The 142,950-nt window shown below is 45.9% G+C and overlaps 2 protein-coding genes and 1 pseudogene across 6 annotated transcripts; all 3 read left to right on the forward strand.

The window, feature by feature from the left end:
* The first annotated feature begins 17,261 nt into the window (after positions 1–17,261).
* Positions 17,262–81,237, forward strand: LOC139266024 (AP-2 complex subunit mu). 5 transcript variants are annotated; one of them, XM_070883790.1, is made up of 11 exons: positions 17,262–17,353; positions 33,042–33,160; positions 46,168–46,433; positions 47,047–47,129; positions 63,574–63,709; positions 65,319–65,460; positions 67,781–67,900; positions 69,831–69,966; positions 76,954–77,051; positions 78,407–78,518; positions 79,887–81,237. In XM_070883790.1, exons 2-11 carry the CDS (start codon positions 33,087–33,089, stop codon positions 80,019–80,021), a joined length of 1,302 nt encoding a protein of 433 aa, XP_070739891.1. In that variant the 5' UTR covers positions 17,262–17,353; positions 33,042–33,086; the 3' UTR covers positions 80,022–81,237. The 5 variants fall into 5 exon arrangements, with proteins under 5 accessions (XP_070739891.1, XP_070739894.1, XP_070739896.1 ...); XM_070883793.1 differs by having other exon boundaries at positions 17,297–17,357; XM_070883795.1 differs by lacking the exon at positions 17,262–17,353 and adding an exon at positions 17,621–17,641.
* LOC139266402 (5S ribosomal RNA) lies at positions 38,780–38,900 on the forward strand (annotated as a pseudogene).
* Positions 81,238–88,870: 7,633 nt separating the features above from the next.
* Positions 88,871–116,076, forward strand: mmp23bb (matrix metallopeptidase 23bb). Its single transcript, XM_070882449.1, has 8 exons — positions 88,871–89,020; positions 92,697–92,839; positions 95,757–95,893; positions 100,626–100,793; positions 109,141–109,305; positions 112,878–112,988; positions 114,639–114,768; positions 115,857–116,076. Exons 1-8 carry the CDS (start codon positions 88,871–88,873, stop codon positions 116,074–116,076), a joined length of 1,224 nt encoding a protein of 407 aa, XP_070738550.1.
* The last annotated feature ends 26,874 nt before the right edge of the window (positions 116,077–142,950 follow it).

The following is a 142,950-nucleotide window of genomic DNA, read 5'->3' on the forward strand; positions in this document are numbered from 1 at the left end:
TGACCTTGACCATGACACTGCCCAGGACAGTGATAAGCTCTTTGGTGTACATTCTCAGTTTCGTGTGGATGGGGCTCAGGGCTGGTCTGAATGCCTTGTTGCACCACAGTCTCTCAAACATCTTTTTACTCATGATGGATTGGCTAGCGCCAGTGTCCAGTTCCATGGCTACGGGCAAGCCATTCAATGTTACGTTTAGCATTATAGGTGGACATTTCGTCGAAAATATGTGCACCCCATGTACTTCAGCATCTGCCTCCTCTCTCTGAGGCTCTATATTGCTTTGATCCACCATGGACCGATCTTCCTCTGCCACGTGGTTTTGCAGAGCTTGCAGCTTGCTTGCAAGCTCATTGGAGGTGCCCCATTCTTCCACAGCTCTTGCAATCATACCCTTTGAAGCAGCATGAATAGGCTGAATGGAAGCCTCCACACCGCCAACAAGGTGTGAATTGCCTTGTATTCATCCTTTGTTGGGGGCTCTGAGTCATCTGGGTCACCTGAGGCCTGCTGGCAGTTGCAGACTCGTGGGTTCCGCCCTGTACATTTCTGCTCGCAAACACAGTTCCAGTTAATTTATGAATATTGCTAGCACTTGTGTGCTGAGAGATTTGTTTGGTGTTATCACTGGTGGACATGAACATCGCTATCGCAATGGCCTTACTGAGGGTCGGTGTCTCTACAGTCAAAAGTTTTCTAGGATGGTCTCGTGGCCAATGCCCAGTACAAAAAAATCTCTGAGTATTTGCTCCAGGTAGCCATCAAACTCACATTGTCCTGCAAGTCGCCTTAGCTCGGCGACGTAGCTCGCCACTTCCTGACCTTCAGATCGCTGGCACGTGTAGAACCAATACCTCGCCAACAGCACGCTCTCCCTCGGGTTAAGATGCTCCCGAACCAGTGTACACAGCTGCTCATACGACTTATCTGTGGGTTTCACCGGAGCCAGAAGATTTTTCATGAGGCTGTAGGTCGGTGCCCCGCAGACTGTGAGGAGGACCGCTCTCCTTTTTGCAGCGCTTCCTTCTCCGTCCAGCTCGTTGGCTACAAAGTACTGGCCTAGCCTTTTGACATAGGCTTCCCAGTCCTCACCCTCCGAGAACTTCTCCAGGATGCCCACAGTTTGCTGCATCTTTGCGTTGGATTCGTATTCTCGTCGCCAGTTGTTGTGTTCCTAACACAGATGAGACTGCACACAGGGAGGTTAAAGTAACAGTGACCTCAATCTTTAATAAGACACTCCAGAGTGAGGAACAGGTCTTAGGGGCCGGCTTATAAACAGTGCTCCCAAGGGATGCTGGGATCCCTTGGGACTTCAGGGGATGAGCTCCCTGATGGCGGAACATGGGAGTGCATGCTTTACAGATACACAACAAATAAGATCATGGCTGATCTGATCTTGGACTCAGCTCCACTTCCCTGCCCGCTCCCCATAATCCTTTACTCCCTTATCGCTCAAAAATCTGCCTATCTCCGCCTTAAATATATTCAATGACCCAGCCTCCACAGCTCTCTGGGGCAGAGAATTCCACAGATTTACAATCCTCTGAGAAAATAAATTCCTCCTCATCTCAGTTTCAAATGGTCAACCCTTTATTGTGAATCTCTGCCCCCTAGTCCTAGATTCCCCCATGAGTAGAAATATCCTCTCTGCATCTATCTCATCGAGCCCCCTCAGAATCTTAAATGTTTCAATAAGATCATCTCTCATTCTTCTAAACTCTAATGAGTATCGGCCCAACATACTCAACCTATCTTCAAAAGTCAACCCCCTCATCTCAGGAATTAACCTTGTGAACCTTCTCTGAATAGCCTCCAATGCAAGTATTATCCCTCCTTAAATAAGGAGACTAAAACTGTACACAGTACTCCAGGTGTGGCCTCACCAATACCCTGTACAGTTGCAGCAGGACTTCTCTACTTTTATACTCCATCCCCTTGCAATAAAGGCCAGCATTCCATTTGCCTTCCTGATTACTTGCTGTACCTGCATACTAACCTTTTGTGTTTCATGCACAAGGACCCACAGGTCGCACTGTAATGCAACATTTTGTAATTTTTCTCCATTTAAATAATTGCTTTTTTTATTTTTTCTACCAAAGTGGATAACTTCACTCTTTCCACATTATACTCCACCTGCCAAATTTTTGCCCACTCACTTAGCCCGTCTATATCCCTTTGCAGATTTTTTGTGACCTCCTCACAACTTGCTTTCCCACCCATCTTTGTATCATCAGCAAACTTGGCTACATTACACTTGGTCCCTTCACCCAAATCATTAATATAGATTGTAAATATTTGAGACCCCAGCACCGATCCCTGTGGCACCCCACTCGTTACTGTTTGCTAACTTAAAAATGAGCCACTTATCCCGTCTCTCTGTTCTCTGTTAGTTAGCTAATCCTCTATCCATGCGAATATATTACTCCCATCACTGTTAATTTTTATCTTGTGCAGTAATATTTTATGTGGCACCCTATCGAATGCCTTCTTGAAATCCAAATACACCACATCCACTGGTTCCCCCTTATCCACCCTCCTTATTGCATCCTCAAAGAACTCTAGCAAAGTTGTCAAACATGATTTCCCTTTCATAAATCCATGCTGACTCTACTTGACTGAATTATGTTTTTCCAAATGTCCTGCTACTGCTTCCTTAATAATGGACTCCAGCATTTTCCAACGACAGACGTTAGGCTAACTGGTCTATAATTTCCTGCTTTCTGTCTGCCTCCTTTTTTAAATAGGGGCTTTACATTTTAAGTTTTCCAATCCGCTGGGACCTCCCCAGAATCCAGAGAATTTTGGTCGATTACAACCAATGCACCCACTATCTCTGCAGGTACTTCTTTTAAGACCCTAGAATGCAAGACATCAAGTCCAGGGGACTTGTCTACCTTTAGTCTCATTATTTTACTCAGTACTTCTTCTTTAGTGACAGTGATTGTTTTATGTTCCTCTCTCCCTATAGCCCCTTGATTATCCACTATTGAGATGTTTTTAGTGACTTCTACCACGAAGGCCGACGCAAAATATTTGTTCAAGATCTCTGCCATTTCCCTGTTTTTCATTATTACTTCCACAGTCTCATCCTCTAAAGGACCAACATTTACTTTAGCCACTTTTTTCCTTTTTATATACCTGTAGAAATATTTTGTCTGTAAGAACTCGAGTAATGACTCCACAAGACAAGGTATTGTACTTGAACTGTGGTGACCTTAGTCCATTTATTGCAGCTCCTGAGTGAGGGTACAGTGTGGTGAGCTCTCTTTTATATCTGGATACCTGTCGTGTACAGGTGACCCCTAGGTCTCCACCAATTGCACCCTCTGGTGGTACAGTGTGAAGATACATCTAGTGGTCTTATGTAACTGTACATTAAGTGTACAGAATATATACTTATGTTATACATACACAACATCACTCCCCCCAAGTCTTGTGCCACTAGCCTTTACACTGTGTGCTCTGGCCCGAGATTTGAGTGCCCAAAGCCCTTGCACCTTGTCTATGCTTTGGCTTGGCTCTCTCCCTGTAGACCCCTAAGTCCTTATTGCCACAACATTGGGAAGTGGTCAGCAGTGGACGGTTGGAGGTTGCAGTTGGGGTTGAGTGGGTTCTGGATGTAATCCATGCGTGTCCATGGCTACATACATCCATTTCCACCCCCCCTCCCCCCTCCCCCCCATACATAGACCATGTGTGTGGCTCAACACCTGCATGTCCACACATGTACAGAAGGAAAGGACAAAAAAAAATAGGATTAATTACATCATTGTTGGGGTTTTGCAGTAGTGGAACAAGTACATTTTACAGGTAAGGTACATACGTGGTATCACAGTCTTGCCCTGGGGTGTAGGTGCAGGTGGGTGAGGACACTAGTTCCAAGTAACCGAACTGTGTCCAGGTTGTCTGATGGCAGCGCTGCGCCCCCGGCCAGCTGGGTGGGCTCGGATCGCTCACCTGGCTGGGTCTCAGGGCCTTTGCCGTTGCCTAGCGGTGGGCAGAGCCACAGGAATGTGTGGCCTCCCTGTCCTCCTTTGAGGGCTGCAGTGTCTCCCTGCTGCCCTTCAGCGGTGGTGGGAGCCTGGTCATCCCAGGTCCCGTTGGGAGGGCTGGAGGGTGCTAGCCTCTCGCTCCCGGTACTGGCCCTGATGGCCAGAGAGGTAGAGCCGATCGGGGGCAGGGTACCAATAGTGGTGCCTTTGCTATCCGCTGATCGCTGGCCCTGCAGCTGGCCCTCTGCATGTGGCCACACTCCCTGGAACATCACATTGTTCCTGGAGGCGCAGACTACCTGATTGGGTAGCCCGCTGGACCTGGGTGCTTCCGTCGGGAGGTTGCCCTTGGTTTTGTCAGTATACATGTAGAACCCGGCATCGCACATCATTTCTTCATTTACAGTCATAATACATTGTCTTTGACCTTACAAAGAGCTTTGACACTGTCAACCGCGAGGGTCTATGGAGCGTCCTCCTCCGTTTCAGATGCCCCCAAAAGTTCATCACTATCCTCCGCCTGCTCCATGACGACATGCAGGCCGTGATCCTTACCAACGGATCCATCACAGACCCAATCCACGTCCAGACCGGGGTCAAACAGGGCTGCGTCATCGCCCCAACCCTCTTCTCAATCTTTTGCGCCGCCATGCTTCACCTCACAGTCAACAAGCTCCTCGCTGGAGTGGAACTAAACTACAGAACCAGTGAGAGCCTGTTCAACCTGCGCCGTCTCCAGGCCAGATCCAACATCTGTCGTTGAGTTGCAGTACGCGGACAACGCCTGCATCTTCACATATACAGAAGCTGCATTCCAGGACACAGTCGACGTATTTACTGAGGCGTACGAAAGCAGGGGCCTTATGTTAAACATCCGTAAGACAAAGGTCCTCCACCAACCTGTCCTCATCACACAGCACTGCCCCCAGTCATCAAGATCCACGGCGCGGCCCTGGACACCGTGGACCACTTCCCATATCTCGGGAGCCTCCTATCAACAAGAGCAGGCATCGACGACGAGATCCAGTGCGCTAGTGCAGCCTTCAGCCACCTGAGGAAAAGAGTGTTTGAAGACCAGGCCCTCAAAACTGCCATCAAGCTCATGGTCTACAGGCCTGTAGTAATACCTGCCCTCCTGTATGGCTCAGAGACATGGACCATGTACAGTAGACACCTCAAGTTGCTGGAGAAATATCACCAACGATGTCTCCGCAAGATCCTACAAATCCCCTGGGAGGACAGGCGCACCAACAACAGTGCCCTCATTCAGGCTAACATCCCCAGCATTGAAGCATTGACTACACTCAATTAGCTCCATTGGGCAGGCCACATAGTCCGCATGCTAGACATGAGACTCCCAAAGCAAGTGCCCTACTCGGAGCTCCTTCAAGGCAAATGAGCCGAAGGTGGGCAGCGGAATCGCTACAAAGACACCCTCAAAGCCTCCCTGATAAATTGCAACATCCCCACTGACACCTGGGAGTCCCTGGCCCAAGATCGCTCTAAGTGGAGGAAGTGCATCCAAGAGAGCGCTGAGCACCTCGAGTCTCAACGGCGAGAGCATGCAGAAATCAAGCGCAAGCAGTGGAAGGAGCGTGCGGCAAACCAGTCCCACCCACCCCTTGCCTCAACGACTATCTGCCCCACCTGTGACAGAGTCTGTGGCTCTCATATTGGATTGTACAGCCACCAAAGAACTCACTTCAGGAGTGGAAGCAAGTCTTCCTCAATTCCGAGGGACTGCCTATGATGATGATGACATTGGTTCCGACCGCAATCACCCGACTCGACACTGTTAGTTGCCTTTACAGAGTCACATTTGTCAATTACATCTTTTCCACGTGTACTACCGGCATCGCTGTACAAATTTACATTTACATATTTGCATTTGTCAATTACATCATTTACATGTGTATTACCGGCATCGCTGTACAAAGAGCGGAACTGTCCCTTTAATTGTGATTTGTTGCCGGTCTCCTTTAAGAGGGCCTTGCAATCTTTACTCCGATCCGGTTCGCTGCTCGGCATCACGTGTTGCTCCCTCAATGCTGCCTCTCGTGGTCTGGCCACCGCATCTTTACTTCAGGCGCTTCACCTCGTGGTGCAGGCGCCATCTTCTTTCTCTCCACGAGGTAGGCTGCGGTGATCCTTTTCTTCCCAGGTTCTGCCATGGAAGCAGGGAAGTTACCTTCTGCGCCAATTTTCTTCCTTCGGAGTCCTGCTACTGGAGCCTGGAGGGTGAGGTCGGATCGTTGGGGCTGGACTATCTCACCGTTGGGTTGGACGGTCTGTGTCATCTCCACGCAGTCGAGTTGGACGGTTGGATTTTCAGGTGTTGTGCTGGATCCAAATTTGGGGTCACATAGGACGTCGATCTCCGGGCCTTGGAGGTTTTCCCGGCTCCAACAGATTTGGATTTGTTTCATCCATCTTCTTCCCAGCAGCGTTGGACCATCACCAGCAATGATCCACAAAGGTAACTTGTGCATCGCGCCATCGTGGGACACCTGGACATCCATGCTGCCAACGACTGGGATGGTGTCGTTCGTGTAGGTGAGCAGCTTCACCTGGATCGGGATCATTTTAGGTCGTTCGATTCGACTGTCCCAGAGCTTCTCAAAGGCTGCCTGATTCATCAGCCATTGTCTTACCTCTGTGTCCACCTCCATCGAGACTGGAACACCATTGATTTCAACTTCCATTTTCAATGGAGAGCTCTCGGTGGAGCAGGTAAACACTCCATACACTTCATCGTGGGGCTGAGCTGCCTCATGAACTCTCTCTCACTGGAGTACGGATGATCGGCCAACTCTTCAGCGACTCGGTGAGTAAAATTTATTTTGCACATTCTCTGTAGGTGGCCCTTCATGTTACAGGCTTTGCAAGTATAGTCTTTATACTGACACTGGTGTGCCCTGTGATTTCCTCCACATCGCCAGCATGGGGTTGGCCGGTTGGCACCATGTGGCGGACTCAGGGTTGCGGGACTCGGGGTTCTGTTCTCTTTTCCCTGAGAGAGACTGCTTGCAGCAGCCTTGCCTTTAAAAGGCACCAGTCGGTTCACAGTACTTGCCGGGTTACAGTCCTGGGAGTGAGTCATCTGCTTGGAATCGCAGGCCGAGGCCATGAACACCTGGCTCACGTTAATTGCCTTCTGTAGGGTGACTGTGGTGTCCGCCGAAAGCAGCCTGTGGAGAAGGCACTTGTGGCCGATTCCAATAATGAAGATGTCCCTCAGGGCTTCGGCGAGGTGGTAGCAAAAATCGCACGGTGCAGCCAATCGTCTGAGGTCTGCAGCATATTTTGCGATTTCTTGATCTTCGGGCCGCCAGTGTGTGTAGAACCGGTGTCTGGCTGTGAGAATGCTCTCTTTAGGTTTGAGTTGTTCCTGTTACGTGCTCCGCGTACGTTTTGGTTGTTGTCTTCTCTGGGGCTAGCAGAGAAGGTGGGTCCACATCTGCTGAGCAGGATAGCTCTGCGCTTATCAGCCAGCGAGGTCGGGGTGTCTCCCGCCAGGTCGTTCGCAATAAAGAAGCGTTCAAGCCTTTCCACAAAGGCCTCCCAATCTTCCCCTTCGGCAAATTGTTGAAAGTTGCCATGGTTAGCCATTTTTCGTGTGGAAATTCATAATCTCATTGTCAGTTATTGTGTCTGTAAGCTCTCTATTAATGACTCCACGAGGCAAGGTATTATACTTGAACTGTGGTGACCTTAGTCCATTTATTACAGCTCCTGAGTGAGGCTACATTGTGCTGAGCTCCCTTTTATACCTGGTTACCTGTAGTGTACAGGTGACCCCGAGGTCTCCACCAGTTACACCCTCTGTTGGTACAGGCATAGTGTATACAGTGTGAAGACACATTCAGTGGTCTTATATAACTGTACGTTGAGTATACAGGATATATACTTATGTTATACATATACAACAAGAAACTCTTACTATCTCTTTTAATATTTCTTGCTAGTTTACTTTCATAATCTATCTTCCCTCTCTGTTATTTTTTTAGTCGTTCTTTGCTGGTTTTTAAGAGTTTCCCAATCCTCTAGCCTCCCACTAATCTTGGTCACTTTGTATGCCATTGTTTTCAATTTGATACCATCCTTTATTTCCTTAGTTAGCCACAGATGGTTATCCTTTCTCTTAAAGTCTTTCCTTCTCATTGGGATATATTTTTGTTGAGTGTTATGAAATAGCTCCTTAAATGTCCGCCACTGCTCATCAACCGTCCCACACTTTAGTCTATTTTCCCAGTCCACTTCCGCCAACTCTGCCTTCATACCTTTGTAGTCTCCTTTATTTAAGCTTAGGCCACTTGTTTGAGATCCAACTTTCTCACCCTGCAACTGAATTTGAAATTCAACCATGCTATGATCACTCTTTCCTAGAGGATCCTTTATTCGGAGATCATTTATTAATCCTGTCTCATTCCACATGTGGAGCTACAAACATTACAAGCTTACAGACATTACACTTCTCCCTCCTTAATGAAGAAGTTATTATTACAAACATCATAACTTTCATGTTTCTACATAACACAGGATATAAACTTATTTTTTTTCCATATTTACAAATTTAACTTTACCACTTGTTTTCTGTTTCAAAGAGGATAGCTTCGCTCTCGAACAGAACCTTCCAAACATGGTGTCGAATCTAAATTCATTCGAGGCTCAACCTGAGGAATGTTATCCTCCATGGAATTTCTTTGATTTTCATTTGAACTCACTCTAACTTCAGGCTCTTTGTTTTCTTGACTCAGACTTTCATTCTGATTCTCTCCTGGATTTGTTTCCAGTACATTGGATTTAGGATTTGCTACTGGTGTATCAAAACTATCTGATGAGTCAGAAATAATTGAATCATTCCCACCTTCAACTCCTTCCATGTCTGTAGGTAAAATATGATCAATATGAACAAACCTAACCTGTCCATTATCAATCATCTTTACCAAATATGTGCGAGGAACACATATTTTCTCCATTCTTCCTGGCAACCATTTTAACCATTTATGGTGATGGTTCTTCACTCTCACCTTCTGGTTTAACTTCACACTTCTCTCTTTCTCTACCTCTACTTCTACCTCTATCATGATTCTCTTTCTGTCTTAATTGTGTCTCTTCTACGGACTGTGCCAAATTTGGCCTTAACAACGAGAATCTGGTTCGTGGCTGTCATTTGAGAAACAACTCTGCTGGTGTTCTACTAGTAGTTGTACGAGGAGTATTTCGATATGTAATCAAAAAATTAGCCAATTTGTGATCCAATGACAACTGTCGTTTCCTTGGATTTGGATCTAACATTTTGTTTTATGAGGGCACGTTTTACAATTTGTACAGTGCGCTCTGCTGCACCATTTGAAGCAGGATGCTATGGTGGAACCTTGGTATGTTTCACACCATTTTTGCTCGTGAATTGTGCAAATTCTTCTGAACAAAATTGTGGCCTATTATCCGAAACAATTTCTCCAGGGAGGCCAAATGAAGAAAATAATTTTCGTAAAATGTCCAATGTTTTACTTGTTGTTATTTTCCACATTGAAAACACCTCAACCCACTTCGAATGCTTAGCAATCACAATGAACAATTGTTGTCCTTCTAACTCAGCAAAATCAATATGTAGCCTTTGCCACACCCTGGGAGGCCATTTCCATGGCTGTAATGGTACTGATGGTGGTTGCTTGCTTACCGATTGACATGTCGTACACTAACTCACTATGTACTCTATATCTTTATCAAGACCTGGCCATCATAAATAACTGTGTGCAAAACTCTTGGTCAGGCACATTCCCAGGTGCTGGTCGTGGAGGTCTCCTAATAATTTGGACTTGAATTTATTTGGTATAACCACTCTTGCACCCCACATGATACAATCTTTATCGACTGATAATTCATTCCTATGAATGAAGAATGGATGCGTATGTTTGTCTGTTACCTGGTTTGGCCATCTATTTGCAATATAATCATACACCTTTGACATCACTGGGTCACATTTGGTTGCTCTTCAGCTGTGACTGGCAGCTCATCAATGTATGAAAAATAAAACACTTCTTCCCTATCTGGTGTAACTTGTGATGAGGAAGGCAATCTAGACATTGCATCAGCATTACTGTGATCAGCTGATCGTCTGTATTCAATATCTTATGTATATGCTGACAAAATCAAAGCCCATCTCTGCATTCGGGCTGCAGCTAATGTTGGAACTGGGGACTTTGGATGGAGGATTGCTGTTAGGGGCTTATGGTCCGTAACGATGGTAAATTTACGACCATACAAGTATTTGTGAAACTTCTTGACCCCAAAAATTAATGCCAAAGCTTCCCTTTCAATTTGCGCATAATTACTCTCACTGGCACTGAGAGTGCGTGAAGCAAAAGCAATTGGTTTCTTCTCCCCACTAGGTGATACATGAGAGATCACTGCCCCAACTCCATACAGAGAGGCATCACATGCTAGCTTAATCTCCTTAGATATGTCATAGTGAACTAACATGGTGCTCTCTACCAATTTGCTTTTACACTCCTTGAATGCTGTATCACATTCTTTTGACCACTTCCAATGGACCTGTTTTTTCAAAAGTTCATTCAGTGGATGTAATACTGTAGCCAAATTTGGTAGGAACTTCCCATAATAGATCAAAAGACCCAAGAATGAACGAAATTCAGTGAAATTCCTGGGAGTGGGTGCATTTCTAATTGCATCCAATTTTTCCATGGTTGGATGTAACCTATCTTTGTCTACTCTGTACCCTAAGTACTCCACTGAGTTTTTAAATAACTCACACTTATGAGAGTACTCTGTGCTTCTCTAGCCGTTTGAGGACTTCATTCAATATGTTATTATGAATTTGCCTATTTGGTGCTGAAATTAGTATGTCATCCAAATAACATACTACCCCTTCAATACCTTGCAAAATCTGGTTCATCACCCCTTGGAATATGGCAGGGGCGGAAGACACTCCAAACGGTATTCAATTGATATAGGCCTCGATGAGTATTTATAGTCAAACATGACTTGGACTCCTCATCTAGTTCAAGCTGTAAGTAGGCATTCGTAAGATTCAGTTTTGAGAAGATCTGACCACCTGTCAGTGTTGTGAACAAATCTTCTATATTCGGCAATGTATTGGGGACATTACCCTCTAGAACCTGGTTTACGGTTACTTTATAATCACCACACAATCTTACCTTACCATCAGACTTAGGTACAACAACAATGGGTGTAGCCCAATTACATCGATCTATCTTACAAATAATGTTCTCAGTCTCTAGTCTTTTTAGTTCTTGCCCAACTTTCTCTTTGAGTGCATATGGTATGGAACGTGGCTTGTAGTAAACCGATCTAGCGTCCTTCTGTACACTGACACTCGCCTTGAAGCCTAGGATCGGACTGCCTGTTTCACAGAACACCTTCGGATACTTCTTGATAACCTCATCCGTTGATGAAAATCTCACTTCCACACAGAAAATCTTACTCCAATCCAGCTTCAGTGAGCTCAACCAATTTCTTCCAAGTAAGGCAGACTTGTCTCCTTTCACTACTATTAGAGGCAAGTTCTGAAATTGATCTTTATATTTCACCGGTACGGTGATACGACCTACCACAGGAATTTTCTCTCCCGAGTAGCCTCGCAGCTCTATCTTGGATTTCTACAGTTGGAAATCACGCAATTTGTCGAGGTACAGCGACTCCGGTACTACACTCACGGATGCACCCGTGTCAATTTCCAGTGGTATTTGAATCCCACAACATCTATGTGGTCTTGATGCTTTCCGAATCGCTGTCCGTTGAATTCGTGCTCCAGATGACATGTAACTCTAACATCTCCTCGTCCTGCCTGTTGTTGTTCTTTCATGCTATGTAGTTTCTGGGGATTTCTACTCATAGCTTTGAACGCTGGACTCATAGCTTTAAAAACTGGTTTACCCTTCAGTCGACATGCCTTCGCAAGATGCCCAGTCTTTCTGCAGAAGAAACACTCTGCCTTCATGTATGGACAACTTTGAGCAATGTGTTGTCCCAGGCACCTATAGCATGACTTCGACGCTCTGTTAGAATTTCCAGTTTCTGAGACTTTGGGCCCCCACCGTCTTTTACCTTGAACCTGCAGGTGATTTACCTCGGTTGACTGACAACCGTAATTATTATTTAATTCTCTGGAATATTGTTTGGCCATGCCCACTGACCTCACTGTCTGACAAGCAATCTCAAAAGTCAAGTCATCCGTCGTCAATAACTTCCTTCTGATCGCATCATTTTTCACCTCACAAACAAAACGATCCCGTAATGCTCGGTTTTGAAAGTTTCCAAAATCACAGTGCATCGATAGCTTTTTTAATGCTACGATGTAATCACTGATAATTTCATCAGCCTTTTGATTCTGAATCCCGAAATGAAAGCTTTCAGCAATTTCTAATGGTTTGGGGTTATAGTGCTGCTCCAGCTTCGTTAAAATCTCTTTAAGCATTGTGTCCTTTGGCTTGTCAGGCAGAAGCAGATTTACAAGGGGGTTTCGTACAATGTCGGACCAGCCTCCGATAAGAAGATCGCTTTCTTACGTTCCAACACAGCCCGGTTCTGGACTGCATTGTCTGGAACTTCGATTATGTTATTTGCAGTGAAATACATTTCTAGCCGATCCATATACCCTTTAAAAAGTTCCTGGTCATGTCTATATTCCCCCAAATGTCCGATTACACCTGCCATTTTAATCTCTGGCTGTTCACACCATGTGCTGTATTTTACCTCGGATTTTTGTAGCTTTTTTCCAAAGACAGAAACTTCGAAAGTCTCTCTGTCGGCTGGCTGAATCCTTCCCCAACAAAATTTAAGCTTCAATTCATCTGAAAAATCCCATCTCGCCGCCAAATGTGATATATTCACAGAATACAGCACACACAGCTCCTAACATGGCAGGCAGCTCTCTCGGAAGTCTCCGGAATATGCCTGATTCTGTTTATTATTAACCCTGCAGTTGCAATACACAATACGTCCACATCCACAGTGTAGAGCTACAAACATTACAAGCTTGCAGAGATTACACTCGGCAACGAGACTCGAGATGCTCAGCACCCTCCCGGATGCTATTCCTCCACTTAGGGCAGTCTTGGGCCAGGGATTTCCAGATGCCGGTGGGGATGTTACACTTTATCAAGGAGGCTTTGAGGGAGTCCTGGAAACGTTTCCTCTGCCCACCTGGGGCTCACTTGCCGTGTAGAAGTTCCGAGTAGAGCGCTTGCTTAGGGAGTCTCATGTCGGGCAGGCAGACGATGTGGCCCGCCCAGTGGAGCTGGTCGAGCGTGGTCAGTGCTTCGATGCTGGGGATGTTGGCCTGATCGAGAACACTGACGTTCGTGCGTCTGTCCTCCCAATGGATTTGCAGGATCTTGCAGAGCCAGTGCTGGTGGTACTTCTCCAGTGCTTTGAGGTGTCTGCTGGAAATAGTCCATGTCTCTGAGCCATATAGGAGGGCGGGTATCACTACTGCTCTGTGGACCATAAGCTTGGTGCCAGATTTGATGTCCTGGTCTTCAAAAACTCTCTTCCTCAGGTGACCGAAGGCTGCACTGGTGCACTGAAGGCGGTGTTGGACGTCGTCATCGATGTCTGCCCTTGCTGACAGTAGGCTCCTGAGGTTTGGAAAATGGTCCACATTGTCAAAGGCCTCACCGTGGATTTTGATAACCGGGGGCAGTGCTGTGTGGTGGAGGACCTTTGTGTTACGGACGTTTAGTGTAAGATCCATGCCTTTATATGCCTCCGTGAAGCTGTTGACGATGGCTTGGAGTTTGGCCTCCGAGTGTGCGCAGACGCAAGCGTCGTCTGTGTACTGTAGTTCGATGACAGAGGATGGGACGACCTTGGGTCTGGCCTGGAGGCTGCGGAGGTGGAACATTTGTTACCGCTCATAATGCTGAGCTGGGGCATCATTTCCAGTCTGTGTCCCTGGATTGAGATTTCAGTTTTCTCTCTGTGAATCTTGGGATCTATTTCTCTCTCTCTCTCTAGTTTTCTTTCCCTTTTTTTTTCTCTATTCCTATTTGTCTATTTCTCTCTCTCTCAATCAAATTTTCGCATTCTGTTTCTCATTGCTTTTCCTAACTTCTATCTCTTTCTCTTTTGCTCTCTCTCTCTCTCTCTCTCACACTCTCTCTCTTTCTCATTCCCTCTCCCTCTCTCACCCTCTCCCTTTCTCTTTCCCTCTCTCTCTCTTCCTTTGAGTGCAGATTCTGTGCTGAACACCCTCAGTTTTGGGTCTTACCTTGTTGTCTCTCTCCGCTCCCATGGCTCCGAGATCTCTGCCACCCTTTAAGCCTGCGGGGGCACCTTCGGCTGAAGGGCCGGCTGTTTCACGCTGAAAATGGATCCGAGGGCGGAACGGCAGTGGTGTGCACTGTTAGCACGTCACTACTGCCGCAAGCCCCACGCCGCCTCGAGAGTTGGCGGTGGCCCACAGCGCTGCAAGATCTCCCGGGCTGAACCTATGTTGGGGCAGCCAGTTGAGCCCAAAGTGGTGGCCATTCGATTTTGACGAATGGCCGCCACAAACGGGCAGTAACGGTCCTTTCCGGGGCTGTGAATTTCGGGGCCGGGATCATCAGGAGAGGAGGGGAGTAAAATGTGGATGACTGTTCATTAACAGAGAAGACTTTTCTTTAACGTGATGAGTGTTCCTGTATGGAAATTACTGCTCTTTAATGGGATGAGTGTGCTTTAACAACAACAACGTGCATTTATATAGCAGCTTTAATGTAGAAAAACATCCCAAGGTGCTTATCAGGAGCGTTAACAAGCAAAATTTGTTATGAGCCATATAATATTAGGACGGGTGACCTAAAGCCTGATGAAAGAGGTAGGTTTTAAGAAACGCCTCAAAGGAGGAGATAGAGGCAGAGAGGTTTAGGCAGGGAATTCCAGGGCTTAGGGCCCAGGTAGCTGAAAGCATGGCCACCAATGGTGGGGCGAAGGGAGTCAGGATGTGCGAGAAGCCAGAATTTGAGCAGCGCAGAGATCTCAGAGGGTTGTATGGCTGGAGGAGGTTACAGAGAAAGGGATGAGCGAGGCCATGGAGGGCTTCCAAAGCAAGGATGAGAATTTTAAAATCAAGGCGATGCTGGAACGAGAGCCAATATAGGTCAGCGAGGTTTTTTGATGAGTGGGGCTGATGACAGCAGAATTGAATGGGAGGGGAAAGCTACCAGAGGAGAGGGAACCATTAACAATATCAGCTAACGTGCGGTGCCAGGAAGGGAGGTTGGGTGGTCAGCAGTTTGGTGGGAATAGGGTAGTGGGAACAGGAAGGACAAGATGAGCTCGGAGGGAGCATGAGGGGGAGATAGGAGTGAGTTTAATGGTGTTGAGTGTTGATGATGGTTGAGTGTCCTGGCCAATATTTATCCCTCAACCAACATTACTAAAACAGATTATCTGGTCATTATCACATTGCTTTTCCCGATCACCGGATGTCCGAAAGCGCTTTACAGTCAATGAAGTACTTTTGGAAGTGTAGTCACTGTTGTAATGTAGGAAATGTGGCAGTCAATTTGCGCTCAGCAAGCTCCCACAAACAGTGATGTGATAATGACCAGATAATCAGTTTTTGCTATGTTGATTGAGAGATAAATAATGGCCTGGGCACCGGGGATAACTCCCCTGCTCTTCTTCAAAATAGTACCATGGGATCTTTTATGCCCACCTGAGAAAGCAGATGATGCCTTGGTTTAACATTTCATCTGAAAGACGGCACCTCCGACAGTGCAGCACTCCTTCAGAGTGTCAGCCTAGATTTTTGTGCTCAAATCTCTGGAGTGGGACTTGAACAACAACAAAAACTTGTATTTATATAGTGCCTTTAATGTAGTAAAACATCCCAAGGCGCTTCACAGGAATGTTATAAGAAGAAATTTGACATCGAGCAATAGAAAGAGAAATTAGGGCAGATGATCAAAAGCTTGTTCAAAGAGATAAGGTTTTAAGGAACATCTTAAAGGAGGAGAGCAAGGTAGAGAGGTGGAGAGATTTAGACATGGAATCCACAACCTTCTGGACTTAGGTCTAAATGGTAAAAAGCTAAGAACAGTGGATGTCCAAAGAGACATGCAAGTTCAGGTACATAGATCATTAAAATGTTATGAACAGGTATCGAAAATAATCAAAAAGGCTAATGGAATGCTGGCCTTTATAGCTAGAGGTTCAGAATACAAAGGGGTAGAAATTATGCTACAGCTGTACAAAGCCCTGGTTAGACCACAGCTGGAGTACTGTGAGCAGTTCTGGGCACCACACCTGAGGAATGATATATTGGCCTTGGAGGGAGTGCAGCGTTGGTTTAACAGAATGATACCTCGACTTCAAGGGTTAAGTTATGAGGAGAGATTACACAAATTAGGGTTGTATTCCCTAGAAGTTAGGTTAAAGGGTGATAAGATTGAAGTTTTCAGGATATTAAGGGGAACAGATAGGGTAGATAGAGAGAAACTATTTCCGTTGGTTGCGGAGTCTGGGACTATGGGGCATATTCTAAAAATTAGAGCCAGACCTTTCAGGAGTGAAATTAGGAAACGCTTCTAAACACAAAGGGTGGTAGACATTTGGAACTCGCTTCCGCAAATGGCAATTCATAGAATCATAGAAATTTACGGCACAGAAGGAGGTAATTCGGCCCATGTCCGTGCCGACCAACAAAGTGCTATCCGGCCTGATCCCACTTTCCAGCTCTTGGTCCATAGCCTTGTAAGTTACGGCAGTTACAGTGCGTATCCAAGTACTTTTTAAATGTGATGAGGGTTTCTGCCTTTACCACCCATTCAGGCACTGAGTTCCAGATCCCCACCTACCTCTGGGTGAAAAAATGTCTCCTCAAATCCCCTCTGATCCTTCTACCAATTACCTCAAATCTCTGCCCCCTGATTATCGACCCGAGATGCTGGATCAATTGTTAATTTTAGCGCGGAGATTGATAGCTTCTTGTTAACCAGGGGTATTGCGGGATACGGGGCCATATGGTGTTAGGTCGCAGATCAGCCGTGGTCTCATTGAATGGTGGAACGGGCTCGGGGGGCTGAATGTCCTGCTGCTATGTTGCTAGAGGCGAGGCTGCTGTGCACTGATGCAGGACAGCAAAATACAATTGGCCACTTGGCCCCTGGGCTGTTGGGGAGAGCTGTGTGGGGGGGGGAGGGGGGGGTTAGTGTTCAGGAGCACGTGTTCAAACCCAGTGGAGCAAAGGTGGTGCGGCCACGTGACCCCCCCCGCCTGCGTGGTGACGTAGTGCGCTGCGTGCGTGGCGCGGTCACGTGAGCGGAGCCGAGTCCGGGCAAGGAGGCGGTAGCCGACATTTTGTGAGGATCAGCCGGAAGCCGCGGGTAGGTGAGAGGTGGGGCCCTGTAGGCTGAAGGTGCTGGGGGCTTCCCTCCTCTCCCCCTTGTCTGTACACCCACCCGGGGGGGGAGGCCGGAGTGGAGGCCCGTACGGTTTGCCGGGCCGGGCGGTGAAGGCCGCAGGGGCCGCGGCGGCGGCCATTTTGTGAAGGGCGGCCCCCGGGGGCTGAGGAAGAGAGAGAGAGAGAGAGAGACCCTGCGGGAGACCTGACAGGCAGCCGAGCGTCCGCTCCCGCCTCCTGTCGGCAGCGCAGTCCGGGGCCTGAGCGCTGGGTGAGGGCAGCAAGTGAAGACCCGGGGCCCGGGCTGTCAGCCGTGGCTCAGCGGGCAGCACTCCTCTCTCTCAGTCCCAAGGTTGTGGCTCCAAGTCCCACTCCAGAAACTGAAGCACAAAAATCCAGGCTGACACTGAGGGAGCGCCGCACTGTCGGAGGGGCGGTGCTGAGGGAGCGCCGCACTGTCGGAGGGGGGATGCTGAGGGAGCGCCGCACTGTCGGAGGGGCGGTGCTGAGGGAGCGCCGCACTGTCGGAGGGGCGGTGCTGAGGGAGCGCCGCACTGTCGGAGGGGGGATGCTGAGGGAGCGCCGCACTGTCGGAGGGGCGGTGCTGAGGGAGCGCCGCACTGTCGGAGGGGGGATGCTGAGGGAGCGCCGCACTGTCGGAGGGGCGGTGCTGAGGGAGCGCCGCACTGTCGGAGGGGCGGTGCTGAGGGAGCGCCGCACTGTCGGAGGGGCGGTGCTGAGGGAGCGCCGCACTGTCGGAGGGGCGGTGCTGAGGGAGCGCCGCACTGTCGGAGGGGGGATGCTGAGGGAGCGCCGCACTGTCGGAGGGGCGGTGCTGAGGGAGCGCCGCACTGTCGGAGGGGGGATGCTGAGGGAGCGCCGCACTGTCGGAGGGGCGGTGCTGAGGGAGCGCCGCACTGTCGGAGGGGCGGTGCTGAGGGAGCGCCGCACTGTCGGAGGGGCGGTGCTGAGGGAGCGCTGCACTGTCGGAGCTGCTGTCTTTCGGACGAGATGTCTGCTCTCTCAGGTGGACGTAAAAGATCCCACGGCACTATTTTGAAAAAGAGCTGGGGAGTTCGTCCCCGTGTCCTGGACAATATTTATCCCTCAACCAGCGTTACTAAAAAGGCAGGTTATCCGGTCATTATCACATTGCTGTTTATGGGAGCTTGCTGTGCGCAAACCTGCTGCCGCTTATCCTACATTACAACCATGACCGCACTTCAAAAAGTACTTCATTGACAGTAAAGTGCTTTGAGACGTTGGGTGGTCGTGAAAGATGCTATGTAAATGCTCATTTTCATTTCTTTACGGTCACTGTTGTAATGTAGGGAACGCAGCAGCTCCTACAAACAGCAATGTGATAATGGCCAGATAACCTGTTTTAGTGATGTTGGTTGAGGGATAAATATTGGCCAGGACACTGCGGAGAACTCCCCTGCTTTTCAAAATACTGGTCATGGGATTTTTTACGTCCACCTGAGAGGGCAGATGAGGCCTCGGTTTAACGTCTCATCCGAAAAACGGCATCTCCGACGGCACAGCACTCCTTCAGTCTTGCACTTGAATATCAGCCTGGATTTTTGTGCTTAAGTCTCTGGAGTGGGACTTGAACCCACAACCTTCTGACTCAGAGACAAGAGTGTTACCGACTGAGCCATGGCTGACACTTTAGGAATCCTTGGCACTATTCAATGAAGAACAAGGCAGTACTGGTTTCCTGGTATTATGCCACTAAAAAAAAATAAGGAAATTATCTGGTCATGTCACCAAGGAAATCCAATAAGGAATTCAGAAGAAATGTCTTTACCCAGAGAGTGGTGAAAATATGGAACTTGCTACCACGGGAAGTGGTTGAAGTGAATAGTATAGATGCATTTAAGGGGAGGCCAAATAAGCATGGCATAGAAAGGCATAGAAGCTTATGCTCGAGTTAGTTGAGGAAAGACAGGAGGAGAGTGCAGCATAAACATCGACATGGACTGATTGGGCCGAATGGCCTGTTTGTGCTGTATATCCTATGTATCTCATTGCTGTTTGAGAGTTCTGGCTGTGCATGTAGATTGGCTGCCATTGGGGGCGTCAGCCTGTATTTTGTGGTCAAGTCTGTACAGAGGAATTTGATCCCACAGCCTTCTGACTCAGGCGCGAATGCTACCCACCCCACTGAGTAACGGCTTACAACAATAGTGATTTAGGAGCAGGCATGCTAGAAAATTCTCCTCTCCCCGGTCCTTGCTGAGTGAGTCTTGAGGCCAATTGTAACTCTGCACATACTCGGTGATCCAATTTAGAACCTTCTGGTCTCTCTGGCTTGGTACCGCACCATATGTACTTTACCCTACGTGCCTGACCTTATTATTTGTGTCTCTTAAAATGAATGATTTGAACTTGAGAGTTCTCTTTGTATTTAATAGTTTGCTTAAAGATCTAAAATTAGATTCACTGAATAATTCTGTTGATGTAATTGCAGCATGTTAACTCCCTTTTTGTATTAAAAAAAAGATTTCATTGCAGATGTTTGGCATAATAGTAAAATACCTCCATTATATTGATATGTGGCTAATTTCTGTAATTATGCAGACAGTGAAATGTTGGACGCCCTTGAGATCTAAGCAGAGTACAATATTCGGTTAGCTTTGACTAAACAGGTTGAAGCCTACTTGTTTAATACAGTGGGTAATAAACTTGCCCTGATCCTTGTTTACCTGACTGGTTGCATCACCGTTTCCAATTGTAAGATCTAGTGCCGATTAAAAGCTGAGAAGTGGCATTCTGTAAACTCTCAAAATACAGGCGTAGCTTACCGTTCAGTGAAGGCAGGTGGATTGAGATGGGTTTTTAATTTAATGGGTCACTTTTTGTGAAATTAGTCATTTTGGAAGTCAAATTAATTTCAATATCCAGGTTGAATGTAATACAACAACTACACATTTCTAGATATTGTTACATACTTACTGTCCCAAACATAATGCATACTGTGTCAGTACAATGTAATGCTGGTTGTGTGGACTTTTCCTCCTACTGTCCATTTGAATAGTGAAAGACACCTAGCAATACAATTATCTAAACATTGAAATGTACATCAGATCAGAGTTCTGATTATTGATCTACCTTTGAGTTTAGTATCTAACCTGTGTTCATCACACTCGATGTTGCGTTTTGTTACGTGTGCAAAAGAATATTTTTGAAGAGAAAGCCAGTCATTGACCTGGAGCCTGAAGTTTACAAGCTGTTACGATTGACCTCAGCAGCTGCATTGGCCCAGGATTTGCATACTTGAGCATCTCCTTTAAAAAATGTCAGCTGAAATGGCGACCAGGGCAAAATTGAAAACAATTGGTACATATTTCAGATTGAATGGTTCTTGGCTCAGCATGTACTTTGGTCCATATTTGCAAATTAGAAGGTAGGCTATGACGGTCACAATAGCGGGAATGGGCGAGAAAACCAGGAACATCTTGATGAAGATGTGATCAATACCACGAGGGCCATTAGTTTATCTCTTTACTAATGCTTATGGATTTGTTGTCTGTTCTGTTTTCAGCTTTTGCAGTATGCCTTTTTATTAGTATAATTCTGGGTTTTGCCTGTACAAATTTGGGTTTTGAGCTGTATAATAGTAGGGTGGAGTACTGGTGCTGGCAGGAATGTTGGCTAAATTAAAAGCATCTCAGCAGATATGATATTGACACGCAATGTGTATTTGTTTAAATACATTTTTTCTGAGACTATTGGTTCCAGTGTCACAAATAAGTTCACGAGAGACTGGTCTAGTTTGGGGGTCGCTTTGTCACAAGTCAAGTTCCCACTGTCACAGGAAAGGTTTAATTGTGTTTTTACAGCCGGTATCTCTGTCTTGTGCTGGTATAGGAAATTACAGCATGACTTAATTCATTGAAGTGGTAAAACTGACTAGTTACTGACCCAGCTGATTTAGACTTGATTGCAACCCATAATTGGTCTTGTTAGTCAGTCCGGACACTATACTGCTGTCTTGTGTTTTGGAGAAAATGGCGTGGTGATTTGAGTATGTTCCTGCCTCTGCTCAATGCAATGTAAGATTTCCAACGGTCTGAACTTGTTTTAAGATGCGTAGCAGGTTGAAAGTTTTGTTTTAGTGTGCCTTCCTAGTTGCTCAATACATTTCATCATTGATTTAGCTTTGAGGGAGATTTGACCTCTGTTTTCTAACTTGTTAGCTTGCTATAGGTGCCCAGAGCACAAGATTAACCAATCTAAACAAAGCCGAGGAGAATTTTCTCTCCCTGTGCCTCAGTTTGGTGCATATGTCCTACAATCTCCCTATAAAAGTTGCACTGATTAGTGCCTTAAAGTAAGGCTGTGTAAATATCTGGTTAGGAAGAGGATTGAACATTACAGGCACAAATATATCGTCTACAGGAAGTGATCATTCTTGTGAAGCTTGGGCAATGCCTTTGGAAAGCAACGGGCCGTGTTTAAATAGCATAGATAGGGGGATAGGCATATTTCCTGCATTCTGCTTGATAAACTTTGGGGAGCACAAAGACATTTGTCTAATTTTCTTGCCCGGGTGAAGTGGGGTACATTGGACTTGGCCTGTCCCTTGCTCCTCAATTTGGGACTCTGTTATCACTGGAAATTCAGCACAGTAATTTTGGTGCTATGAAAAGTTTCACTCTTTGGCCATTTGAACTATGAAGCACCGGGGAGTACAATTCTAGATTTTTTTCCCCAATTAAATTTGGACATTTTTAATTCATTTTTGGGAAATGGAGATCGTTGGCAAAGCTGGATAATCTTGCCAACCCCCAGTTTCCTATGTCCAGAGGGAGTATTTTGACCTGTATAATACTAGGGTGAAGTACTGTTGGGTACAACACCTGTCACTGGTGAGGAGAACAGTTTGAGATGGTGGGTTAAGAGCAATAGACAGCATTAAATGATATCTGCTAAAGTGCTATACAGCACATTGCTATCTGTGGACGAATGACATGCGCATAGGTCTTACTGGGATCAGATAACTGTGTGATGGCCTTGTTTCATGGTTTGAATTCTGTGTTTGTCTGAGAGATAGCTAATCAGGATTCCTCAGAACAAACAGTGAATAGGAAAAAAACAGACCCACAAAAGAGAGAACTGAATTGGAGAATGAATATGAAAAGTATTTAAAAAAAAAAACTGACCACGATTTGTTGATGTTTAGATTAAAAACGATATAACTGCAAAGCTTGCTATTTGGATTCTGCAGCATTTTGGGGATATCCAGTTTCCGGTACAGGCAGAGCTGCAGCTCTCGATAGAATATTTCTACTTTTGCCAGGTTAATTTCAAATCAACTCCATCCTTTTTGTTTCGTAGCCTATTAAATTTTGTTTTTCTGTTCCACTTCCATTCAGGTATTCTTTCCCTTTCTCCACTCTTCAGTTCTGCATCAAGAGCTAGAATCTTGCCTCTGACAGTAGCACGTACTCAGAGTTACAAGGTTGTGGGTTAAAGCCCCACTTCAGGACGTGAGCGTGTCATCTAGCTTGCTATTTGAGTGCAGTACTGAGGGGAGTGCTGCATTGTCAGATGCCATCCTTTGGATGAGGCTTGAGGCCTACACTAAAGATAGCATGGCACTATTTGAAGAAGAGCAGAGAGTTCGCCCAGTGTCCCGACTAATATTCCTCTCTCAACTCATTAAAAACAGATTTACCTCATTCGTCGCATTGTTCTTGGGATCTTACTGTTGTTAATACGGATTCTTTTTCCCTCAATCTGTTTCAGCGAATACACTGACACGCGAACACCTCTTGCCTTTTCTGTAAAAGACCTTTATTGAAGATTCTGCAGTTGTCTGCATCTTGACCATTTCTTTAGCTATTTTCCCATGATTCCCTATCTCCATCCTTTTGCCACCTTCTCTAGCCATCTACCACTTTCGCAACCCTTTTACACATTCTCACTGTGTGCAGTGAAGGTTCTCTAGATTGATCCCTGGATGAGAGGGATCCCTATGAGGAGAGATTGAGTAGACTGGGCTGATACTCTCTGGAGTTTAGAAGAACGAGCGGTTATTTCATTGAAACATACAAGATTCTGAGCAGGATTGGCAAGGTAGATGCTGAGAGGTTGCTTCTCCTGGTCAGAGAGTCTAGAACTAGGGGGTATAGTCTCAGGATAAGGGGTCGGCCATTTAAGATTGAGAGGAGGAGGAATTTCTTCACTTGTGAATCTTTGGAATTCTCTACTCCAAAGGACTGTGGATGCTGAGTTGTTGAGCATGTTCAAGGTGAAGATAGATTTTTGGACTCTAGAGGAATCAATGGATATGGGGATCGGGTGGGAAAGTGGAGTTGAGGTTGAAGATCAGCCATGATATTGAATGGCGGAGCAGGCTCGAGGGGATGGATAGCGTACTCCTCCTAATTCTTATCATCTTACAGTAGGACTGACTGACTCAATGTATTTGAAACACATGTTTGAGGAGGCGATAATGCAAGTGTTTTTTTTACTAATCTTTCCACTGATTTCATAGCTGTTTCTGTGTGCTGTAATACAAGTCTGGCGTCATCCATTGAGAATTGCTCCCGGTTTACCTGAAAACACGCCACTGCGTTTTGAAGTTGGCTGCTCAGTATGGGAGCTGTTTGTAGCAGCACAGACATCCCTTGTACCAAGTGTCTAGTTTGACAGTGGATCAACAGGCCTTCACTTTTAAAGCTGCTCCCGCTTATCTTTTGGGCCAGTTGGCTATGTTCCATTGTAAGAGGTTTGTTGCTGGAGACTTGTCTGAAGGCCCTGCTTAGCAGAGGTAGCACTTGAAACTTCCCATCCACGACTTTTCCAGTCCTGTTTATCAGTGTTGTCGCTGTTTATATTGGCGGTAACAAATCGGGAAATATCACTTTAAACGAATGTACTTTACTGTACGATGCGTTGCTTGTGTGAATTTTTTGGCTTATCACTTCAAATTGCTCCCAGCATCACCATCAATACCCCTCCATTTACATTTCACCCGGCTGCATTCTCCATGAGGTACCACGCAGGAGCAGAGTTTAGGCGTATGTGACCCGAAGAATTGGGTCTCTGCTGTCTGCAGGCGACCAAGTAAGTTGAGTTGTTTCTTTTTCTTCCTCTCTTCCCTTTCTCCCCAACATCCCCCCCCCTTTTTAAAAAAAAAAAAATCCACAAGACTTTTGCAGTAGTTTTTTGATTATATATTCAGTGAGTTAAGTTCCCACATTATTCCCATTTTTAATGGAAGGTTTGACTCACTGCCTAGTGCAGAGTTTTGCTGCAGATGCATTATAACATGCTGTGCCATGCACATCTGAGGTTCTCCGTCCTCTCAGCCCCCCCCTCCCCCAACTATAAAATACTTGTGGTCTGGACTGTTCATACTTGTGGCCTTGCATGTTCCCATAAGGGACAGCTGGAATTTGAGGCATTGATTGAACCACCCTCTGTCACAATCAATCGTGTGCATCACTGTCCCATTCATTGGATTGTGTGTCAAAGAAATTCAATTAGAATTTGAAGTATGTATAATATCTGACTAAAATGCACGCTGGAGACTGGTTGTTGACGAATAGCCCATCTAGCTCCACTGATTGTTCTTAGTGTAATTTTGCACACTATACGAGGGAGTGATGTTTTATGCAAGGTTTTATGGTGGTAGATACTTGGGAGTGTTAGAAGACTGCATTAAGGGATTACCTAATACAGGTTGAACCCCTCTTATCCCGCACCCTCAGGACCTGGCCTGTACCGGATAAGGGATTTTGCCAGATGAGGGGAGGTCATGTTAAATTGGATGGTACAGGTACTGAGCAAGAGGATATTGGGGCTGGGAGTGTGGCAGAGATTGTGTGGGGGGCGGTGGATCGTGGGGTCAGGCCAGCGATTTCGAGAGTTGGCAGCGAGGAAGGACTTCAGTTTGTTCATGTCGGAGTTCTATGCATGCGCCACCCGGTGGCCGGGAATGATGCAGGATGAGGGGTGGTGCCGGATATGGGAGTCCTAGATAAGGGAGGTTCAACCTGCAATAGTCAATGCCAATACAAATATGGATCTAAGGGGGATTATGTGGTGCAGTAGGTTTTGATCTCTGGGATCCAGACTTTGAATGCAACCCAGACTGATGGAATCGAAGTTTTCTCCTTTCTGTTGGTTGTAAAGCTTAAAGAGCCCGTCCTTACTGGGTTTGCCATATATGTGACTCCAGTCCCACACCAACACGGTTAACTGCCTGTGAAGTGGCCTAGCAAACCATTGTTGTATCCAAACAGCTACAAAGACTGCAACATTTCAAGGTGGCGGCCCACCACCACCTTCTCTGGGCAACGAGGGCAGTAAATGCTGGCGAGGCCCACGTCCCGAGAATGAATATATTAAGGTAGTCGCGCTTTGGTTCCCAGTAAGCTTGGGCTGAAAGCCCTGATGTGCTTCAGATTTGGTACTAAATTCACAATCCTTGGGACAAACACTGCCGCAGTAAGGAATACTCTGCTGATAGAGCCAGGCCAGATGTTAAAGCAGAAGGAGATTTTTTTTTATCCTGACCTCTGAGGACCTCTGGCATGTGATCAGCAGCAATTGTCTAGACCTGGAAGCAGTTGAGGGTTTCTTATAACTTTTGTGAATCGCGGCACTTCCACAACTAGCATCGCTGCAGGATGGTTTCACTTTTCACTGAAGTGAAGTTGTAGTGGAAATATGGAGTGGGCCAAGAGTCCACTGTAGTTCCACTTCGATCTGAGGTCAGGTTGGCACCATCTCCAGATTTATTTATTCTCTGGGTGCGGGCATCGCTGGCAAGACCAGCATTTATGGAAAACCTGGAACGAGGGGGGTCACAGTCTCAGGATAAGGGGTCGGCCATTTAGGACTGAGATGAGGAGAAATGTCTTCACTCAGGGTTGTGAATCTTTGGAATTCTCTACTCCAGAGAGTTGTGGATGCTCAGTCGTTGAGTATATTCAAGACGCAGATCGATAGAAACATAGAAACATAGAAACATAGAAAATAGGTGCAGGAGTAGGCCATTCGGCCCTTCTAGCCTGCACCGCCATTCAATGAGTTCATGGCTGAACATGAAACTTCAGTACCCCCTTCCTGCTTTCTCGCCATACCCCTTGATCCCCCGAGTAGTAAGGACTTCATCTAACTCCCTTTTGAATATATTTAGTGAATTGGCCTCAACTACTTTCTGTGGTAGAGAATTCCACAGGTTCACCACTCTCTGGGTGAAGAAGTTTCTCCTCATCTCGGTCCTAAATGGCTTACCCCTTATCCTCAGACTGTGACCCCTGGTTCTGGACTTCCCCAACATTGGGAACATTCTTTCTGCATCTAACCTGTCTAAACCCGTCAGAATTTTAAACGTTTCTATGAGATCCCCTCTCATTCTTCTGAACTCCAGTGAATACAAGCCCAGTTGATCCAATCTTTCTTGATAGGTCAGTCCCGCCATCCCGGGAATCAGTCTGGTGAACCTTCGCTGCACTCCCTCAATAGCAAGAATGTCCTTCCTCAAGTTAGGAGACCAAAACTGTACACAATACTCCAGATTTTTGGCCATTGAGGGACTTGAGGGATATAGAGATTGGGCGGAAAGGTGAAGTTAAGGTTGAAGAACAGCCATGTACTTATTGAATGACGGAGGAGGCTCAAGAGGCCGTTTGGCCTACTGCTTTTTGTTATTACCCTAGTTGGCCTGAGAAAGTGGAGGTGAGCTGCTACCTTGAACTGCTGCAGTCTGAGTGGTTTGCTGGGCCGCTTCACAGGGCTGTTAGGAGTCAACCGCGTTGGTGTGGGACTGGAGTCAAAAATAGGCCCAGAACGGGTAAGGATGGGCTGATTTCCTTCCCAAAAGGGCCTGAGTGAACCAATTGGGTTATAATTCCTCCTGAATGGGCAGGGCTGGTTTGTGCTGTAACAAACTCTGATGGAATAAAGGCAGTCTCCAACCACGAAACACAATATCTGGTGTTGCCATGTCCCTGCTGAAATGGACCGAGGTCTTGAGGGGGATGGGAGTATGCAGGAAGGACCGTTTGTTTTACGCAAATATATTTTCCATGTGATGGATTTAAATCTTCCATCTGCCAAGGAATTGGGAGCCTGGCTGCCACCCCGGAGAGTGCAACTGATATTGCCGCGTTTGGGCAGCTTGCTGAATGGGCAGGGCTGCTTTGTCGCATTGCAGACTTCAGTTTACCGGAGCTGTCATTGCAGAGTGTGTGTGCTTTTCCTCGGGAACGGGCCACGCCCGGGCTTGCACATAAAATAAAAACACGCCACATCGCAAACGGGTAAAATCAGCCAGGGGAGGGAAACGAAGCCATTGCAAAGCAAAAGGGCCGCTGCAACCTCTTCTCCACACCGGAGAGACAGGACATTGCTGTGATATCTGACCGCTCTCCCATTACATTCAAATGAAGCCACCGCCCCTCCAAGAATGCACGCTTTCCCTTTAACCTCTCGGCTCCGCTAAGATAGGCGATGACTTTGCTTAGCAGGGTGTTTGCGAGCGGTACGTGTGGCGAATGCAGCAGGATTTCCTTTGAAAGGGTGTATCAGTATATTGCTGGAAAGAGCTCGTTCTGGGAGACGGTACATTGTAACACGGAGAATGAATGTACAGTACTGCATTAAGTATGCTTATCGGCGTGTTTTGTCTTCAGCTGGTGTAGCAGAGCCAGAGTTAAATGGTCCATTTTGGAGTCTAAACCTGGTTTTGAACTGGTCTGTGTATTGATGTAACATTTGTGAATTGTTTGTAGTTTCAGGAGGGGTAGAGTATATCGAGTGATATTAAAAGCTAGGTTACCTTTTTATAAGTTTAGCTTGCTTGTGGTCTTTTTACATATATTTGCCACGGATATTTTGGCCCTGCTATCTGGTGTAATGTTCCTGTTCTGTGCAAATATGATTTCAGTGACTTAAATGAAGGATATAGTCTTGGTGATCTTATGCTGGGCGGTATGTACTAAACCGTTGAGTCTTAAGCACTGCAGATCTCTCAGAAAAGGGTTGTAAATTACGCCAGAAAATGTGGTTGTTTGTTTTTGGATTTTTTGCTGAGGATTCTAGGTGCAGAGCCAAACCCCATAGTGCAGGACAGCTCCATGTTTGAGAACAGTAGGAGAGACGAGGTGAACGGTGACTAGGTGGCTGCCAGCTTGGATTTTAAAAGGGTATTGATTGTAATTTGAAAGGAAAGGTGGGGGATGGCGATCCGATGCTTGAGAGAATGAATGTGAGACTGTATGAAGCTTGATTTCACACAGTGTGGGTGTAGGGCTGGGGGAGAGCGCATGGTTTAGATAGAAAAGAAAGACTTGCATTTATATAGCACCTTTCACGACCTCCGGACATCCCAAAGCGCTTTACAGCTAATGAAGTGTCGTCACATAATGTAGGAATCCTCGCACGTTTAGCAGCTTGCTCGGTGGATTTAGAAAGCCCACATAGCGTGGCAACTGTACAAATGGAGAGTTTTTCACACCAGAAGAATGCTTCCCTTAAGTCTTCTGTACCGTCTTTTGGCTATGGAAGCTTTTTTACCTAATGTCCCGTGTCAGTTATTGCTGTATTAAATACTCCACAGAACCTGATAGTTCTTGTGAAGATAGTGAGAGAAGTCTGACTTTGGCCTGGAGGTATGCAGGTCAGAATTGAATAGTTCGGGTGCAATGATGGAGGAATAGCCTCAAGCTCATCATAGGCAGTCCCTCGAAATCGAGGAAGACTTGCTTCCACTCTAAAAGTGAGTTCTCAGGTGACTGTACAGTCCAATACAGGAATTACAGTCTCTGTCAAAGGTGGGACAGACAGTAGTTGAAGGAAAGGGTGGGTGGGGACCCTGGGTTGCCGTACGCTCCTTCTGCTTGATTTCTGCATGCTCTCGGCAAGAGACTCGAGGTGCTCAACGCCCTTCCGGATTCTTTGTCTCCATTTAGGGCGGTTTTGGGCAAGGGATTCCCAGGTGGGGATGTTGCACTTTATCAAGGAGGCTTTGAGAATGTCCTTGAAACGTTTCCTCTGCCCACGTGGGTGTTCTGAGTAGAGCGCTTGCTTTGGGAGTCTTGTGTGGGCATGCGGACGATGTGGCCTGCCCAACAGAGCTGGTTGAGTGTGGTCAGTGCTTCGATGCTGGGGATGTTGTCCTGATAGAAGAACAATGACGTTGGTGTGTGTATCTATCCTCCCAGTGGATTTGCAGGGTCTTGCAGAGGCAGCGCTGATGGTACTTCTCCAGCACTTTGAGGTATCTACTGTATATGGTTCATGTCTCTGAGCCATACAGGAGGGTGGGTATCACTACTGCCCTGTTGACTATAAGCTTGGTGCCAGATTTGAGGTCCTGGTCTTCAAACACACTCTTCCGCAGGTGACCGAAGGCTGCTCTGACGCATTGGAGGTGGTGTTGGACCTCGTCATTGATGTCTGCCCTTGCTGATAGTATGCTCCCGAGTAATGGAAAATAGTCCACGTTGTCCAAAGCCGTGTCGTGGATTTTGATGACCAGGGGGCAGTGCTGTGTGGCGGGGTCAGGTTGGTGGAGGAACTATGTCTTACGGATGTTTAGTGTAAGGACCATGCTTTCGTACACCTTGGTGAAGATGTTGACGATGACTTAGAGTTCGGCCTTGGTGCGCAGACACAGGCGTTGTCCGCATGCTGTGGTTCAATGACAAAGAGGATGGGACGACCTTGGATATAGCCTAGAGGCGACAAAAGTTGAACAGGTTCCCATTGGTTCTATAGTTTATTTGCACTCCAGCGGGGAGCTTGTTGAGAGTGAGATGGAGCATTGAAGCAAGGAAGATCAAGAGGAGCGTTGGCGCGATACTCAGCCCTGCTTGACCCCGGTCCGGACATGGATTGGGTCTGTGGTGGATCCATTGGTCAGGATCACGACTTGCATGTCGTTGTGGAGCAGGCAGAGGATGGTGACAAACTTCTGGGGGCAGCTGAAACAGAGAAGGACGCTCCATAGTCCATCGTGGTTGACAGTGTCAAAGGCCTTGTGAGGTCAAAGGCGGCCATGTACAAGGGTTGGAGCTGTTCCTGCATTTCTCATGATTTTCACTGCGCGACAACTGTCAAGCAAGTCAGTTGTACCCCTAAGTGGATGGAATCCGCATTGTGACTCGGAGTAGATCTTCAGCCTCGGGGAGGAGGATTCTTGTGATGACTTTCCCAGTGGCCGACAGCAGGGAGATTCCTCTGTAGTTGTTGCATCTCTCTTATCTGGAAGGAGGAGAGCATGCCGGGAGATTTGAGATGCCGTAACCAGGACCATCTTTAAAAAAGGGGGAAAGTCCGACTGCGGCAACTGGGAAAGCCATCGCAAGAATCCGACTCGACTGTCTTCTCCCTGTGGCTAAAGAGCTCCTTCCAGAGTCGCAATGTGGATTCCGTCCACTAAGGGGTACAACGGGCATGATCTTCACCGCATGACAATTAAGAGAAATGCAGGGAACAGCACCAACCCTTGTACATGGCCGCCTTTGACCTCGCAAAGGCCTTTGACACTGTCAACCGCGGGGGATTATAGAGCGTCCTCCTCCATTTCGGCTGCCCCCAAAAGTTTGTCACCATCCACCGCCTGCTCCACGACGACATGCAAGCTGAGATCCTGACCAATGGATCCACCACAGACCCAATCCACGTCCGGACTGGGGTCAAGCAGGGCTGCGTCCTCTTCTCTATCTTCCTTGCTGCAATGCCCCATCTCACGCTCAACAAGCTCCTGGCTGGAGTGGAATTAAACTGTAGAACTAATGGGAACCTGTTCAACCTTCGTCGCCTCCTGGCTAGATCCAAGGTTGTCCCATCCTCTGTCATCGAACTACAGTATGTGGACGACGCTTGCGTCTGTGCACATTGAGGCAGAACTCCCAATCATCGTCAACATCTTCACCGAGGCATACGAAAACATGGGCCTTAAGACAAAGGTCCTCCACCAAACTGACCCCGCCATACAGCACTCTTTCCCCCCGCCCCCGTCATTAAAATCCATGGCGCAGCCTTGGAAAACGTGGACCATTTTCCATACCTCGGGAGCCGACTATCAGCAAGGGCAGACATAGATGACGAGGTCTAACACCACCTCCAATGTGCCAGGGTAGCCTTCGGTCGCCTGAGGAAGAGAGTGTGCAAAGACCAGGACCTCAAATCTGGCACCAAGCTTAGTGATACTCTCCCTCCTATATGGCTCAGAAACATGGATCATATACAGTAACGCTGGAGAAATACCACCAGCGCTGGTACTTCGTAAGATCCTGCAAATCCACCGGGAGGATAGACGCACCAACGTCTGTGTCCTTGATCAGGCCAGCATCGAAACACTGACCACACTCGACCAGCTCCATTGGGTGGGCCACATAGTCAGCATGCCCGACATGAGACTCCCAAAGCAAATGCTCTCTTCGGAACTCTTACACGGCAAGCGAGCCCCAGGTTGGCAGAGGAAATGTTTCAAGGACACCCTCAAAGCCTCCTTGATAAAATGCAACATCCTCACCGACACCTGGGAGTCGCTGGCCAAAGACCGCCCTAAGTGGAGGAAGAGCATCCAGGAGGGCGCTGAGCACCTCGAGTCTCGCCGCCAAGAGCATGCAAAAACCAAAAGCAGGCAGCGGAAGGAGCGTGCAGCAAACCAGACTCCCCACTCATCCTTTCCTTCAACCACTGTCTGTCCCACCTCTGATCGAGACTGTAATTCCTGTATTGGACTGTACAACCAGCTGCGAACTCGCTTTGAGTGGAAGCAGGTCTTCCTCAATTTCGAGGGACTGCCTATGATGAGCTGTCACTCATTGTCTTTTGGGGTTGAGCGATTGCAGGCCTCTTCAGGAAGTGAGATGTTTGCACTTTATTTGCTAGAAATACAAACGGAAAAGGGAACTGGCGATCAAAATGCTGAGCAAGCTGTGTTGGCACAGTGGATCACTACTTTATTACAATCTTGCACTCTGCTGTTCTCTGAACATTGTTTTAAATCCATGTGCCCCTGTTCAAACAATCCATTTCCATCTAACTCTTACCTTTTACTGACTAAGATTCTGAGGGGGATTGACACAATCCCCCTCAATCACAGCTTTCGAAAGGGAGATGGCTAAGTACCTGAATGAAAATATTTTGCAGGGCTATGGGGGAAAGGGCGGGTGAGTAAAACGAAAGGAGGTGCTCTTGCAGAGAGCCGGCACAGGCTCAAAGGGCCGAATGGTCGTCTTCCGTGCTGTAACCATTCTATGATTCTGTGACAGGGTAGATGCTGAGAGGTTGTTTTACCTGCCTGAGGAGTCTAGAACTAGGGGGCATAGTCTCAGGATAAGGGGTCAGCCATTTCGGACTGAAATCGGGAGGGATTTCTTCAGAGTTATGAATCTTTGAAATTCTCTACCCCAAAGGGCTGTGGATGCTGAGTCATTGAGTATACTCAAGGCTGAAATCGCGAGATTTGTGGACTCGGGGAATCAAGGGATATGGGGATCAGGTGGGAAAGTAAAGTTGAGATTGAAGATCAGCCATGATCTTATTGAATGGCGGAGCAGGCTTAAGGGGTTGTATGGCCTACTCCTTTTAATTCTTATGTTCTTACGAATACTGTGACTTGATGAATAAAAGGGGCAAAACTTGCTCTTGAACAAAATTTGTATGTGCAATGACATTTTCTTGCTTTGCTTCAGGTCTTTTAATCAACATGGGAAGGGAGGACTAACCAAGGCTCTATCATGATTGGAGGCTTATTCATTTACAACCACAAGGGGGAAGTTCTCATCTCCCGAGTCTACAGGGATGACATTGGGTAAGTGCCATTGCCAGTTGATACTGAAACAGGCTTTCTGTTCCAGGAATCAGTTTACCTTTGCGTTGCATTGTGAAGGAGGTGCCTCAAGGGAACTGGAGAGCCACCTCAAGAACTGATGTTTCTCAGGCTCTTGTGGAGGCAGCAGCTCTGCGGACAGCATTTACCACAGGCCGCCATTGTTTGTGGCTGGCTATTTTGGGCTTGTTAATCAAGTCCAACAAAACGGTTTTCTGCTTGCTGGTAGAGACTGCCCTTCTCCAACCTTCAGCCAGAAATGTGTGGTGACTTGCAATTGGAAAACAATAATGCGTGTTTGCACTCAAAACTGACTCCAATAAAAGTTAGACTTGCAGAATACGTTACTCATATGGGCACTCTATAATAAACTGCCAAAAGAAATTCCAACCATATGCAATTTAAACTTGTTAAACTAAGGAGCTAGAAGCATGAACAAAGAAGTAAAATGAAATGGTGCAACTGCCTCAACTCTTGCTGGTCTCAGTGACTGTTGTGACATTTACGCCAACCCGTCTTTCCCTGCTGCTCTCAAAATGCTGACTGGCACCGCTGTGAAACTTGTGTGGTGCTTGAACTTATTGAGCTGCTGCCCTCTGGCTTTCATGTTTCTCAACCGGCAGCGAGATCAAAATCGCAATTAATTAATTTGTAAACCGGTCAAAAGTGATAAAGGGGGAATCCTGTTTACTGGAAGCAGCCCTTCCTGCCTTCGAACTCCAGCGTGGATATGAGCAAACCCTTCCAAGCTCTGAATCATAGAAGTTTATGGCATAGAAGGAGGCCATTCGGCTCATGTCTGTGCCGACTGAAAAAGAGCTATCCAGCCTAATCCCACTTTCCAGCTCTTGGGTCTGTAGCCTTGCAGGTTTCTGCCTCTATCACCCTTTCAGACAGTGAGCTCCAGATCCCCACCACCTTCTGGATGTCAAACTCTCAACTCCCCTCTAATCCTTCTACTAATTACTTTAAATCTATGCCCCCTGGATATTGACCTCTCTGCTAGGGGAAATAGGTCCCTCCTATCTACTCCAATCTAGGCCCTTCATCATTTTATACACCTCAATTAAGTCTCCTCTCCGCCCCCTCTGTTCCAAAGAAAACCCCAGCCTATTCAGTCTTTCCTCATAGCTAAAATTCTGCAGTTTTGACAACATCCTCATAAATCTCCCCTGTGCCCTCTCCAGTGCAATCATGTATGCAGTTCTCTAGCTGTGGTCTAACCAGTGTTTTATATACTTCAAGCATAACCTCCCTGCTCATTTATTCTATGCCTCGGCTAATAATTCATTTGCTGTCTTCACTGCAGCCTTGTTTAAAGCACAATCATGTAGGAGTTTTAACGTTGAACTGTTTCAAACCTAGTCTTGTTTCAACATCACATTTTCTTCCCCGGAGTGTGTGTGTTAGTGTTTTGGTTTCCACATGCTGTGGTTTTTACTGTTTTGAAGTGGGTTTTCAGGTTTTCCGCATGCTAAAGTTAAGTAGGTTACACAAACATGTTTGGCTGAATGACCTTGCAGCAGTTAAAGCTGCTAAACATTTAGACTGATTGTATAATAGGAAATTAAACTTGAAGGTAAAATAAACACTTAAACCATGAAGAGGGTGCAGCGGGGCTTTACGTGAATGATACTAGGGACTTCAATTATATGGAAAGATTGGAGAAGCTGGGATTGTTCTCAGAGCAGAGAAGATTTGATAGAGGTGTTCAAAATGATGAGGGATTTTATTAGAGTAGATAAGAAGAAATTGTTTCCAGGGACAGGAGGGTCAGTAACCAGAGGAGAGATGTGAATTTGTTTTAGTACAGCGAGTTATGATCTGGAATACACTACCAGAAAGGGCGATGGAAGCAGATTCAATTGTAACTTTCAAGAGTTGGATAAATACTTGAAAAGGAAAATATTTCAGGGCTCTGGGGAAAGAGCAGGGGTTTGGGAGTAATTGGATACTTTCAAAAGAGCCTGCACAAGCACGATGGGCCGAATGGCCTCCTTCTCAGTGTTCCCTGTAATTTTTTGGGATGCATGACCCATTCGCAATTTCGCGCACGTACGAAATTTAGCACTGAAAAAGTCGGTCCCAGGCTGGGCAGGACCGGCAGAGTTGTGCAGCCGCACAGCTTAGAGGGAATCTGGTTCTTTCTGTGCTGTTATTGAGAGCTCTCCAACAGATCAGTGGATTAATGCACGATGTAATGTGGCGCTAGCCTGTTCGGACTGGAAGGATCCTGGTTTTTCATTCCTGATGCCATACTGACTTAGCTGATGGCCAGTTGACATGGCTGTGTGGCCGAGGCTTTAGTGTCCAGGGTGGGGAGGGGAGAGAGAGTGAAACAATAATCAGCCAGGGTTTCTGCTGGAAGCAGGCTAATCGAGTAAAGGCACGATCATGCTTGACTAAAACAGGCTGTACCACCACCAATGGTTGAGTGGTCCACTGGCACTCTCTCCAGGCTGGCACGTGAAGGGTCGCTATTTGAGCGAGGTCTTGTAAGGCAGCTGCCATCCTGTAGAGCCACGCCATGCAGTGGATCAGCACCTTCAGAAGAGGGAGGGACCGGTGGAGAAGAGAAATGCCGAATATCTGCTTTTGTGCTTGAATGGTTTGGAAAGTGGGTGAAGGGAGACAGCCAAAGAGAGAGAAGCATCAGAAGAACTAATATTGATTTAATAAAATACTACAGATGGTGGAAATCTGGAATGCAAACACAAAATGCTGGAGACGTTCAGCAGCTCAGGCAGCATCTGTGGAGACTGAGACCTGTAACTTTAACCATACCTTTCTCTCTCCACAGATGCTGCCTGACCTGAATGTTTTCAGCATTTTCTCTAAGTTAATTGCCTATTTTTGCCTCTTCTGTACAATCATTGTGCAGCACCATTTGGCCCTTTGTGCCAGTGCTAGCTCTTCAGTTGCCCCTATCTAATCTGTTCTCATTCCTTGTTCTTTCCCCATTTCCTTTTTTAAAAAAAATATATATATTTTCTAATACTTACCCATTTTAAAATGAGATTCTGCCTCAATCGACACTTGTAGTAAAGCATTCTGTTTTTCAATAGCACTTTGTGAAAACCGTTCTCTTTTCCCCTTGAGTCTATGCCTCCTTTGCGACTGATTCACCAACCAGTGGAAACAATCTTCCACTATTTACCCCCTCAAATTTTTCATCATTTTCAAAACTCCTCTTTTCAATCCTCCCTAAAGTCCTATCTGTGAGCCATAATTTTTGAAAGCCTCCATAATTGTAATCTCTCATTCTTGGTATCATTTTGAGTGAATCGTTTTGTTGAAGCTCTTTATAAATCTGTTGCTCTTGTGGTTTTGTATATGATGTGAGGGAAATGCATTTTTTGGAGAAATGTATACATTACTGAAAAAATTGAGTCCTTAAGCCTCAATAAATAAATCATTGCCCAATTTTCTCCCCCCCCCCCCCCTTCTGGTGTGCACACGAGTGCCAGTAGCCCCCTAGTACCCCTCAAGTGCCTGCCATTGCGTGCAAATCTAGATATTGAGTGCCAGCAAACTGTTTGACAGTGTGGGGATGGGAAGAGCGAATCAGAGCCTAGTCTCAACCTGTTGTCATCCAATCTCCACACACATCAGCAGGGATCGCTTCATAATAATCTGGAGCGGGGGAATGAAACACTTTCCATAATAGGCACCTTGTTGGTGTCTGCATCAAGCACCCAGTCACCAAATGGAACCACATTGCTGACTCAGTCTAATGTCTAAAGATTCTATAGATTCAGCTAATATTTCTGAATTTGTCATTTCTACAATTTTGAACTCTGCTTTATTACAACCTAGTCTTGCGTTTTCGAAATGGCCATTCTTCTTTGGGCGTCCTGATAGCATTCGATTGGGAGTTGAGCCAAAACCTCGCCTCGCCTGCATCTGTGCATATGCGTGATTCCGCAGCTCTGGCTTTTCCCACCCTGTAATCCATGGGCCAAAGCTGAGTTGTGGCGACCTGGCTGACAGAGTTCGACAGCACTGAGGATGCCCTTCGACCCGTTACACCTGTACACGGTCTCTGAACGAACTGTCCACTAGTCTCACTGCCTTTTCCCACACCCTTTTCAATTATTATTCAAATATTTATCCACTTCCCTTTTAACACAAATGGATTCTGCTTCCCCAGCTGCTTCTAGTAGGGAATTCCATATTCTGACAATCTTATGTATTACATTTTTTTTCAAGTAATCCTTTCGCAAGTAGTGAGAAGCGAGACTTCAAAGTGCGTTGAGGGTTGCTGTGGGAGCGGCTGACTCGGGAAACCGTGCTGCACGCTCGGCATGCAATTGCACATGATGACTTTGCTTTCACAGGCCTGCTACAGCACTGATCAACTCCAAGCCTGCATGGAGCCTGCGATAAGGTGCTGAATAAGGCACAAAATGGTTTCTTTACCTTATCTCACCGGGTCCTAAAGTTAAAAATGTTTTTATTCCACTATGTCGATCAGAGTGAACTCTGCAGTGTTAGCATGCAGCAATGCCCATCCTGAATCTTATCAGTATATTACAGGTACTGCTGCAGAGAAAACCTTTGGTTTTTACACCTCTGCAGTCTCTTGGGTGGGGATGGGATTCCATTGTGGTGACCTGTTCTCCTAATACATGGTGCCCTTGCCAAAGGCTTTCTCTGTGCCACTTGGATTTAAAGGCACTTTTACGTTTGGCACATATTCAGTTTGGATTGTGTCAGCACCCTGAGCTGATGCTTCAAAAACTGGCAGAATCTTCGACCCACCAAAATACGGGTGTACGACTTTTGTGATGTTAGCATGCGGGCACGTTGAGCAGGCACATTGCCTCCCTGCCATTGGCACTGAAGTAGCACCAGAGGTAAAACCGCTTTCAGAACTGAACACTTGTTAGCAAAGCCAATTCCAATATGTTTCAGTTCGCGAACATAAGAACATAAGAATTAGGAACAGGAGTAGGCCATCTAGCCCCTCGAGCCTGCTCTGCTATTCAATAAGATCATGGCTGATCTGGTCGTGGACTCAGCTCCACTTACCCGCCCTCTCCCTGTAACCCTTAATTCCCTTATTGCTTAAAAATCTATCTATCTTTGACTTGAAAACATTCAATGAGCCAGCCTCAACTGCTTCCTTGGGCAGAGAATTCCACAGATTTACAACCCTCTGGGAGAAGAAATTCTTTCTCAATTCGGTTTTAAATTGGCTCCTCCGTATTTTGAGGCTGTGCCCCCTAGTTCTAGTCTCCCCCACCAATGGAAACAACCTCTCTGCCTCTATCTTGTCTATCCCTTTCATGATTTTAAATGTTTCTATAAGATCACCCCTCATCCTTCTGAACTCCAAGGAGTAAAGACCCAGTCTACTCAATCTATCATCATAAGGTAACCCCCTCATTTCTCGAATCAGCCTAGTGAATCGTCTCTGTACCCCTTCCAAAGCTAGTATATCCTTCCTTAAGTAAGGTGACCAAAACTGCACGTAGTACTCCAGGTGCGGCCTTACAAATAACTTATACAGTTGCAGCAACACCTCCCTGCTTTTGTACTCAATCCCTTTCGCAATGAAGGCCAACATTCCATTTGCCTTCCTGATTACCTGCTGCACCTGCAAACTAACCTTTTGGGATCTGAAAACGCCCGATCTCGTCTGATTTCGGAAGCTAAGCAGAGTCAGGCCTGGTTAGTACTTGGATGGGAGACTGCCTGGGAATACCAGGTGCAGTAGGCTCTAAAAGCGTTTCATGCACAAGTGCACAAGGACCCCCAGGTCCCTCTGCACCACAGCATGTTGTAATTTCTCCCCATTCAAATAATATTCCCTTTTACTGTTTTTTTTTTCCCCAAGGTGGATGACCTCACACTTTCTGACATTGTATTCCATCTGCCAAACCTTAGCCCATTCGCTTAACCTATCCAAATCTCCTTGCAGCCTCTCTGAGTCCTCTACACAACCCGCTTTCCCACTAATCTTAGTGTCATCTGCAAATTTTGTTGCACTACACTCTGTCCCCTCCTCTAGGTCATCTATGTATATTGTAAACAGTTGTGGTCCCAGCACTGATCCCTGTGGCACACCACTAACCACTGATTTCCAACCGGAAAAGGATCCATTTATCCCGACTCTCTGCTTTCTGTTCGCCAGCCAATTCTCTATCCATGCTAATACATTTCCTCTGACTCCGCGTACCTTTATCTTCTGCAGTAACCTTTTGTGTGGCATCTTATCAAATGCCTTTTGGAAATCTAAATACACCACATCCATCGGTACACCTCTATCCACCATGCTCGTTATATCCTCAAAGAATTCCAGTAAGTTAGTTAAACATGATTTCCCTTTCATGAATCCATGCTGCGTCTGCTTGATTGCACTATTCCTATCCAGATGTCCCGCTATTTCTTCCTTAATGATAGTTTCAAGCATTTTCCCCACTACAGATGTTAAACTAACCGGCCTATAGTTACCTGCCTTTTGCCTGCCCCTTTTTTAAACATAGGGGTTACATTAGCTGCTCTCCAATCTGCTGGTACCTCCCCAGAGTCCAGAGAATTTTGGTAGATTATAACACATGCATCTGCTATAACTTCCGCCATCTCTTTTAATACCCTGGGATGCATTTCATCAGGACCAGGGGACTTGTCTACCTTCAGTTCCATTAGTCTGTCCAGCACTACCTCCCTAGTGATAGTGATCATCTCAAGGTCCTCCCTTCCCACATTCCTATGACCAGCAATTTTTGGCATGGTTTTTGTGTCTTCCACTGTGAAGACGGAAGCAAAATAATTGTTTAAGGTCTCAGCCATTTCCACATTTCCTATTATTAAATCCCCCTTTTCATCTTCTAAGGGACCAACATTTACTTTAGTCACTCTTTTCCGTTTTATATATCTGTAAAAGCTTTTACTATCTGTTTTTATGTTTTGTGCATGTTTACCTTCGTAATCTATCTTCCCTTTCTTTATTGCTTTTTTAGTCATTCTTTGCTGTTGCTTAAAATCTTCCCAATCCTCTAGTTTCCCACTAACCTTGGCCACCTTATACGCATTGGTCTTTGATTTGATACTTTCCTTTATTTCCTTGGTTATCCACGGCTGGTTATCTCTTCTCTTGCCGCCCTTCTTTTTCACTGGAATATATTTTTGTTGCACATTATGAAAGAGCTCCTTAAAAGTCCTCCACTGTTCCTCAATTGTGCCACTGTGACTGAGTGTGACTGAGCCATAAGTGATCTGTTAATCTGTTGACTGTTTTGTAATGCTTTTATATATGTTGGTGATTTGTACCTCACAGTTATCCATTGTTCTCCTTTAGATGTCTGTGAATAGTCCTTTGTGTTTCTCATCTGTGTGTTTTCTTTCTGTGCTTTGTGTATTCTAATCCTCTCTCTCTCGTTGGTCTGTCACTCCCCCTTCCTTGCTGACGTCTCATTTTTCCTCATCTCATCATGTGCTCATTGGCTGCACTAGGAATAGGTAAGAGCCATTTGCCACCTTGTACGAATTAACCAGTGATTTGACCTGTTCTGAGCTTTGTCTTGGTCATGTTGGAAGTTGTAAAATTGAAATATATTTGAAGCTTTTTACTAGGGTTGGGGAGGAGGGGTTCGCATTGAATTCAGACCAGTATGTTGAATTTATCTTGAAGATTTAATTGATGCAATTAAGGGGAAGCTAGATAAGCACATGCGGCAGAAAGGAATAGAAGGATATGCTGGTAGGGTGAGATGAAAGGTGGGAGGCGGAGACTCGCGTGGAGCATGGATCTGTTGGGCTAAATGGCCTGTTCTATGCTGTAGATTTGATGTAATTTGCACCAACTCCGAGACAAGGAAATCAAACTTAATTGATTACAAAGCACCAAAAGATTCCTGCCTCTGACTGTTTCAGCTTCCTGGAGCCCGGCCATTACTTAAAAAAAAAGAAAGCTGCATTTATGTTGCAGACTGTGTGTTGGGAGAATGAGCTAAATGTGCTGCCCCTGCACTTGTGTTCGAGTAAAGCCGTCGATCTCCAGCTCCCAGAGCGAATCCCAATATGCAGCGTACGTGCAAACAGGCTGTGACTACTCGCCCATCGTGCATGCATGGAATGCCCGTGTCATATCACCGGCACTTGCTGGCAGCGTGGCTCAACTGCAGGGATTGTACTGCTGCCAGTACAGGGTGCTTATTGGGCCCAGGAAAACCAGCAGTGTTTAGGGAACCCAGCAAAGGCAATAGGGGTGGGGGGTTGGGGTGGTCTTCTAACAGGTGGTACTGAAACAAAATCCACTGAGTTTAGCCTGGTTGTTGTCGTAGGCCACCCTGACCTGAGAACACCACCTCAGGTCGGTGCTATAAATAGAGCTGGAGCGCCGGGCCCTGGAACACCGTGAGCCGCCCCAACCTGTGTGAGAACGCCACCATAGGTCGGGGCTATAAATAGAGCTGGAGTGCCGGGCCCTGGAACATCGTGAGCCACCCCAACCTGTGTGAGAACGCCACCATAGGTCGGGGCTATAAATAGAGCTGGAGTGCCGGGCCCTGGAACATCGTGGCGGAGGTGTGGCGAATGAGGGTACGGGGCCCAGAGGAGCCGAGAACCCAGGGGCAGCACTGACCTGCCCAAACGGCGATATGTGTGCACACTAGGTCTATGCAACAGAGCAGGTCTCCAGTCGTCCTGCAGAAAGTGAGTGGGCAAATGCATGGCAGATGCAGTATAATGTGGATAAATGTGAGGTTATCCACTTTGGTGGCAAAAACAGGAAGACAATATTATCTGAATGGTGACAGATTAGGAAAAGGGGAGGTGCAACGAGACCTGGGTGTCATGGTACATCAGTCATTAAAGGTTGGCATGCAGGTACAGCAGGTGGTGAAGAAGGCAAATGGCATGCTGGCCTTCATGGCTAGAGGATTTGAGTATAGGAGCAGGGAAGTCTTACTGCAGTTGTACAGAGCCTTGGTGAGGCCACACCTAGAATATTGTGTTCAGTTTTGGTCTCCTAATCTAAGGAAGGACGTTCTTGCTATTGAGGGAGTACTGCGAAGGTTCACCAGATTGATTCCCGGGATGGCAGGACTGACATATGAGGACAGACTGGATTATCTGGGCTTGTATCCACTGGAGTTTAGAAGAATGAGAGGGGATCTCATAGAAAGATATAAAATTCTGACAGGATTGGACAGGTTAGAGGCAGGAAGAATGTTCCCGTTGCTGGGGAGTTCCAGAACCAGGGGTCACAGTCTAAGAATAAAGGGTAAGCCATTTAGGACCGCGATGAGGAGAAACTTCTTCACTCAGAGTGGTTAACCTGTGGAATTCTCTACCGCAGGTAGTTGTTGAGGCCAGTTCGTTAGATATATTCAAAAGAGAGTTAGATATGGCCATTACGGCCAAAGGGGTATGGAGAGAAAGCAGAAAAGGGGTACTGAGGTTGAATGATCAGCCATGATCTTATTGAATGATGGTGCAGGCTTGAAGAGTCGAATGGCCTGCTCCTGCACCTCATACCTATGTTTCTATGGTTAACCCTTGCCACTGGATAAAGACCTAGCTCTGTCACGCTCGTTTGGTAGTTGATGTGCAACGGTCACCACACGTTAAAAAAAATTCACGCACAGGCATCTTCCAACCCCTCAACTGGAGTTCAGGACTGGAACATCGGGTCCTTCATCGAAACATCTGTAAACTCTCATAGAAGCAATTCATCCTCGTTCGAGGGACTGCCTATGATGATGGTTGTTGTCGGCTGCATAAGGACAATATAAACTCAACGGAAAGTTTGCAAGGATACTCTTGTTGGTTCTCGTGCCTTGTACACCCGCACTTCACTGGTCTGAGCTGGAGTGGTAATTCATTGCCATGATTGATCTTACCCCCACCCCGGGTTGGAGGAAAGCAAAGAAAGCTAGGGTTCCTGCTCCTGAATACTATCCTATCCAGTGACTTAGTGTCCTCCCTCCTGTACCAGACGTGTGTATCGTAAGGATCAATTGCAGGGCAGGGCACTGATTTTTTTTTTTTAGGTCCAGTGTTGCCATTTTGAGGGACCCTTGTTAATAGAGCAGGTTCAGTATTAGTGCACTGAGATTCATATCTGCCTGTTGCTGCACGCTAGAAAGGAGTGAGTCTCGCCCTCAGAGGACACTTCATCCATCCACTGCTGTTTGTAAACTGTTACCTTGCCAATAGCTGTGTTTTCCTGGTCTCTCTCAGGTCTGGCTGTCCAGTTTTCATCTGGCGTTCCAGATCCATAGAACTGCATGGTTTGATGATTTAAGTAAAACTGCAAGAATATTGTTTTTAACTTCAGTTCTTGTGTATTGCATGACCGTGTTTTTACAAAAATGTACTCTTCACATTTGAGTAATGAATTTGTTTGCAGCTAAACTGACATTGCAATGGTGCTGTTTGTGTTGCATGGACTCCAGAACCTCTTTGGTGACCAGTCTAAAACTAATTTCACTGCCCCGCTCTCATGGTGTCATCCTCCATTTCCTACCTTTCCCTTCAAAGATGCACTCAGCTCTACAACTAATCCCTGTGGAAAAGAATCCCATTTAATGCAGTTGGGTTTGCTTATCTTCGCTGTTTTGTTCCAGAATTGACCGCACTTCCCACGTGGAGTGCCGCAAGGTTCTGTGCTGGGGCCCCAGCTGTTTACATTGTACATTAATGATTTAGACGAGGGGATTAAATGCAGTATCTCCAAATTTGCGGATGATACTAAGTTGGGTGGCAGTGTGAGCTGCGAGGAGGATGCTATTAGGCTGCAGAGTGACTTGGTTAGGTGAGTGGGCAAATGCATGGCAGATGAAGTATAATGTGGATAAATGTGAGGTTATCCACTTTGGTGGTAAAAACAGAGAGACAGACTATTATCTGAATGGTGACAGATTAGGAAAAGGGAAGGTGCAACGAGACCTGGGTGTCATGGTACATCAGTCATTGAAGGTTGGCATGCAGGTACAGCAGGCGGTTAAGAAAGCAAATGGCATGTTGGCCTTCATAGCGAGGGGATTTGAATACAGGGGCAGGGAGGTGTTGCTACAGTTGTACAGGGCCTTGGTGAGGCCACACCTGGAGTATTGTGTACAGTTTTGGTCTCCTAACTTGAGGAAGGACATTCTTGCTATTGAGGGAGTGCAGCGAAGGTTCACCAGACTGATTCCCGGGATGGCGGGACTGACCTATCAAGAAAGATTGGATCAATTGGGATTGTATTCACTGGAGTTCAGAAGAATGAGAGGGGACCTCATAGAAACGTTTAAAATTCTGACGGGTTTAGACAGGTTAGATGCAGAAAGAATGTTCCCAATGTTGGGGAAGTCCAGAACCAGGGGTCACAGTCTGAGGATAAGGGGTAAGCCATTTAGGACCGAGATGAGGAGAAACTTCTTCACCCAGAGAGTGGTGAACCTGTGGAATTCTCTACCACAGAAAGTAGTTGAGGCCAATTCACTAAATATATTCAAAAGGGAGTTAGATGAAGTCCTTACTACTCGGGGGATCAAGGGTTATGGCGAGAAAGCAGGAAGGGGGTACTGAAGTTTCATGTTCAGCCATGAACTCATTGAATGGCGGTGCAGGCTAGAAGGGCTGAATGGCCTGCTCCTGCACCTATTTTCTATGTTTCTATGTTTCTATGTAGATCTTAACATAAGAAATAGGAGCAGAAGTAGGCCATACGGCCCCTCGAGCCTGCTCTGCCATTTAATACGATCATGGCTGATCCGATCATGGGGTCAGGTCCACTTCCTTGCCCGCTCCCCATAACCCCTTATTCCCTTATTGGTTAAGAAACTGTCTCTCTGTCTTAAATTTATTCAATGACCCAGCTTCTGCAACTCTCTGAGGCAGCGAATTCCACAGAAATTCCTCCTCGTCTCAGTTTTAAATGGGTGGTCCCTTGTTCTAAGATTATGCCCCCTGGTTAAAGGGGTAAAGCACTCTTAAAGGTGCTTTTGCATTGATGCAGGAGCCACAGTCAAGCAGACATGCAAAACCACCCCTTTTTAACTTACGAGGGCCACTAGTAGTGATTGTGGGACCCATTGGAGGCTAACTGGGAAAGAAGGGAATATCTTTTGCTTGTGATCCCATAAGTCAGATACTGGCTCCAGTTGGAGGTGTGGTGTTTGTCTCCTTTTTATTTTGGATTCTGGTGGGAAATAACAGCACATCATCTATGTCGAATTAGATAGATATAGCACTCCAGGGCTGCCATTTTGAAGGCGGGTAGGTTGAGAGAGCTGTTGTCGTACACCTACCATCTGCCCGTTTCTAGGTGCTGTATAGTACAGAGGTAGGTAGGATAAGGTAGATATCTTCACTTAGAAAAAATTAAGGAGTAAATGTGGTGGAGTATCTGACTCTACCACAAGAATATGGCATTGCTAGCTGGCAGCCTCTATTAGTAGAAACTGAGAATTGCAACACGTTATGGAAAGGAGTTGAATCCTGTGTTGAAACGTAAGTGGAGATGGACAGATTTTTGAGCAATAAGGGAATAAAGGGTAATGAGGAGAAGGCAGGGAAGTGGAACTGAATCCATGATCAGATCAGCCAAGATCTTATTAAATGGCGGAGCAGGCTTGAGGGGTCAAATGGCCTACTCCTGCTCCTATTTCTTGTGTTCTTGTGTAAATATTGAATAAATGTAGAATTGTCGCTTGGATTTCACTGAAATATGATGGTGACTGTATCAAATCTTTGTCCCATGTCCACGTATGGGCTGTGTCTGCAGACAGTACTGAGAGTTATATAATTAGGGTGAGGTACTGGCTACAACTCTGCCACTTTAGGTCGGAGTAATTTGAGGTTGATTGATTACGGACATCGCAGAAGAAACTTATATTAAGTACAATATTTCCTATAGCTTATTGCAGTGCAAAAGCTGAGAGACAACACTGGGGTCCTAAAGTTTCTCGTCTCAATGGAATTAACTGTAAGCCAGGATTTAAATGAAGACTTGTCTGCAGTGACTTGATCGGTTGCATTTCTTTTGTTTTTAGACGGAACGCAGTGGATGCCTTCCGCGTCAATGTCATCCATGCAAGGCAGCAAGTGCGGTCTCCTGTGACCAACATCGCACGCACCAGCTTCTTCCACGTTAAGCGTTCCAATATCTGGCTGGCTGCCGTCACCAAGCAGAATGTCAACGCAGCCATGGTCTTTGAGTTCCTGTACAAAATGTGTGATGTCATGACATCGTACTTTGGAAAGATCAGCGAGGAAAACATCAAGAACAACTTTGTCCTTATCTATGAGCTACTGGACGGTAAGTTCCAGCTGCAGGGGTGGAAGGCATGAGTGCAGGATGTGGTAGCAAGCTGCGGGCGGCATGAGTGTGGGCAGGGGTGGCAGCACAATCAATTGCATGGTTTGTTATATTTTCCAGCTGTCTTTTGGATATTAATGATTTTACACGGATTGTGAAATCACAATATTCAAAAGTGCTGCAAGCATGCCACTGAGATACTCACCAGTCTGTGCCGTGGGGTTGCATGAACCTCAGTGGATCTGTTAGTAAAGGGAATGTGCAGTGGAGTCGGTCCCAGGGTCAACTCTTGGCCTTTGCTGAGTTGGCAGTCGGTGTGTCAATACCAGGTCGAGACACGAAGGTTGCACAGCCCACTGCTTCTCACTGAACTCACACCCGAAGAGTGACCCTGTGGCCAGGATACTGGTGGCAGTAATACGGAAGCTAACTGAAATCAATCTGGTTCAAGGGGAAACTCATTTTCCTCTTTATTTTTTTTAAAAAGGAGTTTGGCTTTGGTTACTGTATTGGAATGACGTGTTCTATTCCTAAGTCTATAAATTCTTATGTTCCTGCTCTTCATACTTAAGATCGCTGAGGATTATAGTTGAAAGAGGTTTTTTTTGCACAGAAATCCTGGATTTTGGCTATCCACAGAATTCTGAGACTGGAGCACTGAAAACGTTCATTACCCAGCAAGGAATCAAAAGTCAGGTAAGCAGCACCGAGCCAGTTTGAAGATAACTCCTCCAATCTTCAAAGCTATTGGCACAGAGTTAATTGTCATTTTGGCTAGAATGACAATGCTGTAATTTGCAACTAATTAAAGGATGACTATATTTCAACCCAAGAGTTAATTATAAATCAGCTTTCAGGGAAAACAGTGCATCCCCACCCAATCCAAAAGGACATCGCTTTAATCCTACTAAGCCTGTTGGATCCCACTGGGATTGAGGAAGAATTTAAGGGAATGTTTTTAGCTTGAGTTTTCTTCCCATCTCTCCAGAAGAACTCTTGCTGGGCTGCCGCTCTGTGACATAGACCACCCTCACCCAAGTCGCTGTTCATCACTTGTAACACCAGGTGTGAGGCTATTTGACTGTGAGGGCATCACACCTGATCCTGGCCCTGTGTTCATTTGGCATCTCTCACTTTTCAGTGGGAGTCACTGTCTGTATAGCAGGATCCCTGGATAATTCAATCCCCATCCCACCCCAGTGCTAGTATGTTACAGCCACTCGAGCAGCTTATTTGGATATAACTCTTTCCTTATTTAAAAAAAAATGCAGTGTTTTTCTTTTACGCTGAGTGAGAAATGAAAATGGCTTCTGTTGACAACGGGTGTTGTGCTGAAATTCATTCTTTACACAGTCCCCACTTCCTGATGAATCATGGTCCTCTGCAGAGCGTCCCGTGATTGTATTCCCAGCAGTAAAGTAGTGTAATAACAGCCTTCCAGGAAACCTGAGGCAGGGCTGGGTGCCAGTACTGCTGATAACAGTTCCTGTTGGAGAGGCTGGCTGGTGCAGATGGGATTATTTGTTGCTGGTGGACCTGAGCAGGTGGTGCAGGATGCGTCCTGTGCTTGCTGCCTCGTGCTAGCGCAAAGAAGTGTGCCGCCTGACTCAGCAGGAAGTCGCTCAGTATAATGTGGAGAGCTTGGAGATGTATTTTTTTTTTCTGCAGCCAACATTTTTGCATCCACCCCAATTTATTGCTTAATGTTGGTTTGAACTTCCCTCCCTCGCCACTTCACCTTTTGAGGGGGTGGGGGGTGGAAATCATCCAGGCTTCCTGCTATGCAATCAGTGAGTTCTGCTGAACAGTGAGCACAGAGGCCGGATGAAGAGGGGACTAGGATCGGGTGTGATGCCCTCAGGATCCAATAGCCTCATCCCCCCCCCCCCCCCCCCCCCGCAACAAAAAAGAACACCATATACCAATTTTATATACTAAGTTTATATGCTTCAATTATTCTTTAATTAGAGAGGAATGTGCTCGATTGAAAGCAGGATGTGTTAGTTGAGGATTATTTATATACAAGAACTGAAGAATTAGGAGCAGGAGTGGGCCATACAGTTCTTGAACCCTTCTCCGTCATTCAATAAGTTCACAGCTGATCTTCAACCTCAAGTCCACTTTCCCGCCCGACCGCCATATCCCTGGATTCCCCTAGATTCCAAAAATCTATCCATCATCCATCTCAGCCTTGAATATACTGAACAATTCTGCATCCGCAAGCCTTTGAGGTATAGAATTCCAAAGATTCGCAACCCTCTCATCTCAGTCTTAAATACCCGACCCTTTATCCTGAGACTGACCCCGAGTTCTCGACTCTCCAGCTAGGTGAAACAAGCTCTCAGCATCTAGCCTGTCAATCCCCCTCGGAATCTTGTATGTTTCAATGAGATAATATCTAGGTTACAAGATTCCACTGAAATTAGTGTTTTCTTTAGGTGTAAGAGGCTGGGTGGGGGCTTTGGAGAGGAAGCAACCTTTCACTGACCATTTGTGTGTCGACATTGAATCCACCTGCGTGTCTGTGGGCTTATTGATGATTGAACCCCTTCGGCAGCCATCTTCCAAGTTCAGGCTTTTGATTGGCTGAAAAAATTCATCTTTATAGATCGTTTTCTGCCAATTAAGAACAAAAGATTTGTTTTTAAACTTGTTCCACTTAAGTGCGGATGGGAGAATCGTGGATAATGGAACAGGGCAAATGCATTCTGTAAATGCTTTTTTTTTCAGGGGGACACCAAGTTGAAAAATGGTGTGGTTGGAATGGAAAAATCAAACAAAGGGGACAGTAGTCTGAGGGGAATTGGCAATTTTAGGTTTAAAATAGTTATTTTCTTAAAGTAGATTGGGTTTACATAAGAATTAGGAACAGGAGTAGGCCATCTAGCCCCTCAAGCCTGCTCCGCCATTCAAAAAGATCATGGCTGATCTGGCCGTGGACTCAGCTCCACTTACCCGCCCGTTCCCCGTAACCCTTAATTCCCTGATTGGTTAAAAATCTATCTATCTGTGATTTGAATACATTCAATGAGCTAGCCTCAACTGCTTCCTTGGGCAGAGAATTCCACAGATTCACAACCCTCTGGGAGAAGAAATTCCTTCTCAACTCGGTTTTAAATAGGCTCCCCCGTATTTTGAGGCTGTGTCCCCTAGTTCTAGTCTCCCCGACCAGTGGAAACAACCTCTCTGCCTCTATCTTGTCTATCCCTTTCATTATTTTAAATGTTTCTATAAGATCACCCCTCATCCTTCTGAACTCCAACGAGTAAAGACCCAGTCTACTCAATCTATCATCATAAGGTAACCCCCTCATCTCCGGAATCAGCCTAGTGAATCGTCTCTGTACCCCCTCCAAGGCTAGTATATCCTTCCTTAAGTAAGGTGACCAAAACTGCACGCAGTACTCCAGGCGCGGCCTCACCAATACCCTGTACAGTTGCAGCAGGACCTCCCTGCTTTTGTACTCCATCCCTCTCGCAATGAAGGCCAACATTCCATTCACCTTCCTGATTACCTGCTGCACCTGCAAACTAACTTTTTGGGATCCCACTCCTGACATTCAGTGTTTTAAATTGCAAACTCATTTGTTTGAGGTGGGCACCGGAGGGACTGGAGTGCATCATCACACCCGGCAACCAAATTTTAATTTGATTTTACGTTTTAAAGTTTAATTTGATTTAATTGCTGGTGCTTTTAGTGTCCCCCTTCCCTTTTATAGGGGGCACTGGGGAAAAATTGTGATTTTAGTGCCCAAAAAAAAACCAAAAAAAGAAAAACAAAAAAAAAGGGGCCTTGTAAATGTCTGCTGTGTCATCCAGGGCGGGTGGCATGGTTTAATGTCTTTTTTGTTCACAGATAAACTCAAAAAGAGTTTCATGCACAAGGACCCCCAGGTCCCTCTGCACCGCAGCATTTTGTAATTTCTCCCCATTCAAATAATATTCCCTTTTACTGTTTTTTTTTTACCCAAGGTGGTTGACCTCACATTTCCCGACATTGTATTCCATCTGCCAAACCTTAGTCCATTCGCTTAACCTATCTAAATCTCTTTGCAGCCTCTCTGTGTCCTCTACACAACCTGCTTTCCCACTAATCTTTGTGTCATCTGCAAATTTTGTTACACTACACTCTGTCCCCTCTTCCAGGTCATCTATGTATATTGTAAACAGTTGTGGTCCCAGCACCGATCCCTGTGGCACAGCATTAACCACCGATTTCCAACCCGAAAAGGACCCATTTATCCCGACTCTCTGCTTTCTGTTAGCCAGCCAGTTCTCGATCCATGCTAATACATTTCCACTGACTCCGCGTACCTTTATCTTCTGCAGTAACCTTTTGTGTGGCACCTTATCGAATGCCTTTTAGAAATCTAAATACACCACATCCATCGGTACACCTCTATCCACCGTGCTTGTTATATCCTCAAAGAATTCCAGTAAATTAGTTAAACATGATTTCCCCTTCATGAATCCATGTTGCGTCTGCTTGATTGCACTATTCCTATCTAGATGTCTTGCTATTTCTTCCTTAATGATAGCTTCAAGCATTTTCCCCACTACAGATGTTAAACTAACCGGCCTATAGTTACCTGCCTTTTGTCTGCCCCCTTTTTTAAACAGAGGCGTTACATTAGCTGCTTTCCAATCCGCTGGTACCTCCCCAGAGTCCAGAGAATTTTGGTCGATTATAACGAATGCATCTGCTATAGCTTCTGCCATCTCTTTTAATACCCTGGGATGCATTTCATCAGGACCAGGGGACTTGTGCACCTAGAGTCCCATTAGCCTGTCCAGCACTACCCCCCTAGTGATGGTGATTATCTCAAGGTTCTCCCTTCCCACATTCCTGTGACCAGCAATTTTTGGCATGGTTTTTGTGTCTTCCACTGTGAAGACCGAAGCAAAATAATTGTTTAAGGTCTCGGCCATTTCCACATTTCCCATTATTAAATCCCCCTTCTCATCTTCTAAGGGACCAACATTTATTTAGTCCATTTTATATATTGATAAAAACTTTTACTATCTGTTTTTATGTTTTGCGCAAGTTTACTTTCGTAATCTATCTTTCTTTCCTTTATTGCTTTCTTCGTCATTCTTTGCTGTCGTTTAAAATTTTCCCAGTCTTCTAGTTTCCCACTAACCTTGGCCACCTTATTATACGCATTGGTTTTTAATTTGATACTCTCCTTTATTTCCTTGGTTATCCATGGCTGGTTATCCCTTCTCTTACCGCCCTTTTTCACTGGAATATATTTTTGTTGAGCACTATGAAAGAGCTCCTTAAAAGTCCTCCACTGTTCCTCAATTGTGCCACCGTTTAGTCTGTGTTCCCAGTCTACTTTAGCTAACTCTGCCCTTATCCCACTGTAGTCCCCTTTGTTTAAGCATAGTATGCTTGTTTGAGACACTACTTCCTCACCCTCAATCTGTATTACAAATTCAACCATACTGTGATCACTCATTCCGAGAGGATCTTTTACTGGGAGATCATTTATTATTCCTGACTCATTACACAGGACCAGATCTAAGATAGCTTGCTCCCTTGTAGGTTCTGTCACATACTCTTCTTAAAAAAAAACAATCCCGTATGCATTCTATGAATTCCTCCTCCAGGCTACTCCGTGCAATTTGATTTGACCAATCGATATGTAGCTTAAAGTCCCCCATGATTACTGCTGTTACTTTTTCACATGCCTCCATTATTTCCTTGATTATTGTCCACCCCACCGTGAAGTTATTATTTGGGGGCCTATAAACTACGCCCACCAGTGACTTTTTCCCCTTACTATCTCTAAGCTCCACCCACAATGATTCAACATTTTGTTAATTAGAGCCAATATCATCTCACAACTGCCCTGATATCATCCTTTATTAACAGAGCTACCCCACCTCCTTTCCCTTCTTGTCTATCCTTCCGAATTGTCAGATACCCCTGTATATTTAATTCCCAGTCTTGGCCACCCTGCAACCACATTTCTGTAATGGCCACCAAATCATACCCATTTGTAATGATTTGTGCCGTCAACTCATTTACTTTATTTAGAATGCTGCGTGCGTTTAGGTAGAGTGTTTTAATACTAGTTTTTAAACCATGATTTTTAGTTTTGACCCCTCCTGCAGCCCCTTTATATTCATACATATTGTCCCTTCCTATCACCTTGTGGTTTACACTTATCCCAGTGCTACTCTGCTCTGTTGCCTCCTGCCTTTTGCATTCTTTCTTGGGGTCCTGTTCATCTGAGCTCTCACCCACTCCAACTAGCTCAGAGTCCTCTCCAGGGTTCCGAATACTCCTCGCATTGAGGCATCGAGCTTTCAGGCTTGCCTTTTTATTGCACTTTGACCCTTTAGAATTTTGCTGTACAGTGGCCCTTTTTGTTTTTTGCCTTGGGTTTCTCTGCCCTCCACTTTTACTCATCTCCTTTCTGTCTTTTGCTTCTGTCCCCATTTTGTTTCCCTCTGCATTGGTTCCCATCCCCCTGCCATATTAGTTTAACTCCTCCCCAACAGCACTAGCAAACACTCCCCCTAGGACATTGGTTCCGGTCCTACCTAGGTGCAGACTGTCCGGTTTGTACTGGTCCCACTTCCCCCAGAACTGGTTCCAATGCCCCAGGAATTTGAATCCCTCCCTGCTGCAGCACTGCTCAAGCCACGTATTTATCTGCGCTATCCTGCGATTCCTACTCTGACTAGCACGTGGCACTGGCAATCCCGAACTTACTACTTTTGAGGTCCTACTTTTTAATTTAGCTCCTAGCTCCTTAAATTCGTCTCGTAGGAACTCATCCCGGTTTATGTGAAGTTATAAAACCATTCCTTATATTTGCTTAGCTTTATTTCTGTGGTGGTATCTTTGGGGCCAGTGGTGCCTGAGGTGAAAATAAACAAAACTGCTCAGCCCATAAGGCAGGAATTTTCCTGATAGTCTGAATTTTGGGGAGAGTGTCTGACTTTACTGCAATGCCAGAATGGGTGTTATAGTAGACACTGCTCTGGAAACGACAATTCAGTGAGCGAGTGGTCAGTCTATGGAACAGGCTTCCGAGGGAGATGGTGTAAGCAGTTAGTACTGAGTCATTCAAATGCAAATCATAGAGATTTCATTCAGAAAATAAGAGTTTGGGATGCATCATATCTGTAATTTGAGGCATGAGGTGTGGCAAGTGTAGCGTGCTTGGGAGGGAAATGGCCATTATTTGTCAACAACAGGATTAAGAAGTTTGCACATGACACTAAAATCGTCGGTGTGGTTGATAATGAAGAAGAAAGCTGTAGACTGCAGGAAGATATCAATAAACCGGTCAGGTGGACAGAACAGTGGCAAATGGAATTCAATCCAGATAAGTGTGAGTTAATGCATTTGGGGAGGTCTAACCAGGCAAGGGAATATACATTAAATGGTACGACACTGAAAAGTGTAGAGGAACTAAGAGACCTTGGAGTGCAGGTCCACCGATCCCTGAAGATATCAGGCCAGGTAGATAAGGTGGTTAAGAAGGCATATGGAATACTTGCCTTTCTTAGTCGAGGCATGGAATATAAGAGCAAAGGATGTTATGTTTGAACTGTATAAAACACTGATTAGGCCGCAGCTAGAGTACTGTGTGCAGTTCTGGTCACCACATTACAGGAAGGATGTGATTGCATTGGAAAGGGTGCAGAGGAGATTTACAAGAATGTTGCCTGGACTGGAGAATTTTGGCTATGAGGCAAGATTGGAGATGCTGGGTCTGTTTTCTTTGGAACAAAGGAGGCTGAGGGGAGACCTGATTGAGGTGTATAAAGTTATGAGGGGCCTGGATGGAGTGGGTAGGAAGGACCTGTTTCCCTTGGCAGATGGGTCAACAACCAGGAGGCATAGATTTAAAGTAATTGGGGGAAGGTTTAGAGGAGATATGAGGGGTAATCTCTTCACCACCTAGAGGGGTGGAACCCACTGCCTGAAAGAGTGGTAGAGGCTGAAACCCTCATCACATTTATTAAAAAAAAAATACAAAAGCAAAATACTGCGGATGCTGGAATCTGGAATAAAAACAGAAAATGTTGGAAATTTCAGCGGGTCAGGCAGCATCTGTGGAGAGGAAACAGAGTTAACGTTTCGGGTCGACAACCCTTCGTCAGAACTGGAGAGTGTTGGAAAGAACAGATTCTTAACAAGCACTGAAAGGGTGAGGGGAAGAAAAAACAAAAGAGAGAAGGTCTGTGATAGGGTGGAAGGCAGGAGAGATTAGAGAGACAAACTGGATGATGGACCGAATTGAAATGGTAATGCCAGGAGTTAGTAAAACATTAGCCAATATAGGGTGTGAATGGCGGAATAATGACCAGCTGCCATTAGAGAGCAGGAGAAAAAAAAGAAATGGGGTGGGGGGCCATGCAGGCAAAGATTGGCAGCGGTTGCGCTCTGAAATTGTTGAACTCGATGTTGAGCCCAGAAGGCTGTAAAGTGCAGAAACGAAAGATGAGGTGCTGTTACTCGAGCTTGTGTTCTTTCCGAACGCACACCAGTTCTGACGAAGGGTCGTCGACCCGAAACGCTAACTCCGCTTTCTCTCCACAGATGCTGCCTGACACGCTGAGATTTCCAGCAATTTCTGTTTTTATTACATTTAAAAGATACTTGAATGTGCACTTGAAGTGCTGTGACCTACAGGGCTACGGATCAAGAGCTGGAAAGCGTCATCGAGGGGGCCGACAAGAGGCCCAATGTCAGAGGAGGCCCAGCAGGGAGTCGTGAGGCGGAGCGGGACATCGAGTAAGCCTACAGGAGGCCCAGCAGGAAGTCTGAAGGCAAAGCGGAACATCGAGGAAGCCTACAGGAGGCCCAGCAGGAAGTCGGGAGGCAGAGCGGGACATCGAGGAAGCCTACAGGAGGCCCAGCAGGAAGTCGGGAGGCGGAGCGGGACATCGAGGAAGCCTACAGGAGGCCCAGCAGGGAGTCTGGAGGTGGAGCGGGACGTTGGGGAGGCCTACAAGAGGCCTAACATCGGAGAGGAGGCCCAGCAGGAAGTCAGGAGGCGGAGCGGGACATTGAGGCCGACAGGAGGCCTAATGTCGGAGAGGAGGCCCAGCAGGGAGTCGGGAGGCGGAGCGGGACGTCGAGGAGGCCTACAAGAGGCCCATCAGTCGGGGAGCAGCGTCGGGAGTTCGAGCGTCGTCTGAGAGGCCAGCTGGTGCAGCTGCAGCAGGAAGGCAAAAAAGTAGAAAGAAATCGAAAGGTGACGTCACAACCAAAGGTGTAAGTGATTGGCTGGTGATTGGTAAGTAGTTTTTCTTTTTCTTTTCGATATCAGTAAGTAACCTTTAGCATTGTTGTGCCAATTTAAGTTTATCTAAGGGTTAAGTCATAGGAGAGCTCGGACACGTGTTATGCTCCTCCTGTACTATGCGGGAAGTCGGGGACACTTCCGATGTCCCTGACGACTACGTGTGCGGGAAGTGTATCCGCCTGCAGCTCCTGATGGACCACATTGCGGCACTGGAGCTGCAGGTGGATTCACTCTGGAGCATGCACGATGCTGAGAATGATGTGAATAGCACGTTTAGCTAGTTGGTCTTACCGCAGGTAAAGGGTACCTAGCCAGATAGGGAATGGGTGACCAACAGGAAGAGCAGTGGAAGGAAGGTAGTGCAGGGGTCCCCCTGCGGTCATCCCCCTGCAAAACATATATACCGCTTTGGGTACTGTTGAGGGGGATGACTCATCAGGGGAGGGCAGCAGCAGCCAAGTTCATGGCATCGTGAGTGGCTCTGCTGCAAAGGAGGGCAGGATGAAGAGTGGGAGAGCTAAAGTGATAGGGGATTCAATTGTAAGGGGTATAGAAGACGTTTCTGCGGCCGCAACCGAGACTCCAGGATGTTATGTTGCCTCACTCGTGCAAGGGTCAAGGATGTCTCGGAGCGGGTGCAGGGCATTCTGAAAAGGGAGGGTGAACAGCCAGTTGTTGTGGTACATATAAGTACCAACGACATAGGTAAAAAAACAGGATGAGGTCTTATAAGACGAATTTAGGGAGCTAGGAGCTAAATTTAAAAAGTAGGACCTCAAAAGTAGTAATCTCAGGATTGCTACCAGTGCCACGTGCTAGTCAGAGTAGGAATCGCAGGATAGCTCAGATGCATACGTGGCTTGAGGAGTGGTGCAGAAGGGAGGGATTCAAATTCTTGGGACATTGGAACCAGTTCTGGGGAAGTGGGACCAGTACAAACCGGATGGTCTGCACCTGGGCAGGACTGGAACCAATGTTCTAGGGGGAGTGTTTGCTAGTGCTGTTGGGGAGGAGTTAAACTAATATGGCAGGGGGATGGGAACCTATGCAGGGAAACAGAGGGAAGTAGAATGGGGGCAGAAGCGAAAGAAGAAAAGTAAAAGTAGAGGGCAGAGAAACCGAAGGCAAAAAGGGCCACATTACAGCAAAATTCTAAAGGGGCAAAGTGTGTTAGAAAGACAACCCTGAAGGCTCTGTGCCTCAATGCGAGGAGTATTCGGAATAAGGTGGACGAATTAACTGCGCGTATAACAGTTAACGGGTATGATGTAATTGGAATCACGGAGACTTGACTCCAGGCTGACCAAGGCTCGGAACTCAACATCCAGGGGTATTCAACACTTGGGCAGGATAGACAGAAAGGAAAAGGAGGCGGGGTGGCATTGTTGGTTAAAGAGGAAATTAATGCAATAGTAAGAACGGACATTAGCTTGGATGATGTGGAATCGGTATGGGTGGAGCTACGAAATACCAAGGGACAGAAAACGCTAGTGGGAATTGTGTACAGACCACCAAACAGTAATAGTAAGGTTGGGGACAGCATCTAACAAGAAATTAGGGATGCATGCAATAAAGGTACATCAGTTATCATGGGTGACTTTAATCTACATATAGATTGGGCTAACCAAACTAGTAGCAATGCGATGGAGGAGGATTTCCTGGAGTGTATTAGGAATGGTTTTCTAGACCAATATGTCGAGGAACCAACTCGGGAGCTGGCCTCCTAGACTGGTGATGTGTAATGAGAAAGGACTAATTAGCAATGTTGTTGTGTGAGGCCCCTTGGGGAAACATAGAAAATAGGTGCACGGAGTAGGCCATTCGGCCCTTCGAGCCTGCACCGCCATTCAATGAGTTTATGGCTGAACATGCAACTTCAGTACCCTATTCCTGCTTTCTCACCATACCCCTTGATCCCCCGAGTAGTAAGGACTTCATCTAACTCCCTTTTGAATATATTTAGTGAATTGGCCTCAACAACTTTCTGTGGTAGAGAATTCCACAGGTTCACCACTCTCTGGGTGAAGAAGTTTCTCCTCATCTCGGTCCTAAATGGCTTACCCCTTATCCTTAGACTGTGAACCCTGGTTCTGGACTTCCCCAATATTGGGAACATTCTTACTGCATCCAACCTGTCTAAACCCGTCAGAATTTTAAACGTTTCTATGAGATCACCTCTCATTCTTCTGAACTCCAGTGAATACAAGCCCAGTTGATCCAGCCTTTCTTGATATGTCAGTCCTGCCATCCCGGGAATCAGTCTGGTGAACCTTCGCTGCACTCAATAGCAAGAATGTCCTTCCTCAAGTTAGGAGACCAAAACTGTACACAATACTCCAGGTGTGGCCTCACCAATGCCCTGTACAACTGTAGCAACACCTCCCTGCCCCTGTACTCAAATCCTCTCGCTATGAAAGCTAACATGCTATTTGCTTTCTTAACTGCCTGCTGTACCTGCATGCCAACCTTCAATGGCTGATGTACCATGACACCCAGGTCTCGTTGCACCTCCCCTTTTCCTAATCTGTCACCATTCAGATAATAGTCTGTGTCTCTGTTTTTACCACCAAAGTGGATAACCTCACATTTATCCACATTCTACTTCATCTGCCATGCATTTGCCCACTCACCTAACCTATCCAAGTCACTCTGCAGCCTCAGCATCCTCCTCGCAGCTCACACTGCCACCCAACTTAGTGTCATCTGCAAATTTGGAGATACTACATTTAATCCCCTCGTCTAAATCATTAATGTACAATGTAAACCGCTGGGGCCCCAGCACAGAACCTTGCGGTACCCCACTAGTCACTGCCTGCCATTCTGAAAAGTACCCATTTACTCCTACTCTTTGCTTCCTGTCTGACAACCAGTTCTCAATCCATGTCAGCACACTACCCCCAATCCCATGTGCTTTAACTTTACACATTAATCTCTTGTGTGGGACCTTGTCGAAAGCCTTCTGAAAGTCCAAATACACCACATCAACTGGTTCTCCTTTGTCTGCTCTACTGGCAACATCCTCAAAAAATTCCAGAAGATTTGTCAGGCATGATTTCCCTTTCACAAATCCATGCTGTCTTGGACCTATCATGTCACCTCTTTCCAAATGTGCTGCTATGCCATCCTCAATAAATGATTCCATCATTTTACCCACTACCGATGTCAGGCTGACCGGTCTATAATTCCCTGTTTTCTCTCTCCCTCCCTTTTTTAAAAAGTGGGGTTACATTGGCTACCCTCCACTCCATAGGAACTGATCCAGAGACTATGGAATGTTGGAAAATGACTGTCAATGCATCTGCTATTTCCAAGACCACCTCCTTAAGTACTCTGGGATGCAGACCCTGGGGATTTATCGGCCTTCAATCCCATCAATTTCCTCAACATAATTGCCCGACTAATAAGGATTTCCCTCAGTTCCTCCTTCTTACTAGACCCTCTGATCCCTTTTATATCCGGAAGGTTGTTTGTGTCCCCCTCAGTGAATACCGAACCAAAGTACTTGTTCAATTGGAAGAGTGACCATAACCTGGTAGAATTCTTTATTAAGATGGAGAGTGACAGTTAATTCAGAAACTAGAGTCCTGAACTTGGGGAAAGGTAACTTCGATGGTATGAGACGTGAATTGGCTAGAATAGACTGGCAAGTGATACTTAAAGGGTTGACGGTGGATAGGCAATGGCAAACATTTAAAGATCACATGGATGAACTTCAACAATTGTACATCCCTGTCTGGAGTAAAAATAAAACGGGGAAGGTGGCTCAACTGTGGCTAACAAGGGAAATTAAGGATAGTGTTAAATCCAAGGAAGAGGTATATAAATTGGCCAGAAAAAGCAACAAAGCTGAGGACTGAGAAATTTACAATTCAGCAGAGGAGGACAAAGGGTTTAATTAAGAAGGGGAAAATAGAGTACGAGAAGAAGCTTGCTGGGAACACACAAACTGACTGCAAAAGCTTCTATAGATATGTGAAGAGAAAAAGATTAGTGAAGACAAACATTAGGTCCCTTGCAGTCGGATTCAGGTGAATTTATAATGGGGAATAAAGAAATGGCAGACCAATACTTTGGTTCTGTTTTCACGAAGGAAGACGCAAATAACCTTCCGGAAGTACTAAGGGACCGAGGGTCTCGTGAGAAGGAGGAACTGCAGGATATCTTTATAAAGTGGGAAATTGATGGGATTGAAGGGCGATAAATCCCCGGGGCTTGATAGTCTGCATCCCAGAATACTTAAGGAAGTGGCCCTAGAAATAGTTGATTAATTGGTGATCATTTTCCAATAGTCTTATCGACTCTGGATCAGTTCCTATGGACTGGAGGGTAGCTAATGTAACACCACTTTTTAAAAAGGGAGGGAGAGAGAAAGTGGGTAATTATAGACCGGTTAGCCTGACATCAGTAGTGGGGAAAATGTTGGAATCAAGTATTAAGGATGAAATAGCAATGCATTTGGAAAGCAGTGACAGGATCGGTCCAAGTCAGCATAGATTTATGAAGGAGAAATCCTGCTTGACAAATCTTCTGGGTTTTTTTGAGGATGTAACTTAGTAGAGTGGACAAGGGAGAACCAGTGTATGTGGTGTATTTGGACTTTCAGAAGGCTTTTGACAAGGTCCCACACAAGAGATTGGTGTGCAAAATCAAAGCACATGGTATTGGGGGTAATATACTGACGTGGATAGAGAACTGGTTGGTAGATAGGAAGCAGAGACTTGGGATAAATGGGTCCTTTTCAGAATGGCAGACAGTGACTAGTGGAGTGCCGCAGGGCTCAGTGCTGGGACCCCAGCTCTTTACAATATACATCAATGATTTGGATGAAGGAATTGAGTGTAATATCTCAAGTTTGCAGATGACACTTAACTGGGTAGCGCTGTGAGGGGGACGCTAGGAGGCTGCAGGGTGACTTGGACAGGTTAGGTAAGTGAGCAAATGCATGGCAAATGCAGTATAATGTGGATAAATGTGAGGTTATCCACTTTTGGGGCAAAAACGCGAAGACAGAATATTATCTGAATGGCGGCAGATTAGGAAAAGGGGAGGTGCAACGAGACCTGGGTGTCATGGTACATCAGTCATTGCAGGTTGGCATGCGGGTACAGCAGGCGGTTAAGGTGGCAAATGGCATGTTGGCCTTCATAGCGAGGGGATTTGAGTACAGGGGCAGGGAGGTGTTGCTACAGTTGTACAGGGCCTTGGTGAGGCCACACCTGGAGAATTGTCTACAGTTTTGGTCTCCTAACTTGAGGAAGGACATTCTTGCTATTGAGGGAGTGCAGCGAAGGTTCACCGGACTGATTCCCGGGATGGCAGAACTGATATATGAGGAGAGACTGGATCAACTGGGCCTTTATACATTGGAGTTTAGAAGGATGAGAGGGAATCTCATAGAAACATATAAGATTCTGACGGGACAAGACAGGTTAGATGCGGGTCGAATGTTCCCGATGTTGGGGGAAGTCCAGAACTTGGGGACACAGTCTTAGGATAAGGGGTAGGCCATTTAGAACTGAGATGAGGAGAAACTTCACTGAGTTGGTAACCTGTGGAATTCCCTGCCGCAGAGTGTTGTTGATGCCAGCTCATTGGATATATTCAAGAGGGAGTTAGATATGGCCCTTATGGCTAAGGGGATCAAGGGGTATGGAGAGAAAGAAGGAAAGGGGTACTGAGGGAATGATCAACCATGATATTGAATGGTGGTGCAGGCTCAAAGAGCCGAATGGCCTACTCCTGCACCTATTTTCTATGTTTCTATATTAGGCTGGATTGCTCTTGGTCAGCCGGCATGGACATGATGGGCTGAAATGGCCTCTCCGTGCTGTAAATTTCTATGATTCTATGAATTCCATTATTATTGTAGCATGCGACTACCAGGATGGTGAACTAAATGGGCTGTGGTCCTTTTCTGTGTAGCAATTCTTGTGTTCTGAAGGCAGGTTTGAAGAAATGGCCAAGTCCAAATAGTTCCAGGGACTAACGGTCACCGGTACTGCAGGACAGATTCTGTGCTCACATAATGTGGACATCAAGGGGTTTTCCTAACTCCGCAGCTGGGATTTGTAACTTGGAATGAGCAACCATACTGTGAAGGGAATAGACCTGCGTCTGAGGCAGTGATCGGCCTTCACCCTGCAAGTGGAAAACAGGAGAGATACAACCCAACAGAAGGAGCTGTACTTTTTGCATTCCAGGACTGATCCACTGGCTTTGTTCTCATTTTAAAAAAATGTTCGTTCCTGGGATGTGGGTGTCACTGGCAAGGCAGTCATTTATTGCCCATCCCTAATTGCCCTGGAGATGGTGGTGGACTTGAACTGCTGCAGTCCTTGTGGTGAAGGTACTCCCACAATGCTGACTTTGTCGTAGAAGTTTGATAGAACTGAGGGGCTAGCTGGGCCATTTCAGAGGGCAGCTAAGAGTCAACCACAAGGCTGTGGGTCTGGAGTCACAGTGAACCAGATGGGTTTTTACGACAATCCGATAGTTTCATGATTGCCCTTAATGATACTAGCTCTTTATTCCAGAATGATTTAATTAACTGAATTTAAATACCTCCGCTGCCATGGTGGAATTTGAACTTGCATCTCTGGATCATTAATCCAGGCCTCTGGATAACGAGTCCCTTAACATAACCACTATGCTACTTTACCCCAAATGGAGCATAGGAACAAGAGCAGGTTAGCCCCTGCAGCCTGTTCCGTCATTCAATGAAATCATGGCTAATGGTTCTTTCAGTGGGCAATCATACCTGACTTGTGTCTCGGGCTTCTGGATGAAGAAAAACTACCCAGGTATTCTCGCCATTTCACACAAGTATCTCCGAGAATCAGGAGTGAATGGAAAGTTCAATTTATGCTCTTTTTTTAAAAAAAAAAGTACGAATGAAGAAGCTGATGATGTCATCCAACATAAGCTTTTTCCAGTCGAATAGAACACCATTTAAAGATATGCCCGATTTTTCTAAATGTAATGTGTTAGTAAAAGTACATCTTGTGTTGCAGCCATTCAGTAAAAGTGGAGCTCAGTTGGCCTGGCACTATAAATCTTTCATTTTTTTTTCCCGAAGGTTGAATTACTTGAAGGACGTATACTTAATATACAAGTGCCTTGGGATGTTTTATTATGTTAAAGGCGCCATATAAATAAAAGTTATTAATATTCTATGTCTTATAGTCGCAATGGAAATTATGGTATTATTAGTGTTTGAATAAATTTGGGAAGGTTATATAATAGGCATTGCCTGCCAGTCTCACTACAGTCCTTCCTTTAAATGACACTGTAACTGGGGCTGGTGCATTTACCCATGTGATCGTCACTGCAGTTCACAGTAATTAATTGTATACAAGGTGCTTCGAGTCTTTTGAGAGGCGTGAAGAAGAGCTGCATCAGTACACGTCATTTCTTTTCGATGTTGCACCTGCTCTCGTAGCTAACTTGTGTTCTCTTTTTTTTAATCAACTCTTCTGTGTACTGCCTGCTTGGCTGTTAACCCTGTGTGTGGTGCTCCTGGTCCTAATCCTGCTGTAATGCTTTCTCTTTCTCCACCTGTGACTGACGACCCGATTTATAGCACCAGGTAGGAGAATCTGCCTGCTTCTGCCTTGCTTGTGGGTGGTGGGGGGGAGGGTACTCCAAACTGGCTGTGAAAATGTCTTGGAACTATCGGTCTCTGAATCTAGTTTTGTAAAGAAGTAAGGGGAAAGTCTACGTTGAGATCTGGTACAGTATAATGTCGTGCGTTACTCCGGTTTAATCGCAGTCGACTCGTGCCGATGTGTTTGTAGTCACTTCAAAAGTTTTTTGGGGGGAGTCCGATTCTAATCCTTGAATTTAGATGAGGCTTAATGTTCCTTATTCCAGACCAAGGAAGAGCAGTCACAGATCACAAGCCAGGTAACTGGACAGATTGGATGGAGACGCGAAGGGATCAAGTATCGTCGGAACGAGCTTTTCCTGGATGTCCTGGAGAGCGTCAACCTGCTAATGTCACCTCAGGGTATGTGATTAATAGGTGTTGCAGCTGTACAATTGAAGGATCAAATTTAATTCCTCCCTTCCCCCTATTTTTTGCTGCCAATCTCGACCCACCCCCCACCCCAGTACTGTCTTTTCTGGGATAAATTTCACGGGGACCTCCCCATACTTCAGTGTTCTAGACAAGCTATTGGCCATGGCCAGCTGGATTCTGTTCTTGTCTGACACCCCACCCTGCAAACATTTGCAGCAGAAATTACTGGCTAGCAGTTAGGAGAGGAGAGTCCCCTAGCCCAGGGTGCTGGTGCCAATTATAATGCTGCCGCCACTGCCCAGACTGAAAACAGCTACCTCGGCACAGCCCAGGAGTGGAACCTGGACCTTGCTAGTCTGCTATTCATTTCTTTAACCCGCTGAGCTATTGGAAATATGTTTCAATAAAAGACTTTTCCATCGGGCTGTTCGCCCCCCTCCCCCCTAGTCTTAAAGTGCTTTCGAAGTGAATATCTTTAAATTCATCTTGCGTAAACTTAGTCTCGAGTTAAATCCCAGTTGATTTTTTCCAATGTGATTACATATCTTGGGCTCTGCAATAGGTTGTTAAACTTTTGAACTGTTTTCCACTGAATCAACTTATTCCACATGTATATGGAGTGGTTGGAAAAGGTTTTCTCAGAATATTAATTCCCCATGACGTTAATTTGGCTCTAAGTTTGCACATCACATGTTTAGTTCCACGGCTGTTATACTATCGCTTGGGATGCTTCTAAGTTTGTTTTATATCGGGGGTGTCAAATGAACGACCCAGCAGGACTGTTTCATCCGACTTCTGCTGTGAGGTGCACAGTCTCCCGGCCACTGCTGACTGCCTGGTACAGCTGCACTTTTTACAATGTGAACCACAGCAATGATGTCACCCTGCCCCCACCCTGGTGACATAGAATGGCATGCACCCACCCTGCTGGCATAGAGCCAGCACTTGCTTAGTGGTAACCAGAAACAGGAGCGATAGGGGGAGGGAGAGATGGAGCAGGGGGAGCTTCACGCTGGGCTGGGCTTGGCTGAAAGGAGGTGACTGGGGACCAGGAGATTGGTGATCGGGACATTGGATCTCAGAGGGTGGATGCGGGGGTTGGGGGCACGTGGTTTGAGAGCCCATCATAACTTATTTAAATTCATCCAAAGCTGATTTCAGACAGCCTAAAAACAGCGGACTATTATGGATCTCGCATTCAGAAATTACGCCATTTTAGGCCCAAAAAACAGGCGAAATGCATACCAGTTTGTCCAGATAACATTTGCTGAATGTGGCCAGCATCAAGTGCCAGAATGCCAAATCAGGCTAGGCTTAAATTAGTTGAGTTTGACACCGGTTTTAAATAAAAACAAGTGCTGGAAATAGACCATAGGCCTGTCCTTGTCTGAGAAGAGGATCCAGGTTAATTTCAGATGAAGGGTCTCCATCTGAAATATTGGCGTCTCTTACTCGGTGCTGACAGACTTCTGTCTGTTTTAATTTTAGTTGATTGTTGTGTTATCTATTCTGTATCCCGATGCGATGTAACCTCATTTTGATTACAAATGGTGTGTTGCTTTCCACTGTGAAACCTATGTGTGCTTTTGTGTTTCAGGTCAGGTTCTAAGTGCTCATGTCTCGGGCAGGGTGGTAATGAAGAGCTACTTGAGTGGAATGCCAGAGTGCAAGTTTGGAATGAACGACAAGATTGTTATTGAGAAACAAGGCAAAGGAACTGCTGATGAGAGTGCGAAAAGGTGAGGGACAAGAAATCTGTTCTGCCAGAATGCACTTGACTAATGGTCCAGACTGCATGAATGCACTTGACTAATGGTCCAGACTGCATGTAGTCATTGAGCCCTGCCAATCTGGTCCAGTCTGCTCCATGCTTACTTGGCTGCTTCCTCTGAATTATAAGTACGTAGGTTTTGAAAAGACTGTTTTTAGCGTTGTTCCTTCATTGGTAGATAAATCCTAAATCACTCAACCAACATCTGTTAGACTAGATGAGTAACTTGAAAGATGTGATTGATGAGCAAACTTTACACGAGGCCCCGGAGGCTCCACATACAAATCTATGCGGCCCATGAAGATGAAAAGCTTGGATGTCCTTTGGCTAATGTGCACTTAACAGCAGCCCAAGGAGCAGTGCCTGTGGCAGAGTAGCGGAGCCTGCAATGCGTGCTTCTAATGACCATGCATCTTTGCCACGAAGAAAAATTAAAACTTTTCCCCCCTTGGGTTTCCTTTTGGCTTTGTTGAAGATGGAGCAAAAGTCAGTGTGTTCATGGTTCATGCCAAGATCTGTAATGCTATGTAACTTTAGTATTCAGAGGGGACGAGAAACCAATGAGAGTTTTCAGTGCCTGCGATTGAAGCATTCCTCTGATTTGTATTATGGCAGTACTGGGGTTTCTGTGAAAGTAGCACATTCCTTTGCCACCGCTTATGTCTGAGAGGACAGCTGAGTGACCTTCACTAATGTCACTGCTGAGCCAGCCCCAGGGAGCCATGTTGGAGCACTGGCAATAACGCGCCGATGGGACATCTTTAGTTTTGTTCATGTTTACCTGCACTCGCTCAGTTGAAATCAGATGATTTTAAGCCTGTGCCTGACCAGAGATATGTCAATGGTAGATTTAGGGGAGCGGAGAAAGAAGGTCTGAAGGTATTGGAGGAGGAGAATATCTGGAGTAGTTTAGGGAGATAGATTGGGAGAGGTGACTAAGTCATTTGAAAATGAAGAGGGTTTTACCTTCATTATATTGGGGTGAAGGGCACCAGTATTGTTGAGTGAGGACAAAGGTGATGGGCGAGCGGGATTTAATACAGGAAAGAGTGTGGGTAGCTGATTCTGAATAAATTACAGTTTATGGAGGCTGGAGGCAAGATATTGGAGAAATGAAGACGGGGGTGGGGTGGGTGCAAGGAGAGATAATTGAAGAGGACTGTGTAGTTGCCTGCATCAAACAGCACAGGGTGATCGAAGAGGACAGGGAGGTATAGTGTATCACAGTCACTTTTGGCTAGGATGGTATCAATGCTGTGAGCCGCGCAAAAGCCAGGCCCGAGGCATTTGAACAGATGGTTCCCTGCCAAAGGTGGGCAGCGGAAACTCTACAAGGACACCCTCAAAGCCTCCCTGATAAAGTGCGACATCCCCACTGACACCTGGGAGTCCCTGGCCCAAGACCGCCCTAAGTGGAGGAAGTGCATCCGAGAGGGCGTTGAGCACCTCGAGTCTCAACGGTGAGAGCATGCAGAAATCAAGCGTAGGCAGCGGAAAGAGCGTGTGGCAAACCAGTCCCACCCACCCCTTCCCTCAACGATTATCTGTCCCACCTGTGACAGAGTCTGTGGTTCTCGCATTGGACTGTTCAGCCACCAAAGAACTCACTTTGGGAGTGGAAGCAAGTCTTCCTCGATTCCGAGGGACTGCCTATGATGATGATGATTTGCGAGGGAGCTGTTGAGAGGTAGGGGTGGTTAGAGATGGGGCGGGGGTGGGGGAGTAGATAGGTTGAAACTTAATGGTTTTCAAAGAAAGATGGGGATGGTGTTTGAGCTGTTGACAATGTCCGCAAGAACGGAGGCCAGACAAGGGAATTGAGTGGAGAGGGGATCGAGGGAGCAGGAGGTTGGACTTGAATCCTGATACTTCACCAAGTTCCATTCTGTTGCTTGAAGTGCTCGGGGCTCGCATTAATTGAGAATAAGTCAGAGATGTGGATGGCTTACATGGAACCTCTCGCTTCTGGTCTTTGTTGTGATGCTTCCTCTACTTAAAAAATAAGTTGAAGTCGTGTTGTTCCAATGCCTCTGTTCCTGTTGCTGGAAGAAGCTGATTGCAATATCATATAATTTGCCTTGTTATGTAATTGAGTAGTAATGTCCGGGGGAGGTTTTGTCCTTTGAGGCAGCCTGCATTGTGGCTGAGGCAGCAGTGTCGTTTGTCGGAAGCTTGTCATCTTTGGATCCTCAGCGTAAATGCTGTCAGTTGGTGCAATATTTAGCCGAGTCTGTGTGTTTTCTCAAATTGTATTGTAATTCTAGACACGCCTCTCTTTTATTCTGTAGTGGCAAACAATCTATAGCAATTGATGACTGCACGTTCCACCAATGCGTGCGGCTCAGCAAGTTTGAATCTGAAAGGAGCATTAGTTTCATCCCACCCGATGGAGAATATGAACTCATGAGGTAAGTAGTAGCCAGCAATGTGCAGAACAAAGGGGGCGGTGCAAGATTTCTAAAACCATTTTATTGTAATTTGTACAGTTGACTCCTAGAATTGGACTCCCTTTTGTACAGTAAATGAATGCTCAATCCTGCACGCTATGTAAAATATTGGATTTCAAATTACAATAAAGAATCTGTTAGCCAAAGGGTATTTGATGAATCTTTCCCTTTTACCCCAGCCTACTCTGGAAGATTCGACTAGAGGTTTTAAGAACCGTAAATGAGTTTACCGTTGGACTTCCCCACTTATTCCACTCTAAATTATATTACTAATTAACCAACCAGCATTAATTGTGATGAGATTGGAATAGGACACTGAAGTGTTGGTTAACTCTTACTTGCCAGAGCCATCAATGAGGAAATCAGACACCGATGTATTAACTAACACTATTTAACAACATCTGTGATACTGTTAACACCATCACAAGGTGAAGTGATGAGAATTACAGTAAAGTGACTGAATATTTAATACTAATCCTAAACCTAAATCATTGACACCGCAGTCATTTCCGTGTTTTCTTTTATATTCGTTCACAAGATGTGGGATTCACTGACAAGGCCAGCATTTATTGCACATTCCTAATTGCCCTCGAGAAAGTGGTGGTAAGCCGCCGCCTTGAATCGTTTCAGTCTCTGTGGTGAAGGTGCTCCCACAGTGCTGTTAGGGAGGGAGTTCCAGGATTTTGACCCAGCAACGATGAAGGAATGGTGATATATTTCCAAGTTAGGATGGTGTGTGACTTGGAAGGGAACTTTCAGGTGGTGGTGTTCCCATGAGCCTGTTGTCCTAGGCAGTAGAGGTCGCGGGTTTGGAAGGTGCTGTCGAAGAAGCCTTGGCGAGTTGCTGCAGTGCATCTTGTAGATGGTGTGCACTGCAGCCACGGTGCACCGGTGGTGGAGGGACTGAATGTTTATAAAATGGTGGATGGGGTGCTGATCAAGCAGGTATCAAAATATCACCGCATCAGCTAGGCTTCAACTAGTAATAGTTAACCTCAACAATGTAAGATTACAGCACTACTTAGCAAACTTTGGTTCATAGTCTATCGCTGGTAAGTTCCAATATTGAAGCTGTCCCTCTGTGACAGGAACATAAGATGTACATCCTGCCTTTTATAGCGATGTATAAGAAAATAAATAGGAGCCAGGAGTAGGCCATGGCTGATCTGATCATGGAGTCGGGTCCACTTCCCTGCCCGCATCCCATAACCCCTTATTCCCTTATCGGTTAAGAAACTGTCTATCTCTGTCTTAAATTGATTCAATGAAACAGCTTCCACAGCTCTCTGAGGCAGCGAATTCCACAGATTTACAACCCTCTGAGAAGAAATTCCTCCTCATCTCAGTTTTAAATTGACGGCCCCTTATTCTAAGATTATGCCCCCTAGTTCTAGTCTCCCCTATCAGTGGAAACATCCTCTCTGCATTCACCTTGTCAAGCTCTCTCATGCAGAGGCGCTCAATCCACCCACAGCCAGAATAACGAGGACCAGTACAAATGAGTTTGGCCATTTGGCTCATTTTGGCTACTGTTCTGTAGAGATCCACGATCCCTTCCCCACCCCATCACCGTATCTAACCACCTATCGAGTGATTCGAGTTACTGCCTCCACTGGCAACGATAGAAAGAAATCGATCTGGTGGATTTCTGGCCGACATTATTGGCCTTCGCCAGCCACACTTTGCTCTCGCGACAGTAACTCTAAGGCGATGGGGATTGGTATCACAAATTAGGTTTTGGGAATGGAGCAAGGGAATGGGTGTTTTTGCTTCAAGACTCTGAGATTTAGAGAACTAACATCACCAAACCTTTTGAGGGCAGGGTCAAGAGGAGAAAACAGTACTGTATGTGTTTATTTTGACCCGTTAAAGGTTGAAATGTTTTCTGCAGGTACCGAACCACTAAAGATATCATCTTGCCATTCCGTGTGATCCCGTTGGTCAGAGAAGTCGGTCGCACTAAACTTGAAGTGAAAGTTGTGATTAAATCAAACTTCAAACCATCCCTGCTGGCTCAGAAGATAGAGGTAAGGGAATTCCGAACATTTTCAGTGTTGTCTCCAGGTTTTGTTCGTCCCTTCGTGGACTTCCTTACAAGCTCTGGGCAGCTAGGAGTTGATCTTTTCACTGAAGCACAAAATATAAATCCAGCTCACTCTGTCAATCAGGGCAAGCTTTGTCCATTTTTCATCATCCTATAATGTTGTCACACTTGCCTTGGTCAGAAGATCGGGCATTCAAGCCTCACTACAAAACCAGAGCACACAGTCTAGGCTGACATGTTACTGTAGCACTGAAAGAGTACTGCATCCCTGGGTGAGACATTAAACCGAGGCTCCAACTCATCTGCCCATTCAGTCGGATGTAAACTATTGCCGTATCCACGCCAACATTTATCCTTCACTTAATGTCAGAATAGATAATAAAAGAATATTGTGCCTTTCATGACCACAGGATTTTCCAAAGCACTTTACATCCAATTAAATGCTTTTGAAGTGTAGTAACTGTTGTAGGAAAGGTGGCAGCCAATTTGCATACAGCAAGCTCCCACAAACAGCAGTGCAAAAAATCTACCAGATTATCAGCTTTTTTAAGTGATGGTTGAGGAATATTGGGCGAATGCTGCTGCTCTTTGAATAGTGCCATGGTATCTTTTACGCCCATCTGAGCAGGCAGATGGGACCTTGGTGTAACATCTCATCTGCAAGAGTGCACCTCCGACAGTGCGGCACTCCCTCAGCATTGCACAAGAGTGTTGGCCTAGATTTTTGCGCTCAAGTCTCAAATGGGGCTTGAACCTACAACCTTCTGACTCGGAGCTAGGTGTGGGATCGTAACTGGTCATACTCTCTGCTGTTTGTGGGACTTTGCAAATTGGCTGTCACGTTTGTCTACAAACAGCTGCTACACTTCAAAAGTAATTTGTTGCTTGTGACTCACTTTGCGATGTTGTAAGGACATGAATGGTGCTGAAAAAATGCAAGTATTTCTCTCCTTTGTTATATGATCCATATTGGGGAGTTCTCCTGGTGTTTTGTCCAACATTATTTTAATTAATGGGCTTCCAATTTAGGAAGGATGTCATGGCCTTGGAGAGGGTGCAGAGGAGATTTACTAGAAATGGTACCATGAATGAGGGACTTCAGTTAGGTGGAGAAACTGGGCTTGTTCTCTGTTAGGGAAGGTTAAGGAAAGATTAAGAGGTTTCCAAAATTGTGAGGGGTTTTAATGGAGTAAATCGGGAGAAACTGTTTCCAGTGACAGGAGGGTAGGTGACCAGAGGACACAGGTTTAAGGTAATTGGCAAAAGAGCCAGAGGGGAGATGAGCTTTCTTTATGCAGCGTTATGATCTGGAATCTGTTGAGCGAGCGGTGGAAGTAGATTCAATCATAACTTTCAAAGGGGAATGAGGAAAGAGCAAGAGGAATGGAATTAATTGGATAGCTCTTTCAAAGAGGCACGATGGGTGGAAAAGCCTTCTGTGCTGTATGATTCTATACTCCCTCACCAATAGTATCAAAGAACAGAGTCCGCTGGAGACAGTGAAACAATATTGTCAATTACTGTGAACAAAGTTTGATTTTTGACAAGAGAAGAAGCAAGATCATTCACCCTGTCGCTGTTGGTCGATGTTGCTGCTGTCTTTGCATTTCAAAGTGATCAAGCACTGTATAAATGCAAGTATTTATAACCCTCAGCCGGAGCGGATACTTGATTTGGTCATTGGGTAATTTTGCTTGTGTGTCATGATTTTGAGGAGTTCACGCTGAAGATTAATTGTGGGATGCAATCGTGTTTGATTTGCTGCAGAATAAAGCGTTTCAGGAAAGCTACTTTAGAATCATAAAATCAGACGTTTACAATACGGAAGGAGCGTAATCCCACTGTAATTGTGTTTAAATTGAACAGCTGATTGTTCTTGGTTGTTCTTGAGCCATGAACTGGCTGTGGTAACACTAGCCACGCTCTTTAATCCTGAATGTCTAGCGTACATCCAAGTGCGCTTGGCAGCTCTCGACGATTTGACTTCACTCAGTCTCCATAAAAGTTATTGGTTCCATATGCCGACAGTCGGGAATCGAAAGGGCGACAGACAGTTTCTGTTTCTTGGCAGCACCCCCGGTTTACAGATTGAGCCCGTGCTCCTGGGACTGTCCACGTTGCCTGGACTCGGCAAATCTATGTACAGCTGTCCTGAATGCTGCTCTTCGTCTTACTGCTGTGCGGTCAGCTTCGCCCATAAGATCAGGGGTGAGAAAGTGTCATTCAGCCCATTGAAGCTCCCTCTAGTGCATTAACTCTGAACACCTGCCCTTTTACCTCCTCCCTTCCCACGGTCCCAGGCCCCAAACACTCCTGCCCAGTGAAACAGCCGTTTACTTGTACAGGTTGGACCTCTCTGGTCTGTCAATCTGGGACCTCACCAGTGCCTGAACAGAGAATTTTCCGAACCACGGGAGGTCATGGCGAGCCTAGACATACCTGCACGAGTAGACAGCGCCTGGGCTCCTGAATGTCTCTGCCACGCTCCGGCTGCGAAACTTGGGCCTCGCTCACTCTCTCTGCAGCAATGAACACCGAGAGCCAGGAAGCGCGGGAAACCGGGACGCCATCCACGCAAAGCAGCAGTTGCACATTGATCACCTGAGAGCCAGGAAGCGCAGGAAACCAATGCCAAAACCAAACCACATATGCTTCCGGACCAGAGAATCCAGGACTAGAGAGGTCCAACCTGTACTTTCAATACTGTATTCGCTGCTCACGATATGGTCGTCTCTACAATGGGGAAACCAAACGTAAATTGGGTGATCGCTTTGCGTTCCTCCATTCAGTCCGCAAGCGTGTCCCCGAGCTTCTGTCGCCTGTTGCTTTCATTCTCCGCTCCACTCTGAATCTCCATCCTCAGCCTCCTTGTTCACTGTTCCAATGAAGCTCGAGGAACAGCACCTCATCTTTCAATTAGGCACTTCACAGCCTTTCGGACTCAACATTGAGTTCAACAATTTCAGATCATAACCTCTGGCCCCACTTTTTCAGACCGAAGTTGATGATTCTGCCATTCCCATTTACGCCTCCTCTAGACCCATCTTTTGTTTCTTTACTTGTCACATTACCATCTCCTTTTGCCTTTCACCATCATCCCTTTTGTCATTTGATCTCACACCTTCCCTTTTGTTCTTTTCCCCCTTCCCCCTTACCCTGCCTCTGCACTTGCTTAAAACTTACATCTCTAACTTTTTCCAATTCTGATGAAAGGTCATTGACCAGAAACGTTAACTCTGTTTCCCTCTACCTGACCTGAGCATTTCCAGCATTTTCTGTTTCAGATTTCTAGCATCCGCAATATTTTGCCCCTATTATCTTCCTGGATTACTGAGTTTATATAATGCTTGGATCTTAAATATACACACAGGGTGTATATGCACGATTGGACCCAAGGGAAGTGTTGTGGCAGGGCTGTGATGCTTGCTATAGTTGATTAGTCTGACTCTCAATCTGTTGGGCCACTACAGTTTGTCTGAGCCTCCCTCGATGAGAGAGTAAAGAATCGCCCGTCATTTCTCTTGCTGACCCTTGTCCATCAACCTCTGATGAAAAATACGTTATTTAAAAGTCAGTAAGGATCAAAATTGGTGGTTAACTAGGTTAACTGTTACAGCCAAGTAATCTTTGCAACACTTAATATCTAGACTCAACCATAAAGTTGCAAGGAACCAGATCGTTTCGGTGCTTTCAGGACCGGGCAAGAGGACAGAGGTTTACAGCTATCTGAATGTGACATCCCTTCTCCATCTCCATTGATTATTGAGGGGACTTGCTACGAAAATAGTTCCAACTTCTTTCTTTCAAGACTGTAATCATTTGCCATCGTGGAGGGTGTAGGTGCATTCTGTGCAGTTTTAGGTCCATTTGCAAAGTTCAGATCTGCGTTCCTATTTTTACATTGTGATCTCAGTGTTTGGATTTAGGTTGGATCGACCAGTGAGGCAAAAACAGGCCTTTCTATACTTCCAGGCTCTTGAGATTCAAATGGGACGAAGCAGAGAATAAGAAATGAAAATAGAAGGATTTACTGGAATAGTGCCAGGGATGAGGGACTTTGAGAGGCTGGGATTGTACTCAGAACAGAGAAGGTTAAGGGGAGATTGAAGAGTTCTTCAGAATTGTGAGGGTTTCTGATAGAGTAAATAGGGCAAAACTGTTTCCAGTGGCAGGAGGGTTGGTGACCAGAGGGGACAGATTTAAGGTCATCAGCAAAAGGATCAGAGGGGAGATGAGAATTCTTTATTTACGCAGCGAGTTGTTGTGATCTGGAACGCGTTGCCTGAAAGGGCGGTGGAAGCAGATTCAACAGTAACTTTCAAAAGGAAATTGGATAAACATCTTGAAAGGGGAACATTTACAGAGCTGTTGGGGAGTGGGATTAATTGGATCGCTCTTTCAAAGAGCTGGCACAGGCACGATGGGCCGAATGGCCTCCACCTGTGCTGTGATTCCATGATTAGTGACAGAATTCTTTTGGCTTCAAGCTCTGGATTGCCAGGGTCTGGAATTTGAGGAAATGTGCTAACAGCTGTAGCAGGTGTGGCAAGTGGTCAAGACCACAAACCAAAACGGGTTTTCTAGCATGAAATACCAAGGTGGGCAATCGGTGGGATTTAAAGAGTTGAGCAGCACGCGCACACACGAGCTGTGTGGAGCAATTATACATTGGGCAGTAAGCGTGTTAAGGTGAGGTCAGTGCCGGTAAATAAATCGTAATCATCCCCAGTATGATTTAATTTCTTCACCCATTCTGTTTGTACCAAAGTAATAAAAAAAAAATGTAAAATTCTAGCTCTTAAAGAATCAAATGATACAGCTTGCAGGCGTTTTCATAGCAACATCTGCTCTTCGTTATTAGGCCATTTCTACTAAAAAGATTTCCTGGAGATTTCAAGTGATGCAGTAATTACTGGTACTCACTGCCTTAATTTTGTGCCATTTAGAACATGGTCACTGTAGTGCATATATTTTTTTGTTGCTCAATTTGCAGAGGTCATCTTCTCTCTCCTGGATTTCTCGCTGGGGTAGAGTCCCTGTACATCATCCCAGTGGCCATTTCTTGGTGTGTGCAGCAAGTGCTGGCAGACAGTTTGACTGCTGGGTGCGGTCCACAGCCGAATCTAATCCTGTTCATCCACAGATGTTCACTGGCCCACTAACCAGGGGCACAAATTGGTGTCGAGGGGACCCTGTACCACCCCGCTGGGGATTGAACCTGGGACCTTCCAGTTTAATGAGGCTCCGTTTGCTCGCTGACTTAACCAGCTGAGCCACTGAAGGAGTCTCAAAGAGCATCTGTATCTGGAAAGGGAAAAGCCCTTTGGGGGGGGTGGGGGTCAGTGTTTGGAAGAAACAGCAGGCTATCTGGACTGATCTGAAAGAAGTTATTTTGCAATGGTGTTCTTTTGCTTAAAATTCAGACCCTGCCGAGAGCTGCTCACTGCATTTCATTTTCCTCAAGCTCCTGTTAGAGAAAGTTTCTTCGATTTGATGGAGCCAGATGGTTTGACCATTGTCAGCGTTTACAATGCTGAGCTCTGTTTGGATTCTTCCACTCGATCGCCCTGCTTTTTAAACCATGAAAGTGAAACGTGTCCGGAAGCTCAGTGGTGTGTTTTTAGGATTAAATATGTAACTGGCAGCAAATGGGCTTCTTGAGTCCAATCCGTTCACTCTGACTGAAAAAGAGATGATGCTAGAAATACACAGCTGATCTGCCAGCAGATGGCTTGGTGTTCAGTGTAAATTCTTTGCCAGAACATTCCTGACGGCAGTTCTCCACCTGAAACTTTAGGCCACCTGTTCTCTCTCCCGATGTTGACCGATCTGTTGCATTTCAACATTTTTCTACATTTCAGATTTCCAACATTATCGTTTTATTTTCTGTTTCTTCCAATTCATTTTTAGGTTCGCCAAAGTCTAAAGATTGTCGGTTTGTCATGTTCTCTCTTCTGTTTGTAGGCTGTGACACTGCCGCCCCCCGCCCCCACACACTCGTGTCTCCTCTCTCTCTCTCTCTCTCTCTCTCTCTCTCTCTCTCTCTCTCTCTCTCTCTCTCTCTCTTTCCCCCCCCCCCACACACACATATATACACACACACACACACACACACACACACACACACACACACACACACTCGGTGTCTCTTTCCCTTCCCCACACGTACTTGTGTGTGTCTCTCTCTCTCTCTCTCTCTCTCTCTCTCTCTCTCTCTCTCTCTCTCTCTCTCTCTCTCTCTCTCTCTCTTTCCCCCCCCCCACACACACATATACACACACACACACACACACACACACACACACACACACACACACACGCACACTCGGTGTCTCTTTCCCTTCCCCACACGTACTTGGTGTGTCTCTCTCTCTCTCTCTCTCTCTCTCTCTCTCTCTCTCTCTCTCTCTCTCTCTCTCTCTCTCTCTCTCTCCTTCCCCCCACCCCCCCCCCCACCCCCACCCCCGTACCCACACTCGGACGCCTCGCGTCCCCTCCCCCACACTCGTGTATCACCCTTCTCCCCCCCCCCCCCCCCCCCCCCCCACACTCAGCACACACACACACACACACTCTCGAGTGCCTTGGGCGCCTCGGCCCCCCATCCACCCACACTCGGGCGCGCCGCCCCCCCCCCTCCCCCAACATCTCTCCCCTTCAATTGTAATGGATGGTGAATTTGATAGTTTGTCATCATCATCGGCGGTCCCTCGTATCGAGGATGACTTGCTTCCACGCCAAAAAGGGATGAGTTCACACGTGTTTCAATGAAGGACCTAATATTCCAGATCCCAAACTGCATTTTGAAGGTGCCTGTGCATGGATTTTTTTAACATATGGTGGCCGACGAGTATCTGATCGATGACTGACTGGTATATCTTGATTCTAGCCAAGGTAGTTCATAACTGGGACTTTGTGATAATTTCTCCTTGGGTTTATTACTCTTGACAGTTTCTGCTCTTTCCTGCAGGTGCGTATTCCAACCCCGCTCAACACCAGTGGTGTGCAGGTCATCTGCATGAAAGGCAAAGCCAAGTACAAGGCTAGTGAGAATGCAATTGTTTGGAAGTAAGTGATCGTAAAGTGTATTTAAAACTTCAAATACTGGCTTATTATATTTGTAGTGCGGTACAGCAGTTTGGATTATAACCTGTCAAAATACCAAATGTGGGCCACCGTGCCTACAGTGCTCCCAAGCAATGTTCCCTGTATTTTGTTTTGGGTGTGCGGCCCATTCCAACTTGCCTGCATGTGCCGTTTTCCATTGAGAAACAGGCAAGCAGCCTGTGCGGGAGCTTCAGGCAGCAACGGGACCATTGCTCCCAAGCTCAGATACAGCATGTAGATGTAGACCAAAGCTCCTTCTACACTGGGCCATCAGGAGACCAACTTCTACTGAACCAGGGGATATTTGTCTCCTTGTGGCCTTTGATTGGATTATCTCTCTGCTGAATTTGAGGAGTTTTGCACCATAGTCCCATGTCCTCAAGGAAGAGCTATCCAGTGTTAACTTGCCTCCACTAGTTCTGTAACAAAATAACCATGACGGAATATATGTATGCTGTCAATTAAGACTGTCACTAGCATATTCATGGGTGCAATTGTATAAAATCTTTTCGGGTTGGACTGGGTGATGCAGTGGGCTTTGACTTCAAGGGCCTGCATTCAAATTCAGCCCTGACTGTTCGAATGAAGGTCTCTTGGTCTGCTGACTGTCCAAAGTCCCATGTGAAATGAGCTTGAGAACATTCTCAGTACGGTTCCTGGTGGACATGGGCCTACAGTGCAAAATGGCCCCCAAGTTCAGGGAAGAAGGCAGTGTAAAGCGGGCATTATGTAGGAAGTGGAAAAGTGCCCCACTGGTGCAGTCGGAGGCATTCGTCTGTTAGGCCAGTTTAGAGGGAGCTTTGCTCGGCATCTAGCCCACGACCTTGGATTGCTTAATACTGACGTGTGTCCAAAATGTATTAAAATCCCTCATTGAGCACTGAAATAAATATATATGTAATATATTGTATATAAGCAAACCACACGGTGCATCTCTGCAGATGAGGAACAGTGCCTGACAGTGTTGGGTCAGCTGAATCAACATTCAGTTGAAAATGCTGGTATGCAGCAGTGATATCAGCTGTTTACCGTAGAAGTATTCAAAGGCAGCTAGCTTTCGTCCATTTTAGAATGACGAGCTATAATGCCAAGCCGAGTATAATAAAGCTCTTGCTATCTTACCAATTCTATTAAAGTAACTTGGGGTCACAGATACCAGAGTATCATGTAGCATCAGGTGGGTGTAGCTGTACATGGTGGAATGCTTTGTTATTTCCGTGTTATAACCTGGGGTAGCACGCAAGGTATGCAATTTGGAAAGCAGAAAGTTACCAATAATGAATTTCCCCCTCCTCCCCCTTACCTGCCCCCTGCAGGATAAAGCGTATGGCAGGAATGAAGGAATCGCAGATCAGTGCCGAGATCGAGCTCCTACCCACTAATGACAAAAAGAAATGGGCCCGTCCACCTATCTCAATGAACTTTGAGGTAAGTATGATTGTGGCCTGCAGAACACTAAAGTAAAGGTAGTACTAATGAATGTTACATTTATGCTCTATCCCTGTAAAGATGCGCATCTCCACATTGCTCATGTGTTTTATTACTATTTTTAAAAATTATTTGTTGCTGGGATGGCAGCATCGCTGGCAAGGCCAGCATTTATTGTCCATCCCTAATTGCTCTTGAGAAGGTGCTGATGAGCCGCCGCCTTGAACAGCTGCAGTCCGTGTGGTGAAGATACTTCCACGATGCTGTTGGGGAGGGAGTTCCAGGATTTTGACCCAGTGACCATGAAGGAACGGCCGATATATTTCCAAATCAGGATGGTGTGTGACTTGGAGGGGAACTTTCAGGTGATGGTGTTCCCATGCGCCTGCTGCCCTTGTCTTTCTGGTGGTAGAGATTGTGGGTTTGGGAGATGCTGCCGAAGATATCTGGGAAAGCAGCACAGTTGAGCCTGATCCTGTCTTCATCCACCTGGTTTCTCCCTTCCTCCCTGCTTAAATAATGGAGTGACATTTGCAACTTTCCTGACTCTAAAGAGCTTTGGAAAATTACAACTAGTTTCCTCGCCTGTTTTAATAGCCTGGGATGGAAACCACCAGGTCCTGGAGATTTGTGTATCTTAAGTCCCATTACTTTCTCCATTACCATTTTTTTAAAAACTTGCGGTAGATTCACTGTTCCTCTCAATAAAACATAGGTTCCCTTGTACCGCTTGTACATTGTCCTATGTTTCCACTGTGGAAAATCAATAAAAAGTACTTCAATAGTCTGTCATTTCCTTATCATCTTCAAAGTTTCAGAGGAACAGAAGGAGGCCATACATCCCCTTGAGCCTGTTCTGCCATTCACTTCGATCGTGGCTGATCTGTATCTTAACTCCATCGACCCATCTGCCCACCTTAGTTCCGTAACCCTTAATACCCTTGCTTAACAAAAATCTATTGATCTCGGGTTTGAAATTTCAATTGACATTTTTGGGGGAAGTTCCAGATTTCCACTAACCTTTGTGTGAAGAAGTGTTTTTTTACATCACCCCTGAACGGTCTGCTCTAATTTTAAGATTATGTCCCCTTGTTCTGGACTCTCGCCTGAATCTGTCTTTAGTGGGCACACATTTCCCCATTACCATTCTTTCTCAATATATTGATGAAAACGTTTGCTATTGTCTTTAATATCTCTCGTTTTTTTTTCATTCCCTTTTTCCTGCAAAGTATTATAGGTTCCCCTCTGCAATCACAGCGGCCTGGTGTAAAGGTCTTGCTTTGCAAGCCAAAGTGAGCTTTGCTGGATTTAAAAAAAAAAACCGCAACCTTGTTTTACGTAACCAACCTTTCCCGTTACCATGCGCAGGTCCCGTTCGCTCCATCCGGGCTGAAGGTGCGGTATCTGAAAGTGTTCGAGCCAAAGCTGAACTACAGCGACCACGACGTGATAAAATGGGTGCGGTACATCGGGCGGAGCGGGATCTACGAGACCAGGTGCTGAGAGCAGGGCTTTACCAGTCAGCCCACCGCGGCACCCACTGAAACACATCGGACACTCTCTCCTTGTTGGCCACTACACCATGCACTTGACGTTGTCCAGGAGACGGCAGTAGCTACATTTATAAGGTTGTAGCCGCACCACCAACAACGGGAGACCCGGTCGACACTCAATCCTGCTTTCACCTCATTTTGGTTGATTTTTACTGTACTGCCCCCACTGACGATGCCCAGTGTTGAAAGCAGCTCCCGTTCCATGTCCTATTTCACATTCAGCTCATAAAATGTATTTTCCAACTATGTATATGTATTGTAGTTCCATAGCATATAGAATGTAACTGGACGTACCTGGTAGCGATTGAACTGTGTACTGATAGCAATGTTGTGATGAATGTTCTGTGCAATCAAGAGGTGCTGCTGGTCCTTCCTTCGAGCTGTGGTTGAGTTGCTGCAGTGTCTTTTTAATTATTATTTCTCGTGACCAAAAATTTCTTGTCAAAAGCGTTGCTACTTGTCTTTCTTTGGTTAATGCGATGGTGAGAGAGAGGCAGTCCACTGGCTGGCTATTTTTTTGCAAAATCATAAGAACTTTTTGCAGTAACGGCCATTGGGTAAGGGGTGTGTTCGGCAGAGGGCATTGTAAACAAGGACATCATGAATGATTAAAATCCGAAGTATTTGGGGAAGGACCCGAGGGTGTATCTACATTAAGTTAGTTGATTTGAGAGGAGAAATAATAAGCTGCGTACATCTTAACTAATCCCGAGCATAACAACCAGGACCTTGATTCAGGAAGGACAAAGCGAGCTTGGAACCAGAGTGACGCAATGTTTGAAAGAAAAAAAGTTGGTTTACTGGTGGTCCCTTCCAGTCTGTGATGTTTTCTCTCTCTTTTGTCACTCTGATTTTCACTTGTTCACCCTCTTTCCATGGAGCTGGTTGGTGCACATAACTTTACATTGCAGCACGAGAGTTGTGTATTCTTACACGGGTCTGCCCTCGGATGTGTGTGTGTGTGTGTGTGTGTGTGTCTCTGTGTGTGTGTGTGAGATGGCGATTCCGGTCAGTTAGTGACCCAAACCTGCACCATTTTTAAGAGAAGGAAAGTCTTAATGTGGAAGATTGTCACCTGTAAATCCTTTTGCTTGATGGTGTGATCGCTCTTTGGCAACTTTTGTGATCGTCCAGTTCACCTTAATAAACCATACAGAATCAGTAAAGATTGTGTGACCTTTTTCTTCAAATAAAATGTGAATTGGGGAATTTATACTGCTTTATAATTTTCTCTGCTCCTCAGCTCATACTGCCTCAGTAAATTTCTGCCTCACTTTAGCTTTTTTCAAAGTCTTCTTTTGTGCTTTTCCCTTTGCCTTCAGTTATCACACAATCATAGAAATTTACGGCCTGTTGTGTCCGTGCCGGCCAAAAACGAGCTATCCAGCCGAATCCCACTTTCCAGCTCTTGCTCTGTAGCCCTGTAGGTTATGGCACTTTAAGTGCATATCCACGTACTTTTTAAATGTGATGAGGGTTTCTGCCTCTGCCTGCCTTTCAGGCAGTGAGTTCCAGACCCCAACATCCTCTGGGTGAAAAAGGTTCTCCTCAAATCCCCTCTAATCCTTCTGCCAATTACTTCAAATCTATGCCTCTGGTTATTGACCTCTCTGCTAAGGGAAATAGATCCTTCCTATCCACTGTATCTAGGCCCCTTATAATTTTATACACCTCAATTGAGTCTCGCCCTCTGCCTCCTCTTCCAAATAAAACAACCCCAGCCTATCCAATCTTTCCTCATAGCTAAAGACTTTAAGACTAGTGGAGAGATTTTGTTGGGCAAGAGTATCCAGGGATATGGCGCAAAGAAGGGAAAATGGAATTGAGATGCAGATCAACCATTGAATGGCGAATGTTGCTATCTGCTGTAACCTCTCCTGCTTCTCACTCACCCTGTGACGTGCCTCTTGAGATTTGGTGGAGTGAAAGAAGCTATATAAATGTGAATGTTTCCCCTCCTGCACTTGCTCTTCTCGTAAGGCGTTGACTCCTGCTGGCTTGTCTCCACTGGCGGTCCTTCTCGCTCAAGTGTCTATTGGCCATGCCTCAGCTCAGGTGATTGGATGTCGGCGGGCTGCATCACGGCCAAGCCTTGATCCTGTCTTCACCGGGCATCCAGCTGGTTGGCACACAGGACTGTTCAGCAACAGGTGAGATTTTTTTAAAGGGTATAAAAGATACTAGATAAGTATTTTCCATTTTTTAAATACTAGTTTTAGGATGCCCTGAACCAATCTACCTCTCCTCATAGTCACTCCTTAAAACCTACCTCTGTGACCAAGCTTTTGGTCTCCTTATGTGGCTATAACACTCCTGTGAAGCACCTTGAGACGTTTTACTACAATAAAGGTACTACATAATTGCAAGTGGTGTTGCCGTCATAGATAATAAGAGGTTAGGGACTAATGAAAATTGAGGAGCGCCTATAAGAAGCATAATGATATGAAAAACATTAAAGGGGAATGAGAAAATAAGAGGTTGGGAGTTGGAAAGATAAAATAGAGTATGAGGAAAGAGATGTCACAAAAACCCATCAAAAGAATTTTACAAGTATATCAGTAAAAAGGGAATTGTTAAAAACCAGGTGGGACTCCATAGAAGAGAGGGTTGTCTAGTTCTAGATGATCAAAACTAGCAAAGGTATTTAATTACTTTGCATTGTTCTTTACTGAGGAGGATAAGTTGAGAGCGAGATAAGCAATATAGTAATGCATAAATACATAGTATTTACAGCACAGATACAGGCCAATGGGTTCATGTCGGTATTTATGCTCCACATGAGCCTCCTCCCACCCCTCTTCATCTCACCCGATCAGCATATCCTTCTATTCCTTTCTCCCTCATAGCTTCCCCTTAAGTGCACTTACACTATTCACCTCAACTACTTGTAACGGGTTACCCAAACTAAAGAAGTTTCTCTTGAATTCTCTATTGGATCTGTTGGTGACTATCTTGTATTTATGGCCCCTAATTCTGGTCTCCCCCACAAGTGGAAACGTCTTCTCTACGTCTACCCTATCAAACCCTTACATAATTTTAAAGACCTCTATCTCTATTAATAAAGGATGATATCAGGGCAGTTATGAGAGACGATATTGGCTCTAATGAACAAAATGTTGAATCATTGTGGGTGGAGATTAGAGATAGTAAAGGGAAAAAGTCACTGGTGGGCGTAATTTATAGGCCCCCAAATAATAACTTCACGGTGGGGTGGGCAATAATCAAGGGAATAATGGAGGCATGTGAAAAAGGAACAGCAGTAATCATGGGGGATTTTAACCTACATATCGATTGGTCAAACCAAATCGCACGGGGTAGCCTTGAGGAGGAATTCATAGAATGCATATGGGATTGTTTCTTAGAACAGTATGTTACAGAACCTACAAGGGAGCAAGCTATCTTAGATCTGGTCCTGTGTAATGAGTCAGGAATAATAAACGATCTCCTAGTAAAAGATCCTCTAGGAATGAGTGATCACAGTATGGTTGAATTTGTAATATAGATTGAGGGTGAGGAAGTAGTGTCTCAAACGAGCGTACCATGATTAAACAAATGGCACTACAGTGGGGTGAGGGCAGAGTTGGCTAAAGTAGACTGGAAACACAGACTAAACGGTGGCACAATTGAGGAACAGTGGAGGACTTTTAAGGAGCTCTTTCATAGTGCTCAACAAAAATATATTCCAGTGAAAAAGAAGGGCGGTAAGAGAAGGGATAACCAGCCGTGGAAAACTAAGGAAATAAAGGAGAGTATCAAATTAAAACACCAATGCGTATAAGGTGGCCAAGATTAGTGGGAAAACTAGCAGATTGGGAAAATTTTAAACGACAGCAAAGAATGACTAAGAAAGCAATAAAGAAAGGAAAGATAGATTACAAAAGTAAACTTGCGCAAAACATAAAAACAGATAGTAAAAGCTTTTACCGATATATAAAATGGAAAAGAGTGACCAGGGGCAGTGCTATGTGGCTGTTTCCGCAAGATCCTGCAAATCACCTGGGAGGATAAACGCACCAACATCAGTGTTCTCGATCGGGCTAACATCCTCAGCATCGAAGCACTGTCCACACTCGCCCAGGTACGTTGGGCGGGGCACATCGTCCACATGCCCAACACAAGACTCCCAAAGCAAGCCCTCTACTCGGAACTCCTTCACGGCAAGCGATCCCCAGGTGGGCAGAGGAAACATTTCAAGGACACCCTCAAAGCCTCCTTGATAAAGTGCAACATCCCCACTAACACCTGGGAATCTCTGGCCAAAGACCGCCCTAATGGAGGAAGAGCATCTGGGAGGGCGGTGAGTAACTCGAGTCTCGTTGGCGAGAGCATACTGAAAACAAGCGCAGGCTGCGGAAGGAGCGTGCGGCAAACCAGACTCCCCACCCACCCTTTCCTTCGACTGTCTGTCCCACCGATGACAGACTGTAATTCCTGTATTGGACTGTACAGTCACCTGAGAACTCAGAGTGGAAACAAGTCTTCCTCGACTTTGAGGGACTGCCTATGATAAGATGGGGAAATTGGCTAAAAAATGGCAGGTGGAATTCAATGGCAGTAAGTGTGCGGTGATGCATTTTGGTAAATGAACCAATAGTTATACTCTGGAAGGGACTTGGTGCTGTGGCAGAGGTACAACTTCGGAGTGGGAAAGGCAGTACCTCAGATGGTCATTTAAAAAATAAACTAATGGAAGTACTGTATGAGCTATATCAGGACGTCTAGAATATACAGCAAACCGGTTATATAAGACCTCAGTTAAAGTAGTGTGTGTAGTATTGGGTTCCACGCTAATGGGAGGATATTGAGGCTGTGGAGAGTGTACAATGCAGATTCATTTCTAGGCTGCCCAGTAAGAGAAAATGCAAATATGAAGAAAGTCTGGATAAATTGGGTCTGTTTTGTCCCATTAGAACAACACAAATTACAGGAAGATATGCTATGTGATTAAAATAAGAAAAGAATGGGGCAGGGTAACTAGAAGCAAACTGTTTCCGTTACTTAACGGGGGCTAGAACAAGAAGCCGCAGGTACAAGATTAAATGTAAAAATCGATTGAGAACGAAGAGCAAGAGAGGCTTTGATTTTATTAAAGAGAAGGATATTGTTGAGTAGGATTCACTTGGGATGGGTAAATGTGACTCGACTATTTGCTCAAGTGGAGGGTAAATGCTGACAAGGGCTGGTTGGGCGGATGGGTCTGTTTCGGTGTTGTAACTCCTGTTTATTTCTATTTGCAAGTTATGTATTTTAAAAGCGCAGTGTATTACACGTAAAAAAGAAGGTTCGGAGACGGTATGTAGTTAATAACAGCTTGCATTTCTATAGCGCCTTTAAAGTAGTACTAAATGTTTTTACGATGTTAAAGGGGCTGTAACGATCAAGCAAGTTGAGGTTTCATCACATGACCTCCCGCCATTGGCCACCAAACATGTCCATCCTCACGTCGCACGGCCAATCAAAGCGACCATCTTCTTCACCACCCGATTAGATGATTCTTGGCACTCGGTCAAACAGCCGTTTAACTAATTAATAAAGAGGATCAACAAAAATGGAAAATAAAATCTCAATTTGTTCAACGGCTCTCTGATTTTTCTCCCGGGTGTTGCTCGGTGCAGTGTCCTGGAGATTAATCCTTCATTCCTGGAGACTCCCGACCTCCTGGTGGGGGGTGGGCGACCCCACACTCTAGGCAGCTGTTCGTGGTGCGCGAGCACGGTTTAACAGGTGGCAATCGTATTCCAGTTGATGAGGACGAAGATCATATTTGATCCATCATTGGTTCTTCGAGAATGGACTCCCAACACCGCTGGATTATAGAGTAAGTCAGCTCTCCCTCTTCTGGCCTTTATTCAATTTACAAATATACAGAACCTATCCCCCTACATCCACCCCACTTCTAAAAAATAATCATGGCCGTAATTTGCGGCTCCTAAGGGTGCGTATGAGGTGCGTACGCACCTGTAAGGGCCGCGCAACTTCCCAGTTTTTACATGCACTGCGCATGCGCGAACACCCAGAACTTGTGATCTGTAAATAATTTTCTTGACAGATCCAGCGCGTTTCCAGGAAAAGGGCCTTCGCGGGCGGACAGCTTAGCTACTTGCCCAACTTTTGCCCAGCGCATGCCCGTGAAATTCTTACACCTGGTAAAAGCAGGTGTAAGGCCTCCTCTTACCAGCGTAAGAGTTTTTAAAAAAAAACAAATAACATTTCATCAATCATTTATACATTAATAAACCTGTGCAATAAAGTAAGTTTATTTTAACCCCTTTTAAACATTTAAGTTTATTTTTCATAAAGTTAAATTTTTGTTAAATATTTAGTTAAATGCCATTTTAATTAATTTCAAATGTGATGTATTTTTTATTTATTTGTGTAGATGTATTTTGGGGGTATTCCCATTCATGTTTTAGGGTCTTGTACACAGAAATCCCATAAGCATGAATGGGGATTCCTTTCCTCTATTGGTTGGGCCAGCCCACGTGATCCGAGGGGCCCTTGCGAACCGCTTTCGCCCCGATATAGGTGAGCATCTACCCACGGGTAGCCGGAGCGGCCCAGGACCAAGTGTCTCTGTACCTCCTGGAACACCAGGCATGTGGGCATTTTATTTGCGGATCGGAGGCATTTCCCTGCGGGAAGCCTCCAACCACAAGTTCAAGGCCCATGTGTTTCAGATCACCATAAGCTATTGGTTTCACAAAAATGTATACATTTTCCTAAATCAATTCAAACAATAGTATTCCCATAAACGCTCAACCTCTCAGTTACAGTTAGAAATAACTTGTTTTTAAAGCCCCAAAACCCAGGTAATAACGGGATTTGAATACAATGGGGGGGAAGTTAGGTTACAAAGCGAGGTGGGAATGTAAGCTGTGAGGAGGATGCAAAGAGGCTGCAAGGGGATATAGACAGGTTAAGTGAGTGGGCAAGAACATGGCAAATGGAATATAATGTGGAGAAATGTGAAGTTATCCACTTGGATAGGAAAAAAGAAAAGCAGAGTATTTTTCAAATGATGAGGGATTGGGAAATGTTGGTGTTCAGAGGGACTTGGGTGTTCTTGTACATGAATCACTGAAAGTTAACTTGCAGGTACAGCAAGCAATTAGGAAAGCGAATAGTATGATGGCCTTTATTACAAGAGGATTTGAGTATAAGAGTAAAGGCGTCTTACTGCAATTATATAGGGCCCTGGTGAGACTGCATCTGGACAATTGTGCACAGTTTTGTTCTCCTTACCTAAGGAAGGATATACTTGCCATAGAGGGAGTGCAATGAAGGTTCACCAGACTGATTCCTAGAATGGGATTATTGTCCTATGAGGAGAGACTAGGCCTATATTCTCTAGAGTTTAGAAGAATGAGAGGTGATCTCATTGAAACATACAACATTCTTACAGGGTTGATGCAGGGAGGATGTTTCCCCCTGGCTGGGGAGTTTAGAATCAGGGGTCACAGTCTCAGAATAAGGGGTCAGCTATTTAGGACTGAGAGGAGTAATTTCTTCACACACAGGATGGTGAATCTTTGGAATTCTCTACACCAGAAGGCTGTGGAGGCTGTCTTTGAGTATATTCAAGACAGAGATCGCTAGATGTTTGGATATTAAGGGATATGGGGACAGTGCAGGAAAGTGGAGTTGAGGATCAGCCATGATCTTATTGAATGGAAGAGCAGGCTCGAGGGGCTGAATGGCTCTTATTTCTAATGTTGTTATGCCTTCCCTATACAGGCCAACAGGACTTTAATTTAACGTCTCATCTGTTATGTATTTAACCCCTTGCAACCTGTATTACACTACCACCAGAGGGCATACCTGTTGGAGTCCCAGGGGATTCCAGCATCACTTGAGAGCACGGCCACCCATGCTGTGTACCTGCACTCTGGAGTCTTATTAAAGGAGCTAAGGTCACACTTGTTCATTGTACACAGTACTCACTCACGTTCACAATAAAGGATGAAACTATCATCATCCACAAAACAGCACATTCTTGTACTTAGAGAAATGCAGTAGCCAAATTGCACAGAGCAAGGTCCCACAATGAGAGCAATCGCCAGATCTTCTATTTTAGTGATGGTTGAGGGCTAAATATTGGGCAAAACATCAGGTGAAACTCCCCTGCTCTTGAAATTATGCCACGAGAGGAGAGACAGGGCCTCGGTTTTACGTCTCATCCGAAAGACGGCACCTCCGACAATGCAGCGCTCCCCCAGCACCACTGGGAGTGTCGGCTTGGATTATGTGCTCGGGTCTCTGGAGTGGGACTTGACCCCATGACCTTCTGATTCCAAGGAACGAGTGCTACCCATTGAGCTGCGGCTGACGGCTACTGAGTAATTAGTGTAATTAATGGCGGTGAAAATCTCGGAATCCCATTGTAATAGAAGTAAAATTTGACTTATCCAGGCACTGCAAATCCCAGACAGGCACTGCTGTGCACTTTCACGGCAGGAATATATCACAAGGAGCAACAATTACCATCGAAAGTAAGAAGACAGAAGTGCTGTGCTGGCAGGATCTCTCGTTGGCGTCTGCTCCAGTTTCTGACAGCTGGTTTCAATCTGGGGAGGTGAGACCAAGAGTGAGCCTGCCTTTGAGGACTGCAATCAACTCCTGACATATTTGCAAATGTTGCCACTCTGTAACAAGGCTCAAAACACACATGTGCAAGAGCTTGTCCCTAAATCGCTGCTGATAGAGACCCCCCCTCCCCACCCCCCAATCCAGCATCGTCTCAGCAACTCACGAAACCTTTATTTATTTAAGAGGCTCTCTGCAGCTGTCTGCTGAAAGGAAATGTGCAGGAAATGTTTGGGAAGGAGTTGCCGGTGCAAAGGATCTAATTTTGAATCATTTTGTTGGAGTTTGCCTTTGTTCCTGTCGCTCTGGATGCTCTCACCGTTCCCCAGTCCCGCTGAAGCTTTTCCAACGTGGAAGATTGAGCTGGTAAGGAGACATTTTACAAACATTTGCAAATGAGATTTTTTTTGTTCACCCTCAAAAAAATAAGCAATCGACCAATTCTCAGGAAGAGAAATATTAACAATTTATTGAGGAAAAAACTGATGTCAAGATTAAGGAATTAGACTTTTTTTTTCAGATCTCTTCAAACTAGTTTGGTGTATTTCTGCCTTCATATAAAAAATAGTGTTGGCGGAATAATAAAGGTTTAGACAGTAGCTGCTAATGATTACTCTGTCCCTGTTTCTATCTGCATCTTAAAGTGGGTTTTCTTTGAGATATCAAACAGGGAAAGTCTCCCTGGGATGTTTAGGTTATGGCTACGATCGTGACCAGAGCAACTCTCTCCTCTTCCGGTGTTTACATCATTTCTCGCCACAGTTTCCACCAATCTTCCAGCGACTTGGGGTTGCCAACCCTCCGGGGTTGGCCTGGAGTCTCCAGGAATTAAAGATTCATCGGCAGACTACTGGTCCGATCAAAAACCCCGGGAGAAAAATCATCGGGGAATTTTAAAAATTGTGGGGTTTTAAGAATTTATTTTGTTTATTAGTTATAAAAATATTGGAGACGGTAAAATAAGGCTGTTGGATGGACAGTCGAGGATCATTCAATTGGGTAATGAGGAGTCTTTTCGCTTCTCGATTGGCCACGGGAGGTGGGGCTCCGCGAGGACGGGCGTGTCGGGCGACCAATGGGAAGCAGTATGGGGGCGGGGCACTTGGAGGAATACATCCGTCCAGAGTTGGTAACCGTACCACCGGCATCACGTCGGGACTTTGGTTAAACCCCCCCCCCGAGGCCTTTCTATCCCGACGTTTCAATCAAGCATTTCTTGTGTACAGGAAGATCCCACGCTGTTGGTTTGGAATTCAAAATTCTGAATACCATTTTCTAAAATAACAAGAAACTTTTGAGGGCGAGCAGGAGCGTGAAACGGGCGTCGGCGGGTCGGTCGTTAGTAATGGAGAGGTCAATTGGGCAGGCATATAACAGGCGGGAGGCCGAACTCCAAGCCATTGTCAACACCTTCACCGAGGCGTACGAGAACATGGGCCTTACACTAAACATCCGTAAGATAAAGGTCCTCTACCATCCTGCCCCCGCCACACAGCACTGCCCCCCGGTTATCAAAATCCACGACGAGGCCTTGGACAACGTGACCATTTTTCATACCTTGGGAGCCTACTGTCAACAAGGGCAGACGTCGACGACGAGGTCCAACACCGCCTTCAGTGTGCCAGTGCAGCCTTCGGTCACCTGAGGAAAAGCGATTGTTTGAAGACCAGGACCTCAAACCAGGACCAAGCTCATTGTCTACAGAGCAGTGGTGATACCCGCCCTCCAAAATGGCTCAGAGACATGGACTATGTACAGAAGGCACCTCAAAACACTGGAGAAGTACCACCAACGCTGTCTCCGCGAGATCCTGCAAATCCATTGGCAGGATAGGCGCACCAATGGCAGCATTCTCGCTCAGGCCAACATCCCCAGCATCGAAGCACTGACCACGCTCGACCAGCTCCGTTGGACGGGCCACGTCGTCTGCATGCCCGACACAAGACTCCCAAAACAAGCGCTCTACTCGGAACTCCTACACAGCAAGCAAGCTCCAGGTGTGCAGAGGAAACGCTTCAAGAACACCCTCAAAGCCTCTTTTGGAAAAAAATCTAACATTCCCACCAACACCTGGGAATTCTTGGTCAAGACTGCCCAAAGTGGAGGAAAAGCATCTGGGAAGGCACTGAACACCTTGAGTCTCTTCGTCAAGAGCAAGCTGAAGCCATGCGTCGACAGCGGAAGGAACGTGCGGCAACCCGGGCTCCCCATCCACCCATTCCTTCAACCACCGTCTGCCCCACTTGTGACAGAGACTGTAGGTCCCGCATTGGACTCTTCAGTCACCTGAGAACTCACTTTTAGTGTGGAAGCAAGTCACCCTCGACTTCGAGGGACTGCCTATGATGATAACGGGTCTGTGTCCGGTGAGGTGTAAAATGGGCGGGATGCAAAACAGGTGGGCCTGGTTTCCCAGAACATTGCTGTGAGTGATGTAACCATCCGTGTGACATTGCTTTACCTGCTGTTGTACAACATTTATGTGAAGTGGTTTATGGTGTCCACGGAAATAACAGGCTGTGGTGCGAAGGCTTTGAGCATTTGGTTTCTAATGTCCCCCGCAATAACTTCACGGCGAATCAGTGCAGCACGATCATTTGTAAACATTTTGCCTGACTATTCCAATGCTTTCCTGGCAGGTCTCGCATCTTCCACCCTCCATAACCTCATCCAAAACTCTTCTGCCCGTGTCCTAACTCGCACCAAGTCCCGCTCACCCATCACCCCTGTGCTCGCTGACCTACATTGGTTCCCAGTCCGGCAACACCTCGATTTTTAAAATTAGCATCCTTTTGCTCAAATCCCTCCATGTCCTTGCCCCTCCCTAGCTCTGTAATCTCCTCCAGCCTCACAACCCTCCAAGATCTCTGCGCTCCTCTAATTCTGCCCTCTTGCGCATCCCCCAATTTTAATCGCTCCACCATTGGCGGCCGTGCCTTCAGCTGCCTGAGCCCTAAGCTCTGGAAATCCCTCCCTAAACCTCTCCGCCTTTCTACCTCTCTCTCCTCCTTTAAACGGCTCCTTAAAACCACCTCTTTGACTAAGCATTTGGTCACCTATCCTAATATTTCTTTATGTGACTTAGTGTCTAACTTTATTTGATAATGCTCCTATGAAGCGTCTTGGGACGTTTTACTATATTCAAGCTGCTATATAAATGCAGGTGTTGTTGTTCGATTGCCCCCCTCTGCATGCCCTTTTTTCCAGTCACGATGCTCCCTGACCGGAAGGTCACTGACTCAAATTCCACGAGCGTTCTCATTTTTGAACGAGGCGGGAGGAATCAGAGGAAGGGTTACAATCTGGAACAGGGTCAGAATCACGAGTGGATGTCGCGGCCAATAGGTGTTGGAATGTAAACACACAGAACCCACAGCATGAGGACTCCAGTTTCTAATCCAACCTCTCCTACCTCACACACTGTCATCTCCTCGAAGAAAGCCCTTTATGTACAGAGTGTAAAACCAAAGAACACGGCCCAACATGGTTGAAGGGGGATAAATTCCAAACCAATCTGGAATGCACTGCCAATGGGCAGTGGAAGCTGACTCAATTAAGTTTGAAAAAGGAGTTTGATAAATAATTGTAGGGGAGAAATTTGCTGGGCAATGAGGAAAGAGCAGGAGGGAGCGGGACTAATTGGATAGCTTTGTCAAAGCCGGCACGGGCACGATGGGACGGAAGGCCTCCTCCTGTGCTGTAAGATTCTTTACCCGGAAAGTGCCAACGATGTGGAAATTGCTACCATAGGGAGCGGTTGAGGCGAATAGCATAGATGTATTTAAGGGGAAGCTGGATAAACACATGAGTGAGAAAGCAATAGAGGGTTATGCTGATGGGGTGAGATGATGAGGGGTGGGAGGAGGCTCGTGTGGAGCATAAACACAGGCGTGGAGAGGTTGGGCCGAATGGCCTGTCTCTGCGCTGTACATTCTGTGTGTTTCTGTGATTCTAAGATTACCATCTTGTCAGTTATGGTCTGACAGATTGCACTCCTTTCTTCGCCTTGTTTCATTGTTATTCATTTCTATTTTATTTGCAGGAAGGAGGCAGGGCTGCGTTAAGAAAAGCGTACCAGATTCCCATCTCGCCCCAAGAGCTGCCCAAAACATTTCTGACACGCAGCAAGCGTTACGCCATTAACCCCTTGCTGCACAAATGGGAACACTTTAACATCACCTACAAGTGAGTGGGCACACAAGCAATAGCCAGGCCATGCTAAGACACAGCTAGCGTTATTCCTGGGCCACTTTAGCAAATTGGTATCTGAATGCTTCAGGAATAATCACACTTTAGGCAGATAAACGTTAACATTGCATCAATACTGTCCTTCCACAATTCTGTTATTTCATTCCCTCAAATCACTCTCGGCCGTAGTGACTGTCCCCACTAGTACTATACTCCGTGTTACACAGTGACAGACCTGTACCCACCATTACTGTACCCCAGTATTATACAGTGACAGACCTGTACCCACCAGTACTGTACCCCAGTGTTATACAGTGACAGACCTGTACCCGCCAGTACTGTACCCCAGTGTTATGCAGTGACAGATCTGTACCCACCAGTACTGTACCCCAGTGTTACGCAGTGACAGACCTGTACCCACCAGTACTGTACCTCAGTGTTACGCAGTGACAGACCTGTACCCACCAGTACTGTACCCCAGTGTTATACAGTGACAGACCTGTACCCACTAGTACTGTACCACAGCGTTATACAGTGACAGACCTGTACCCACCAGTACTGTACCTTAGTGTTTTACAGTGACAGAATTGTACCCACCAGTACTGTACCTCAGTGTTATACAGCGACAGACCTGTATCCACCAGTATTGTACCCCGGTATACAGTGACAGATCTGTACCCACCAGTACTGTACCCCAGTGTTATATAGTGACAGATCTGTACCCAACAATACTGTACCCCAATATTATACAGTGACAGACCTGTACCCACCAGTACTGTACCCCAGTGTTACACTGCGCACACAGCTCTCTCCAGACACAACCCCGGTTTGGAAGGACAGAGTATGTAAGTGTTCTGGACCTTGTTTCTCACAGTTTGAATGGATATGTTTGAGCAGATTAATCGACTGTGCATCACAGCCTCACCTGAAGGTTGCACATGTTAGATGAGTTTTGGAATGATGAATAGGATTTCATGTCCGTTGAGGTGAATGCATGGAAAATCCCAGGCCACGAGTTCCTGAATTCCTGTTGTGCACAGACGTGAGCACTACTCCTAAAAATTTCCTGAGGTGCATGAGGAGCGAGCAGAGCTCCCCATCGAGCATTCGGGTTGCCAACTCTGGTTGGGCATATTCCTGGAGGATTCACCACATGACCTCTTGCCCCCGACCAACCAAACAGCATTTTTCTTGGCCCATCTGCAAAATGTTTTTTAATTCATTCATGGGATGTGGGCGTCGTTGGCAAGGCCGGCATTTATTAATACCTAAGACATAGTCTTAGAATAAGGGGCCGCCCATTTAACACTGAGCTGAGGAGAAATTTCTTTTCTGAGGGTTGTAAATCTATGGAACTCTCTGCCTCAGGGAGCTATGGAGGCTGGGTCATTGAATATATTTAAGGCGGAGATAGACAGATTTTTGAGTGTTAAGAGAGTGAAGGATTATGGGGAGTGGGCAGGGAAGTGGAGCTGAGTCCATGATCAGATCTGCCATGATCTTATTGAATGGCGGAGCAGGCTTGAGGGGCCAGATAGCCTATTCCTGCTCCTATTTCTTACATTTTTATTGCCCTTGAGAAGGTGGTGGTGAGCCACCGCCTTGAACCGCTGCAGTCCGTGTGGTGAAGGTGCTCCCACAATGCTGTTAGGGAGGGAGCTCCAGGATTTTGACCCAGTGACCATGAAGGAACGGCCGATATATTTCCAAGTCAGGATGGTGTGTGACTTGGAGGGGAACTTGGAGGTGGTGGTGTTCCCATGCACCTGCTGCCCTTGTACTTCGAGGCGTTAGAGGTCGAGGGTTTGGGAGGTGCTGCCAAAGAAGCCTTGGCGAGTTGTAGAGCTAGAAGCTAGAAGTGTTCAAAGAAAATGATAAAGAACACACAATGTTGACTTTATATTGTCTTGCGTTGCTTGCCACATCCTAGAGCCTTGACAACCCTATCGGAAGTAGGCATTTTGGTAACCGTCTTTAATTTGAACAATTCGCACACATTTTGCTGAATTCCCCATGACAGCACTGAAATGATGGTGGAATTTTTGTCCCAGAGACGAAAGACTTGCATTGATATAGCGCCTTTCACAACCATTGGACAACCCAAAGTGCTTCATAGCCAATGAAGTACTGTCACTGTTGTAATGCAGGAAACGCTGAAACCAATTTTCACAGCAAGCTCCCACAAACAGCAATGTGATAATGACCAGACGATCTCTTTTTTTTACTGATGTTGATTGAGGGATAAAATATTGGCCCAGGACACCGGGGATAACTTCACTGCTCCTCTTCAAAATAGAGCCATGGGATCTTATATGTCCACCTGAGAGAGCAGACGAGGCCTCGGTTTATTGTGCCGAAAGACGGCACCTCTGACAGTGCAGCACTCTCTCAGCACGGCACTGGAGAGTCAGCTTGGATTTTTGTGCTCAAGTATCTGGAGTGGGACTTGAACCCACAACCTACTGACCAAGAAATGAGAGTGCTACCAACTGAGCCACGGCTGACACTAAATGTTAGAAGTATTCAAACCCACACCTCCAGTAGAGGCTGTGACCTGAGCACAGATCCTTAGACTGCTTGGCCATCCCATAGACAATGCAAGTCCGTCCGGCTTTCTTTGACTGGATGAAGTCAGTGGAAATTAAAATTGTGAAATTAAAACAGAAAATGCTGGAAATACTCAGTGGGCTAGGCCACATCTGTGGCAAGAGAAACAGAGTTAATGTTTCAGGCCGATGACCCTTCGTACAAAGGGCGGCTCATCAAGCATCGTCTCTTTCACACTATCGCCCAAATTCAACATTATCCCCAAGGCAAGAGATAAGTGGTGCGAGGCCACAGTTAAATCAGTGGGTTAGACGGAGAATGTCTTGTACAATTTGCCAAGCACTGAAACAGTTGCCTTTCCCCACAGGATCATGAAGTTTCCAAGCACCCTGAACAAAGTGGAGACCAGGAAGGCCATTGCAATCGCCTTTATAATGTGGAGTGACGTGTCACCTCTGACCTTCACTGAGGTCCCACCACAAAAGGACGCAGATATCAAAATCGGTGGGCACTGACGTCTGCAGAAATTCTGTTTCTTTATATCCAAGACCGTTTCTCTTCATGTGTTAACGTTGCAATGTGATAGAGTTCTGCACCAGTTATAAACCAGTATTTGTAACATGTTCTCATTTCCAGCATTCGTGGTGTGGAGGTTATGTCACTACACTAACAATCCTAGCAACCTAGACTAGTAATCCAAGAAGAATGAGAGTTCAAATCCCACCCTTGGTAGTTACATTCCAATTAAAAGCCTGTTGGATTGTTGTAAAAACCCAACTGTCTCACTAATGTCCTTCAGGGAAGGGAACCTGCCGTCCTTACCCGGTCTGACCTCTGTGTGACTCCAGTCTCACACCAATGTGATCCACCCATATCTGGCCTAGCCAGGCATCAATTCAATAAGGTGGCCCATCACCTTCTCAGGGCAACGAGCGATGGCCAATAATTGTCAGTCTTGCCAGCGATGTCCAGGAGCTGAGAATGAATAACAATATAAAACAATGCCTGGGATGGTAAATAAAAGCAGAAAATGCTGGAAATACTCAGCGGGTCAGGCAGCATCTGTGGAGAGAGAGAGAGAGAAACAGAGTAAAGGTTTCAGGTCGATGACCCTTCGTCAGAACTGGGGAAAGTTAGAGATGTAACAGATTTTTAAGTAAGTGTAGGGACAGGGAAAGCGGGGAGGGGAGGAAAGAACAAAAGAGAAAGTCTGTGATAGGGTGGAGGGCAGGGGAGATTAAGAGACAAAAGGAATGGTGGTGCGAGGCAAAAGGAGATGGTAATAGGACAAGTTAAGGAACAAAAGATGGGTCTAGATAGGGTGCAATTGGGGATGGCAGAAACATCAACAGCTGCCATGGGAAACAGCTGCCAATACCATCCCCTATTGCCTCGCGCCATCATCCCTTTTGTCTCTCTAATCTCTCCCGCCTTCTACCCTATCACAGACCTACCCTTTTGTTCTTTTCTTCCCTCCCCGCTTTCCCTGCCCCTGCACTTGTTTAAAAACCTGCTACATCTCCTAACTTTTTCCAGTTCTGACGAAGGGTCACCGACCTGAAACGTTAACTCTGTGTCTCTCCCCACAGATGCTGCCTGACCTGCTGAGTATTTCCAGCATTTTCGGTTTTTATTTCAGATTCCAGCATCTGCAGTATTTTGCTTTGGCTTAGATGGCAAAATCACCCTCGAGGTTGAATCTACTTCTCATATTGCTCTAATATTCTAACCTTAAACATTCACTCCCTCCACCACCGGCGCACCGTGGCTGCAGTGTGTACCATCTACAAGATTCACTGCAGCAACTCGCCAAGGCTTCTCCGGCAGCACCTCCCAAACCCGCGACCTCCACCACCTAGAAGGGCAAGGGCAGCAGGCGCATGACCCTCCGAGTCGCACACCATCCTGCCTTGGAAATATATCGCCGTTCCATCATCGTCGCTGGGTCAAATTCCTGGAACTCCCTCCCTAACAACACTGTGGGAGTACCTTCACCACACGGACTGCAGCGGTTCAAGGCGGCGGCTCACCGCCACCTTCTCAAGGGCAATTAGGGATGCTGGCCTTGCCACTGATGCCCACATCCTGTGAACAAATAAAAAAATATATATATGTGGATCACTGGTGACCTGTACATCGAGTCACAACATGTGTACAACAGAGAAACAGGCCACAGCCCATCTGATCCATGCCTGCATTTATGCTCCACACCAGCCTCCTCCCACCCTACCTGTTGGAATATTGGGATAAATTTGCTGCTTATGGGAGAGAGAGCGCACAGGAAATGACGTGTTTGCAGCCCCGAATTTTCTGCCCTATAAATCACACTGAAGCTTTCGGGCTAAAGGTCGTCTCGGGCGATGACGCATATCCGGGCGCCATCAGATCGTCTGCCCGTTATACGCAGCGCCTGATGCTCGGGTCTATTGACTGCATATAATGGGTGGCCCATCCCATAGCGTCCGTGTTGCATCGTTGCCTGAGACGAATTTCTAGGCCTCAGTGTTAAGTGTGAATCAGAAACCGACGTCAAATTTCCGCTGTGAATGGCCCCCAGAATTAACAAGTTTCCAGTGAAGGCGCGAGATCAGGACGAAGGTGTGTTCCTATCCTCCCTCCCCCCCCCCCACCCCCCACAGAGTAGTGGGAATGTGGAAGATGCCTGTGTGTGAATTATTTTAATGTGAGGTAGCCGTTGCACACCAGCCATCACATGGGCGACAGAGCTAGGTCTTGGCCCAGGACCTGGAACATCAGGATCCTCACAGTGGACAACCCTAACAGTGACAGACTGGATACCTGAGAATTCATATTAAAGTGGAAGCAAGTCATCCTTAGGCAGTCCCTCAGTGTCATGAAGAAGAAGAGTGGGAAGGCAGAACCTGCTCCCTCCTCCAGAGGAGGATCTTGCTTAACCCCTTTCACAAGAGGCTGGGGAAATATCTGGTTGGTAACTGGATGGATGGGTCCAGAGATCAGAAATGGGAGAAGGTCCATGAATCGCAATGGTTCCTTGGCTGTCAAACTATGGAAAGGTACCTTTACCAGGGATGGAATATGAAGAAGCCAATGTCACAGCACGAATCTAGCACTGACGACTTCAGTTAGTGTTATCTCCGATCAGCAACGTGCTTATTTTTTTTTAAGTAAAATTATTTACCCCCCCGCCCCCAATTTTTCTCTCCTCCTCTCCTCCCCTGAAGGTGTTGTCTTCTTCTTTGGCTCCAACTTATGTCCCTCATCCCACTAGTACCCCAGCCCTACTGTCTATGCTTCTTGTCCCACATTGCAGATGGCTGGATGTTTGGCCATGTGGGGCGTCACTTTCATCAGGGTGTTGGACCACATGGAGTGTCGCGACCAAACTCGAGCCTGTCCCCACTCACATGCAGACTTCCAGCGTGGGGGGTGGGGGGGTGGGGGTTGGGAGGACTCAATGAATAATGATCTGGACAGGCAATTGCAAGATATGGATGGCATTCAGCCCATCTTAGCGCATCCACTCATTCAGAACCGGCAGTTCCCACACCCCATTATGGCATCCACCTGGTCCTTAAATGATCTCTTCCCCCAAAAAGCTGGGGGTCAATTAAAAATGTCAAAACTGAGATTGAAAAAAATTTTGTTAGACGAGGGTATTCATAATAGAATCATAGAAATGTACAGCTTTGAAGGAGTCTATTCGGCCCACCGTGCCGATGCCAGCTCTTTGAAAGAGCAGTCATGCTTAGTCCCACACTCCCACTTTTTGTCCCTAACCTTTAAGTTCCTCAGCCTCAAGTACCCGTCCAATTCCCTTTTAGAATTATTTATGTTATTAAGGGAACCAAGGCTGCTGGATGGAATTGAGATACAGATCAGCCATGCTCTCATTGGATATTTTGGATTTTTAAAGAAATCAAGGGATATGGGGACAGTGCAGGAAAGTGAAGTTGAGGTAGAAGATCAGTCATGGTCTCACTGAATGGCGGAGCAGGCTCAAAGGGCCAAATGGCCTACTCCTGTTCCTACTTCTTATGTTCTTAATTGAATGGTAAAACATGCTCGAGGGGTTGAATGGCCTCCTCCTGCTCCTATTATCCCTGAACCATACCTAGAAGTCCATTCCGGGTGGTCATTGTCCTTTTATGAAGAACTTCCAGACATTTATCCCTAAATGGACTATTTTATTGTCTCACTGTCTTTCTTCATCACCAAATTCTTGGACACCAGGTATTTGCCTCATGATGCTTCACTGCATCACCTCCAAGGTCTGAATATCTCCATTGAGTCACATCCAAAGCCTTTCCCTGTTCCAACCTTGCTATCGGGAAGCCCTCCACTATGGGCTAATTTCTTGATCCAATATGTATTATCCTCCATTTATATATCTTAATCTCCATTGTGTAGACCATCTGCTTAATGGGTGACCTGAGGGGGTTGGAGAGGAATTTTTCTAGCGTATTTTTTTCTCATTGGCTCTGGGTTATTTCCTCTTTTTTTTTTCCTCTCCTGGGATCCAGGGCGATGACATGGCTGTAGTGGTTGGGCGTGAAGACAGGTGGTTATGAGGAAAGATAGCTGTGAGGGAAAGATTGGATGGGCTGGGGTTGTTTTCTTTACAACGGAGGAGGCTAAGGGGAGACTTTATTGAGGTGTATAGAATTATGAGGGGCTGAGATAAAGTGGATAGAAAGGACCTTAGCAGAGAGGCAACAACCAGGGGGCATAGATTTAAAGTCATTGGTACGAGGGTTAGGGGGGATTTAAGGGGAAATATTTTCACCCAGAGGGCGGTGGGGGTCTGGAACTCACTGCCTAAAAGTGTGGTGGAGGCAGAAACCCTCATCGCATTTAAAAAGTACTTGGATGTGCACTTGAAGTGCCATAACCTACAGGGTACGGACCAAGAGCTGGAAAGTGGGATTAGGCTGGGTAGCTCTTTGTCGGCCAGGACGGACATGATGGGCCAAATGGACTCCGACTGTGCTGTGAATTTCTATGATTCTAGGTGGATGGGAAGAAGACTTTAGCCATGATTGTGGTGCGGTTCATGCTTGATGCAGTCTTTTTCTGCCCGTCATTTTCATATGTTTGTCTGTAATTCAGTTTCTCTCCTATGTGCTCATACTTGGCCACACATCAGGCATCCTCAGCAAATATGGCAGGAAATACTCTCCGCCAAATCAATCGTGGAAAGCATAAGCTTCAAACTGCTCATTAAATCTGATTAAATCTGAATTTAAATGCATTTCAGGATTTTACACATTCAATCACACTGACTGCTGGTTCGCCCCACTGCACCCCTGCTTCGATGGACTCAATGGAGAACTGGCTCACGCCTTCCTGCCACCGCTTGGTGAAATTCACTTCGATAATCACGAGTTCTGGATTCTGGGCAAGTCTCGATTTAGCTGGAAGCAAGGTATTGATGGCAGAAGGAAACTGGTGTTTATAGTGCCATAGTTTATAGGGCTCACCTCTATAGGTTTGTGGGTTTGAGTCTCGTTCCAGAGACTTGAGCCCATAAATCCAGGTTGTAACTCCTGGTGCAGTTATGAGGGAGAGCTGCACTGTCGGAGGGACAGTACTGAGAGAGTGCTGCACTGTCGGAGGGACAGTACTGAGAGAGTGCTGCACCGTCTGAGGGGCAGTACTGAGGGAGTGCTGCACTGTCTAAGGGGCAGTACTGAGAGAGTGCTGCACTGTCGGAGGGGCAGTACTGAGAGAGTGCTGCACCGTCTGAGGGGCAGTACTGAGAGAGTGCTGCACTGTCGAAGGGGCAGTACTGAGGGAGTGCTGCACTGTCGGAGGGGCAGTACTGAGGGAGTGCTGCACTGTCGGAGGGACAGTACTGAGAGAGTGCTGCACCGTCTGAGGGGCAGTACTGAGAGAGTGCTGCACTGTCGAAGGGGCAGTACTGAGGGAGTGCTGCACTGTCGGAGGGGCAGTACTGAGGGAGTGCTGCACTGTCTAAGGGGCAGTACTGAGGGAGTGCTGCACTGTCGGAGGGGCAGTACTGAGGGAGTGCTGCACTGTCTAAGGGGCAGTACTGAGGGAGTGCTGCACTGTCGGAGGGGCAGTACTGAGGGAGTGCCGCACTGTCTAAGGGGCAGTACTGAGAGAGTGCTGCACTGTCTGAGGAGCAGTACTGAGGGAGTGCTGCACTGTCTAAGGGGCAGTACTGAGAGAGTGCTGCACTGTCTGAGGGGCAGTACTGAGAGAGTGCTGCACTGTCGAAGGGGCAGTACTGAGGGAGTGCTGCACTGTCGGAGGGGCAGTACTGAGGGAGTGCTGCACTGTCGGAGGGGCAGTACTGAGGGAGTGCTGCACTGTCGGAGGGGCAGTACTGAGGGAGTGCTGCACTGTTGGAAGGGTAGCACTGAGGGAGCGTTGAATATTCTGAGGTGTCGTCTTTTGGATGAGATGTTAAACCGAGGCCCAGTCAGCTCTGGTGGATGTAAAAGATCCTATGATACTATTCCAAAGACGAGCATGGGAGTTATCCCCAGTGTCCTGGGGCCAATATTTATCCCTCAACCAGCATCACTAAAACGTTTCCTACATTACAACAGTGACTACACTCCAAAAGTATTTCATTGGCTGTAAAGCACTTTGGGGCATTGTGAGGTTGTGAAAGGTGCTAAAGAAATGCAAGTTTTTTCTTCTTCCAAGGCATTTGTAAGTGGAACTTTCGGTAACAGAAGGAAGTAATGATAATTTATAAGAACAGCTGTTCTGTTTTCCCCGGCAACATCCCCCTCATGTTTAGTTTGTTTCCAGTATCAGTTTTTCTGGCAAGGGTAGCGCAGTCAGGTGACCAAGTTGAAAGGAGAGGGTCCCTGAGGTGATACAGCACCAGATGGGGCAAGAAGCATTGGGAAGAGAAGAGAGCTTAACGCGGCATGAGGCATGAGGAAGCAATCAGTGGGATGCTGCAAGCTGCAGATATATTTACCAAAGTCACAGCAGTTAGGATTAGCCATTCTTTTCAAGTATTTGAAATATGTATTTAATAGGGTTGTACATTATTCCAGCAACAGTGTAAGTTCTCACATTTTGAAAGAAAGAAAGACTTGGATTTATATAGCGCCATTCGCAACCACCAGACGTCTCAAAGCGCTTTACAGCCAATGAAGTACTTTTGAAGTGCAGTCACTGTTGTAATGTAGGAAATGCAGCAGCCAATTTGCGCACAGCAAGCTCCCACAAACAGCAATGTGATAATGACCAGATAATCTGATTTTTTTGTTGTGTTGATTGAGGGATATTTAATGGCCAGTGTCATGTATGTAACCTTCATGTAACAACACTGCAATACTGTGTATACTTGAGAAATGCACACCTTGACCACAGGGGGTGAACTTGTGGAAGACACTCCTCACCTGGTCATCCAGGTATATAAAAAGGGAGGTCCCACATAGGATCAGCACTTCTTGGTCCTGTGAATAAAGATTCAGGTCACAGAGTGACCTCGTCCATAGAATGTGCCTCATGTGGATTTGTGGCATTGTGTAAGGACTTTACAGTGGTGATGAGAAACGGGAATCAACGACCCACGAGAATGGCCACTGGTAGCACAGAGGAACGGTACTGTGTTGGTGAGGACTGGGCCGATTTCATTGAGAAGCTTCAGCAGAGCTTTGTCACGAAGGACTGGCTGGGAGATGCAGCAGCTGACAAGAGAAGGGCTCATCTACTGACCAGCTGTAGATCTAAGACTTACGCGCTCATGAAAGACCTGCTAGCACCCGAGAAGCCGGTGGAAAAAACCTTTGAAGAGCTCAGCAAACTAATCAGTGAGCACCTCAAACCGGCGAGCAGCCCGACACAGATTTTATACCCACTGACGTCGGGAAGGACAGAGCATACAGGTCTTCGTTGCGGACCTCAGGCACTTGGCCAGCCTCTAAGTTCACAGAGGCCTGCAGAGGGGAGATGCGAAGGGATTTCTTTATTGAGGGCATCGGTCATGCCGGGATTTTCAGAAAGTTAATAGAGACCAAGGACTTGACCTTGGAAGCAGCGGCGTTGCTGGCTCAGACTTTTATAGCGGGGGAGGAGGAAACCAAGATAATATACGCGCGCAACTCTGAATCCAACGTGGCGATGGATCAGGGAGTCAATATCATAAATGCGACACAGAGCCCCGCAAACAGGCAAGGGCAGTTTGACACACCCCAAGCAGCAATAGACCCCAGAACAGGTTTTCAACACAGACAATGGCAGGCTGAACGGACATTTATGCCATCCCAGTGGACAATGCGGTCCGGGATGGGGCCATTGACACCCACTAACAGGGTGCTCGAGCAGTCAAAGGGACAATCAGCGAGGAATGCCTGGTAACAGCTCGTTTGTTCACAACAATGGGAATCTCAGTTCATGCTGGAGGTGTGGGGGCAGACATGCTGCCAGGACTTGCAGGTAGCAACAGTTCGCCTGCAGAAATTGTAACCTCACTGGCCATTTAGCTAGATTGTGCAGGAAGCCTGCGACCAGGCTAATTTACGAGGTGGATGGACCAGAAGAGGGTTCTGCGAGGGAGGATGATGCGTGGGGCAAATAAATGGACGCTGAAGTTCAGCGGGTTCATGTAGCAAACCTTCACAGCTTATATACCAAAACGCCACCTATGATGATGAAGGTCCTATTAAACGGCATCCCGGTACGCATGGAGCTGGACACGGGGGCCAGCCAGTCACTCATGAGCGTTCAACAATTCGAAAAGCTATGGCCACTCAAAGCCAGCAGACCCAAACTAGAATGCATTGAGACTCAATTACGGACGTACACCAAAGAAATCATTCCAGTGCTCGGCAGTGCAATGTTGGCTGTCACACACAATGGATCGGTGAACCGGCTGCCGCTCTGGATTGTCCCGGGCAATGGTCCCGCACTGTTGGGGAGGAGCTGGTTAGCTGAGATGAACTGGAAATGGGGAGATGTGCACGCAGTGTCATCTGTGGAGCGAAGTTCATGCTACAGCAATTTGAGTCGCTATTCCAACCTGGCATCGGGGCGTTCAAAGATACCAAAGTAGTGATTCGCATCACCCCGGACGCCAGACCAGTGCACCACAAAGCCAGAGCTGTGCCGTATGTGATGCGGGAGGAAATTGAAAGCGAATTGACTATTTGCTGAGAGAGGGCATCATTTCGCCCGTTGAATTCAGCGACTGGGCGAGCCCCATTGTTCCCGTCCTAAGAGCGGATGGCTCGGTCAGGATCTGTGGCGACTACAAGGCCACTATCAACCGGGTGTCCCTACAAGGCCAATACGCGCTTCCGAGAACGGAGGATCTTTTTGCCATGCTGGCAGGCGGCAAGCTGTTCACCAAGTTTGTCCTCACTTCAGCCTACATGACCCAAAAACTGGCCGATTAATCCAAACTACTGACCACAATCACACAAGGGACTGTTTGTTTACAACAGGTGCCCGTTTGGCATTCGATCAGCGGCTGCGATCTTTCAAAGAAACATGGAAAGCCTGCTCAAATCCATTCCTGGAACGATCGTATTCCAGGACGATATCCTCATCACGGGTCGAGACACCGAGGAACACCTCCACAACCTGGAGGAGGTGCTAAGCTGACTGGACCGGGTAGACCTGCGACTCAGGAAGTCTAAATGTGTGTTTTTGGCTCCCGAGGTCGAGTTTCTGGGCAGGAGGGTTGCTGCAGATGGGATTCGGCCTATCGCATCCAAAACAGAGGCGATTCAACGAGCGCCCAGGCCTTGCAACACATCGGAGTTGCGTTCATTTCTGGGACTCTTGAACTATTTCGGGAACTTTCTGCCGAACTTAAGCACGTTGTTGGAGCCGCGGTTGCGATTGGTTTTGGGGGGACTGTCAAGAACGGGCTTTCAATCGGGCGGGTAACCTACTCTGTTCAAATAAGTTGTTGACCCTGTACGACCCCTGTAAGAAATTGGTTCTGACATGTGATGCATCGTCCTATGGGGTTGGGTGCGTGTTGCAACAGAGTAATGCTGAGGGGCAACTCCAACCTGTGGCTTATGCCTCCAGGTCGTTCTCTCAAGCAGAACGTGGATATGGGATGGTTGAGAAGGAAGCACTCTCGTGTCTATGGGGTGAAAAAGATGCACCAGTACCTTTTTGGCAGGAGGTTCGAATTAGAAACGGACCACAAGCTGTTAACATCCCTGTTGTCAGACAGCAAAGCTGTCAATGCCAATGCGTCAGCTCGCATACAGCGATGGGCTCTCACGCTGGCTGCGTATGACTACACCATATAGCACCGGCCCGGCACTGAAAATTGCGCTGACGCGCTCAGCAGGCTTCCACTGACCACCACTGAGGGGGCAGCGGAACAAAGCGCTGAGATGGTCATGGCCGTTGATGCCTTTGACAGCGCAGGCTCCCCCATCACAGCCCGCCAGATCAAAATCTGGACCAACAGAGATCCCCTCCTATCTTTGATTAAGAAATGTGTCCTGACTGGGGATTGGGCACCCGCACACGGAGCATGCCCCGAGGAGTTCAGACCGTTTCACAGACGGATGGATGAGCTCTCCATCCAAGCCGACTGCCTACTATGGGGCAGCCAGGTAGTCATGTCCCAGAGGGGCAGGGAAGCTTTCATCAGGGAACTCCACAGCGAGTACCCAGGCATCTTGCTGATGAAGGCCATTGCCTGGTCACACGTTTGGTGGCCTGGAATTGATTCAGACCTGGAACACTGTGTTCGCAGGTGCACGACGTATGCTCAGCTGGGAAATGCCCCCAGGGAGGCCCCGCTCAGCCCGTGGCCCTGGCCCATCAGGCCATGGTCACGTATTCATGTAGACTACGCGGGCCCGTTCATGGGGAAAATGTTTCTCATCTTGGTTGATGCGTACTCGAAATGGATTGAGTGCATCATTTTGAATTCGTGCATGACATCCACCACAGTGGAGAGTCTGCGTGCGGTCTTTGCGACCCACGGTTTGCCGGACATCCTTGTTAGCGATAATGGCCCATGTTTCACTCGCTACGAATTCCGGGAGTTCATGTCGGGTAATGGCATCAACCATGTCAGGACAGCAACGTTCAAGCCGGCCTCCAATGCGGTCCAAATCGTAAAACAGGGCATGCTCAGCATTCAAGGACCCGCCCTTCAATGCCGCCTATCGCGCCTCCTGCTGGCCTATAGGTCCCAGCCGCACTCGCTCACGGGGATCCCGCCCGCGGAGCTCCTTATGAAACATACACTCAAAATTCGGCTGTCCCTCATTCATCCTGTCTTGTTCGACATTGTTGAGGGAAAGCGCCAGTCCCAAAATGAGTACCATGACCGTAATTCAAGGGGGAGATGTATAGAAATTGGTGACCCCGTATTTGTTCTTAATCACGCTTTGGGGCCCAAATGGCTTGAAGGTACTGTAATAGACAAAGAGGGGAATAGGGTCATCATGGTTAAACTTAACAACGGGCAGATAGGCCGCAAGCATCTGGACCAAGTAAAAAAAAAAGGTTCGGCATGGACATTGAGGAACCTGAGGAAGATCATGAGATGGTATTCACACCGGTGAATGAGCATCAAGAACATTCAGCAGCATGCACAGTCCCTGCGGTCAGCCCGGACAGGCCGGAATCACCACAGGGGACAGACACGCAGGCCAAGGCTCAACAACCAGAGCCCCAACTGCGGCGCTCCACGAGGGAGCGCAGACCACCCGAAAGACTTAACCTGTGATCCCAATAAGATGTTGGGGGGGGAGATGATGTCATGTATGTAACCTTCATGTAACAACACTGCATATTGTATATACTTGAGAAATGCACACCTCGACCACAGGGGGTGAACGTGTGGGAGACACTCCTCACCTGGTCATCCAGGTATATAAAAAGGGAGGTCCCACACAGGATCAGCACTTCTTGGTCCTGTGAATAAAGGTGCAGGTCACAGAGTGACCTTATCCATAGAACGTGCCTCATGTGGATTTGTGGTATTGTGTAAGGGCTTTACAGCCAGGACATCGGAGATAACTCCCCTGCTCTTCTTCGAAATTGTGCCATGGGATCTTTTACATCCACTTGAGAGAGCAGACAGGGCCTCAGTTTAACGTCTCATCTGAAAGGTGGCACCTCAGACAGTGCAGCGCTCCCTCTGCACTGCACTGGGAGTGTCAGCCTAGTTTTTTGTGCTCAAGTCACTAGAATGGGACTTAAACATAGAAAATAGGAGCAGTAGTAGGCCATTCGGCCCTTCGAGCCTGCACAGCCATTCAATATGATCATGGCTGATCCTCTATCTCAACACCATATTCCCGCTTTCTCCCCATACCCCTTGATGCCTTTTGTGCCTCGAAATTTATCTATCTCCTTCGTAAATATATTCAGTGACTTGGTCTCCACAGCCTTCTGTGGTAGAGAATTCCACAGGTTCACCACCCTCTGCGTGAACATTTTTTTCCTCATCTCGAACCCACAGTCGTCTGACTCAGGGGCATGAGTGTGCCACCCACTGAGCCATTATCTTGCTGTTATATCAAAGGCATGACCTTAAAATTAAGACAGGCCATTCAGGGTGATGTCAGGAAGAACGTCATCACACAAAGCGTAGTGAAAATCTGGAACTCTCTCCCTCAAAAAGCTGTTGGGACTGGGGGTCAGTTGGAGATCTCAGAACTGAGATTGGTAGATTTTTGTTGGGTAAGGGATATGGAGCCAACACCCTGCTGTTCTGACAGTGATGGGCCAGAATTTTAAAGTGAAACAAATTATTGCTTCCCCCATGAGAAAACCCAAGTCTGGCAGTGTGAGGTAATCGCTTCTCTCTGGGGTTAATCAACCTTTCTGCTCAGCAAGCGTGGCTTCCGCTGGGACTTTGGAGGGCAGGCTGGGTAGCTCAGCAATGTCCCAAGACACCCCTCCATAAATTGTACCTGAATGTACATGGGCAGGGAGCCAGGCTGGATTTCCACGCCACCCCACGCCGATCAGAATTTGGGCCTCGGTTTAAGGTCTCATCTGAAAGACGGCACCTCCGACAGTGCGGCGCTCCCTCTGTACTGCCCCTCCGACAGTGCGGCGCTCCCTCAGTACTGCCCCTCCGACAGTGCGGTGCTCCCTCAGTACGACCCCTCCGACAGTGCAACACTCCCTTAGTACTGCCCCTCCGACAGTGCGGCGCTCCTTCAGTACTGCCCCTCTGACAATGCAGTGCTCCCTCAGTACTGCTCCTCCGACAGTGCAGTGCTCCCTCAGTACTGCTCCTCTGACAGTGCAGCGCTCCCTCAGTACTACCCTTCCGACAGTGCAGCACTCCCTCAGTACTGCCCCGCACAACAGTGCAGCACTCCCTCAGTACTGCCCCTCCGACAGTGCAGCACTCCCTCAGTACTGCCCCTCCGACAGTGCAGCACTCCCTCAGTACTGCCCCTCTGACAGTGCAGCACTCCCTCAGTACTGCCCCTCTGACAGTGCAGCACTCCCTCAGTACTGCCCCTCTGACAGTGCAGCACTCCCTCAGTACTGCCCCTCTGACAGTGCAGCACTCCCTCAATTATGTACTGGGAGCGTCAGCTTAGATTATGTGCTCAAGTGGAGTGCGACTTGCTCCCTTGACCTTCTGACTCAGAGAAGAGAGTGGTACCAGTGAGTCATGTCTGGGTGGGATCATGGAGGTTGATCGATCAAGAGTTGATCAGGTTGTTGGACCTAAAGGGCTTCTCCTGCTTTTAAGTGTTCTTAAGAGTTTATCTGCGAATCGTGCCCCCCCCACTCCTCCTCGTGCTTTGTCTGAATGGTTTGTTCCTCTCTGTTGACAGGTGTGTGGCTGAATGACTTGGTGCAGGTAGCAGCTCATGAGATTGGACATGCGCTGGGGCTGATGCACTCCCGCAATGAGAGCGCGCTGATGCACCCCAACGCAACGTACACGGGGCAGCGGCGGATCACCCAGGACGACATTTGGGGAATCCAGAGACTGTACGGTAGGTGGATTCTGTGTTGTGGGTACAGGATGTTACGATCTGGAACGTGCTGCCTGAAAGGGCGGTGGAAGCAGATTCAACAGTAACTTTCACAAGGCAATTGGACAAATACCTGAAAAGGAGAATTTTGAAGGGCATTGGGGGAATTGCAGGGGGGCGTGGGAACAAATTAGATTGCTCTTTCAAAGCACCATAGGGCAATTGGCCGTCTATCTTCACAGGCCAAATAATGAAACTCTTCCCCACAAATGGAAACATTCTCTCTGTATCCACTCTATCAAAACCTTTCATTATTTTAAAGACCTGTTCATGCTTTCCTGATATGTATGTCCTCACATTTCTGGTATCATCCTTGTAAACATTCTCTGCACCCTCTCCATTGCCTCTATATTCTTTTTGTAATATGGCGACCAGAATTGTACGCTGTTGCTGATGATACAAATGAGTAGCTGAATTTTCTGACCTCGGAAAGCCTGTGAGAATGATATTGAAATTTTGCAACATCTGGAATCGTGCATGGCTTTATTGCAGCCAGTGTCACTCACCTGCTCACCTGTGCGGTGTGCTGAGAATTGCAGATGTGTCCCGTCCCAAGTGATGGGTTGTTCGAATGGTGGCTTTATTTACAGCTGCTTGTCCTGTATACAGTTACACAGGATATACGGCACAGAAACAGGCCATTCGACCCAACCAGTCCATGCCGGCGTTTATGCTCCACTCGAGCCTCCTCATGTCTTTCCTCATCTAAACCTATCAGCATAACCCTCCATTCCCTTCTCCCTCATATGCTTGTCTAGCCTCCCCTTAAATGCATCGATAGTATTCACTTCAACCACTCCCTGTGGTAGCGAGTTCCACATTCTCACCACTCTCTGGGTAAAGAAGTCCCTATTGGATTTCTTGGTGACTATCTTATATTGATGGCCTCTAGTTATACTCTTCCCCACAAGTGGAAACATTCTATGTCCACTCTATCAAAACCTTTCATAATTTTAAAGACCTCTATTCAGTCACCCCACGGCCTCCTTTTTTCAAGATATTTCAAGATAAAAACGGATAGTAAAAGCTTTTACAGATATATAAAACGGAAAAGAGCGACTAAAGTAAATGTTGGTCCATCAGAAGATGAGAAGGGGGATTTAATAATGGGAAATGTGGAAATGGCTGAGACCTTAAACAATTATTTTGCTTCGGTCTTCACAGTGGAAGACACAAAAACCATGCCAAAAATTGCTGGTCACAGGAATGTGGGAAGGGAGGACCTTGAGACAATCACTATCACTAGGGAGGTAGTGCTGGATAGGCTAATGGGACTCAAGGTAGACAAGTCCCCTGGTCCTGATGAAATGCATCCCAGGGTATTAAAAGAGATGGCTGAATTTATAGCAGATGCATTCGTTATAATCTACCAAAATTCTCTGGACTCTGGGGAGATACCAGCGGATTGGAAAGCAGCTAATGTAACGCCTCTGTTTAAAAAAGGGGGCAGACAAAAGGCAGGTAACTATAGGCCGGTTAGTTTAACATCTGTAGTGGGGAAAATGCTTGAAACTATCATTAAGGAAGAAATAGCGGGACATCTAGATAGTAATAGTGCAATCAAGCAGACACAGCATGGATTCTTGAAGGGGAAATCATGTTTAACTAATTTACTGGAATTCTTTGAGGATATAACGAGCATGGTGGATAGAGGTGTACCGATGGATGTGGTGTATTTAGATTTTCAAAAGGCATTCGATAAGGTGCCACACAAAAGGTTACTGCAGAAGATAAAGGTACGCGGAGTCAGAGGAAATGTATTAGCATGGATAGAGAATTGGCTGGCTAACAGAAAGCAGAGAGTTGGGATAAATGGGTCCTTTTCAGATTGGAAATCGGTGGTTAGTGGTGTGCCACAGGGATCGGTGCTGGGACCACAACTGTTTACAATATACATAGATGAACTGGAAGAGAGGACAGAGTGTAGTGTAACAAAATTTGCAGATGACACAAAGATTAGTGGGAAAGTGGGTTGAGAGGCTGCAAAGAGATTTAGATAGGTTAAGCGAATGGGCTAAGGTTTGGCAGATGGAATACAATGTCGGAAAGTGTGAGGTCATCCACCTTGGGAAAAAAAACAGTAAAAGGGAATATTATTTGAATGGGGAGAAATTACAAAATGCTGCGGTGCAGAGGGACCTGGGGGTCCTTGTGCATGAATCCCAAAAAGTTAGTTTGCAGGTGCAGCAGGTAATCAGGAAGGCGAATGGAATGTTGGCCTTCATTGCGAGAGGGATGGAGTACAAAAGCAGGGAGGTCCTTCTGCAACTGTATAGTGTATTGGTGAGGCCGTACCTGGAGTACTGCGTGCAGTTTTGGTCACCTTACTTAAGGAAGGATATACTAGCTTTCGAGGGGGTACAGAGACGATTCAAGAGGCTGATTCCGGAGATGAGGGGGTTACCTTATGATGATAGATTGAGTAGACTGGGTCTTTACTCCTTGGAGTTCAGAAGGATGAGGGGTGATCTTATAGAAACATTTAAAATAATGAAAGGGATAGACAAGATAGAGGCAGAGAGATTGTTTCCACTGGTCGGGGAGACTAGAACTAGGGGACACAGCCTCAAAATACGGGGGAACCAATTTAAAACTGAGTTGAGAAGGAATTTCTTCTCCCAGGGGGTTGTGAATCTGTGGAATTCTCTGCCCAAGGAAGCAGTTGAGGCTGGCTCATTGAATGTATTCAAATCACAGATAGATAGATTTTTAACCAATAAGGGAATTAAGGGTTATGGGGAGCGGGCGGGTAAGTGGAGCTGAGTCCACGGCCAGATCAGCCATGATCTTGTTGAATGGCGGAGCAGGCTCGAGGGGCTAGATGGCCTACTGCTGTTCCTAATTCTTATGTTCTTATGTATATAAGTGACCCAGCCGGTTCACCCTTTCCTAATAGATATCCCCTCGCATTTCAGTTACTTTCCTTGTAAATCTTCTCTGTGCCTATCCAGTGCCTCTATATCCTTTTTATAATATGGTGACCAGAACTGGACGCTGTTGCTGATGATACAAATTTGCGAGAGTTACTTAAATTTTAGTATTTAATTCCAACATTTTCATAGAATTGTACAGCAGGAAAAAAGGCCATTCAGCCCCTCGTTCTTTTGCTGCCTCCCTGAAAGCTAGCCACTCAGTCCCTTTCCCCCGCACCATTTCAAATTTTTCTCTCTTAACTATTTATTAATTTCCTTTTAAAAACAAACTAGCTGTATTATGTACCCTGCTCCCGCCGCTGTTTTTCTGCCACTGTTTCCCCCTGAAGCTGTGACTCCTTTTCTGTGCCACATTTTTACAGCCAAGGACCTTGTCCAGGTAACCATTCGCCACCTGCATGCTATTCGACCACATGGGGATTCACAGCCAAGCTGACTCCCGTGACCCCACCACCAGCATCAGTGCGCACCTACATTGAGCAGGGGTCGTGGGATGGCGATTCAGAGCGGTAACCCGGGACGATCTTCCACACCCTGACCTGGGGTGTAGCTTGCGACCATGCCATCCGCCAATAATGTCCTTTCTCCTTCCCCCTGCAGGCTGCATTGATAAGAAGAGGCTGTGCGATCCCTGGGCTCGTGTTGGATTCTGCAAGAAGCGACGCTCGTTCATGAAAAAGCATTGTCCCAAAGTGTGCGACATGTGCTTTGGTGAGTTTCAATCCCGATATCTGCAACCAGGGTGACCTTTCCACCAGACCAACCGCAGAGAGTCGCGTCTGAGTACCCTTGTTTGTGGTGACCTTGATACCTGCCATAGCTGGAGGAGGAGGTGGGAGAAACGGTGGAGGCCATACACCCGTAGGGACTGTGGCACAGCCAGCCCTAGCAGCAGTTTGATCCTGGCCTGTGACTTTAGCTTTCTTCTGCCAGGTGCTTCTCACTGAGGAGCAGGAAGAGGCCATTCAGCCCCTCGAGGCTGTTCACCATTCACTTGGATCACGGCGAATCGGTATCTTAATTCCATTTACCTATCTTGGTGCAGCATTCTTTATACCCTTACCCAACAAAAGTCCATCAACCTCAGGTTTGACGTTTCCAATTGAGCCCCCAGCCACAACAGCTTTTTGGGGGAGAGAGTTCCAAATTCCCACTGCCCTTTGTGTGAAGAAGTGCTTCCTGATATCACCCCTGGACGGCCTGGCTGAATGTTAAGCTAACGCCCTCTTTTTCTGGACTTACCCACCAGAAGAAATAGCTTCATTCTATCTACCCTATCAAATCCTTCAATCATTTTAAACACTTCAATTATTACTCTTCAATCTCTTATACTCAAGAGAGTACAAGCCCAGTCGATGCAACCTGTCCTGAAGATTTAACCCTTTTAGCCCCGGTATCATTCTGGTGAATCTGCACTGCTGCCCCTCCGAGGCCAATATACCCTCTCTGAGGGACGGGGCCCAGAATTGAATACAGTTACTCCAGATGGGGCCAAACCAGAGCTCTGTACTGCTGTAACATAAATTCCACCCCTTTCTATTCCAGCCGCCTCGAGATAATGGCCAACATTCCATTGGCCGTTTAAATTATTTTTTGTACCTGCTCACTAGCTTTTAGCGATTTCTCTACTTCGACTTCTCAATCTCTCAGCTCCTCCACAGTTCCGAGCTTCTCGTCATCGAGAAAACATCTATCTTTCTTAGCTCCAAACTCCTGCCAACCCTGATACAAAAGCAAAATACTGCGGATGCTGGAATCTGAAATAAAAACAAAAAAATGCTGGAAATCCCAGCGGGTCAGGCAGTGTCTGTGGAGAGAGAAACAGAATTAGCGTCTCAGGTTCTAACGCAGGATCGTCGACCCGAAACCTTAACTCTGTTTCTCTCTCCACAGATGCTGCCTGACCCGCTGAGTATTTTGAGCATTTTTCTGTTTTTATTTCTGCCAACCCTGGTTGCCCATACTCCTGGAGGTTTGATCACGTGACCTCCTGCCCCAGCGCTAAACTTTAATATAATTCAAACTATGAGCCCCAAACCGGGCGCGGGGCAATTTTGCCCCGCCCGGGCTATATCCCCTCTGATACAGAGATCAGCAGAGGTCAGAACTGCCAAAGTATAGAAAAAGGAAAAGAGAAAAAGACGTTCATTTAAAATTTAAATAAATAGGTTTAATTAAAATAACCACAAAAGGAGATTCACGGTCAGCTGCCAATTGTTTGAGGTGGGGTTCTCCATTATACTCGATAATCGCAGTTCCATTTACAAATGAAATGTAAAACAGAACCACAACCAGCCAACTTGTTGATGGAGAATGTTTCAGGTTTTGACTCAATCACGGACCTTCCTCCTTTCCATTTAGAACCACCAGATTCAGCAATTGCAACCACGGCTCTACCTCACAATATCAAGATGAAATATGTGTCCAAAGGTCGTATAGTGACCTTCCGATGCGGACAGACTCTCTCGGGCGCAACTCCTCCTAAAATCAGGTGAGTTACGTTGAATTGATGCCATTTAATCGCCCATTAATTGCTGTATTCCTGTAGCGCTATTGAAAGAATAGTAGCGAATTTTCCCAGTGTCCTGGTTAACGTTCATACCTGAACCAATGGTAGTACAACAACAACTACATGAATTTATAGAGTGCTTTTAAAGTGGTCCAGTGCAGCGCTGAGGTGTCTACTTGGGTGAGATGTTGCACGCAGTCCGTGGCAGTAAACCTGTGGCTCAGTGGGTAGCACACTCACCTCCGAGTCAGACGGTTGTGGTTTCAAGTCCCACTCCAGAGACTTGAGCATGAAATCCAGACTGACACTCCCAGTGCCATGCTGAGGGAGTGCTGCACTGTCGGAGGTGCCGTCTTTTTCATGAGACGTTAAGCCGAGGCCCCGTCTGCTCTCTCAGCTGGACATAAAAGATCCCATGGCACCATTTTGCAGAAGAGCAGATGTCCTGGGCCGATGTTTATCCCTCAACCAAGGTCGGCAAAACAGACGATCTCATTGTGGGAGCTTGCTGTGCGCTAATTGGCTGACGCGTTTCCCACATTACAACAGTGACCACACTTCAAAAAGTACTGCATTGGCTGTAGAGCGCTTTGGGGACACCCTGAGGTCATGAAGGGCACTGTAGAAATGCAAGTCTGTCTTTCTTTCTAAAAACCCAACTTCTTCAGCGGTGATGCACAGCGGGTAGTAATGGATCGGGCGATTGGTCCTCACCCGGCACAAGTTTCCTCTCCACTGAGTTCCATGAAAAGGAGAATCGGGTGGAGGGTGCAACGGGCAGGCGACCTGCTGCCACCCATTCTGTGCCCCTGCTGAAGTTGAATTTCATCCTCCGTAGTATTATTCTACTCCTATCCTGGCCATGAATCCTTCCCTCAACCAGCACAACCAAAAGAAGATTAATTGATCATTCCTCGCACTACTGTTTGTGGGACAATGCTGTCCACAAACTTGGAGCTGTGTTTAGTACTTGGCTTCACTTCCAATTATTTTTTTTGTGTGATCAGGCGCTATATAAATGCAAGCTCTTCCTGCTACGATGATTAGCGTTTGTTCCTTTTTCCTTTCAGTTGGTACAAAGACGGGGAATTGTTGTCCAATTCAGTGCCTGGATACTTCACCGTGAAAGACCGTGACCTCAGTATTGTAGCAAACGAATATAACGAGGGTCTGTACACGTGCCAAATCCAGCGGAAGACTTTGACGATTCAAGCCAATTCTTGGTGGATCAGGGTCAAGGAAGACAATAATATTGATGAGCCACGGGATGTGGTCTCACAACAAGGATGAGCGGGACAGCACGGAAAGGATATCCAATCAATCCAAACCATTGTAAAACATGTAAACGTGACCACAGAGGACAATGACCTAGTTTGGACCAATTGCTTGCCAATATCACTGATCCCCCAACCCGATGGTCATGAGTTTGAGACGTGATGTTACCTGAAATTGTAAATCAATCAGCTCCAAATTAATTCTCTGAAGTTGTGGACAACCCATTGTTGGAGCGCACCTCACCTGAGGAAAACATACTCTTTTTGGGAAGGTAACAAACCAATTCTGCCCATCTTGCTCTGAGGACAAGTGCAAGACCTATGGGGTCCACAATGCAGCATCGGCTAACCCAGATGAAGAGTTCTATGTCTTGACTGCACTTGCCTCATCCTGGGAACTGAGCGAGGGATACTAAAAGAGTTGGGCAGACTCTGAAATAGGAATTTTGGTAAGGGAAATTTGTCAGCTTTAATGTTGTTGCACAGCAGTGAGAATTGGTTTGCTTTTAACAATTGAGCGAATGGGCAATTGCTGAACTCGGAGGCGCCAGACAATTCGACAATAAATTGTATGGGAGGATTGCAGAATGGACCCTGCCCGATATTCTGCTCATTTAAAAGAATTAATGGAAAATTGGGTTTGGCTCCATTACAGATGCCCACATTCCATCTACGCTTTATCCCCAAGTTCAATATCCTGGGAATGATCTGACCCATGTGTTCAGCCACGAGGCTAAAATGGAACAAAGTTCCAAGGACAGTTGCGACACCTCTCTCGCTCAGTTCCCTGGTTGATTGTGTCAGTATTACTTCCTGCTCCCTTGATCCTATTCCCGCCAAACTGCTGACCACCCAACTTGCTTTTCTGGCTCCCATGTTAGCTGACATTGTTAATGGTTCTCTCTCCTCAGGTACTGTTCCCCCCTCTCCCTCAATTCTGCCGTCATCACCCCTCTCCTCAAAAAAACAACCCTTGACCCCTCCATCCTTGCAAACAACCACCCCATCTCCAACCTCCTTTTCCACTCCAAAATCCTTGAACATGTTGTCGCCTCCCAAATCCGTCCCCATCTTTCCCGCAATTCCATGTTTGAATCCTTCCAATCCGGTTTCCGTGCCTGCCACAGTACCGAAACAGTTCTCATCAAAGTTACTGTGACAAAGATAAACTATCCCTCCTCGTCCTTCTTGACTTGTCGGCAGCCTTTGACAAGGTTGGCCATTCTATTCTTCTCCAACGCCTCTCCACTGTCATCCAGTTGGGTGGGATTGCCCTCGCCTGGTTCCATTCTTATCTATCTAATCGTAGCCAGAGAATCACCTGCAACGGCTTCTCTTCCCACCCCCGCATCGTTATCTCTGAATGTCCCATTAGGATCTATTCTTGGCCCCATTCTATTTCTCATCTACATATTGCCCTTTGGCGACATCATCGGAAAACACAGCATCAGTTTCCACATGTACGCTGATGACACCCAGCTCTACCTCACTATCATTTCTCTCGACCCCTCCTCAGTCTCTAAATTGTCAGACTGTTTGTCCAACATCCAGTTCTGGATGAGCAGAAATTTTCTCCAATTGAACATTGGAAAGACCAAAACCATTGTTTTTGGTCCCCGCTACAAACTCCATTCCCTAGCCACTGACTCCATCCCTCTCCCCAACTTTTCTCTGAGACTGAACCCGACTGTTCGCAACATTGGTGTCATATTTGACCCTGAAATGAGCTTTCGACCACATATCCGCAGCATAACTAAGACCGCTTATTTCCACCTCCGTAACATCGCCCGTCTCTGCCCTTGCCTCAGCTCATCCGCTGCTGAAGCCCTCATCCATGCCTTTGTTACCTCTAGATTTGACTGTTCCAACGCACTCCTGGCTGGCTTCCCGCATTCTACCCTACGTAAACTAGAGGTGATCCAAAACTCGGCTGCGCTTGTCCTAACTCGCACCAAGTCCCGCTCACCCATCACCCACTGTGCTCGCTGACCTACATTGGCTTCCGGTTAAGCAACGCCTTGATTTCAAAATTCTCATCCTTGTTTTCAATCCCTCCATGGCCCTCACCCCTCCCTATCTCTGTAATCTCCTCCAGCCCCACAACCATCGGTGGCCATGCCTTCTGTTGCCGAGGCCCTAAATTCCTTCCCTAAACCTCGCTACCTCTCTATACTCCTTCAAGACGCTCCTTAAAATCTACCTCTCTGACCAAGCTTTTGGTCACCTGCCCTAATTTCGCCTTATATCGGTATCAAATGTTTTGTCTCTTCATACTCCTGTGAAGCGCCTCGGGACGTTTCACTATGTTAAAGGCGCTATATAAGTAAAAGTTTTTGAAAAAGCAGCGGTGTGACATGAGTGTGATCGCTGGTGTAACTATAGTGATTCATTAATGTTCTCTCTGTAAACATTGACTTAAGTTGAAGCAATAAAACAGATACTGCTGGAAATCAGCAAATGGTTTGTACCAGCCCATTTAGTGAAAGAAAGAGAAATTTACATAGCACGTCTCAAAGTGCTTTAGAACCAAGTTCTTTCTTTCTTCCTGAAGTGTACTCACTGTTGTAATGTAGGGAAATACGGCAGCCAATTTGATCAGAGGAAGGTCCCATAATCAGCAATGAGATAATGACTATTGGGTTTTAGTGATAAATATTAAGGTAACTCCCCTGCTCTTCTTCAAATGGTGTCCTGATCTTTTACAGTCACCTGAGAGAATGTGATGGGGCCTCAGTTTAGTGTCTCATCCGACAGTGCAGCACTCCCCAGCACTGCACTGGCAGTGTCAGGCTCGACTGTTTGTGCTCAGGTCTCTGCCGTGGGACTTGAGCCCACAACCTTCCGACTCAGAGGCGAGGGTGCGACCCACTGAGCCACAGCTGATTCCGGCAGTTAATGGAAATTCCCCCCAATCAGTTGAATGAGTAATAACCCTTCAGATTCTACTCTTCAGCCGGATCAGTGGATTTGTGACCTTTTCTCTCTCTCATTATGTATGGTTGCCTGCAATGGTCTGTTCATTGACACTCACTCCCTGACGACACTATAGTCTAGCAGTGTTGACCAATATGATAGCCACCAGACACACATGGATAATTGGGAGTCTGGATGTGGCTAATTATATTTCTGATTAGTAAATAAGAAATGAGTAAGAGACACTGTCGTTAGGCCTGTGATCTCAACACTCATATTCATAGGAACAGCAGGAGGCCATTAGCACCTCGAGTCTGTTCCGCCATTCAATGAGATCATGGCTGATCTGTGACCTAACTCCATATATCTGTCTTTGCCCATTATCCCTTAATTACCTTTGATTAACAGATTTAAAATTAACAATTGATCTAGCATCAATTCCCGTTGTAGAAGAGAGTTCCAAACTTCTGCCACCTTTTGTGTGTAGAAGTGTTTCCTAATTTCACTCCTGAAAGCTCTGCCTCTAATGTTTAGACTCTGCCTCTAGACCTTGATGCCCCAAAAAGGGGAAATAGTTTCTCTGTCTCCCCTATTGGTTCCCTTTAATATCCTGAAAACTTCGATCAAATCACCCCTTAACCTTCTAAATTCTATGAATACAAACCTAATTTGTGTAATCTCTCCTCGTAACTTAACCCCTTGGAGTCCAGGTATCATTCTGGTAAACCTACACTGTACTGCCTCCAAGGCCAATATATCCTCCCTCAGGTGTGGTGACCAGAACTGCTCACAGTGCTCCAGGTGTGGCCTGACCAGGGCTTTGTATAGCTGCAGCATAACTTCTACTCCCCTTGTATTCTAGTCCTCTAGATATAAAGGCTAGCATTCCATCGGTCTTTTAAATTATTTTCTGTACCCGTTCATGACATTTTAATGATGCATGTACCTAGACATCCACTGTTTTTAGCTTTTCACCATTTAGAAAGTATCCTTTTTAGGTCCAAATTGGATGACCTCACATTTGCCTACATTAAGATCCATTTGCCACAGGTTTGCCCATTCACTTTATCTGTCGATATCCCTGTGTAATTTTATGCTTATGGCGTATGCATGTGAACTTTACTTCCTTTGTCCGTTTGTTGACAGGATGGTAAGACGAAAGGCAGATTGTGCAAGTGTTTTTTGATGTATTTTCTTTGAAGTGCAGACACTGTTGTAATGTAGGAAACGCGGCAGCCAATTTGCGCACAGCAAGCTCCCACAAACAGCAATGTGACAATGACCAGATTATCTATTTTATTGATGTTGATTGAAGGATAAATATTGGCCAGGACACTGGGGAGAACTCCCCTGCTCTTCTTCGAAATAGTGCCATGGGATCTTTTACGTCCACCTGAGAGAGCAGACGGAGCCTCGGTTTAACGTCTCATCCGAAAGACGGCACCTCTGGCAGTACAGCACTCCTTCAGCACAGTACTGGGAGTGTCAGCCTAGATTATTGTGCTCCAGTCTTTAGGGTAGGAATCGAACCCACAATCCTGTGACTGAGAGGCGAGAGTGCTGCCCACTGAGCCATGGCTGACAGCAAAGGCAAAGATCTTATTGCAGATCACTTACCTGTTCTATAATGGAGTGGTGCATAGCTTAGGGATAACGGACATTGCTTGAGGAAAGAAGAAAGGAGCTGGTATTCCAAGTAAGCTGCTGAGAAGTAATTAAATGGAATATATATATTTCTTTGTTCTTAGGATATGCTAAGTGGTTACTTTGCCGACTTAAGATATAAAATTAACACACAACATAGGAACTTCTAGATGACAAAAGACTAAGGTCCATCCAGTTCACCTTCTACCAACCCGGTAGTCATAAGAACATAAGAATATAAGAAATAGGAGCAGGAGGAGGCCACTTGGCCCCTCGAGCCTGCTCTACCATTCAATAAGATCATGGCTGATCTTCTACCTCAACTCCACTTTCCTGCACTGTACCCATATCCCTTGTACAAAAGCAAAATACTGCGGATGTTAGAATCTGGAATAAAAACAGAAAATGCTGGAAATCTCAGCAGGTCAGGCAGCATCTGTGGAGAGGAAGCAGAGTTAACGTTTCGGGTCGATGACCCTTCGTCAGAACTGGAGAGTGTTCGGAAAGAACAGATTCTTAACAAGCACTGGAAGGGGGAGGGGGAGGGGAAGAGAGAACAAAAGGGAAGGTCTGTGATAGGGTGGAAGACAGGAGAGATTAGAGAGACAAAAGGGACGATGGCCCAAATTCAAATGGTAATGCCAGGAGTTATAAAAACATTAATCAAGATAGGGTGTGAATGGCGGGATAATGACCAACTCGAGCTCGAGCGGATGCCAGAAGAGCCCAGAGTCAGCGCGGGCCAGCCCACACTGCAATATGTGTGCGCTGTAGGCCCATGCAGTAGAGCAGGTCTCCAGTCGTCCTGGTTAACCCTTGCCACTAGATAAAGACCTAGCTCTGTCAAGCCCGTGTGGTGGCTGATGTGCAACGGTCACCACACATTTTTTAAAAATCCACACACTGGCATCTTCCATCCCTTCGATTGGAGTTCAGGACTGTAATATCGGGTCCTTCATTGAAACATCTGTGCAATCCCTTTTGGTGTGTAAGCAAGTCATCCTCGTTTGAGGGACCGCCTATGTTGATAAATGACCAACTGCCGTTAAAGACCAGGAGAAAAAAGAAAGAAACAGGCTCTGAGGGGTGCGAGCGGGCTGGGGTGTGTGTGTGGGGGTGGGGGGGGGGGCGTGTGTGGGGGTGAGGGGGTGCGGGCGTGTGTGGGGGAGCCAAAGATTGGCAGCGGTTATGCTCTGAAATTGTTGAACTCGATTTTGAGTCCAGAAGGCTGTAAAGTGCCTAAACAAAAGATGAGGTGCTGTTCCTCGAGCTTGCGTTGAGCTTCGTTGGAACAGTGTAGGAGGCCGAGGGCAGAGAGGTCAGAGTGGGAATGCAGTGGAGAATTAAAGTGACAGGTGACTGGAAGCTCGGGGTCACACTTGCAGACTGGACAGAGGTGTTCCGCAAAGCGGTCACCCAATCTATGCTTGGTCTCCCCAATGTAGAGGAGACCACATCGTGACCAGCGAATACAGTACAGTTACCCCATATCCCTTGATTGCCTTAATAATCAAAACTCTATCGATCTCTGTCTTGAATATACTCAACAATTGAGCATCCACAACCCTCTGGGGTCGAGAATGCCAAAGATTCGCAACCCTCTGAGTGAAGAAGTTTCTCCTCTCTCAGTCCTAAATGGCCAACCCCTTATTCTGAGACTGTGACCCCTGGTTCTAGACTCCCCAGCCAGGTGAAACATCTACCCTGTCAAGCCCTGTAAGAATTTTGTATGTTTCAATAAGATCACCTCTCATTCTTCTCAACTGTAGAGAATATAGGCCTAGTCTACTCAATCTCTCCTCAAAGGACAATCCCCACATCCCAAGAATCAGTCTGGTGAACCTTCGTTACACCCCCTCTATGGCAAGTGTATCCTTCCTTAGGTAAGGAGACCAAAACTACACAATACACCAGGTGTGGTCTCACCAGGGACCTATGTGATTGCAGTAAGACATGTTTACTCTTATACTCAAATTCTCTTGTAATAAAGGCCATCATACCATTTGCTTTCTTAATTGTTTGCTGATCCTGCATGTTAACTTCTTAGTCGCATGATCCAATAATACTGGAGTTGTTGACTAATAATACGAATCAATCTCGATCAATGAGTCTACAACAGACGCAGAGATGCATCTTATTTCTAAGACGGACTTCCATTTATCTAACTCTTTTTTACATCTCTTGCAAATGTCCCAAACCACTTCAGATGCAGTGAAATACTTTGAAGTGTGGTGACTGTTGTTATGTAGTCAAACATGGCGGTCATTTTCTGCACTGCAATATCCTACAGACAAGAGTAACTAAAAGACCAGTTACCATGCTTCATGGTGGAGTGGGTTGACAGAGGCCGGGACTTTCCTGTCCTTTGTATACTGCCCTGGGATCTCTAATATCCACCTGAACCAGTGGAACAGACAAACATGGCCTCGGTTTAACATCTTTTAAAATGTTTTAATCCATTCACGGAATGTGGGCGTCTCTAGTAAGGCCGACATTTATTGCCCATCTCTAATTGCCCTTGAGAAGGTGGTGGTGAGCTGCCTTCTGAGGCCATTTCAGCAAAAGAAAGATTTGCATTTATATAGCACTTTTCACGACCACTGGACGTCTCAAAGCGCTTTACGGACATTGGAGTATCATCACTGTTGTAATGTGGGAAACGCAGCAGCCAATTTGCGCACAGCTAGCTCCCACAAGCAGCAATGTGATAATGACAAGATCATCTGTTTTTTTTAATGTAGATTGAGGGATAAATATTGGCCAGGACACCAGGGATAACTCCCCTGCTCTTCAAAATAGTGTCGTGGGATATTTTACATTCATCTGAGAGGGCAGATGGGGTCGGTTTATGTCTCAACCAAAAGACAGCACTTCCAACAGTGTATTGTTCCCTCAGCATATTTTTTTGTGCTCAAGTCCCTGGAGTGGGATTTGAACCCACAACCTTCTGACTCAGATGAATGTGCTACCCACTGTGATACAGCCACATTGCTGTGGTCTGGATATGGTAGCATTGTGGTTATGTTACTGGACTAGTAATCTTGGGGCCTGGGAGATGTGAGTTGATAATCCCACCACGGCAGCTGGGGGAATTTAACATTCAGCTGGTTAAATGAATCTGGAATAAAAAGCTTGTTGTCAGTAATGTAGACCAGACTGGGTAAGGACGGCAGATTTCCTTCCCTAAAGGACATTAGTGAACCAGATGGGTTTTTACAACAATCCAGTAGTTTCATAGTCACCATTACTGACAATGAGCTTTTTATTCCAGATTTATTTAAGCTGTTGAATGTTAAAATTCCCCCAGCTGCCATGGTGGGATTTGAACTCATATCTCCCAGGCCTCTGGTTTACTAGTCCAGTAACAGAACCACAATGCTACTGTACCCACCTCTAATGTATCCAACGGTGGGATGTTTTCCTTATACTAGGGTGAGGGAAAGCTCATTCTATTGTCAGTTTTTGTTACATTGACGGTCTGAAATCACTGGAGACATCATTTCACTAACACGCAAGATGATTAAATGCACTCCCGTTGTCTTGAGGCACTAAACATTTATTAGTTAAGTATTCCAGCGGCAACAATTGTAGTAAATATGTGTATTTATAATTGAATATTCTGTGGAGGGGACGCATTAAACAAGAAAAAAATAAAAATATTTGGACCTCTGCCACCTCATCAATAAAGAGCGATGCTTTTGATCTCTCCCTGAGGAGCTCTCAGCTGCTTAATTAATTTATTCATACACTTCATTGATGTTAATTAAACATTCTACCTATTGAAGCCACTTTAACATTCATTGCCTTCCTTGTCACGAGCTGTTCTGTCGTCAGGCAGAAATGGCCAACTTGAGGAATGGAAAGGAACAAGCCCCAATAGTCCGCCATTTTAACTTTGACCTGGCGCATGGAAACCCAACTTTGGTGTATTTATTTTTAAATATAAATTCAATCGATTAAATCTGTGCAAACCTGTGGAACTGTTGAAGCCTGTAGATTTCCATTGGCCCAAATTGTCACTGGAGAAGTTGAGCTGAATCAGTTAAGAATAAAGAAAGAAAGACTTGGATTTCTATAGCGCCTATCATGACCACCGGATGTCTCAAAGCGCTTTACAGCCCATGAAGTACTTTTGGAGTGTAGTCACTGTTGTAATGTAGGAAACACAGCAGCCAATTTGTGCACAAGCAGGCTTCTACAAACAGCAATGTGATAATGACCAGATAATCTGTTTTTAGTGATGTTGTTTGAGGGATAAATATTACATCGCCCCGAGTGCGCCAGCGCAGCTTGAGGAAAAGAGTGTTTGAAGACCAGGCTCTCAAATCTGTCACCAAGCTCATGGTCTACCGGGCTGTAGTGATACCCGCCCTCCTGTATGGCTCAGAGACATGGACCACATACAGTAGACACCTCAAATCGCGAGAGAAATATCACCGACGATGTCTCCGCACGATCTTGCAAATCCCCTGGGAAGACAGACGCACCAATGTTAGCGTCCACAACCAAGTCAACATCCCCAGCATCGAAGCACTGACCACACTCGACCAGCTCTGCTGGGTGGGCCACATTGTTGGCATGTCTTACACAAGACGCCCAAAGCAAGCGCTCTACTTAGAACTCCTACATGGCAAGCGAGCCCAAGGTGGGCAGAGGAAACGATTCAAGGACACCCTCAAAGCATCCCTGATAAAATGCAACATCCCCACCAACACCTGGGAGTCCCTGGCCAAAGACTGCCCAAAGTGGAGGAAGTGCTTCGGGACGGCGCTGAGCACTTCGAGCCTCATCGCCGAGAGCAGGCAGAAACCAAGCGCAGGCAGTGGAAAGAGCGTGCGGCAAACCAGTCCCACCCACCCTTTCCCTCAACAACTGCCTGTCCCACCTGTGACAGAGTCTGTAATTCCCGTATTGGACTGCTCAGTCACCTAAGAACTCATTTTTAGAGAGGAAGCAGATCTTCCTCGATTTTGAGGGACTGCCTATGATGAAATATTGACCCAGGACACAGGGGCTAACTCCCTTGCTCTTCTTCTTTCACATCCACTTGAGAGAGCAAATGGGTCTCGGTTTAACGTCACATCCGAAAGATGGATACCTAAAGTAATACATACTGTGTATGTGCTTTGAGCTTCAACACATCGTTATCTCGGTCTCTGAATAATACAGGATAAACTGATGTCTGATCAAAACTTTAATTTGTATCTCCTACATGTCTATTCATGGGGGAAGAAGCAAAAGGTAGAAAGAAGAAAAGTCAAAGTGGAGGACAGAGAAATCCAAGGCAAAAATCAAAAAGGGCCACATTACTGCAAAATTCTAAAGGGACAAAGTGTGTTGAAAAGACAAGCCTGAAGGCTCTGTACCTCAATGCGAGGAGTATTCATAATAAGGTGGACAAATTAACTGCGTAGGCAGCTATTAACAAATATGATGTAATTGGGATTACGGAGACTTGGCTCTGAAGTGACCAAGGCTGGGAACTCAACATCCAGAGGTATTCAACATTCAGGAAGGATAGACAGAAAGGAAAAGGAGGTGGGGTAGCATTGCTGGTTAAAGAGGAAATTAACATAATAGTAAGGAAGGACATTAGCTTGGATGATGTGGAATCTGTATGGGTACAACTGCGGAATACCAAAGGGCAGAAAACGCTAGTGGGAGTTGTGTACAGACCACCAAACAATAGTAGTGAGGTTGGGAACAGCATCAAACAAGAAATTAGGGATGCGTGCAATAAAGGTACAGCAGTTATCATGGGCGACTTTAATCTACATGTAGATTGGGCTAACCAAACTAGTAGCAATATGGTGGAGAAGGATTTCTTGGAGTGTGTTAGGGATGGTTTTCTAGACCAATATGTCGAGGAACCAACTAGAGGGCTGGCCATCCTAGACTGGGTGATGTGTAATGAGGAAGGACTAATTAGCAATGTTGTTGTGCGAGGCCCCTTGAGGAAGAATGACCATAATATGATAGAATTCTTTATTAAGATGGAGAGTGACTCAGTTAATTTAGAGACATGTCCTGAACTTAAGGAAAGGTAACTTCGATGGTATGAAACGTGAATTGGCTAGAATAGACTGGTGAATGATACTTAAAGGATTGACGGTGGATAGGCAATGCAGACATTTATAGATCACATGGGTGAACTTCAACAATTGTACATCCCTGTCTGGAGTAAAAACAAAATGGGGAAGGTGGCTCAACCGTGGCTAACAAGGGAAATTATGGATAATGTTAAATCCAAGGAAGAGGCATATAAATTGGCTAGAAAAAGCAGCAAACCTGAGGACTGGGAGAAATTTAGAATTCAACAGAGGAGGACAAAGGGTATAATTAGGAAGGGTAAAATAGAGTATGAGAGAAAACTTGCTGGAAACATAAAAACTGACTGCAAAAACTTCTATAGATAGGCGATGAGAAAAAGATTAGTGAAGACAAAGGTAGATCCCTTGTGGTCAGAATCAGGTGAATTTATAATGGGGAACAAAGAAATGGCAGACCAATTGAACAAATACTTTGATTCTGTCTTCACCAAGGAAGACACAAATAACGTTCTGGAAATACTAGGGGACTGAAGGTCTAGTGAGAAGGAGGAACTGAAGGAAATTCTTATTAGTCAGGAAATTGTGTTATGGAAATTGATGGAATTGAAGGTCGATAAATCCGCGGGACCTGATAGTTTGCATCCTACAGTATTTAAGGAAGTGGCCCTGGAAATAATGGACGCATTGGTGACCATTTTCCAACAGTCTATCGACTCTGGATCAGTTCCTATGGACTGGAGGGTAGCTAATGTAACAACACTTTTTAAAAAAGGAGGGAGAGAGAAAACGGGTAATTATAGACCAGTTAGCCTGACATCAGTAGTGGGGAAAATGTTGGAATCAATTATTAAAGATGAAATAGCAGCGCATTTGGAAAACGGTGACAGGATCTGTCCAAGTCAACATGGATTTATGAAAGGGAAATCATGCTTGACAAATCTTCTAGAATTTTTTGAAGATGTAACTAGTAGAGTGGACAAGGGAGAAACAGTGGATGTGGCGTATTTGGATTGTCTAAAGGCTTTTGACAAGGTCCCACACAAGAGATTAGTGTGCAAAATTAAAACACATGGTATTGGGGGTAATGTATTGACGTGGATAGAGAGCTAGTTGGCAGACATGAAGCAGAGAGTAGGGATAAATGGGTTCTTCTCAGAATGGCAGGCAGTGACTAGTGGGGTGCCGCAGGGCTCAGTGCTGGGACCCCAGCTATTTACAATATACGTCAATGATTTAGATGAAGGAATTGAGTGTAATATCTCCAAGTTTGCGGATGACACTAAGCTGGGTGCCGGTTTGAGCTGTGTGGAGGATGCTAATAGGCTGCAGGGTGACTTGGACAGGTTAGGTGAGTGGGCTTATGCATGGCAAATGCAATATAATGTTGATAAATGTGAGGTTATCCACTTTGGTGGCAAAAACATGAAGGCAGAATATTATCTGAATGGCAGCAAATTAGGAAAAGGGGATGTGCAACGAGACCTGGGTGTCATGGTACATCAGTCATTGAAAGTTGGCATGCAGATACAGCAGGCGGTGAAGAAGGCAAATGGCATGTTGGCCTTCATAGCGAGGGAATGTGAGTATAGGAGCATGGAGGTCTTTCTGCTGTTGTACAGGGCCTTGGTGAGGCCACACCTTGAATATTGTGTTCAATTTTGGACTCCTAATCTGAGGAAGGACGTTCTTGCTCTTGAGGGAGTGCAGTGAAGGTTCACCAGACTGATTCCCGGGACGGCAAGACTGACATATGAGGAGCGACTGGATCGACTGGGCCTGTATTCACTGGAGTTTAGAAGAATGAGAGGGGATCTCATAGAAACATATAAAATTATGACGGGATTGGACAGGTTAGATGCAGGAAGTATGTTCCCAATGTTGGGGAAGTCCTGAACCAGGGGTTACAGTCTAAGGCAGTTGTTCTCAACCTTTTTGTGTTCGCGGCACACTTTCGAATACTAGAATTTTTGGCGGCACACTTGAAGGGATTAAAAGGTGAACACAGGTTAAAAACAAACGTTTCAGAAAATTTTAAAAACATTTTATTAATCACAGTATATGAAGATATACAACATTGTACACATGTATGTTATTAATTATTTTTTATTCTGAAAGTAACAATAAAATTCTAAACTATAATAATAATTCCTCACATTAATTATAGATTAATTAGTATTTTAATGTGATACTTGAGCCTGACGTTTTTTTAGTTATGTCATTAATATTCGGGCGTATAACCGATAAGGCGACTCTCATTTCGTGTTCAAGTTCGCTAAGTTTTTCCCGTTTTTTGCATTTGATGTTCATAAGAGTTGAGAATCCTAATTCGCAGAGATATGATGTTGAAAACTGCATCAGAATTATCAAGGCTTTTTTTGATATTGCAGTATATTCTTCTTTAATCGAAATCCAGAACGCATCAAGAGACATATCTGAATGTTTCATTTTAAGACCACGGTCTGTAGAAATAGAAGTCAATTCTTCTTCTTCTTGCAATGTAAAATCAAAATCTGACTAATAATTGGAGAAAATAGATTTCTTACCTAATCATACTTCTCTACATCCAAAGATGGAAAATATGTTTTGATGTTTTCTTCCAGTCATGTCAAATGCTCTATTACGATAGGAGCAATCTTTTTAATACTGTGATTTTGTATCAAAGGGAACATGTCAAGATTTTTTTCTGCTGCTCTCTTTTTCTAGATAGAAATTTTTTTCTGAAAAGCTAATAGCTTGTCTGTAGAGGCGAGAATGTTTTCATTTCGTCCTTGCACACTGGTTTTAATGCTGTTAAGACAATTGAATATACCTGCCAAATATGCTAACTTAGCACACTACATTTCACTCTTAAGGTATTTGCAAAAGGTATTGTTTCCTTTTCTTTCAAAAAATACTGACAATTCTTCTTTAAGTTCAAATACACAACATAAGACTTTTCCCCTTGAAAGCCATCTTACCTCTATATGCAAAAGTAAACATTCGTGCTGTGCATCCATAGCTTTGCAGAGCTGTTTAAACAAGCGAGTTTTTAAAGGTCTTGAATTTATATAATTTACAATATTAACAACTTGATCTAACACAGATTTTAATTCTAGCGGTAATGTCTTTGCAACAAGTGCTTCTCTATGCAAAAAGCAATGGGTGAATAATATATTTGGATTATGTTTTTTTGAGAGCATAATGAATCCTTTGACACATCCCACCGACTGTGCAAATTCCAACACATGAGTCCCATGAAATTTCTAAATCTGAATTCACAGAATCAAATATGTCTTGACCTCTAGTATTTTCTGGAAGTTCTCTACAGCACAGAAATTGGTTCAATATCTCATTTTCATGAATGAAATGAACAAATGCTAATAATTGTGCTTTACCACTAATTTATCACTTTACCTCTTCACCAAGCATTATTTTGACAATTTTATGACATGCAGGCAAAATAAGTGACTTAGCTATAGTATGAGGCTTCAATTTTTGCGCTATTAATTCAGCAATTTTGTAAGAAGCAATTTGAACCTTATCTGACACCTTAACATTTTTTTTCAAAATATTTCACTTGTTTTGATTGTGTTGCCATCAATCTCCTAAAATAACTCTGATCTTTTGTTGCAAGATGTGCATGTTTCGTATAAAATGACGTTTCAATTTACTGGGAACCATTGCACTGTTCAACAGTTTTTCACCGCACACAACGCACAGTGGAATGGGGCATTCTTCTTCTCCTGTCCATGAAAAACCGAACCTCAAATAAGCCTCCATATATTGACGATGAATTTTGGATTTTTTAGGATTTGGTTGGGCACCACTTGTACTGGCGTTGGTTGTATGCCTACTAGCACCACTTGTAGTGGCACTGTCAATGATATCTCCTTGTTCATTTTTACATTTTCTTATGCTGAATTTGCCCATTGGGGGGGACAAACTTTATTCGCCTGAGTGATCCAAACTCCAGACAGACACAAAATGAGTCTTCCAATTTCCAAACTCCAGAGAGTCCAGACAGAAACAAACCTAGAGTTGAACAGGAAGTTTTGATTTTGACTATGGTCAAAATATGCTCAAAGCCAACTCTCAAAAATTAAAGGAACCATTAGGGCGGCTAGGCCAGGTCAAATTGGATGCCGCATACATCAAAGGAGCCACTAATTGGCGCTATATCAGGTCAAAGCGTCAAAGATGCCACCAGTCCCGGCCACACATCAAGCTGCAGAACAATAAACAAAAATAACAAAATATGAATAAGAATGTGGTTAAATGTAATTAACTAGCTTTTGACATTTTATTATAAAAAAACTACACATTTTCCTGCATATATGTTAGACTCGTCTTTCATTTCTTTCATCCAAATTAAAGAGTGCAGCGGCAGGTCAGAGTGCAAAGGTAAGAGTTTGGTAAGTGGGAGAATTTAAGGGTTAAATTGGTGTAAATTACTAGTGACAATCTCCAGTAGCTCCTAAAGGTAAAATAAGATTACAAGTTTAAGTAAAACTGCAATATTAAACAGATAGGATTCTTGTAGGTTTAAGCAGAGACAAACAAGCAAGCTAGCTTACTTAATTGGACAGCGAGTAAAAATTGCTCCCCAAACAGGCCAGTGAGTCAGCCAGGAACAGTATTAAATGAGGGGGCTCGGTGCAGACTTGCTCGGAGTACAGCAGCAGGTCAGAGTGCAAAAGTAAGAGTTTGGTAAATGGGATAGTTCAGGCAAGTGGGAGCGGGAGGTGTTGCTTTGTCTTGCTTTCCCCACCAATGCTGATTCCCCGACCTGGGAGGAAAAGAAAACGAAGTGTGACGTCACAGCAAGAGGTTCGGGGACGTCGGAGCGGCTATAAAGGCCCAGCTGGTACTGCCGCAGCACGGAGGCAAAGGCAAAAAGAAATAGAAAGAAATCGAAAGGTGACATCACAGCCAAGGGAGTAAGTGATTGGCTGGTGATTGGTGAGTAGTTTTTTTCTTTTTCTTTTCTTTAACAGTAATTAACCTTTAGCATTATTGTTGCCAAATTAAGTTAATCTAGGGGTTAAGTCATGGCAGGAGAGCTCAGACACGTGTTATGCTCCTCCTGTACAATGTGGGAAGTCAGGGACACTTCCAGTGTCCCTGACGACTACATATGCGGGAAGTGTATCCAGCTGCAGCTCCTGACAGACCACATTGCGGAACTGGAGCTGCGGGTGGATTCACTCTGGAGCATCCACAATGCTGAAAATGATGTGAATAGCACGTTTAGTGAGTTGGTCTTACCGCAGGTAAAGGTTAGACAGCCAGATAGTAAATGGGTGACCAACAGGAAGAGCAGTGGAAGGAAGGTAGTGCAGGGGTCTCCTGTGGTCATCCCCCTGCAAAACAGATGCACCGCTTTGGGTACTGTTGAGGGGGATGACTCATCAGCGGAGGGCAGCAGCAGCCAAGTCCATGGCACCGTGGGTGGCTCTGCTGCACAGGAGGGCAGGAAAAAGAGTGGGAGAGCTATAATGATAGGGGATTCTATTGTAAGGGGAATAGATAGACGTTTCTGCAGCAGCAACTGAGACTCTAGGATGGTATGTTGCCTCCCTGGTGCAAGGGTCAAGGATGTCTTGGAGCGGTTGCAGGACATTTTGAAGGGGGAGGGTAAACAGCCAGTTGTCATGGTGCATGTAGGTAAAAAACGGGATGACGTCCCACAAGACGAATGTAGGGAGCTAGGAGCTAAATTAAAAAGTAGAACCTCAAAAATAGTAATTTCAGGATTGCTAGCAGTGCCACGTGCTAGTCAGAGTAGGAATCACAGGATAGCTCAGAACAACACGTGGCTTGAGGAGTGGTGCAGAAGGGAGGGATTCAAATTACTGAGACATTGGAACTGGTTGTGGGGGAGGTGGGACCAGTACAAACCGGATGATCTGCACCTGGATAGGACCGGAACCAAAATCTTAATGGGAGTGTTTGCTAGTGCTGTTGGGGAGGGGTTAAACTAATATAGCAGGGGGATGGGAATCTATGCAGGGAGACAGAGGGAAATAGAATGGGGGAAGAAGCAAAAGATAGAAAGAAGAAAAGTAAAAGTGGAGGGCAGAGAAATCCAAGGCAAAAAGCAAAAAGGGCCACATTGCAGCAAAATCCTAAAGGGGCAAAGGGTGTTAAAAAGACAAGCCTGAAGGCTCTGTGCCTCAATGCGAGGAGTATTCAGAATAAGGTGGACAAATTAACTGCGCAGATAGCAGTTAATGGATATGATATAATTGGCATCATGGAGACATGGCTCCAGGGTGACCAAGGCTGAGAACTCAACATCCAGGGGTATTCAACATTTAGGTAGGATAGACAGAAAGAAAAAGGAGGTGGGGTGGCGTTGCTGGTGGAAGAGGAAATTAATGCAATAGTGAGGAAGGACATTAGCTTGGATGATGTGGAATCTGTATGGGTGGAGCTACGGAATACCAAAGGGCAGAAAACGCTAGTGGGAGTTGTGTACAGACCACCAAACAGTAGTAATGAGGTTGGGGACAGCATTAAACAAGAAATTAGGGATGCGTGCAATAAAGGTACAGCAGTTATCATGGGTGACTTTAATCTACATATAGATTGGGCTAACCAAACTTGTAGCAATGCAATGGAGGAGGATTTCCTGGAGTGTATAAGGGATGGTTTTCTAGACCAATATGTCGAGGAACCAACTAGAGGGCTGGCCATCCTAGACTGGGTGATGTGTAATGAAAAAGGACTAATTAACAATGTTGTTGTGCGAGGCCCCTTGGGGAAGAGTGACCATAATATGGTAGAATTCTTTATTTAGATGGAGAGTGACACAATTAATTCAGAGACTAGGATCCTGAACTTGGGGAAAGGTAACTTCGATGGTATGAGACCTGAATTGGCTAGAATAGACTGAAGCGTGATACTTAACGGGTTGATGGTGGATAGGCAATGGCAAACATTTAAAGATCACATGGATGAACTTCAACAATTGTACATCCCTGTCTAGAGTAAAAATAAAACGGGGAAGGTGGCTCAACCGTGGCTAACAAGGGAAATTAAGGATAATGTTAAATCCAAGGAAGAGGCATATAAATTGGCCAGAAAAAGCAGCAAACCTGAGGACTGGGAGAATTTTGTAATATAGCAGAGGAGGACAAAGGGTTAATTAGGTGGGGAAAATAGAGTATGAGAGGAAGCCTGCTGGGAACATAAAAGCTGGCTGCAAAAGCTTCTATAGATATGTGAACAGAAAAAGATTAGTGAAAACAAACGTAAGTCGTTTGCAGTCAGATTCAGGTGAATTTATAATGGGGTACAAAGAAATGGCAGACCAGTTAACCAAATACTTTGGTTCTGTTTTCACGAAGGAAGACACAAATAACCTTCCGGAAATACTGGGGACCGAGGGTCGAGTGAGAAGGAGGAACTGAAGGATATCCTTATAAAGCTGGAAATTGTGTTCGGGAAATTGATGGGATTGAAGGCTGATAAATCCCTGGGGCTTGATAGTCTGCATCCAGAGTACTTAAGGAAGTGGCCATAGAAATAGTGGATGCATTGGTGATCATTTTCCAACAGTCTATCGACTCTGGATCAGTTCCTATGGACTGGAGGGTAGCTAATGTAACGCCACTGTTTAAAAAAGGAGGGAGAGAGAAAACTGGGAATTATAGACTGGTTAGCCTGACATCAGTAGTGGGGAAAATGTTGGAATCTATTAAAGATGAAATAGCAGCGCATTTGGAAAGCGGTGACAGGATCGGTCCAAGTCAGCATGGATTTATGAAAGGGAAATCATGCTTGACAAATCTTATAGAATTTTTTGAGGATATAACTAGTAGAGTGGACAAGGGAGAACCAGTGGTGTGGTGTATTTGGACTTTCAAAAGGCTTTTGACAAGGTCCCACACAAGGGATTAGTGTGCAAAATTAAAGAACATGGTATTGGGGGTAATGTACTGATGTGGATAGAGAACTGGTTGGCAGACAGGAAGCAAAGAGTCAGGATAAACGGGTCCTTTTCAGAATAACAGACAGTGACTAGTGGGGTGCCTCAGGGCTCAGTGCTGGGACCCCAGCTCTTTACAATATACATTAATGATTTAGATGAAGAAATTTAGTGTAATATCTCCAAGTTTGCAGATGACACTAAACTGGGTGCATTGTGAGCTGTGAGGAGGATGCTAAAAGGCTGCAGGGTGACTTGGACAGGTTACGTGAGTGGGCAAATGCATGGCAGATGCAGTATAATGTGGATAAATGTGAGGTTATCCACTTTGGGGGAAAAACACGAAGGCAGAATATTATCTGAATGGCGGCAGATTAGGAAAAGGGGAGGTGCAACGAGACCTGGGTGTCATGGTTCATCAGTCATTGAAAGTTGCCATGCAGGTACAGCAGGCGGTGAAGACGGCAAATGGTATGTTGGCCTTCAAAGCTAGGGAATTTGAGTATAGGAGCAGGGAGGTCTTACTGCAGTTGTACAGGGCCTTAGAGAGGCCTCACCTAGAATATTGTGATCCCGGAATGGCGGGACTGACATATGAGGAGAGACTGGATCAACTGGGCCTTTATACACTCGAGTTTAGAAGGATTAGAGGGGATCTCATAGAAACTTACAATATTCTGACTGGACTGGACAGGTTGGATGAAGGAAGAATGTTCCCGATGTTGGGGAAGTCCAGAACCAGGGGACATAGTCTAAGGATATAAGGGGTAAGCCATTTAGGACTGCGATGAGTAGAAACTTCTTCACTCAGAGAGTTGTTAACCTGTGGAATTCCCCACCGCAGAGAGTTATTGATGCCAGTTCATTGGATATATTCAAGAGGGAATTAGATATGCTCTTTACGGTTAAAGGGATCAAGGGGTATGGAGAGAAAGCAGGAAAGGGGTACTGAGGGAATGATCAGCCATGATCTTATTGAATGGTGGTGCAGGCTCGAACGGCCAAATGGCCTACTCCTGCACCTATTTTCTATGTTTCTATGTTTCTATAATCAAATTTTAAGCTTTTCACATGAACAATTTAATACTATTATTTTGGATTGGGGGTTGCTATGGCCCAAGTGCCCCCCCCCCCCCCCTGGCTACGCCCTTGGTACAGACGCACATACACACACAAATGTAAATATACATACACACGCTTATACACACACACACACACACACACACACACAGTCTCATTCAATGGTAGGCACTCACACATCTCTTCAGTAATGGGAGGGAGTAAGGGAGTGGGAAACGGGGGGGGCGGGGCGGGTGTCAAATACTCAAAGGAAACAAATTTTGTCGAAGGATTTTGTTCTGAGTATGGACATTTAAATTGTTTGTGTGTGTTGTGACAAATTATTAGTTGTACAACTCTAGAACATAGTTTGTTTGATAATAGTAGAGCTGAATAGGTAGTTATTTTTCAATATTGGCAATGTTTACTACAGCAGTGGTGTCATACATATAGTGTATGACATATGTGTCTGTCTGTCTCTCTCTCTCCCCCTCCCCTTCTGTTTCAGAGTTAAATGGTTTGTGTTTCATTGTGAAATCAGCTAAAGTCCACCATACTTTTACACAATTTGGCGGCACACCTGTGAAGGGTCCACGGCACACCAATGTGCCGTGGTACACCGGTGGAGAACCACTAGTCTAAGGATGATGGAAAGAAATTAAAGATGTGAGAGGAACAACTTGCATTTATTGGGGATGGGCAATAAATGCTGGCCATGTCAACGACACCCAAAATCCCATGAACGATTAAAAAAAAAGACAACAAACAAATGGATTGCCACAGCATTTCTTTGCTCCCTACTGCGGTTAGGTTTTGGGGGCAGTGACGGGGGGGGGGGGGGGGAAGGGGGTAGAATTAGAATATTTTGGCACAGAGCAGAGAGAGCTCCAACCCACAGCTGATCTGCACAACAGTGAAAGAACGAGAGACTTGCATGTATGGCATCTTAATCTGTGGAGGCACACCTTTGCACTGGAAGTTTAGAATGAATGGGCGGTGATTCCACATTCAACGCTCCATCGGGTCAAGTGGATTGAGACTCTCTGGAGGTGGTTTGGTTTGGTGTCACATGGCGTGTAAATCCATTGCAATGTCACACTTGGTTTTCAAACTTCACGTTGAGTGTTCGGCATGAGAGTGCCCAGCGCTCTCCCAGACTGGGTATTAGAATTGTTGCAAGGCAGGAGACAAGCAACAGGAATGGGTGATGTGCTTGGCTAGGAAACAAAGCTATAGAAGAAAGATTTGCATGTACTATAGTGCCTTTCATGACTACCAGATATCCCAAAGTGCTTTACAGCCACTGATATAATTTTTTTGAAGTGTAGTCGCTGTTGTAATGTAGGAAACACAATGGGCGCACAGCAAGATCCCACAAACTGCAATGTGATAATTACCACGTAATCTGTTTTAGTGATGTTGATTGAGGGTTAAATATTGGCCAGCACACCAGGGACTACCTGCTCTTCTTCGAAATAGTTCCATGGGATCTTTTACGCCCACCTGATAGGACAGACGGGGCCTCGGTTTAACGTCTCATCCAAAAGACGGCACCTCTCCCTCAGTACTACACTGGAGCGTCAGGATAGATTTGTGCTCAAATCTTTGGAGCAGGACTTGAACCAACAACCTTCATGCTTAGAGTCAAGAGTGCTACTCACTGAGCCACGGCTGACATATTAATGATAATGATCTCAGACTGTAGTGTATATAGGAACAGGAGTAGGCCATTAAAACCCTCGAGCCGATTCCGCCACTCAATGAGATAATGGCTGATCTGTGACCTAACTCCATATATCCGCCTTTGGCTCATATCCCTTAATACCTTTGGTTAACAAAAAACTATCAATCTCAGATTGAAAATTAACAATTGATCTAGTACCAATTTCCGTTTGCGGAAGAGAGTTCCAAACTTCTACCACCCTTTGTGTTTAGAAGTGTTTCCTAATTTCACTCCTGAAAGGCCTGGTTCTAATTTTTAGACTATGCCCCCTAGTCCTAGACTCCCCAACCAGCGGAAGTAGTTTTGCTCTATCTACCCTATCTGTTCCCTTTAATATCCTGAAATCTTCGATCAGATCACCCCTTAAGCTTCTAACCTCCAGGGAATACAACCCTAACTTGTCTTCGGTTCCCAAAAACAGCAATGAGATGAATGTTAATCTGTTTTTGTTTTAGCATTGCCTGAGGAGAGAATGTTAGCCAGAACACCGGGAGTACTTCTTTCTAGTCCACCAATGATGACCGCCCTCCTATCTGGCTCAGAGATGTGGACCATATACAGTAGACACCACCAGCTCTGCCTCCACAAGATCCTGCAAATCCTGGGAGGATAGACGCACCAACGTCAGTGTTCTCGATCAGGCCAACATCCTAGTATCGAAGCACTGACCACACTCGACCAGCACCGTTGGACGGGCCACGTCGTCCGCATGCCCGACAAGAGACTCCCAAAGCAAGCGCTCTACTCGGAGCTCCGGCACGGCAAGCGAGCCCCAGGTGGGCAGAAGAAACATTTCAAGGACAACCTCAAAGCCTCCTTGATAAAGTACAACATCCCCACTGCCACCTTGGAATCCCTGGCCCAAGACCGCCCTAAGTGGAGGAAGAGCATCCAGGAGAGCGCTGAGCACCTCGAGCCTTGTCGCCGAGAGCATGCAGAAAGCAAGCACAGGCAGCGGAAGGAGCATGCAGCAAACCATACTCCCCACCTACCCTTCCTTCAATGACTGTCTGCCCCACCTGTGAGAGACTGTGATTTCCGTATTGGTCTGTTCAGTCACCTGAGAACTCACTTTTAGAGTGAAAGCAAGTCTTCCTCGATTTCGAGGGACTGCCTATGATGATGAAAATTCACGGAAACCCAGTTTAACATCCCATCCCTCAGTGTTAGCCTATATAATGTGCTTGGATCCTGGTATGTGATTTGAAACCAACCTTTGTAGCTGCCCTGGAAGTTCTTTAAGCTTTATTGCGTGTTTTATTAAAACTGCACTCACTGGAGATCAGGGTCAGGAGTTGCAACCACATTTGCACCCAGAGAGAAACATATAAACTACGGGAAGACATCGGCACCAGTTGGTAAGGATTCGGTGCGTGCACCAAAACTGGCAGAGCGATCCCCTACACCGCTCCAAACCTGAGGAAGGGCAATATCTAAAATGATGGCCCCTCTGCCAAAAGTCAGCAGCCAGTCCACACCAACCTGTGGCCACCGCCGACCTTATAGAAGGCAGCAACTTTGGCCCACAAGTCTCTGGAGTGGGACTTGAACCCACAACCTTTGAACCCAGAGGTGAGAGCACTGCCTACTGAGCCACAGCTGATACTGGGCAATGCTCTATAGCAGTGTCTTATGAGTCCAAATCCAAAGTAAATAAAATATCCCCAAATTGAGAGATTGTTGAATCAATGTAGAAGGAACTGGAAACGCAGAGTGTCAGCTTGGACTTTGTGCTCAGGTAAACTTACGTCAGAAGCTGAAGGGAAAAAGTAATTATAGAGCTAGAGGGATTTATGTTTAATCTTAAAATCTTTTCCGCAATTCACTGTTTATTTTTTTCTTCATTTACTGAAATATTGTTTTTTTGATTATGTGCTCAATTCTACAACAGCAGTCATAATCAACTGGCTCAATTTATTCAGTACACCACTGATCCAGTACACCTTTACTTGTCTACCAACAACAGCAGTGTAATTAAAGCAATGAATTGACAAGTCAAATGGTAATCCGTTAATATCTTAACGGAATGGCTCCCGTAAGTATTTTGTGGAATTAATCGTTACAAGAAAGCTTCAGACAAATGGCAGGAGAATCTCGCAGTTTGACATCCGCCCTAAAAGGTTAACCGGACTGTTTATGACTAAATGCTGCACTAAGACAGGATAACCATTACATGTTGAATAATCCGCATATTAACATAGTAAAGTGCCTTGGGCAGATTGCACCTTGAGGACGGTCTCCAGTTTTGATCACCGAGACATTTAAGCCCTTGAAACCATTGAGGAAAAAGCCACAGGGCTGGTGCCCAGCAGAGAATGATACTCTGAAAATAGAACAGAGAAGCTGGTGTTTATTAGCCTTGAGAGAAGGCAACTGGAGGGAGAGGATAAAATTATTGAAGTATATCAAAAGATTAGATGGTACAGAAAAGTAGAACCAGAGCATTGGAGCGAGGTCTCCTTATCAGAGAAAGGACATAGTTGTCTTAAAGGTGGTGCAACGAAGGGTCACTAGATTGATCCTTGGGATGAGAGGGTTGTCCTATAAGGAGAGATTGAGTAGAATGAGCCTTTACTCTCTGGAGTTTAGAAGAATGAGAGGTGATCTCATTGAAACATGTAATTTTCTGAGGGGGATTGACAGGGTGGATACTGAGAGGTTGTTTCCCTGGCTGGAGAGTCTAGAACTAGTGGACACAATCTCAGGATAAGGGGGCGGCCATTTAAGACTTTCTTCACTCAGAGGGTTGTGAATCTTTGGAATTCTCTAAACCAAGGGGCTGTGGATGCTGAATCATTGAGTATATTCAAGTCTAAGATAGATAGATTTTTGGACACTAGGGGAATCAGAGGATGTGGAGATCAGGCGGGAAAGTGGAGTTGAGATCGAAGATCAGCCATGATCTTATTGAATCTTATTGCCTGCCTCCGTCCCTGCCTGAGATCCTCTGCTGCTAAAACCCTCATTCATGCTTTTGTTACCTCTAGACTTGACTACTGCAACTCACTCCTGGCTGGCCTCCCACATTCCACGCCACGTAAACTTGAGGTCATTCAAAACTCAGCAGCCCGTGTCCTAACTTGCACCAAGTCACGATCACCCATCACCCCTGTGCTTTCTGACCTACATTGGCTCCCGGTTAAACAATGCCTCGATTTCAAAATTCTCATCCTTGTTTACAAATCACTCCATGGACTTGCCCCTCCCTATCTCTGAAATCTATTTCAGCCTCACAACCCCACAAGATGTCTGCGCTCCTCAAATTCTGACCTCTTGAACATCCTTCATTATAACTGCTCAACCATCGGTGACCGTGCTTTCAGCTGCCTGGGCCCTAAGCTCTGGAACTCCCTCCCTAAACCTCTCTGTCTCTCCACCTCTCTTTCCTCCTTTAAGATGCTCCTTAAAACCTACCTCTTTAACCAAGTTTTTGGTCATCTGCCTTAATTTCTTCTGTAATGGATTGGTGTCAACTTTATCTGTTTGGTCTTGTAACACTGCTGTGAAGCGCCTTGGGACATTTTATTACATTAAAGGCGCTATATAAATAAAAGTTATTACTAATTGGAGCAGGCCTCGAGGGGCTGAAAGCCTTACTCCTGCTCCTATTTTTTATGTTCTTATATCAAACCAAGATGGCTAGACCTCTGCATGGTTCAAATTGGTGCAGGACATATTTAGGACTGATGTCAGGAAGAATATGCTGCTTACAAAGAGCAGTCAACATTTGGAAATGCCTTTCAAGGAAGTGTAAAGGAGGTGAGAATCTCAGTGTCATTGAAGAGCCTATTGCATTGCCTGCTAGTTTCTTTCCCCTGTTTGATTGGCTGAGCTATGATTTATTTGACGATCTCCTCTGTTGAAGACATTGGCTTACGTTGCGTTGAAGTTCTAGAGTGACGGTTGCCTTACAATAACTCACCCAAGTTGCCATTTCCATGCTAGATTCTAAGCGACCAATTAATTACCGAATTGTCGTAAAAGCCCATCTGGTTCATTAATGTCCTTTAAGGAAGGAAATCTGCCGTCCTTACCCAGTCTGGCCTAAATGTGACTCCAGGCCCACAGCAATGTAGTTGACTTTTAACTGCCCTTTGAAATGGCCGAGCGAGACACTCAGTTATCAAGAAGGCCACCTTCTCAAGGAGAAATTAGGGATGGGCAATAAATGCTGGCCTTGCCAACGATACCCACATCGCGAGACTGAATAAAACATTTTTTTAATGTGCTGGCAGACTATTTGACCACGAGGACGTTGTATCTCAGCGTGCTGCTGAGTTCTCCCACTATCAACACACTTGCATTTTGAACAGGGTCCCCTTGGATGCCAGTCGGTAGCAAAAAGTCCATCCTTACCAAATCACCCCAAGCAGCATTATAGTGCCTCAACTGCTACTCCACTCTGCTAACTGATCTCCGATCAGGCATTGATGCTGGAATATTCCGACTTGTATATCTCAGTGCCGCATCACAGGATATCTTTACCCAGTAACCCATAACAAGAGTAAGGCAGTCTGATCTGTACCTGGGGGTTGTGCAATTGTTTTATTATGTAATTAAAATTATGAAAATTACAATGTCTTCCATCCATTAGACATACTTTCGCCTTGCGGAAGATGGTCAAGCTTTGGAGGCTTTTGAGATAACATCCAAGTGGCAGAAGTTTCGATAATGGCGGGAGAGGAAAGGGTGGGACCAGATTGTCCGCCCGTTATACATTCAGCCAATTTTCCTTTCCATTGCCGCCAGTTTTAAACCTGTACCCCAGGGGAGTAATTTTGACTTTGTTTGATAGTGTTGGAAAATCGGCTGCCCGATTTACATCTCGCCCGAATTCCCTCACGTCAGATTCATAGAGTCATAGAGGTTAAGGGCACAGAAGAAGGCCATTCGGCCCATCGTGACCACGCCGACCGACAAAGAGCTATCCAGCTTAATTCCACTTTCCAGCTCTCGGTCCATAGACCTGAAGATTACGATACTTTAAGTGCATTTCCAAGTACTTAAGTGTGATGAGAATTTCTGCCTCAACCACCCTTTCAGGCAGTGAGTTCCAGACTCCCATCACCCTGTGGGTGAAAAAAGTTCTCCTCAACTCCTCTCTAATCCTTCCACCAATTACTTTAAATTTAGTCAATAGAAATAAAAATGGAGAGATGTAAAATGGACTGTCAATTCACTATTGCCCATTTTACATCATCGTAAAAAGTCAAAATGACCACCAAGATGGTTTGTGTGTTACTTGAGCCTATTAAAACCATTCAGATGGTTGGAGTATAGTACAGCATTTTCACATTTGTGCATTCGAAAGTTTAATGGCTTCCTACTTGCCCATTATACTTCTTTTTTCATTCTTACTTAACCCTACCAGCAATTTAATCAATGCAGCGCTCTCTCAATATTGGATTGCAAATGATGGCCCCTGAAATTCCCCTGCCATAACTTTAGTGGGAGACTGAAGAAACACTACTCTCACTCCCCAGGTAAATAGTGCGAACAGCAATTTTCAGCCATTTCTCTGGGGGTTCCAACTAGTCTCCTGCCGACATTATGGCAGGAGACCAAGAGAATCCTCGCAGAATTTCAGGGCCA

This window comes from Pristiophorus japonicus, chromosome 6 (genome assembly GCF_044704955.1).
Source record: "Pristiophorus japonicus isolate sPriJap1 chromosome 6, sPriJap1.hap1, whole genome shotgun sequence".
NCBI classification, from domain to species: domain Eukaryota; kingdom Metazoa; phylum Chordata; class Chondrichthyes; family Pristiophoridae; genus Pristiophorus; species Pristiophorus japonicus.

Excerpts from the sequence above, each read along its gene's own strand:
- LOC139266024 (XM_070883790.1), top strand. The coding sequence starts at position 33,087 with ATGATTGGAGGCTTATTCATTTACAACCACAAGGGGGAAGTTCTCATC. Across the intron at positions 46,434-47,046 it reads TATCTATGAGCTACTGGACG|AAATCCTGGATTTTGGCTAT; the intron begins GTAAGTTCCAGC and ends TTTTTTGCACAG. Across the intron at positions 47,130-63,573 it reads AGCAAGGAATCAAAAGTCAG|ACCAAGGAAGAGCAGTCACA; the intron begins GTAAGCAGCACC and ends TCCTTATTCCAG.
- mmp23bb (XM_070882449.1), top strand. The coding sequence starts at position 88,871 with ATGTGCAGGAAATGTTTGGGAAGGAGTTGCCGGTGCAAAGGATCTAAT. Across the intron at positions 89,021-92,696 it reads CAACGTGGAAGATTGAGCTG|GAAGGAGGCAGGGCTGCGTT; the intron begins GTAAGGAGACAT and ends TTTTATTTGCAG. Across the intron at positions 92,840-95,756 it reads CACTTTAACATCACCTACAA|GATCATGAAGTTTCCAAGCA; the intron begins GTGAGTGGGCAC and ends CTTTCCCCACAG.